The sequence below is a fragment of the Amblyomma mixtum genome, chromosome 6 (genome assembly GCF_055824585.1).
Source record: "Amblyomma mixtum isolate Tamu chromosome 6, ASM5582458v1, whole genome shotgun sequence".
In the NCBI taxonomy this organism is placed as follows: Eukaryota; Metazoa; Arthropoda; class Arachnida; order Ixodida; family Ixodidae; genus Amblyomma; species Amblyomma mixtum.
Window position 1 is genome coordinate 90,004,588 of NC_143017.1, and position 144,179 is coordinate 90,148,766.

The window sequence follows — 144,179 nt, forward strand, 5'->3', positions numbered from 1 at the left end:
CCACATGAACGTTCCGACGTAGAGTGGGTCCGTGCGGTGGTCCAGGGACCCAAGGGGTGTCTAAACACACTTGCCATAATAAAGTTTTTTTCTCTCTCTCTCCTTCTCGGGAAAATACTTCTTCGCTCATAACTCTTCCTGTGCTTGTCTCCATCCAGTACTGATGTCAGCCAATTCTAAATTGGTATCGGGGAAGCAATAAATGCTAAATAGTTAACTCCCTCTGGTCATCGCTGAGAGAGCAGGAACGAGAGAGCGGAGAAAGACGGCCGACTCTTTCTTGGCACCCACGGAAGCAATTTGCAGCGGCGGAGCCACAATAAGGAAAACCCGCCCGGTGGGGCAGATATCACGGACGGAACCCATAGCGTCACGAAAAGCCCATTTACATCAGAGGATCACGCATGTGGTCGCCAGAGGCAGCGGCAAATAACGTTGAACTGGCGAGTCGGGGGGCCCCTCGTCCGCAGCTTATAACGTATACTGGATGCAAGGTTTACAACCTCACGTGTAGAGCTCCTCGTCGGAGAAAGCGGAGGGGGAAGTTTCCTGGGCAGTACGTGCATCAACACCGAGCACGAGTGACGCGGCTTGCGTGAGCCAAAACCCCGAGGCTTACGTCTAAGCAGCGATTGCCCAGAGCGCACGTGAACCGTATCGGGAATTAAAGGTACGCGATTACGTATACGAGTATATCATTTTTACGTGTGGAGCGAGAAGCCTACACGTAAGCTTTCTGCTGTACACGCACGTATATGTGCATGTTTCTCGCCACACAACCCATCATCATCATCAGCAGCAGCAGCAGCAGCTGCAGCAACAGCCTCACTACGCCCACTGCAGGATTGATTGATTGATTGATTGATTGATTGATTGATTGATTGATTGATTGATTGATTGATTGATTGATTGATTGATTGATTGATTGATTGATTGATTGGTTGGTTGATTGAAACTGAAAGTTTATTTCTCCACACACATTACAGTGGAAAAAGGGGACACAGGGCAAAAAGCTGCATAATGCAGCTTAAAGTAGCACCCAGTGCCCCATGAATACAATGACAGCAGTGTGTTTCGCGAACATCAGGCTTAAGGTGAGCTTAATATCCCCATCAAAACAAAGAAAGAAAAAGGACAACAACAGTGTAACCCAGACCGCGTACACAACAACAAAGATGCACATTAATAATAGGAACAATATACAATACAATACACCAAACCTATTCACAATGATGCCACAGCAGATTCGATAATGCACATGACAGATAACTGTTTCTTTGAGATGTCTGGTATACAAACATTATTTGCTGCCAATATGTTAAGGTAGTTTCCTACGTTATAGGATAAGGACTGTTTACGATATAAAGTACGGCAAAAGGGTAGAAGCCAAGGTAAAAGACATCGGGTATTGTACACTGGTGTGTATTGATGTAGATTAAAGGCTGCAAGGAACAGTTGATTATTTGTTTTAACTGCATTTTGTGTGCACATAACAATATGAACGGGTGCAATATATCAACAGACAAAATACCATATTGCTTAAAGTAAAGAAACGCATGGGAATGCCAGGGTACATTTGCAAACAATCTGACAGCACGTTTCTGTTTGTTCTGTTTGTTATGTTTGTTTGTGGTACAAGTATGCATTATATATAAGAATCTTTATCTTTGTTGGAAGTGTGTATCTATGTCGACACAGGGCACCATTGACTCGGTTCATTTTCTTGAGGATAGTGTTTATATGTTTGTCCCAACTCAGGGTTTCCGTGAGCAACACGCCAAGGCATTTTATAGTGTCTACAACTTCAATTCTAGTGTCACCCAGCATGAGATCGAAATTCATGGAGATAGGCTTGTTCTTTGCACGGAAGATAATTGCATTAGTTTTCTTAGTATTTACTCTTAAACAATTCCATCTCGACCATTCGCGCAAGTATTCTAAAAATTGGTTTCCATACAATAATAGATCTCTTTCATTATCACCGGGAAAAAGCATTGTGAGATCATCGGCATAAGCTATTATAGTCACAGGTAAGGGCATGTAAAATATATCGTTAATATAGATATTGAAGAGTAAGGGGCCTAAAATGTTGCCCTGTGGGACTCCAGAAAAAATATGTTTTATTGTGGACGATGTGCGGTCACTGACAACCATTTTCATGCGGTTTTCTAGGTAGGGTTCAATTAAGGATAAACCTATTCCTCTGATTCCATAATGGAGAATCTTATGCAGTAGCAGACGATGGTGGACTAAGTCAAACGCCTTTGTAAAATCAATATAAATTCCAAGAACAATTTTTCGGTCCTCAAACGAATCTATTATCAGTTCCATTTGTTTATTAAGCGCAATTTCTGTTGACCTCCCTTGCCTGAATCCGTATTGACAGTCAGAAAGCACGGAGTGTTTTCCTAAAAGTTTAGTTAGTCTGGCATAATTTTTTTTTTCTAAGCCTTTGGACAGTACAGTAAGGACTGAAATTAGTCTATAATTGGACTGTTCTGTTTTCGCACCACCCTTATCGAAGCCACAACCTTAGCGATTTTCATTTGGTCTGGAAACGTTCCGGCGGAAAGAGCAAGATTGTAAATGCCCACCAGTACCGGTGCGAGTAAGTTAATCACAAACTTAAAAGGCCTGATTTAAAAGTCGTCTTTGTCCTCTGCTTTATTAGATTTTAGGTTTGTAAATACAGTTATTATTTCTTGCTCTGTTACAGGCTCAAAAAAACATCAACTCAGGAACACTTGGCGTTTGATATTCATACCCTGTGGTACCAGTGAAAGGACCGCAAAGGTCCTTGATGAAATTAACAAAAAAAAACTGTTTATTTCATTTGAAAGCTCTGCGCCCTTAATAAGTTTACCATCCCTTATGACGCTATTAATTGCAGTCTTTGTATTAAAATTCAAAATTTTATTCAGATGATCCCGCGGTTTAAAAGTTTCGCTGGGCGATCTAGAAAACTTTTTAGCAAAGTATGCAAGCTTTGCTTTGCGTAGCTCCTTGTTGAGGTGGTTGCGGAATTTTTTATACTGTTTCAGTTTTGAAAGGTTCCTCCTAAACTTCAGAAATTGCCCGTACAGTCACTGTTTTTTCTTTGTTTTGCGCAGTAACTATTCGGTGACCCATGGCTTCTTTGCTCTACGTTTACGGCTACATACTATAGTGGGAAACACCTATCGTAAACTCCCTTTAATTTAGTTAACAGAGTATCATATGCTTTGTTAACTTCCTGGAGACATTCAACATCCTCCCATGTTACCTCACTAACGTCCTTATAGAAACGCTCAAGAGTGCTGTTGCCTATTCTTCTATAGTATGACGCAGTCCTTTCTGGTATCGGAGAAGAACCGTGGTCTGGAATTAAGGCAAACACAGGAAGGTGGTCGCTGACGTCGGACAGAGTTGTTCCAGCATGCGTGTTTCTTTCATCGATGTTAGTGATGATAAGGTCAAGGATGTTAGTGATGACAAGGCATCTTCCTAATCTCTCCAATTAACCCAGTAGCATGACGGATTTAAAATCGACCATCAAGTTCATCAAACACAGTTGCTTAATTGGAGCCAGCGCGATTTGATCTCGGTTAGTTTATCTGTTGCATGCACAGAGTTCGCAGCACGCAGTAGCTTAATTCCTTATGGAATCGAGCACAACAACTACTAAGGGAAACAGCTTTGTTTTGTTTTGCTTTGTTTCGTTCTGCAACCGAACCGCTATTTCGTGCGTTCCTTGTCTTCTTCATGTCGCCAATCGGGAGACAACTTGTAAATTTGCTTGCATAGAAGAACGATTAACGGCTGCATTACAGCACCGGCGTTCGCGACGTGTGACACCCGTTCAACGCCGTCTTCGTTCCATCCACGGTTTTGCATCCACGGCAAAAGATGCCCTGGACGTCAAAGAGAAGTGGCACGTTTCCTTTCAATACGTGGCCCTGTGCAGGACACTCCTAAGTGGATGCGCCGGCCACTCGACTATTGCGGTCAAGCTAAGAAGAAGAAGAAAAGAACACCTCAACGTCCATCCCTTCGCGTCGAGCTCAAGGGCAGTAGACCGGAACAGAAGACAAGCGGGACCACACATGGGCGCAGGAAGGAGGAGGCTGAGGGAGGAAATCTAGCGCAAGACCATTTTTGCGCCGCGCGTGGAAGTTCACAATCGGCAATTTACCTCGAGAAAGTGACACACTCGCACAGAGCAGAGCCATACATCGGCCCGACGCTGGCTCACAGACAGACAGCTCGGCGGGCACGCATAGTAGATGCTCATTCGACGATTCTTCCCAAGGTTCGGCGGGGGAGGAGGCTGGGGAGGAGGAGAGAGCGCCCGCACATCCATCCATAGACGAACGCCGAACAGCGCGCTGCCGCGAAAACGGCGACGAGGCCGTTCCTTCGGCGGCGGCGGAGAAAGCCTTGACACACAAGCCAGGCTCGGACCGCAAACACGGAGCATTACGTCGCGCCGCTCGCCGCCTCTCGGAAGCCGCAGAGGGAACCGTGGCGAGCGTGACATTGCCCGTGCTCCAATGCGCAATGAACCTTGAGTCACTTCGAGCGTCGTCTCCTTTGTGTAATGCCTCGCCGGTGCCGCTGCTGGCCTCGCGGTGCCGCGCGCTTTTTCCGAGACTATATACGCCGACTATCTCCCTTTCACGACTATCTCCCTTGCACGAGAACGGTCTCACGTATTCACGCCGCTTTCGGTGGTGGTGGCAAAACACAAGACGCCGACCCTGACCCAAACACGTTTATAGAAAGGGGATTGGCCAATCGCTGCAACAGCAGCAGCGGGGGCTTTCGCTGCTGTGGGTGAGCCGGACTGTCGATCTGCGAACGCCGTTTCTCGCAGGTCCTTGCGGGGTGCGGAAGACAAGGCGATGACGTCATCAGTATAGCTGTTGCGGCGCGAAGAGAATAGTAAGCGAGTCGCTGCTATCTCCTGAATCCAGCGATATGGGAGAGAGGACAGTCTTTGGAAGTTCTGCTTGGGAACAGGCTGCGATGGCGAACCGTGCAGTCCGTCTCCAAATCATACCCTGGTCTATGCCTTTAACCTCCGCTCGCCTCTTCTGTGCACCGCTGCCCTGGTGAGTTGTCGGTGCAAGGTTAACGTTGATTGATGCATAATTTCAAGCTGCTGAAATGCACCTCACCCCCGGCCGCCCCGCCGCTAGGGATTTCAGTAATACGGATATAAGTTTAATGGCGTCTGAAGGGAGCAAGGACAACGCCAATGTGCACTCTGAACAGAAGAGAGTAAGAAGGGAGCAAGAGAGAGAGAGAGAGAGAGTGCGCTAGAAGACAGCTTACTCCACTGTCTCCCTCATATGGGCATATTCTTGTTGAGAGCGTGGCGGGGCGAAGGCGAGGAAATACTGCGAGTTGAAGATGAAGAAAATTGATGAAAAGAAGAGAGAGACGAATGCGAATCATCAAGGTTATGTATGAACAGGAAAGAAAATGAAATTTCGAGGGCGCGTTCAGCTATTAATATGCACCCTAATTACACTACAGACTGACTTGGTCAGGCGCGGCTGAATTGTAAAAAAACGCCGTTCTTAAAGCAGCTGGCTGCTTTGAGTAGCGAATGCCTCTGAAGGCGACGGAATTCTGAGATTTAGCAAGGAAGGTTCACGCGGAGTTCTTACGGCCTGCTCTATTGCCGATTGACATCAGTGTGGAAGCTGCGACAGCTTTGGTGAACAAATTCAACGAACAATTTCCTATGTACTGTTTAATATGTTTGGTTTGGTTCATGGGATTTAACGTCCCAAAGCGACTCAGGCAATGAAGGACAATGTAGTGGAGGTCTCCAGATAATTTCGACCACCTGGGGTTCTTTAACGTGCACTGACATCGCACAGCACACGGGCCTGTAGCATTTATCCTCCATCGAAATGCGACCGCCGCCGCCGGGATCGAACCCGCGTCTTTCGAAGCAGGAGCCGAACACCATAACTGTGCAGGTTAATAATGTAGCGAGAACTTTATCTGCGTTTCTGCAGATAATTGAGCAAGGGGTCGGGTGTTCTGTGAAATAAAGTTCATAGTGGAAAACCACGATGCCTTGAGGGCACAAGTTTATAGCCCCGCGAAAGTTGCTATGAAAGGCATGTGAACACTAACTAGGTGACAGTAGTATATACCCGGTGTCCTAGTTAAATGGAACCAAGCTTTTAAAATACACCGAGCATCCTGGCCTGGTCAAACCAACTGATTTCTGTTGAGAGTCGCCTTGTCTAGTCCGCAGTTTTTATCGTTCTCCTAACTATATTAATTAGTAAAGACTTAGTAAAGCCATCTTTTTAATTATTGGCTTCATGAACAAAGTGTCATTACAAAGATGTAGATTGTCCTGAAAAACAGCTGACTGAAACGTTTGCACTAAGCTACCGTTTACATATAGCAGCTTCTTTACCAGCCCTTAACCATAACCCCCAGTCCCACCCAATAAAAAGAAGCTTCTACGGGACAACGGTGCCCTCTTTCCTACACGCGCCTTACAGAATAAAATGCGCCTTTTTCTAGAGTTGTCTCCTCGATTAGTGTTTGCGTGCCCCCCCCAATCGGGCAGAGATGTGGGTCAGCAGCTGGTCACGTGATAGTTTTCTTTGAAGGCCAATAACACTCGGTAAATCGTACCTTGATAGAAACAGCGCTGCTGGCTGTTTTTTGAGAGATGGTCTACAATTTGCTTACAACTTGCGTGACTCATTGCGATCTCGTCACGGAGCCAACCAAAATCGCCTGCACAAAAAGATTGTTTGCGTATGATTTGAAGACAGGCGGACCTTCATAGCGACTCTCCTCCCCAACTTTTCTATACGGGAAAGTATAGAAAAAAGTATAGACGAAAAAAAAGTATAGAAGAGTTCCTTTTTTGCTAGGAGTATCCGGCAAGAAGTCCAAGTTGTAGAGTTTGCAAGCAGAAAAAAAAAACAGCGAAGGTAGAAGCAGATAAAATAAAGTAACAACGAAAGAAGAAATAATGCGAAACAAGATAATATGAAAAAAGAGAAACAAAGAAGGAAAGAAACGAAGAAAGGAGATGAGGAAAGTAGAGAGAAAAAAATTATTATAAAGAGGATGAGAAATATTTCAAGAAAAGAAAAGGAAGTTATTGTTTATTTTTTGTATGCTATCCTTCACAGCCACTTCTCCCATGTCCCATCATTGCATTCTGCGCACTGTAATACACCGCTTTTATATGTTCTTCGGTTATAGTAACCGTACGCTGTTTTCCTTCTTTCCTTCCCTCCTCTTCTGTCGGTTCGGCAATGCTACTCCGTCACACTGCGGCCCACTGTGGAGAAATATACGCAGTCGTCGCTCACTCAGCGCAGTCGCATTTGATTTAGAGTCTTGCAGCTGCGCGAGCTTTGTCAGCTTCAAAAGGGGTAAGAAACTTAAAATCAAAAGCAGTTGCACTTGCGTTCGCCTGAAAAATGCCATATATGCGAATGAGGATCATGCATACGTACTTACTATGAGCGACAATTCAAACGCGAACAGGATATTTGCAACGCGAACACAATTGAGAATTAGAAGAATCTTGGCTATACTGCAGGCGCACTACAACATTGCAACACAACGGGAGAAACAAGAAAACCGACAGGCTCAAACGAAGAGCACTTCTTTTGTGCATGTCTAATTCCTTGTTTTGTCATTGGTTTCATGACCAACTTTCACCGACAAATATGTGGAAAATTCGAAAATTGTAAGAGTCTGTTATGGAAATATTGAAGGTAACGGTCCGTTCTTTTGATATGTAGCAAAATATTTCTTTTAAACTATTTCTATTGATCGCATCGAACAACTAAGACTGCCGTAGAAAACCAATGCGGAATACTTCTGGTGATAGCAAAAACGTTAATGAAAAAAATATACAAGACTACCGTCGGGTGATCTGCGGACGAATTTATTGTTATAGTGAAATCTTACATTATATGAAAAAAATCTATCCATAAACGGGTTCTTGCTCAAAAATGCTTTTGTTCAGAATTTTTGGTATGTACTACAGCGTTGCAGCGCGCAGTAACCGAGTTGCAGGACAAACTGGTCGCTGTTTCAGCATTGAATAAAAAAAAATCTTAAGTATTGAAGAAAAATTATAGCTGGAGTGCAAAAACTAGTATTCAGTATTCAGTCTACCTCATATAAAATTCCTCGTTTTGCTGCTCTATTTCTAGTTGTCTTGTTCGTGTTGCATTTTCCGGTGATAACACATTGATTTTTCGCATACTGACTGGGCTCGCAATTGTCTCACTGCTCTGCAAGAACATTAGGACGGAAATTTCAGATCTCACGTGTCTTAACAAGAGCTGAAATAATCTCAAGGTTCGAAGCCTAGAAAATACTTTCGATGCGATATATTAGGTTATTTCTTTCCCGATCGCGATGCGCGAAACTTGGTGTCATTAGTATAAATTTTGTTCCAAACAAGGCGGGCGTAGATATCCCTTGCTTATAAAGAAAGAGTGCAAGTCCAGACTAAGGTGAGTGTAGCACAGGAAACATTATGGCTGCTTCGTATATGGTCAGACATAAATTTCCGCATTGCGGCAGTAGCAGTCAGCATTTCAAAATTGCCATTAGGTGTGGCACTTCTGACAAATGTTATTTCTAGAGAGAATTCTGAATTTTGGTGCGCGAGTGCAGCATATACACCCGATGCACTACAGGTGTAAAGCGGAAAAAAAAATGCAACAGTTGGTATACCTAAGAAATCGAACTACCAGGTAGGCACAGCTTGCCAAATTACACTCGGAGAAAACCCTTCCTACGTCTGGTTTTCTAAGGAGAATGCAAAAAAAAAAAATGAATTGGCTCGGCGAAGTGGAATTCAGCTGTTTTTGTTCACGAGCAATTTAGATTCATTGCTTAATCACTGCCTTCGTTTCGGCAAGGAATCTCAAAATGTCGACGAATTTACATTTTAGTTTTCGGTTCTCAGATATATATTTCGTGACCCGAGTAATTAATTAATTCCTGAAATTTGGTGATGCTGCCCTGCCCTCCTTCGAACGTTGCTGAATGGTTTGTTGCGTGCGTCGTCTTCCAGGGGCGTAGCCATATAAATGATCGCTAGAAACAGGATTCGGCGTTGTCTGATTCTTTCCTGGTCTTTCACCAATTGGTAAGGTTTGGTTTGGTTTGGTTTGGTTTGGTTTATGGGGGCTTAACGTCCCAAAACGACTAAGGCTGTGAGAGACGCCGTAGTGGAGGGCTCCGGAAATTTCGACCACCTGGGGTTCTTTAACGGGCACTGACATCGAACAGAACACGCACCTCTGGAATTTCGCCTCCATAGAAATTCAACCGCCGTGGCCGGGATCGAACCCGCGTACTTCGGGTCAACAGCCGAGCGCCGTAACCACTAAGCCACCGCGGCGGCTCCAATTGGTAAGGTGAGCGGAAAACTGTGCCGTTTATGTGTATGGAATGGTCCGTATTTCAATGGTGAGGGCTCTTCGTAGGTGTTCGCCTTTCCCTCTCCATTCCCTCTCCTTATCCCCCTCGCTCCGTTTCCATGCGTTTTACTTCAAACTGGCACTTGTATAGGACACGACGTGGTGTACTTAACTGCCGGCGACAGACCACGACGAAAAAAAAAACTACAAAGATAACAGAAAAATTGCTACAACGTTAGTCGAAGCCCGTAATGGGCAACTAAAGCGTATAAAGAGCAGTCGTGACAAGCCGGGCTAATCTAAGTACAAACGCTCCATTCACCAAGCAGCAGAGTGGGGAGGGTTACTAACGACCTGCGAAAGCGACAAAAAAAAAAAAAGAAAAGAACGATCCAGATCCGTCTCGGAACCCCCTTCCGTCATCAGCGCAGCATGCATAGGCTCAATTCATAAGCCATAGAGTAATCCCTAATTATTCTGACAAATGCTGACAGTTTTAAGTTCCTTTATTAACCCTGTCAACTTTCTTTAACAAATCGTGGTCGCATATGTTTTACGACTGCATTTTTTTTTTCATTTGGGTCCTCATCGTCAGAGCTGAAGGAGGAAATACGATCGTGGGGTAAGAAAAAATGCACGCAGCGCTGAGCATAATGCGTCACCCAAATTTCTGCAATATCGTTTTTGTTTTACATCTTACTACTCGTAATAAGCAATAATAGTTTAAAATTACGCAACAAATTTGGAAATATTTTCATGATCAAGAAAACGAATTTAACAAGCAAATGGTTTGTCCGTTGTTTAACTGGGCCCCTTGTCTTCTTGCAGTCTATATACGTATAAGAGCATATTACCAGTTAGCCTAAGAGCTGAGTTTTTTGAAAATCGACACTGTTCGCTTTAACTATAAGCTCTTAAGTGACGAAAAGCAGAAACTAGAAAAAAGAAACAAAGCAGACACCGTGAGCAATAAATGCAGTGGTTTTGTATTGTCGAAATTTGATAGATTTAAAGCTCATAACTCTGACTGCACAGAAACCTCTCGTAAGCGCTAAATTCTAGCACGAAAAGGACAATTTTAGCCCAAGTAGTAGAGAATTTTGTCGCAAACAAATGCTGGCTTTTATGCAATAAGACGTCTGTCCTCAGCCTCATCATGATAAAGGAAGTTCATTGCACCGCTGCAAGTCAATAGAATTTGCTCTATATTTCCCGAATTTTGAATTTCGCATACTTATTTGCATTTCTGACCTGACATCAGATCCCGCTGCTTAAAGCCCGATGCATGGGAGCAGGGTTTGCCACGCACATCGTTGCTTTAGCGTGGCTGAAGCGAACAAAGCTGGCTTAACCCGTCTCCCCGAGGGTGTCCGCGGTATAACACCGTCGTCAGCTGCGAGACTCGGCAGGCCTCCGACAGCGGAGCGAAGCCCGTCAACCCGAAACGCCTTCAGCGATACGCGACCGCGTGAACCTGACAGGCCATGATTGAAGAGAGCCCGTCAGCGCACAGCACGACGCCCGAGGAGATCCCGCACTGACCCGCGTGGCGCTCCCGAAATCCGCCGCCTCACCTGAGGGGAGCCGACAGGGCCCGGCGCGCGGCGAAAGAAGCCCCGTGATGGATACCGCACTCTGGCTGTGGGCACCGATTTGTCAGCCGTCATTAAGCGCTCGCGAACAAACCCATCGGGCGGCGGCCGGCGGCGTCGCGAAGAGCGCGCGCGCGCGCGCGAGCGCATCACCAGCGGCGGTAGCGGGCGCACGCAGGCGCGCGCGCGTCCGAAGAGGAGACACGGAGCGCGCGCGCGCGCCGGTGGGCGGGGCCGCGGCTCGGAGGCGGGGCGCCATTGGTCGCCTGCCCCCCACGTGACGCAACCGGCGTGGGGGACCCTATTCCGTTATCAATCGCGCGAAATGCGTGCTCGGCGTGACCTCGGGAAACGCGCGCGCGGCGTCCAAGGGAGCAGCGCGGCGCTGCCGGCAGTCGTCGTCGAGTGAAGCGGTAAAGCGGGCTTTGCGCAGCAGCAGCATGCCGTGAGCGGTGCGCCGCGAGTTTTTCGGGGGCTGCCCGCCGCCGCCATGGAAGAGGAGACGGGCTTCATCAACAGCCAGCCGTCCATGGCGGAGTTCATGACAGCGCTGCCGCACGTCAACGAAAGCTTCCACAACGGGCGCGCACCCACCGCCGTGCCGCCACCGCCTCCGCCGGCCATGTGCCAGAGCCCGCTGGGCGGCTCGCCCGGCGGCACCAAGATGCCGCTCGGCGTCCCGGAGTACCCCTGGATGAAGGAGAAGAAGACGACGCGCAAGCAGCACCAAGGTGAGAGCCAGCCACACCACGTGCGCGACGCGTAAACAAAGCGCTCGGCGCCATCCATCAGGGCGCCGCCGTGCCTCGAGGCGCCATCAATCATCGAGCCGCGATCGGCGGCCGCGGCGCGCGCCAGGCGGGCCCTCATCCGCTCATCACTGCCGACCTGGGGCCCTGATTCACGTCTGAATCGCGCCGGTCGGCTGCGCCGTTCTCACGCTGCCGGAAGCCGCGCGCGAGACCCGAGTGAGCGCAGGCCGCGTGCGCTGTCGTCCCGAAGGTGTCCACACTTTCACTGCGGGTTCATTTTAAGAGGGTCAGCTTGCCCTTCAATCGTCTCACCACATTGCGATGACCTGGACGTAAACGACATGACACCGAAGCACTGAACCGCCGCCCCTCGTGACAGCTGTGAAGGTAGGCTGCACATTCACGAATTGATACGGCCAGGTCCATTTTGATGGCACTGATAAAACTATAGAGCCGCATTAGCGGTTGCAGCTGTTGCGCCGTAATCGCGACGGTCGGTTGCTATGCGTTCACGAGACCTTGGTGCTGATGTACGTGTTTGATGTGTACCGAGAGCGGTATAGCCTCCCCGTATACTCTACCGTGTGCTGACGGTGACCACCCATCAGTCAAATGTTTCGAAATTCTACCACACCGGTAATTAAAAGAAGGCGTGCGAAAATTCCTGTCTCCTGATCACGTCGTGTAGCCCTTGAACAGAGAATGCCCTATGCGCATGAATGGGTGTACAGTGCCAGGGTGGTTCGATTTGGATGATGTTAGGCTTTCTGGATGCACCATGCTCAAGCTGTGGACCCGGCACTCCTAACTGCAGTTATATCTTTCGATAGCCACATCTCAGCACATGAACACTGCGTTCCAGTTAAGAACTCAACTGGAACGCAGTGTTCATGTGCTGAGATGTGGCTATCGAAAGATATAACTGCAGTTAGGAGTGCCGGGTCCACAGCTTGAGCATGGTGCATCCAGAAAGCCTAACATCATCCAAATCGAACCACCCTGGCACTGTACACCCATTCATGCGCATAGGGCATTATCGACAGCAGAAAGGGGGTAACTTGAACAGCGCGCTTATTCAAGAATCCCGCAATACTGTTGGTTGGTTTGTGATTTCTTCAGGAACAGAACTAGGCAGCAACAAACGCCTCCCCTAAATCCACTGCATGATTCTTGCTAACGGCGGTTCAACACTGCTTTGAGAGTTCTGGGGCTTTTCTCCAAAGAATGCGGTCACTCTCCATCTTCCAATTCAGCTTGTCTGCTTTGTTCCAAACATTTGCCGTGGATATGCGGAAACGGGCCGTTCATGTGTTGGAATGAGGGCCCTAACTGGATTACTCAGCCCGACTTTGTTCTTTTCTGTTTTTTTTTATTCTGTGACAGCTACGGTAGATGCATGTAATTTGGCGTAAAATTTACAAGCACAAGATATGAAGGTGAAACGGTGTGGGCCTCATAGCCGGCGTTCTACTTGAGGCTTAAGTTAGCTGATATTTGCCTTGAGAAAAAAAAAATCGTGCCTTATGGGGACATTATCTGGTATTACTATGTTTTTGCAGGACTTTTTCAAATTGATAGACCCATGTCTTTATTCAATAAGTGTCCGAAATAACTACCAATGAACGGCTGATGCATGCTCTGAACGCATCGAATGCCGCCTGCATTTATTCGCTGCATGATTGGCTGCACAGTATCCGAGCACTGTCTCGATTATTTTTTAAACGCTCTCAACCGACATGCTTTTTCGTTGCACGAATTCTTGGGGAGCAGAGCAGCCCGCTGAAATTAAAAACAGCAAAGCTTAGTGTTCTTTGATGAACCAATTATGTTTTACCAGCAAGTACTTCAGTTGAATGACACGCGCACGGAACATGGACAAGGGCCTGAAACGTGGCTGTGTAAATTATAAAGGTACAAAATCCAGTCATACATGAATATGCTGCACTTTTGTGTCACGAGAGCAGAAAGATCAACGTTGTAACAAACAGCCATGAAATCTTTGCTATGCATATTTAGTTCTGGATTGGTTACAAATGGGTTCGAACTAATTTTTAGGCTGAATTTTACCTCCATAAGCGTTACGTTTAAAAGCAGGGTTTATGCACTTTCATCACTTAATTTGTCTGCATGTTTTCTTTGCTGCCGTCATTACAAGCCAGTAAGCCTGCAACCGATAGTTCGCCTTCCTGATTCCGCTCGTTTGCTTCCATAATAGAAAGCAGGTGCGTGACATGCTACGTGATGAACTCCAAATCTGTTTCAAATGCTCTACGCTTTATTTTTTGGGCAGTGGAAACCAAACCGCGCGGAACATAACTGAGAATGCTAATTTGATGTATGGAAGGTGCTAACATTAATTGTTTTGCTCAGGTCTTTGCTGCACTGCGAGCAAGTTTCACCCTGGCTCATAAACAGTATACAGTGGGAACACGTGCTTGTATATAAAAGAGGTATGTCGGGATGACAGGCACTGATTGGCGTTTCGTTTGACTCTATATAATATGGTTACATTTATCAATTAGACATCCCAGCTGTTATACATAACACATCAGTTCACCTGCATTCGTTACAGTCTTGATGCTGTTTGAACACAGTGCTATACAGGCAAGTTATAAAAAGTGGCTATGCAGCACCTCCGTTCATGACCGAAATTCAGCCTAAATTCTAGCAGAGCATGTGCTTCTTGTTTAAAACAGCGTTTCAGAGAAAGTGGAAACAATACAACACAACGAGCCTACAAACGTCAGTACCGCTAATAACTGTAGAAACGATCAGTATCGTAGGCGAATCGCTGCTCACTAGAAATAGAGAGTAACAAACGAAGTACTGGAATCCACTGCATGGTTCCTTGTCACGGGTTCGGTGATTACGCGAGGTTATCACCGAGTCATGACAATGAGGGGGTGGCCGTTTGATGCCCGGCGTAGCCGGTAAGCAAACGTAGTGAATGAGACAGAGGCGTGTTAAGAGGTAACAACAACAAAACAACGTTTGTAACTTCGATAAGGAGAGTACGACGTAGGCGTTATGTACATCCTACAAAACAATTGCGGGAAAACACATCGCATTAAATACACACTGAATTAAGTTATACACTGGAATAAATACTTGTCCACACAGGTCAGAACAAAAGCGAGAGTCCAATTAGCTACAGTCAGTGAAAGTTCAGAAGGATAAGCGCGGCGGCAGTCCATCCACAAACACGCAGGCAGGGCGGCCCCCGAATGCGTCGGTCCTTCTATAGCAGCTTGCGGTTTCGAGGATGCGGTGCGGCGGCTCGGAGTCCCGGGAGTTCGCGGCGGCAGCTTCTCCACCGACGAGCGGACTGAAATTTCGCATACGACCCCTTTTAAAGTCAGGCGCTAGCGGGCGAGGCACTCGCGGCGCGCACAGAGTCGGTGTCGAAAAAGCAAACACCAAAAAGCGCACCAAGCAGTTCACCCACAAAAGACGCTTCGCGTAGGCGCCTACACTTTGACACTGCATGGCCGCCATCTTGGAGGAGGAAAAATTAACGGATAACTAAAAAGAAGCCCTAGGCTTCGACTCTGGATTCAGTGACCTTGGAACAGAAAAAGTAAAATACAACCAAAAAGGGAGACACGTACGCCCACACTTCTGTCCTACTAATGGTCACCCTGCAGACGAGAAAAATTTACGAATACACAAAAGCAGCCCAAGACTTTGGCAGTAATAGGGTTGACCTTCAGTCGGGAAGAAGTAAAATATACACAAACCAAGCAGTGCGCACGTCTGCGCTTGCGCAGTGCGAGGGGGGTGTCTAACTAACTGAAACAGCGTGCATGTATTCGTGCTCTTCCCGAGATATACAGGCTACATGAACACACTATATTTAAGAAACGCGGACGCATCAGTATTATATAAACGTTAAGTCATTTACAGGATGCCGCCCCTTCTGTGACATTCCTGCTAACGTTCAGATGATTCAAAGCTGACCGATATATCCGAACAAAACCATTTTCATGGTTTTCTCCCAGCCTTTGGCATGAAAGTCACGTACAACGCTTGCGCCTCAGATCTGATTTAAAATGTCAACTGCTACCGTCCACCAAAATGGGCAAAAAGTCGTGGTACACTTTAGGCAGCACTGTTTAGGAGCGTGAAAAAGTCACTTACTATACGTTTCTATACTCACTTACTATAGTGTATAGATCGAGCATTGAAGGTTGTTTTCGTTTGTTGCCTATGCATGCAGCGACGTACTAAGACACGATTAAATGCTGACAATTCGAAGAGGCTTCTTTGCAACACATTGAAACATTTGATCGTATGCGCGTTACTAACTGGTTGGCGCGTTCTCAACGAATATGGTGCTTACTTAGTTCAGAGTGGTAAAGTGTCACAAGGGACATGCAACACTGCTTATGATGTTTTCGAAACTAGACTGAACGCCAAGACAAAGGAAGAGCAATTAATTAGAAAATTTGCTATTGAGAAGAGCCGCGCCTGTTGCAAAGGGTAATTAGAGGTCAGCAGGGGAGACCCCTATCGCGCCCTGTATTTAACTCGGTCGGCGGTGCGCATGACGATCATGGTCAGTAGTCGCTCGGCTTGACAAGTGCCCCAAGAAACTCAGAAGTTTAATACACGGAATTGACAACCGAGTGATTGCGTTACTCTTTGTTTCGAGAAGGTTTTCAGGCGCGTCCTATTAGCCTCACCACTGCGTGATGGACCTTAGCTCTCAAAGGGACGACTTGCGAATTAAAGCGATGGGTATGATCAAATTCTTTGGCGCACACATGTTAGTAGTTTAAACTTCAATATGCGCTCTCACATTTCTTCCTGCACCCTAGGGCTAACCGTGGTAGTGCAAATCATTTGGTGTTTTACCTATGCGCTTTAAATATATAAAATCCATGTGCACTGACGTTCGTTTTTATGGTCTTGAAATAAACTACGCCCTAACTGCCCACTTGTTGAACAGCTACAAAATGTGAACACGAGATATTAGCACATTACAGTATGCCTATATTAGCGGTTACAAAATGTGAACACGAGATATTAGCACATTACAGTATGCCTATATTTTACACATTCCGCCATATGTCCGCGCAGGAATGCGGAGTCCTCGGGGAGCGCTGTACAGGTTTCTCCTTCATAACGGATTCACGTCTTTGATTCTCTGTTTGAAAAGAGTATACCTTTAGCGGTTAGTTATTGTACAATAAAAAAATCATGCTCGACATGAATAGGCGCTCTGTGCTTCTATAATGCAAGAGCTTGGCTAGTGCCACATTGCATGCAACACCTGGTTCCATCCACTTAAGTCTTCTACAGGCCGTCTGAAGAATTTCTTCCGAAGATATTTAACGAAGGCAATTCAACTCGAGCAGCGTTGTCCTACTTCTTGCTTCGGGCCGTTCTGTTTGCATTGCAAGGGATCTGAAGCACTGAGCCCGTCTCTGCAGGGAAGCAAGGATGCTTCCCTGTATGCTCCTTTGTTATGGACTCCCCCTTCCCCCGTCGCACCAGTATAATAAGGTCGGGGAGCGACGTCACCTTTCTGGCACCGCTGGCCGGAAGAAAACCGGATGCTTCGGACACTTTTGGCTAGCATGGGCCATGTCAGCACAGGTGATGGGGCGCCTGAAGCAAGTTGAGAAGTGAAGCTTCAAGACAACTAGCACGGTTTTGCTGCGGGGTCACTTCAGCAGTGCCCGGTTGGTCGCAGGATAAGAACAGGGCCCTCGAGTGCTCTTACCAAGCAAGCGCGTCGTGCGCGCATCATGGACAACTGATCATCAGATGCTTAGAAGTTTCTCATGATCCGCGACAGTGGGCGCAATAACTGGCTCTCCTCAGCGGCGGCAGAAGTGACATGTCAGTGTGTGAAGGAGTGGGAATATGTGTATCAGTAACATACTTCGGATGGTTTCACGTGATCTTGCTTTGCTGGGCTGTATTTAGGCACGTGTTCACTCCAGTAACGAGAGCTCCAGAGAGCTCCGAGTCCCACAGGCACGACGTCTCGCCCGTTCTTCCTCATGGCCCCTTCAACTCCTTGCTCGCGTATGCGGTCCTTGAAAAGCAGCCATCGTTGCTTACGTGCCGTTTATTTTCATGCATAGTGCTCGTGCAGTCAGGCCGGAATGAAACGTGAACACTTATATACTTTTCCACTTTGCAGCGAGATACTCCTTTACAACCGGCTTATGAGTATAGGTATACATCGTAAGATAAGAAAGTAAGTAAGCAAGTAAGATATTTTGTTTCGATGACAGGCGCTGTTCGCGTTTCATTCCGGCCTGACTACGCAGCTAGTGCGACACTTACAGATGTGACAGTAACCTTCTTACTTCCCCTTCCGCTTCTTTCTTTTCTTTTTATTTTTTCCAAGAAGGCGAACCACGCAGTAGCGGGTTTCCTTGTTGCGATACAGCAATGCTGGGCCTCAGACCCAAAGTGTTGCTCGACTCGGATGAGGAAACGAGCGTGTTTTCCCACTTTCAAAAGCAGTCACTTTGACTGATCACCACATGCATGGGTCTCAACGCCAGATAAAGAAAAAAAAAGATAAAATGCTGTTCGCACACAAAGAGAGGGACAGCGAAGACAGCGGAGCACCTTCACGAGGAAACTTTGTGCATACTTCGTCGACATTGAGATTTGGAACAAAAAGGCGAAGAACTCCTGTAGTTTACGAGGCATCTTGCAATGACGGTACAAACTGTAATGGGTTGAAGGAAGTATCCGAATTTGTCGTGCTCTTTTCTTTTTTTTGCAAAACTCGCTCCTAAGCCGTCTTCTAGATCTCTACAAGTGTTTAACAACGGTGGCATTAATACGGGGTTGGAGTCTGTCGCTTGTGCGGACTGCCTTGGTGCCATTGAGCACGGAAAGAGAAAATGATGTTTCATATCCTTAGATAAAGATGGAAAAATGGATGCCGCTAGAACAGAAAAAAAAGGAATACTTCACACACGTTGCACGCACGGGACACAAAACACGTGCTTTGAAGTGGGCAGCCCGTATTCGTGCGCACTTAATTTAGGGGTTGCTCCAGATCGTTGTTTTCAAAGTACCTTTTCCCCTCTCTTGTTGTCTTTTTCTTTTTGCTTAAATAGGAAGGCGAATACACGGGCTTTAGACGAGTAAACAACACTTTTTCTTAACGTAAATAGCATAAAAGTGAATTACGGACACATTTAGTGCGAGATGCATCACCTCTTTTGCAAAGTAAGCACGCTGCGAGTGCTAAGCTGCTACTCACGTCGGTATACTGGGAAGACTGACAGCTTAAAATTTAAGTAGCATTGAAAATTCTTCCATGCCAGTCTTGTTTGCGTAACGCAGCTAGTGCAGCCGTGAAATGCGCGGCAAAATGCATGATCGCGTACTCAAGGGCGGGGCTATCGACAACCGACTTGAGTTTGTTTGTTTTAAACTTAGTTGACTGCGTATCCTTCATACGTGTGATATGCCGGACCAGTCGCAATAATAGCAGGGACAGCCGTTGACTTTTGCAAGCAACATGAAACTACGCCACACCAAAAATTGTAGTTTTATCCACGCTGGCTTAAGTATAGGTTGGTGGCAGATTGCAGTTGCCTGCTAGGGTTCACTATATTAACTTTGGCGAGATATGCACCGACGTATGATTATAACCGCAGTTCCAGCGGACTGGGGAGTTATGTTACTGCTGCGTTCAACGTTTTAAGTGTCGTGTGATCCCGACATCTCGTGACCTGCTTGTCACACAACGCACAAAGCTCGAATCTTGTACACCAAATCTTTCCACTCACTGCGGGCGTACCACGCGTACAAAGAGGTTATATTTCTCTCTGATTTCGCGTGCTACGCGAGAAACAATAGATCTGTGCTGTTAGCTACCTGCTATTTTACAGAAACTCGTTATAACGAAGTTAAAGGGACCCGGCGATTACTTCGTTATAGCCCGTGTTGATAAGGGAGTCGTCCTTCCTTCGTTATATCCATTATTTCGTTATAAACGGTTTCCTTACAACGAGGTTCGACTGTAGATGATATAGATAAGGGAAGACGAACTAAATACAGCTGAGATATGTAAGTTTAATATACACAATGCATGCCGGCTGCTGCCCTTGTTGCGCAAAACTTCGCCCAGATCCCCCTTCGTTCGTGGGGCGTAGAGTCTTGCGTTGGATTGTATGGTGGCTTTGGGTGTCCGAATCAGCGCCGGGAAGACGCACCGACTCCTCCGTTAGTGTGGTTCTCCCCGCGACGGCGGATCATATTTTATACTGGCAAACAGACTTTTAGCATAGTGGAGACGTATTGGCGTCGACGCATAACGGCTTACCAGGCGCTTTCTGTGCATGCACTGTGACTTGGGTGGAGCCAGGAGGAATTACTGCGCTTGCGCAGCCGGCGGCTGCTAAGCCGTTATACGTCGTCACAAACAAAGCTTAGAGCCTCTAATAACGGTGCACAAAGAACAAAGCCGTATACGCTTACAATGGAAGCAAAGGATGCGTCCGAGACGCGGCGGTTACGTCGCATTGTGAGCGCATACACCGGGCGCTTCAACCTAAGATGTTCTGCAATTTTTAACTAAGAAGAGCGCTTTTTACGCCATATAGTATTATGAGTTGTGTAGCGCATCAGAATGCAGCTAAGGCGTGCTAACTATTTGGCTGACTGACTATATTGATTAGTTGACTTTTTAACTATTACTGTTACTCTCATTATTTATTGAGAGGCGTGTAGCCCACCGTAAATATTATCTATGTCAATATTTAGAATTACTAAAACTCTGTTGCCGTCGGCGCTCTGGCCAAACAAATTTTGCCTGTATCATGCCAAAATACACATGCTTTCGAAAAGCTCGTGGGCAAAACAACCCTTCCAGTACACGGAACTCGTCGAAATAGCCAAAATTTGTTAGGCCACAGCGCCGAGGGTAACTGCGTTATTGAAATCCTAAAAACTGATATGGATATTTCTTGCGGCGGGCTGCACGTCTCTTATTAAAGAAGTAGGCTAACAGTAACAGTTAAAAAGTTAGGTGTTCAATATTAGTTAACCAGCGTACCAGTTAGCACGTTTTAGCTGTATTCTGATGCGGTGCACCGCTGACAATGCTATACTCAAAAAACTCTCCTATAACTCAGAAAACATATATTTCGAAAAATTGCAGATATTAGGTGAAACACCCTGTAAAGTCTTTTCAATGGAAAAGGAAACGCGTCCTAACGCTCCAGATCCCCTTGTAATGAACACCGTCCGAGGACGTGTGTATACCATACATTGCCCATTGCTTCTCGGCGCTTAAAGCGACTGTCATTTCCCCAGACGCATGATTACACGCCAATAGGTAGCCATAAGCTCCAATTAGCTCCTTTTCCTTCATTTCAACATCACTGATGCTCAGTTCGTGCAGTTCCATAAAAACTGTTCGTTTTCTATATTTGCTTTTGAATAACTTATGGAAGCAAAAATATATGTATGTGAAGTGTTCAGTTTGGCAGAGGGATGCAAAGAATTACATGTTAAACTGCATATTGTAAATCATTTGCCGCTATATTATCCTATATGTGTAGTCTGAGCCAAAAAGATATAAGTGCAAAACTCTGGCGAGGAAACTGCAGTAAACAGTGGTAGGGTTTCAGCGTAGTTAAACCGAGTAGACGTGCGAAAACTTGTGTTTAGCCTGAGTGGCTCATGGTTTTGCTTTTCACGGTCGTCGACACGTCTGGCGACCATATTAGACTAAGATTAAGCTCTGATCGAGGATAAGCTGATCTGATCTGTTCACACCGCAGGCTGGAGTTGATTAAGACGACGATGTGCAATGCACAGCGCGAGAGTGTTGCAGGTCATAGTGCTCTCCTGCAACTAGCCAGCGGAGGTGTCTGTTCTCCTCGCCTGTGGTTTGAATCCAAGTCACGACAATATTTGTCTTAATTATTATTCATTTATTTACACAAGAAGCTTAAAGGTGCAGTGAAGAGGAATCTGAACTCGCCTTTTTGCCGCCGGAACTCAATCTACACGTTCCGAGCATTCTTAGAAACAGCTATTTATTGCCCTGTGTGGCCGATTTCCCTAATTAAATCGAATTAACGTCCGGCTCCCGCCTTTATTTTTTTAATTCTCCCCGTACGGTGGGCGGAGTCGACCAACGCGTGGAGTGGCTTTTACCCAGTCCCGTGGCGGCTTGCCGCTCTGCCATCGGCGGAGTAATACGTAGTAATCCGTAGAAGCAAATAGTCCGCGCGTACTTTTATTTCTGCGGGCTTATTTTGCGGCTATATTATCTGCGAATGAAACTAGCTATTCACGGAAACCTAAAAAACAAAATAAAGCGAAAGCAAAGCCTCCACGGAGCTGGCTGAAAGGCACTCTACGCGTTGGTCGACTCCGCCCACCGTACGGGGAGAATTCAAAAAATAAAGGCGGGAGCCGGACGTTAATTCGATTTAATTAGGGAAATCGGCCACACAGGGCAATAAGTCGCAGTTTCTAAGAATGCTCGGAACGTGTAGATCGAGTTCCGGCGGCAAAAAGACGAGTTCAGATTCTTCTTCTGTGCACCTTTAACGTGGCGGCGCTGCTGCTAGGCAAAGGCTCAAGACCGTAAGATCGGTTGACAAGATTCATGGTCGAGGTCGATTTGCGTATGAGGGCTTTCGTACCAAAAACAACACATGTTTAAAGCTGCTCACTCGTAGGGAAGGAACACTTACAACGAGGAATCCATGCTGCTACCTGCACAGAGTACATATACTGTCTATGTATAAGGCATATATACGTTCTGAACACGCTATGGTCGGATACAACTTAAGTCTGCAGTGAAGCTCAGCCCACATTCGGGACGGCCGCACAAAATTATTCCGCGACAAAAAAGTAGTTCGTTGTTAAAACTTTTCTTGTTAACTGACACGAAGCTAATCCCAACAAGAAAAAAAATATAAGCTTTAGAATTCTGATACCTTGCTTGTTTATTAAAGTCAAGCATTGAAAAGCTGATTTCTAGGGGTGTGCGAATATTCGAAATTTTCGAATATAATTCGAATATTATATTTTTAGTATTCGAATTAGATTCGAAATCCAAGTATTCGCGTTGTCTCGGATATTCGACCCGATGCGAATATTCGTATCTAGCCGAATATTCAATGTGAGCACCGGCGTTCATTTCGGTCCGCAAGCCCTATTGACAGAGACATAACAACAAGGCGGCGCCCAGAGCAATGCGCATTCCTTCCTCCAAAGGCCATGCCGTAGCTGACTGCGCTGGTGAGCTTCTTTGTGGCTATACCTGCGAAGCTGGTATAGTCAGAGCTGTGCACGAAGTACCTCGCAATACGTGCCAGTTCAGTGCCAAGTGAGAGGGCATTTCCTGTGGCTGGAGGAGTCGTTTCAGCCAGAAGGGAACTAACTACTTCTGCCTGACCATGTGGAGCAGCGGGTTTTCCTTCACGAGAACCTTTCATGTTCAACCCAGCAACGCGCGTTCGTGCTGATGGCAAGCTAGCCGTAATCAATGCTGTGTACCAGCCATCTTCTCTGATATTTCCACTCTTCTAAGAATAATGTTCGAGACTGATACTTTTTGTGCAGCCACACACACCTTTTGTGTTCATTTAATCATCGATAGTTGAACTGTGATGTTCTTCGGTGCTCAAATAAATGTTTTGTAGTGGTTAAATGCGTCTGTCCTTGATTATTCGATATTCGATTCGATATTCGGAGCCAAGTATTCGTATTCGATTCGTATTCGAAGAATTTGATATTCGCACACCCCTACTGATTTCGTTTACTGTTGCGATTGGCTAGCGTAGTAATACAGGACGGTTCGGACCGTTACTTAGTGTTAACAACTGCTGTTTCTTTTTAGTTGTATCCTACTATAATTAGAAGCAAGACTGTAAGGTATGTTACTCAGCTCATCGCATACAGCTAAGAACACTATCTGCTTTTGGTTGCGAGACTGTAATGATACAGGATCCTGACTGGTCATGTCAGCACTCGTGCGCGTGTATGCGATGTCATATACTACAGAACTATCGAATGCGACAACATTCTGTGCTTTATTGCAGACACAAGGGAATAAATCAAAGGACAATTCGAGTCTCAGCATTCAAGGGATAAAGGCGCTCTTGTTGAAGGGCTTAGTTCAGCTGACTCAGTTCTGCAGCATTGAGCCTGCGCTTGTATACCTTTGCTCTTTCAACTGCTTTCGACATTTGTTTCGCGGTTAGAGCTTGTGCTTTGCGCCAGGTGAGAATGGCATGCATTTCTATTTACAGTTTTTTACTTGCATGTTCAGTTTTCATGCTCAAGGAGGAAGGCATGTCATCGCTCGCACGCTTCGTGAGCAGCTTAGCCTGCACCTGTAACTCGCTGCAGTAAGAGTCAGCAGTATACTCCTGTCTGAGACGCGATAAAAGCTTACTAGCCAAAAGAAGTGAATTCACTCGGCGAGTTCACTTCTTCCGAATAGTAAGCGTTTATCACGTCTCAGACAGGACCTACTGACTGAGTGAGTTCACTTTCCTATGAATATTCCAGGCTTTGATAGGTAATTGAACGGGGTAGGTGTACTCGCAAAAATGAATGAAACAAAACGAGCATACTCATATCCTTGTGATCACATTAATCATTTGAAATTTTATATTGGTAGCCAAAGCAAAATATATCGAAGCACACATTAGGATTGTCATTCAGTGCGATGTGTGAGGTGGAGAAACGCAAAAGTGACGCTGCGGCACTTGATTGTTAGTTGGTAGACTCCTTTCATTGGTCGCACTTAGAAAGATGATATAATCCTTGCTAGCCTCATCTTGTTTCCTCTTACGTGTTGGTGGCGTGCTCGAAGGCGCTGACTCTGTGACAAACATTTCCTTGACAACATGCATAAGCTTTGCATTTTAGAAACATAATCACACAAACGCGCGCGAGGAGGAAAGAAACACACACACACACACACACACACACACACACACACACACACACACACACACACACACACACACACACACACACACACACACACACACGCGCGCGCGCGCGCGCGCGCGCACGCACGCACACACACATACACACACAAGCATTAGGCACGCACTCTTGTTTTCCTGCGAGTGTGCTTTAAAGGGTAGGGACGCGACATTTTTAGTGTATTTTTGCTTTAGAAATGATCCGCAAGACATTGCACGCATGAATCGCTGCGGGAAATTCGCCTGCGTTCAGTAAATGATTCATAAATGAATTTCTTCTATGCAATTTCGATTACAGTAGCCGAGTGATCGTTTCGACATCACAAGAGGTATGAAATCACGTTAGGCTCGTTAAAGCTATAATATCACAGCTCTGTTCAGTCGCTGTCATTCAGGTTTTCGGAGCAGTGTAACATGTCATTGGCAGTGAATTGAAACGAAAAACAGCGATTATACTGCAGCTTTTTTTATGCGTCACGTAATTTCATAACAACTTGTGACGTGGCAACGATCGTTCGGTTAATGACACCGAAACTGGAACTACAGGGGAGAAATCCAATTGCAAATTATTTATTGAGCGCTGGCGAATTGCACGTGATGATCCATGTTTACTACTATCATACGTATCAATCGAAAGCAAGAACGCAGCGAAAATTTTAGTGTCTCCGTCCATTTAAAGTATGGTGTGGTATGTGGGATTTAACGTCCCAAAGTGACGTGGGCTATGAGGGATGTTTTAATGGCCCTAGAGCTCCGGATTAATTTACACCACCTGGGGTTCTTTAAAGCGCATGCACTGACACCGAATAGTACACGGGCGCCTCGCGTTTCGGCACCATGGATACCCGGCCGCCGCGATCCTCGGACTTACAGCCGAGCGCTCTAACCACTCAAGCACGCAGGTGGGGGTCTCTAATTTGTATGTGCCTGTTTCGAACATGAAATAGTTGGAATGAGCGCTGTGTCATTTCTGTGCATCAGTATCGCTTATGCCGTATGATACTTACAGCTAGGAAAAGAGAACAGCAGGCAGTGACACTACAACTCCATTGCCTCTGAATGTTGGGTCCTTCAGATTAGAACACAAACCCGCGACTAATAATTTCGCCAAGTAAATGGCAGTTTCGGCAGCAGTGTGACATTAGGCGATAAAATAAACCGTGAATGCGTAGGCTAAGATATTTGGAAAGCATTTTCATTCCTTCATGGATATATTCGATTAAGATACATCGGCTAATATCGGCATGAAAAAGGAAAGAAAAAGTCTTTGTTAGTTTCACTCTCAGCTCATGGAGATAATAACAATACCCATTGACATTTTATTGACACACAATTATGGTCATGAGTCGCCGAATTTTTTTGTGCGTGCGTATTCTTTCTGCAGCTTTAGAAGAAATGTATGTGGCGCGGGATAAATCGCTAAAAATTTGTTTCATTTTATATGATAGCTTAAAATAATAGGGCAACTTCTTTCACGGCGAGGCCTGTGTGACTTAATATTGAAGTGCCGTGCTGTGTGAGGAAACGGTCTAGCACGATCCCTGTCGTCGTCCAGTGGTGTCTTGTGTGTACACTCATCCATTCAAGAGATCCTTGTCATCCGTCAGCAGAAGCCGAGGGGAAGTTGCGGCGCCGAGCTCCAGTTACTCGCAGCAATGACGTTACGCCCGTCGACGCTGGCGGCCTTTGCAGGCGCTACGCGCACATCCTTCGATTCCAACAACAGCGAGCGAGGCGTGATGGATCTTGAGGACGAAGACACTCTTATCTGGCATTGTGCGCGCAACGCGGACATTGAATATCAGTCGCGGGCCGGAGGGAAATAAAACAGCAAGCTTTTTTTTTTTGACGAATAGAGTCTCCCGTTACCGCTATGAAAGCTCAGCGCTTAACACTGGCAGCCCCGACCGAGAGGTCGCTCGAAAGTAGGGTGGCTTTTGTCAGAGCGGCTGTTGGCGCTGAGATAACGGAGCTATAGGAGCTGCACGTCTCACGCGTGTACGCAGAATCGCCTGTTGCCGGATATGCAGCCGTGTGTGCAGTTAGCTAGCTTCGAACAAAAGGAGGCGACCAAGAAAAGCTGAACGCGATGTGGTGCAATCACATTCTCTTCCCGTTCCGTCTTGATCTCCTATCATACTGATGTCCTTGAATATAGATTTTCTGTTTTTGGTAGTAGCTTGATAATCGACGTGTAAATTGAAATTGCAAAAGTGAGAGCGATAATGGATGTCGACTCTTTTATTTATTTCGGTTGCTGAATTCGGGAGCTAAAAAAATCGAGTCATTGAACAAAGTGAATCAATGTTTTGCAATATTGTCGCCTTCATCACTACTGATGGTTGTTGGAGGGCAGAAATTATAGTTGCTCTTTGGTAAGGAGTGCTTTAGCGTGGCTGTTTACTACATAAACCACAGTGTGCATGCGCAAACACGAAATATTTCCACACACATCTAGAAATGAGAGGTTGCAACACTAGGCCACTCTACCAGCTCGCTTTTTATCTCAATGTTGCTCAAGTCTTGCGACCACTATGTTCATTGATATGGCACGGTCAGCATTACTCGTTTTTGCAAGAAAAGCATTGGCTGTGCTGCTCATACGCGCTATGACCGTGCGCTGGTTTATTATCGACTTTTTTTTTTTTCCACTTTCGCGCCTGTTTCTTGAAACCGTTCTTTGTTAGAAGAGCCCCAAACAACGGCTCAAACATAAAGAATCTTTGTCTTGTGATGGCTAGAAAACGGCCGCTTGAGCGCGTGAAACAACCGTGAAAATCGTTTTTCATTCTTTACGCAGTTACAAGTTCTTGCGGAAGATGTTATAAGGTCACACGGTCGTCCTTTAGAGCCGCGCCCGCTTATTCGCCTCAGGCTGCGTCTTTAGGTTTAGCTAGCCGTACATGCTTTGTGCAGTATAGAGGTAATACGTGGTGGTTACTCAGCGTGTCGCTGTCACAACGGAGAACGGAGCGCGCTCGCGTGCTGCCTTGCTTCTTCAGCGGCGTGTCGCAAGCAGGCAGCGAACGACCTCTGGCGACCATACAACGTACCACGCATCCTTGCAGCTCTTGAACGGAAGCCTCAGTTAGAAAGAAAAAAAACATGTCAGCCGATTTGGGTATATAAGTCAAATACGGATATGTGCGCTAGCATGATGTCCGTTGTCAATTAAAGCTGAATCGGTCATTACATTAGGAATGTATATATCCCGATGGAACGCTGAGGACATGATAAATACGAATCTCGCATTGAATGAACGCATCACTCACACTTCACTGCCACTAATTGTAGCCTGCGCCAACGATATGATGTTTCAAACTACGGTCGGGATCAGTATTTGGGTGCTGTTTCAGTCGAACTTAGTTGACGAGAAGCCGATCAAAACTGCCTATGTCTGAAACTTCTTCCACAGAACTATACATGAAGCAGCCTGCATCAGCCAGCACTTTATTCATAGGTGTCCTTCAAACTTGATGCACTGCGATAGCTTTTCGTGTGGTGGATATTAGACCAAAAGCCATCGAAACGCCCTTCTGCCCATGTATTCGCATTGGCAAGGTAACCGATCATATGTGAGTGCTGAAGTTGAATTAACAGGTACCTTAGCCGCGGTGGCTCAATAACTGGAATGATTAATTCGCGATGCCTGGTGGAAAAATTGAGCACCGACGCATGTACTCTGCGAATGACAGCGCGCTCAGATCCTCGTGCTTTGCTTTACGTGCGGGACCCGCCGCTGCGGCGCAGTAGCTATAGCGTGCAGCCAATGAGTGCGAGGTCGCGGGTTCGGCACGCCGTTGCCGTCGCTTATTCATGGCCATCAGTAGGAGACCATAGGCTGTACTATAAGACGGCGGTGCAATTCAAAGTACCCCAGAGGTTAGAAACTTAATCCAGAGCCCACCACTACTGTGTCAGCTTTGGCGTGTATAAATTCGTTAATCGTTGCGTTAATGCTGGCTGCACTACTTTATGTCTAACTAAGGCTAGGAATAACCGTTCATATTAAATGACTAGTGGCTGTTCTTCTCAATTTCGTCCAACTATTGTAAACGGGTCGCAGGTGAAGCATACAAAATGCAAAAATAGAAGCGTAGACGTTTTGAAGCCTTTTATCTCGCTGTGTCATTTAACTGATAAGCTTTATAATCATTTTCTCGTCGCCCTGAATGTCCTAACTTATGTCTCTAGGACAACATGCGTGAAAAAGAAAAGCATTCATGATGATTTGATGTAAGTGCGCAAGGAATGTTTCTTTTTTTTTTTACCTGCACTATAGGTCATATCAAAGGACCATTTTTCCAAGCGCTTTCTACAAACTTCAGAGAAGCCGAACATCATGTCAGGGAAAAGCTTGTACCCACTTGAAAACGAGTGGGCGCTCGCCGGCACTGGGGATCGAACCCCGGACCTCCCGCATACGAGATGGATGCTCATACCACTAGTCTAGCGTCGTGGCAAAAAGGAGAAATGAACATTAAATAATCAGAGATCTAACCTCTCTTCGATTTACTTTCGAGAAAAAGCTCGTAACGCTGGCAAACCTTACCTACAGCGTGTTTGCAGCTCCTTTTGGCAGCGCCCACAGTATAGTGCCGGATTTCTGTTACTACCGGAAGGCCGATTGAAAACTACAAACGTTTTTCTTCACTTGAGTGCACTCATCTCTCATACTTTACTTTCTTCATACAAAACCATTTCCGAAGTCCTCGAGCAGCGTGCTTCGATTCTCTTGACGTGGACAGCTTTCTGTATGAAGATCTATAGTATTAGGCCCATAGCATAGGTATAGTATTAGGTACGATAGCACCAAAATTGCTCGTGCACGCGTAAGCCCACTTGTCCTCTAGGAAATAAGTGCACGCATGACGTCAGCTTATGTAGTACACACGTATCGAGAACGCGCCCAAAAGGGAACAGCCCAGTTCCCGGCGCGCAAATCTATACTCTTACCGTACACTCGATGATTCACCCTCCCAAGCGTTTCTTCTTCTTCCGACTTACAACGCGCGCCTCTAGCCGTCGTGTTGTTTCAGTGCAACGGCGCCCGCACTGTTTCACCCCGCGACGATTGCTGTTATTACCGTGCGCGCGTGCGCCGCTCATTACAGGCGCACGCGCGGACAACAAACCTTTGTCTTTTCGACCGCTGGCCGCGCGCGCGCTGACTAAGAAGAACAAAAAGTCGTGTTTGCCGACCACACCACATGCACACTGCCGCCGTCCGAGGAGTTCCCGGATGTGCGTCTAGCTGGCCGGCCGACCGCGCAGACGGGTCGCGGCCGGGCCCCGGACGGCGACGTCGTCGTTCTGGGCGTTCCCGAGCACCGGACTGTAAACTAATGTGCCCCGCTACGCAAACATGCGAACTATCGATTTCAAGGTGAAAGCCTTGCCTCTGCGGCGCCTCATATACGCGAAGTCCGGCCGAGACGGTGGTGGTGGCTCCGTATACGTTTCCTTGTTTCGTTGTTCGCCTCACATGTGTGCATACCTGGCTGAGTCTCATTCCTTTTAGTTGGTATTTTTCCTCACGGAGCTGGAAAGGTTTTGTTTAAAGTATTTACTTGGCATTCCCCCCTTTCTTTTCTCCGCCGGGGGTGTCCTTCTGAGGGCGTAGTTTCCCGTCATTACGGCCTGGTGGCGGTTGCGGTTGCATAAGCACAAGAACGTGCGACGCCTTTGTTTGAGTTGCGATGGCGGCGGCGGCTATGGCGGCGTTGTCGCAATGGTGAAAAAACCAGTCGTGCAGCTGCGTCCGCCGCCAACATGGATTGGAAGCCTGTCGCCGCGCCGCGCAGAAGTCAGGCGGGGTACCGTGTGGCTTAGCGGAGTAGCGGCCTTCTCTTTTTCACTTGATCGAACAAGACAAGGCCACTTGCGCCTTGCCGCGAGACAAGTAGACTAATTAGATATTTTGCGAAAGGCAAAAAAACAACACTAGTTACAGAAAGAACACTTCGATAGCTTAACGGTTTTGCTTTACTGCATCATTTTGATCCGTATTATTTTCTTCACTCAGGTAACATATCAGTCTTGTGGGAAGGTCGGCAACATCATTTGTCTGCACTCACTCACTCCACTTACTCATTCCTCTCACTCCCACGCTCACTCCACTAACTCACTCCACTAAATCACTCACTCCACTTACTCATTCCTCTCACTCCCACGCTCACTCCACTAACTCACTCCACTAAATCACTCCACTCACTCATTCCTCTCACTCACCCACTCACTCACTCCACTTACTCATTTCTCTCACTCACTACACTAAATCACTCCACTTACTCATTCCTCTCACCCACTCACTACACTTACTCATTCCTCTCACTCCCACACTCACTCCACTAAATCATTCCTCTCACTCCCACACTCACTCCACTAAATCACTCTGCTCACTCATTCCTCTCACTGACTCACTCACTCACTTCACTTACTCATTTCTCTCACTCACTACACTAAATCACTCCACACCCTCGTTCCTCTCACTCACCCACTCACTCCACAAAATCATTCCACTTACTCATTCCTCTTACTCTCTCACTCACTCCACTAACTCACTCCACACCCTCGTTCCTCTCACTCACCCACTCACTCCACTAAATCACTCCACTCACTCATTCCTCTCACTGACCCATTCACTCACTCCACTTACTCATTTCTCTCACTCACTACACTAATCACTCCACACCCTTATTCCTCTCACTCACCCACTCATTCCACTAAATCACTCCACTTACTCATTCCTCTTACTCTCTCACTCACTCCACTCCCTCGTTCCTGTCACTTACTCATTCCTCTCACTCATTCACTCAATCACTCCACTCAGTCCCTCACTCACTTTACGGCGGCTTTTCGCGCCACTGTGTGATGATGAGCGACAACTTTCTCGCCCTTACCCCGCGCATTGAACGTGCTCAGATCTGCCGATTGTACACGTTTCTTGCTCTACGGCAATCACGTCAAACACGCCGCCTGTCCTGCTAACGCATACACCGCTGTTCATTGATTCTGAGCCGATGGAGAGATGTTGTGACGTCGCTACGCACGCTGTCTCCTCGTTACCAGCAGTCAAAAATGTCGTCACACGCAAGTTGACGAAAACATTGAGTTTGCCGTTACTGACGCTTGTAGTGATGACAACGGATAGCCCGGAAGCCCTTTTTACTTGGCGCTCTGCATCATCACGCACGACGTGGGGGACGAAGAAATGTATTACTAAACTTCCCTCATTCGTCTGTCCCTGTTAAAAAGAACCCTGATTCCAGGAAGAGGACCATCAGATAATTGCACACAATAAATGGTGACATGATGGAAGCATAATGGTACACGAGAAAACGCTGCCGTCGACCGAAAGCGCTCGGCAAAATTGACAAAAATTAAGCAGCCATTAATGCCATTTCGCCTTGAATTTCGCCAAAAAACTGTATACGACCGGGTTCATTTGTTCTCTAAGGTCGCTCTGTGCGCGGCTCCGGTCTGTGCTGGATAAATAAAAGAATAAATGTTGACAACAGTTGTCGGACAATTATAACTTCTAGACTGTTAATTGCGAGGCACTTTGCGTCTTTTAACGCGACAGCATTAAAGGCCCCGTTACCCACACAATCCGGCGTCGGCTTTGTGAGCGAGAAATCACGAGCTTGACTCTGGCAGGTGGCGCCCAGAGAGCAACCCAGGATGCAGTTGGGACACCCAGGTCACGTGACCTTGCTGAGTCATCACAAACTGCCCACCGAACAGTGAGCAAACCGCCCGCCGTGTCAGGTGACAGCTAAATTAATGATTGATACTGGTGAACAGCGCAAAAAAGGCGGGACAACAACAAGACAAGCGCTGACTATCAACTGAGTTTATTGAAGGACGGAAGGGTATATATACAAAAACAAAAACAAAAACATAACACAAAGAAGTAAGAAGATAGTGTGAAAAGGGCCGTGAAAATCAAAACTTATGTCACATGTGAAGTGATGTAAGCCAATTCCTTGTTGCTAAGTGCCACGGAAGGACTGCTGATGCATTCGACACCTTGCCTGTGGATGTGATGCGCTTCCATTATTTCGCGCGTGAGTTTATCTTTATGGCGGAACAGAACTTCAGTTTTCTTGTACTCCGGTGCGCCCTTGCACTTTTTGCAGCGGAACTTTGTGCGCGGAAGCCCGCCGTCCTATTCCAATTTCCTTTCTTGCTCCCTTTCATGAAGGCATTTGCACTTTTGACAATGAGCAGCAACGTGGCTAAGAGGGTCACTTTTTCTTGTGTTTTCATGGAAATAATGGAAGCGCATCACATCCACAGGCAAGGTGTCGAATGCATCAGCAGTCCTTCCGTGGCACTTAGCAACAAGGAATTGGCTTACATCACTTCACATGTGACATAAGTTTTGATTTTCACGGCCCTTTTCACACTATCTTCTTACTTCTTTGTGTTATGTTTTTGTTTTTGTATATATACCCTTCCGTCCTTCAATAAACCCAGTTGATAGTCAGCGCTTGTCTTGTTGTTGTCCCGCCTTTTTTGCGCTGTTCACCAGTATGAATGCATACCAACTCGCCCAGATCTCAGCCTTACTAAATTAATGATTGGTCGCACGGGAAGAGCAACCTAGGCATTACAAGGCCCACCTCTGGGAGCACCTGTCATCGCAGGCCAGTGGCGCATCGCTTAGACGCTGCATCACTGCGCTAAGAGGGGTATGAGGACTCCCATGCAGGGATCTGAATGTAAAGTCGAGAATGACCTTCTGCGTATGTGGGATTTAATCCAGTACGCTATCGCGTCATACCCTTAAGGTGTAGCTTAAAGGTGCAGTGGCTGAAAGGCACTCCACGCCTTAGTCGACTCCGCCCATCGCACGGGGAGAATTAAAAAAAAGAAAGGCGGGAGCCGGACGTTAATCCAGTTTACTTAGGGAAATCGGCCACACAGGGCAATAAGTCGAAGTTTCTAAGAATGCTCGGAACGTGTAGATTGAGTTCCCGCGGCAGAAAGACGAGTTCAGATTCCTCTTCACTGCTCCTTTAACCGTCCCTTCCGACTTCTGAGTCCACCGCTGAAAGCATGTATGATCAGAATGCTCATTTTTATTCTCCAATTTACAGCGCAACTGTGGGGGTGTCATTGACCGCAAGCCAGCGCGGAGCGTAATCAAATATATTCGTTTTTCCTGTTCGTCCTCAACCCCCTGCCCGCTGTAATTTATTACTCGTCATGTCAAAAATCATGAATATGCTTTTAAATTGTTCTGTAGTGTAGGGTGCTCACGCTGTTTACAGGGGCGTGATACATGAGAAGTCAGCCCGTCATACATTAGAAGAAGCCAGAACGTCGAGGGAAACAATGGTTTCCATTGCGAAGAAAATTGTTAGAGCTGTCCGTACTTTAGTTGCGAGTTATGAACGGACCAACATTTGTGTCCGTTTTATCATATTTTTTCCAGGGTCCACTGATTGTCTGACTGAGAAGAACTAATAGTTTTCCCAAACTATGCAAATCGCTCGAAAGCATGTAATGGTTAACGACGCATGCAATATATACGTCTCCCGCACTACGTTAGCTAAATGTTAAATACACGATATAAATTAATAAATCCGTATCAATTTGCTGTATTTAGACTAAAATAATATCTTTCTTATTGCTGCCTAGAGCGAAAAAAGAGTACTTCTTCGCTCCATGTAAATAAATTCATTAGGAATAATGTTTAAACAGGTACACGGGCAGTTTTATTTATAGCGCTAAATGACCATCAGACGAAAACCCTGATGGCGCAGTTTCTTTGAATTTGGGCTTATTATTGACTTTATATGTCAACATGATTCAAGCGAAATACGCGAAATCCTCGGTGGTGGAAAAGATGCCTCCGCTTGAGTGCACTGACAGCGGCTGCGACTGCGAGAACGCGAGTGTGTTTCGCTTGCAGTAGAGGTGTCTTTTTTGGCCACTTATAGCTACGTGTATCCAAGCATTTTGTTTATCGCCATCGCCTCAGAGGTTGAATAATTGTATCTTAAGATTTAAAGTAGCCTGCACTGAAAAAGGTAATTGGACATGTTCTGAACTGGTGGTCATGTGTAACGTAGAAGTTGAGTTTTCGACAGTTTTCGTTTTTATTTGATTTTTTCACGCTCCCCTCACGTCACGCAACCTTTTCTAATAATTATGTTGGAGGCTTCCTTTCGAACTCATCATAACGGTGCAGGCAGACAGGATATTGAAGTAGAACTTCAGGGAAAGTTCGCAGAAAGAAGAACTTCAATAGAAAGTTAGTAGAGAGTCTGTGATACAAAAATGACGAAATGTATACTGATATACAGGCTTTTAAAGCCGGAAGTAATGTCTAAAATTTTTTAAGCGTATGCCTTATCCAATGAGCGCTGTCGAGAGGGGACAAAAAGATGATCAGCAATCAGTCTCGTGCACAGGTAAGCTGTGATATAGGTTTCCATGCCCATTGCAACTCAGTGGATAGAGGAAGAGGTTTTGATCAGAACGCGCAGCGTTTTCTCGGGCATATCTCAAGATATTCGATTGTCCGCGCTCTGTCAAAGCCACACACATTATAAGAACGATATCGCAACATTATAAGAACGATATCAGTCAGGCGAGACTCGGTCATATACAGGGTGTTTCGTCTAAGGCTTTACACATTTTTTAAAAATAGGCATTTTAAGTTAGAAGATCGCTTTTTCGGGATAGCATTGCCAGCGGTGAAGTAGATCATAATACAGCTAAGGCGTGCTTACTACGAGGATGGTTAACTAATATTTAATAGTTAGCTTTTTAACTATTACTGCTAGGCTCCTTAATTATCGAGAGGCGTGTAGCCCACCTTTAGTTATACCCTTATCAGTTTCTAGAATTCCAAAAACGCGGTTACCCTCGGCGCTGTGGCCCAACATATTTTGTCTACATCGCGCCAACATACATGCGCTTTCGAGAAGGTTGCAGGTAAAACAGCCTGTCCGGTGCACATAACTCGTGGAAATAGCCAAAATTTGTTGGGCCGCAGCGCCGAGGTTAATCGCATTTTCGAAATTCTAAACACTTTATAGTTGTTACTTACGGTGGGATACATGCCTTTCAGTAATTATGGAGACCAACAGTAACAGTTAAAATGATAACTATTCAATATTAGTTAACCAGTCTGCTGTTACCACGTCTTGACTATATTCTTATGTACACTGTCAATCACACTTAGAGGGAACACGGCTGCTCGCGGCTGCGCACACGTGGAGCACTGTTGCGACCAAGCGGGTAGCAAACCCGTGCAAAAGGGCAGATGTCACGAAGCATCACGTCGAGATCCCTCTTCTCGTGTGCCACTCTGCACTAATTCATGCACGGGTTAGATGCAATGACACTCCGCAGGTACGTGGCCACGCGGAGCCGCGTTCCCTCTAAGTGTGATTGACCCTGTACACAGGGAAAAAGGCTTTGCAGAGAACACGTTCTGGGTGTGTTTCGGACTAACTGTGCGATATATAGCGACAGCATCTGGTCTAAAATGGTCTGGATGTAAGCATGTGCAGTTAGACTCGTAGTATTTCATGGTCATTTTTTGCCTACCTGGTGTCAGCGGTTTTGGGAGCTGCGGAACACACCGTTCAGTCGTTCTGGACATGTGTTTTGCCCTCTGTACTTCACCGCTGGCAATGCTATGCCGAAAAAAGCGCTGTTCTAACTTAGGAAGCCTATTTTTAAAAAGAAAGTGTGTAAAGTCTGAGGTGAACCACCCTGTACAGTACAGAATGGTGTCTCCCCTTCGTCGGAACCCAAGTGGCTGTCGCCAGTACTTTTTGATTGCGCTACGGAACAGACGCAGCGCCATGTGGACAGCGCACGTCAAACCACACAAGTCGCGCTCAGTCGTCTCTGCGCTCTACCTTACACCCCATCTCTTTCCCTCTTCATTTTCCTGAAAGTACCGTATACGTTCTCCTTTCTCAGTCAGGCTGCTAAGCCTCATGAATGTCGTATGCTAGGCTGGCTGGAGGATCGCTGACTGGCAAGGGCTCAGGGCGAAAAAAAAAAAGAAATAAAAACTCGGCAATACGCGTGCACGCTTCCATGCCGCATCGGAGAGCCATTAAGACCCGCTCGTAGCAGGAGTTGGGCAAATGACATCGAAGCGAAGAACACTTCGTCTAAGCCGCAGGGTGCGCTGTCCGTGCCAACGACGGTTGTAATGCATGCAGCTCGGCATGAGAAGACTGTCGCGCTTTTTGTGTGTATATGCCAAAAGATGAGGAATATTCACAAGGCCACGAATAGACTGCTACCTGCTTCATTGATTCTTAGAAACAAACTTGCGTAACGTATCACATAACATGCGGTATCTGTCGGACCGTGGTCAGTGCCTTGCGTCAGTGTCGTGGTCAGTGCGTTGTGTCAGTGTGTATATGTCACTTAAACTACGCGAAACACAAGGAAAGGCGGTGCTTAGCGCTAGCGTCCAATTTTTCGTCGCTCATATTCACAACCTGAAAAGATGCGGATATTGCTGGACGGGAAAAGTACACAGAAAACAATACTGTAATTTTCTATTTCATCCCGAACGAACGAGTTTGCGCTTTGAGAGGCGCCATAGTGGACAGCTCCGGATTAAGTTACACCATCTGGTGTGTTTTTGAGGACATTTCTTCTGAGACAGCTTCAGGTTAATTTGGACCACCTAAGGCTTTTGTGAAGCCGAAAAGAAAGAATAACAGCACTGAGAACTTAAACTCAGCACACGAGCCTTGTTTGCACTTGGCAACAATCGACATACGGCTGCAGCGGCTGTATAATCGAAACCTCTGCTTTGTGCCGAGTAGTGGAACCTCGTCTATTCGCTGTGCCTACGGATGAAAACAGATTTGTGTAGATAATCAGTGGATGACCGGTGTTATATGTGACATCAGGTGATCCTTGACTAGACACAAATTTCAAATGCTCTTCACACTACTCGATGAAGCCCTACATCGCCATTTGCTCTAACGGGCACCTCGGAATGGACGCGTGATGTGTGAAGGAAAGGGTGTACGAAAGTACTTGGTTTGGTTTGGTTTATGGGGTTTAACGTCCCAAAGCGACTAAGGCTATGAGAGACGCCGTAGTGGAGGGCTCCGGAAATTTCGACCACCTGGGGTTCTTTATCGTGCACTGACATCGCACAGTACACGGGCCTCGAATTTCTCCTCCAAAGAAATTCAACCGCCACGGCCGGGATCGAACCCGCGTCGTTCGGGACAGCAGCCGAGCACAATAGCCACTGAGCCACCGCGGCGGCAGTACGAAAGTACTATACCGATGAATAAACCCCGAGCAAAATATTGCGATGTTTGTATGCTTGCGGCGTTTTTGGATTAGTGCCAAGTAAAATAAGTAAATAAACATGAATGAAATAAATGTCCGCGATTGGGATTCAAAACCGCGGTGGCGCGAATAACTGCAGCTTCGCTGCCCATTGCACGAGGGCGCTAGACTATCGCCGCAGACAAAGACGCCTTGTGTTACACTGCAACAGCAACACACTCCCGCGCTGTGCATTGCACAACGTCTTCTTCATCTACTAATGCTGCTATCGAACTAATATTCGCGCTTTGAGCGATGTGGCGGTAGTGATAGAGAGATGTGCACTGCATGCGTTGGCGTGGGCAACGCTGTGGCAGAAACATGGCGCTAGAGCAATACGTGATGGCATTGACCACATTGCTGCAGAAACGCGAAACTGGAGCATAGGTCACCGATGTACAATCGGGAAACTGGCACTGACGATGTAAAAGTTGAAGACGCGCTTTCAAGTTTACATGGCGGTGGGGTCCACCTGCAAAAAACTGCTTTCACGCAATATTTCGTTCTCAGCAATGCTAAGCCGCCAACCATTTTTCTGTAAGATGCAGAGGGTGACGACACAGGCACGCAGTATAGTAAGGGGAAAAACAATAAATAGTAACCAAACGAAACTGGCAACTAGAGTTGTGAGCATTGCAGTTTCGAGGACAGATACCTGCACTTGCGCGCTCTTTCTTCAGGTTTTCTCTTCTTTAGACCTTTCGCGGTCTCTCTTTGTTTTTCCTTTTGTTTTGCAGTGACCCGAGCTTTGAGAAGAGCGCTGTCTTAACTTCTTTCTTTCTTCGTGCGTCGCTAGCATTCGCTCTGCGTGGGGCAAATCGGAAAGAATACTCCCACTAATACAAATACTGCCACTCCGCTCGGCGCATGCATCCCTGCCCCACGACGGTGCCCACCCCTCTCGACACGAGCTAGCACATGCGCTGGCGGAGCGGCTCTCAAGGAGCGCCATGCAAGCATCGGGGCGTCGCCGGAGCAGACCCGCATACGTCCGCCTACGCGACCGCCAAGAACCCGTTCGTGGAAAAGACGCAGAGGCCGACGACGACGCGGCGCCGCTGCAGCCGACTTTTTCTCCTTCTTGCTGTGCTCTTCTCTATTTTCCTTTCTTTCCGCCTTACGCCGCCACAGTTATCCATGCGGCATGAGCGAAAGAAATGAAATACGAATAGTCGAGAAAGGGGTGACGACGGCTCGGCTGCATGCCGCGAGATTCAAGAAGTTGCACTGTGCTCACGAATGTCGGCAGTCCCAAGTGGCGAAGAATCGTTGGTGAAAAAGATACAAGCAACGCGATTCGCTCGCTTGTGGTTCCAGCTATTCAGGTTTCGCGCACGTGGCTGACTGCACACGACACCATTGTTGTGTATGCTTAAAAGTCACGTGGGATGTGAGCTATGGCTACAGTATTCCACGCGCTTCTCGAAATAAGCGCTGCTGCGTCGTTCTGAATCAGCGATGCTGCAGGTATACCTGCCGAAGGGCGCTAATTGTAACCTGGTTCCGGGTAAAAAAAAAAAAAATTGCAGTGGCTTAGCACAGCTAGGCCAGGATACACGTAAGCAAAACAGTTTCGTCTACTGTCATTTCGGTAGCGACACGCCGTTGTTGTCGTTCAGCAGCCTGGCGGCGTCTCTTCGCGACACGTTCCTCTCGTTATTCGGGCGTCGCGGCCGCACGCTTAGCCTTTCTCGCCTCGTTTCCACGTTGTCGGCCGGCCTTGTACCACGCGATGACTTCTGGATCGGAAGACTCAATCTCACGCAGCCTGTACTGTTGCCGTGACGAGCGCGGCCGCTCCCCTTCTTCCATGGTGCGGGTCCGAGGCGCGAGCGCATCGCTTCTGGCTTATGTCCCAGCTGCGCGGCGCTGTGGAGCGACAGCGCGCGGCGCTCACCTGTGGCCCCAGCGCGACTGGTTGCCATGGTAACGGCGCATGCGCAGTAGTGGCCTTTGCCCGGCTCCGCGAAATGCGCTTCTGCTAGCCTAGTGTATAGCTGTCGCTACAAAACGCCGTGCTTCGCTTGATGGTGACAGTACTAGGGAGATGTAAAACTTGTTCGTTGTTATTGTCACTCCGGCTGTGAGAGATTCAAGAAGCTCTGACGGATTCGTATAGGATTGCACTTAGCGCTGCTTAACGGACCCTTTACTGCTGCAGAACACGAACGCAAGACGGCGATCCGATTTGTCGTTGCTTTTCACGAGTGCATACACAAGACCTCGGACAGCAATACTTCCAGAAAATTTGTAAAAGAATACTATTAGCGCAAAACAGCCATTGTAACCGCTACCTCTGAGCGCTATCTTCGCATGGACAGTGTGCGCATGCGTTGTTAGTTTCCCGCAAATAGCACGCTAAATATCATTTTTATTGCCTGTATTGGAGCTAAAACTACATCAGCAGTCGCTGGACTGCAGTATCTTCACAGAGCGCATTTCACTCGCGAACTGTATCCTTGGAAACTGTTTTCTCTCCGTTTCTACACATCCAGGGTATTCCATAGAAAGTTTACAAATTTCCTGTGGAAAGGACTTGTCTGTTCACTTCCAACCTTGCTCAGAAGACTCCTATCAGCTGTATCTGCAAGCAACTCCCATAGGCTATTCGTAGACAATCTGTCGACTCCTCATCGGTATATAAGCGTTTCTGTACTGAATCTATCAAGAACTTATAACATATAGACTGTCTACACACAGTCCATGGTTTGGTGTGAGTTTATGAGCGCTTAACGTCCCAAAGTGACTCAGGCTATGAGAGACGGTGTAGTGAAGGGCTTCATGCACTGACATTGCACAGCACACGGGCCGGGATCGAACGCGCGTCTTTCGGGTCATAACCAGTCGCCACCGCGGTGGGGCGCAGTACGTAGACATGTGGCCTTACACATTGAGTAGACTGTCTACAGGCAGGCTATACCTCGCCTCGCTATTAACAGTTCATAGACCGCTTTTTCAAGGGATTCTCCACATTTCCATGTAAACCTTCTATAACAGCGTATTAACGTGATTTTTTGAATAAAACCGGTGTCCTGCTTTAGTCAAGCCAAGCACAAGCATGCAGAGCTTTTATTGTTGCTGTCGTTACATGGGGGTGTGTTCATCATGAGCCTCAGCCAGACGAAAATGTTTTCGGTGTTTAAGCTCCTCCATTGACCTTCCAGACATATAGCGTCGCACTTTTACAACATACTTCTCAAATACCGATATATTTGTCGAACGTTGATGTCAGAGGTTTAACATGCACCGCCGTTGAATAGTTTTTTTAGTTGCTGCAGGCCACATTGTATCCTGATTTCTCAATCTAAGCACGAACGTATAAAAAATGCGTGCATGCCAGTATACGCTACTCGATGATAATTGTTTCCGTCGCACAAATTGCATACTGTCATTCAAATTTCTAGTTTCTATTCGTACCGCATATTACTATATTATGAACCGATATCATGTTGGCGTTTTCAATGTTTACAAAATGTGAGATTCCATTCAGCTTTTTTGACGTGCTCATTTGGTCTGCCAGACTCGAAGATCCAGTTTAAAAAGCAATGCTGCGTATAGTGCACAGCTCAGACTTATTTTACGTTTGAGTATGCCCGTATGCCCGTATGCGCTGTGAACTGAAGCTGGACTGTTTTTCCTAGTACTGCGGAGGTAACATGCAGAACTGCCGCGGCCCTCGACAGTTCATTCATTCATTCATTCATTAAGCTAGAAGGAAAGCGGTGATAATAAAATCAGGTTAGAAGCTCGCCGATTGCTTTCCTTTCAGTGAGTAACAACAACAAAAAGGCGAAAAGTGTATAGCAGAGAGAACAGCGCTGTTGACGTAACACTGCAGAATTGCGAGATTTCGCACAAGGTGGACTCAGTGACACTGAGGCATACCTGCAAGGCATACAGCGTCTTCTGCATTGACAGCTAGAAATGTACTTCAAACAGACGAGCACTATAGATGATGAGCGCTTGTTATGCAAGAAGTATGCTTGTAGCATTGTGAGTAGGCATCCGGAAACCATTTATTGCAGCGGAAACGACCTCTGATGGCAGGCCCGCATGTTAGTTGGCCAGGCTCGAAGAAGCTGTTAAACTACCAGAGGCGCTTCCTGCAGTTTTCAGCGCCTGTTTCTCAGCACGGAATTTTCTCTGTCTCAAGTGGGTTTACGTGTAAGGAGGAAGTGTTTTCCTAAGCGTGACATCTGTGGCAGTTAGTAGGTGTCGACGCTTAAACCTCTCTGCTCCGACGCTCTGCACCCGGATATTACACCTCTCACCCCGTGGCTGTCCCCGTGTACACTCAGTAGCGTAACCGGCGCCCGGAGTAGCCGCGCCGCGCAGCGCCGTGCACGGAAGCGGGCTCGAGCGGCGGCCGCGGGGACGCCAAGATTGAAGTGGCAGCGCGGGTGAAGATTAATGAACCCGAGGGGGGGCGACAGCCGTCCCCAAACACACGCATGTCTCTTCTTCTATCTCGTCATAGTGCATTAATCAGCTGGGCGCTCAGCGGGGGCACCTGATGCCCCCGCCGCTGCCTCGCTTGCTTGAGTGTGTTCGTGTGTGTGTGTATGTAGTATGTGTGTACGCTCGTATTTAGCGCGATGCCGGCCGTGTCAAGCGCCCGTCGCGCCCCCGACAGCCGTTTGTACACGCACGGTGCAAATTCTGGGCGATAATGAAATTATCGCTGCACAACTCAGTGGAAAGAAAAGAAAATGACAGAAGAAAACTGGAAAGCCGGCAACCCTGAGTATCTTTATACGTATCTCGAGTGGGATAACATCGCATGCTATTCCGAATTGATTGAATGAAGTGTGCAGGAGGTTGAGCAGCCTGTTTAGGGATGGGCTGGATTGCTGCGCGTGGCATCAGGTTCAAATAATTACGCGGGACTAAAGGTACTCAAGAGATAACAACCGGCACATTGACTGACAATTACAGAGGGATTGCTTCGCGTCCTGTACGCCTAAACCTTGCGTGCTTCTTTGGTGTTGCTTTGTTGTCTTTAACGTCTTAAAGGTGCTCGTTGGTTTTGATAGACGGCGTTTATATGCATTTGGAGGGCTCCAGAATAATTTCGACTACCTTGGGTTCTTTAACGCGCGCTCCCATCGCACAGCACATGAAAAAAAACATTTGAAAATTGGTTTTCAGGAAAGGAAATGGCGCAGTTATTACTGTCTCACACATCAGGACACTCTGAACGCGCGTAAGGAAGGGATAAAGGAGTGAGTGAAAGAAGAAAGGAAGAAAGACGTGCCGTATATATAGTGGAGGGCTCCGGAATAATTGCTACCACCTGGGGATCTTTAACGTGCACTGACATCGCACAGTACACGGGCGCCTTTTGCGTTTCGCCTCCATCGAAACGCGACCCCCGAGGTCGGGCTCGAACCCGGGTACCGGCCGTTTTCGAATTTCGCACGACTGAAACGCGGCCACCGTGGCAGAGATTCGATCCCGCGTCCTTATGCTCAGCAACTGAACGCGAGTTTCGCTGCACAGTATGCTTCATTTGCGATCTGGTTAAGATGGCGTCATTTCTGCCGGTGATGCGCTCTACCAAACGTGCAAAGCTCTCAGAATGATGCCTCTGCACTTTGAATTCGGCGTAGAAATCGAGCCACTTTAGTTTGTCAACGGCGCTGAAAGAGAAATAGATCCAGACTAGAATGCTGTGTATACGTTACCTCACATAGCAGAAAACAGTTTGCCGATTGCAGATGTGCGAAAAGTGCCCTGACACGAATGAACAGAACAGTCGATTATTCCTAATTAGATCTCGAAAGGCACCAGTAATTGGTAGGTGCTGTGCTGTCTGTAGTGAATCGAAACGAGACCACTTTTAATATATTTACTGTGGTATGCTTGTAAGTCACTCAGCTGCGCACAGGCATCTCTTCAACAAAACTGGCCGGATTTTGCGATGATAAGTCTGCATCAGGGAGGATTTTCGACTTCGGCAAGTCACGGGTAGAGTAAAAATTTATAAACGTCACAACATCCTGTGGCCACACATCAAGTAGTACATGGAGGTCGCACTCTGTATGCGTGATGTCACACTTGCTAGAGGCAGCAACCGCCTCGTGCGGAGTCATCGATTCAAAAGCCTATCGAGCGTTAACCGACTTGTTTCGCACGCTATAACATTCAGAGAACAAAAGCGTCGATTATTAGTGTGCCATTCTCGTCATGCTGCTTTTCTTCGCTATAATTCATCTCTTTAGCTTCGTTCCCAGTTCCATAACTTGTACAGGAAAATTGTTGGTCTAATACCTAGGAGAATCCCCCAAAGTTGAATAGACTTGTTATAAGGGAGCAATTGCTCATTAGCACCCACCCAAGCGCAGCCACACATCTACAAAGGCCAGCAGTACAGCTTTCAAAGCAACCTCGCAGTTCAAGGAAAATTTACAATGGTCAGGGGTTCGAACCCCGGACCATCGCCTGTCTGGGGCGTTCGTCCTGAACTGGCTGTAGTCCCGGGCTCCTGACCAGGACGAATTTTTCTGCAGTTACAAAGCTTCTGTGAAAGCTGTGTTGCTTTCATTTGTAGGCTGCGCTTGGGTGGATGTTAATGAGTAATTTCCCTTACTACAGGAAAGTTTTGTCACAACAACCTCGGAGCTAACTCTGATTGTTACGTCAATAGCATGTGGGGCGCGCCCAGTCGCAAAACAACGTAAATGATTCGACTTTAGCTGCTTCATAATGCCCAGCGCATAGTTTGGCTTGACGTCTTTTCACTCGGATCGACCGACTCGCGTAAGCAGCACACGCGCGCCTTCGTTCCGACCGGCAGATCTTAAGGTAATAAAATAAAGGAAAAGTAACCTAAAGGCGGGTTCATTTCTTGGCGCGTCGGCAACCAACCTCAAACCGTCCTCTTGCCAGCGAGCCGCCTTGAGCGCGCGACTGGTTTGACTTGAAATGGAAGAGAAACGCACGAGAGAAAGAGACAGAGGAAGATGTTAGGGGGGGGGGCAGGGAGAAATGTAACCCAGCACACACACATACACAACATGTCTTGCCATTTCTTTTTGTGTTCTTTCTCCAGTTAGTTCTTTATTTCAGTTGTTTTCGTGTTATTCGACCACGTTTCCAGCTCTTCGCGTCAAAGTGCGGCGCGCCTCCGTCGCGTCCACCCTCGCTAGCTAGACTAGGGAGGGGGGCGTCGGATTCTTTCCCCGCCCGCGTCTTCGCCCCCCCCCCCCCCCCCCTCCTTCTGCTTCAAGCCGTCGTCCGTGTAGTCGCCGTGCCGCCGCTCTCTCTCCCGCCGACCGACAGCCGACGTGGCTTCTGCGCGCAAGGCCGGGCTGGTGCTGCTGAGAGTCTCCCGTGTCCTCGGCATCGTGCGCCAGCTTTTTTCCCGAGACGCCGTCGGGCGGCTGGCTTTTCAGGGTGGAGAAACTGAGGTCTTCTTTCATTGGAGCAGAGACCGCGTGTCCGTCTCGGAACAGGAGGGGAGGCCAGGCAGGGCGTGGGCGACTGAAAGAGAGAAGGCACTTGAGAGGAAAAAACACTAGAAAGAAACAAGTTGGGCTAGTCGTTTAACGCAGACACAAGCGGGATAGAAAGAGGCGCACGTTGGCGAGACAAAGACATTGGATGGAAAGAAAAAGAGAAGATCGGAAAAGAAGGAAAAAGCAAGCCCGATGTATTATTGCGTGTACGGGTCCCAATGGAACCTAACCGTAAGGCGAAAGCCCAAGCTTTATATCTCTGTGTGTAATTTTTTTTTATGCTGTCTGTCGTTGTTGTTGTTGCCAGAGCCAAGCCGAAACGGTCTCGAGACTTGAGAAATAGAAAGGGCTAGAGTGTGTGTGCTCAGATGTAGACGACCGTGCTCGAAACAGCGTAGCGAAGGTCTTGTCTTTTACTTTGCTATTGTGTTTTTAGGTTAAAGCATGCTGTGTTGTCGCCTCCGAAAATGCACCTTGTATCACTGCGCGCTTACGTCACAGCAGCTCCATAACTTTCTCGGGAACTATACACAAACGCGCAGTTTTTTTTTTTTTTTTTTGCTGCGAATGAGAAAAAAGAAAAGGGGGAAGAATGAGGTGGTCCGTGTTTCTAAGAGAAAAGATTCAGTACGCGCGTAAGAAACATTTAACCTAAAACTAACACGTCGCACTCTAGAAGTGCGTAAAACTAGAACGCGTGTTAGTTCCGTTTTGGACGTCATTTTGGCGCCTTCCTTTAGTACCTGATCAATTCCCCTCAACCACCTTAATCCGTTCGATTGTACCGGAAAGATAGCGTCCACAAAGTAGTTCCGCTGTACATACGCGATGCCCGTGAAAGAAGAACCTTACTGCGTAGCTACGCCGCCTGAGCAGAACGTCGCGAAGAAAGTGAAAGAAAGCCGGCGAGAATCCTTCCGTTGCAGAAATAAGGCAAGGCGATCTGCGCCTATCGCAGCCCACGGCGGCCCATCGCGATACAACAGGCTAGTTTCGCCTCGGCGCATCACGGATTCGCGCTGAAACAGCTGCTGGCAGCAGCAGCAACCGCGTGGACGTGCCTGTTATGAAGACCTATCGTAGGAAGGCATCTATCTTTTCGCTCTTTCCTCCTCGCCCTCGGAACGTGAACGCTGCTCGGCGAGGAGGAGGCGACAGACGATCTGGCACGGCACAGCCGGGAAGAGACGCTTTTCCACGAAGGCCGACCCCCCGGTCCCCGTCCCGACATCCGATAGCGCTCGAGCAAGCCGACGCTCTGTAGACAAGTCTTTGGGACTCGCACTGCGGTGGATTCGGTTGCGCTCGAGCCTGCTTGCCTCGAGCTCGTATCATGTGGTGTATATGTGGGCGCGTAGCTAGCGCCCCCGCCGTTCCCAGAAAGCGCGCGGTCCTGCCACCAAAGTCGCGAGCATGGGAGTTACTACTATGAGAGTGTACTCTCAGCCCCGCGACACTACAGGGTCCTCGTTGTTTAACATATTCCGATGCGAAGAGACGTCGTGTTGGTTTCGGGGGCTTGTCGACCGCTGCGGATCCCGCGACGATTCCGATCCACTCAAGATGGCTGAGTGCAGGAACGTTTCCTTTGAATCCTGCAGGTCGGCACAAATTTCTCTCTCTGGAGCAGCCGCGTACTCTTGTGTGGTCGAGTTGTTCTTGGCGGCTTGCTTCAGAGACAAGATTCACGGAAGCGTGTCTTGCTTAAGCTTGCTTTGCGATTAGTCGAACTGGGCTTACGAATCTCATTGGCTGTTGCTGGTGGCTGCGGCGCTGGCCGACCAGCCATACGCGGCGCGTGGTCTTACTTAATATATATTCGTGAATCCGGATCTCCATTCTTGCTTTGCCCGTTAGGTGTCACGTACACAGTCGGATGCCGTTATTTGCTGAAAACATAACGGACTTCTTATTTATCGCGATATTCTGTGCAGCGAAATAACGAATCTGGTGCATAGAACTATGTGCCCGCGAAACCGGCTCCGAGCTAAGCGACACGCGTGCTTAGACAAACGTGCGCAGTATACTTGGTACTGGTTGGTTTATCTAAACAGCCAGCGTGTGCTTCTAAACTATTTGCCTGAACCAGCACAGAAGTGCTCAAGGCAATTGCACCTTGTAGTTTTCGAATGTTATTTCTGATTTATCTTATCTTGAGACGTGAGATCGGCACAGATTCAAGACGTGAACGCTTGCATGTGAAAACGTGTGGCCATCTGCTACTGGAAACGCATGTGCGTTTTAATCGGATGCTCGATTGTGCTCGATATAACGTAGGCCAACAAACTGACCAGCGTGACTGGCCAGGCATTATAAAGTGGAGAATGATGCGAGCTTGCAGAGGCGAGCGTTGGGCATAGATACTGCGGCAGGCGTGTTCTTAACACAGGGGTTTGATGAAACACTGCTGAAAGCAGTAAGGCTTGGAAACGGGCTATAGTTTGTTCGTATTGGCCATAACTATGCACAGATAGACAGAGCGCAGCGCTTTGTCGTTCCGTGTTCATCGCATTCATTCTCTGAAGTTAGCGCGCACTCTTGGTGTTCAGTACTGCCGACACCATATACCGCAGTACGCTAGCTATTCTCGTACAAGAATCCAGGAGTAACAGAACTGTTTTCAAGGGGGGTTTTCCACTCGTATACAGTCGCGGTCATAATACGCACACAGCATGTTTCGGCGAAACTGTTCTCACTCCTGTTAAACATGTGATAAAACATGTGATAAAAGTTCAAACTTCGAAGCGTGTTTCGTTGTTTTGGCCGCAGCTGTAAGTTTGCATTTAATATATTTTTATGTCTGGTTCGATCCCGGCCGCGGCGGTCGAATTCCGATGGAGGCGAAATTCTAGAGGCCCGTGTACTGTGCGGTGATGTCAGTGCACGTTAAAGAACACCAGGTGGTCAAAATTTCCGGAGCCCTCCACTGCGGCGTCTCTCATAGCCTAAGTCGCTTTGGGACGTTAAACCCCCATAAACCTAAACCTTCGGTTTGGTTGGTTTGTTGGCCCGAAAGACGCGGATTCGATCCCGGCCGCGGCGGCCGGGATCGAATCCGCGTCTTTCGGGCCAGCAGCCGAGCGCCGTAACCACTGAGCCACCGCGGCAGGTATTTGTGTTTATGTTTCATTATTACTTCTCACACGAGTGAAAGCTTGCATGCGCTCTTAACATTCTCATTTACCGCTCTTACGCTGAAGTGTATTCATGTCTTCTCTCGTATAGAGCATATTCACGCGCGCCTATGCAGGCAACCATGCCGCGGTTCGCAGCAGAGCTAGTTCACTATTTACATGAGAGCGCATCGAAGTTTCCGCGATAGTGGCGCCGCCTTGTGTCGTAGGTGGAAGTCAGGCCGCTCCGGCTCGTCCCCTTTCGCTTCCGGCGTCTGCGCTTTCCGGCTTCTCGGTGGCTTTCCGAAGTCGGCGGCCTTGCCCAACCCCTAGGAACTACGTCCGCTACGTTCGGATACGCCACTACGCGCGTACAACTGCTTCTACAATCCCCCGAGGCTCCCCCTCGCTTCGCTACGACGTGCATTGGGGTTTGCATCCATTTTTGGAAGACGCAGTCGCGGACACACGAGCGGGACAATCCTGTTGTCCGGCAAATCCGATTATGTCTCCCCACCTCAATTCGTCACTGAAGGGACTTTCGTCAGGGTCCTTCGACACACTTATTGCCCCCTCCCCACTCCACCTTGTGCAGTGTCTCTTTAGCCCGCGAGCGCCCCTCAGGTGGACGTTTTCGAACCTCGCAACAATAGCGGCGTTTACATGAATGCGACAGGAGTCGACTCCAGTCCGCTTTTTGAGGGAAAATGCAGGTTTAGCGAAGGAAAAGCGTGACACTCGTCCGATACTCTCTTCCTCGACGGTTTTTTCAGTTTGGCCAGTTACTGGCCAGGCTAGCCAGGTATGTCCGTAATAGAAAGTATGGCCGGGAGGGGGGGGGGGGGGGGGCGTGGGGAGGGGGGGGGGACATTAACTTAAGCTTTTTTTCTCAGCTGGCTGTAATGAAAAAAAAAATAGGTGGAAATAAATTTCTGAGATAAACGTGTGCGCAAGACTTGTGGTTCAATTGCGGAGCTTCAACTCTGTGCTGAGAGTTCAGTGACTAGCTGTTCTACATTTGACCTCTCCATGCAGCTGTGCCTTAGTTCCTTTCACGTTCCTCTCATTTGGCGAAATCAGCCGCTAATACTGCAAAGCCTTTTGTGTTGTGCCGTAAGCGAGGGACGCAACACGGGAAAAACACACGCCGTTCTCTATGACACACATCCATAAACACGCCGCCTCCCTTGACGCATATTCTACCGCGTCCGCTGCCGTAACACTCGCAACAGATATAAACACGCTGTGCGAGTAAACATCTCTCGCCCCCTCCCTGCATTGTTTATTTTTGTTCGCTTCCGGAACTTTCATAACACTGCCAAGCAAGTTGAGGAAGCACAAGCCATGCGTGCGAAGCAGGTGACGAAAGGCGACGCGGGCATGACTGTGGCGCGTACGTAGTACATGCGGCCAGATCACCGTAAATCTCCCGAGCTGACAGCACGGCCCGCTCAGAGGCGCCTGCGACCGTCCTCGGAGTCGCATTCTTGCCTTGGAGCCCAACGGCTGAAGAATGAAGCGGCCGGGTTATTTATATATGAGAGGCCAGAGATGGCTCGGGCGCGGCGGGAATGTTATCTGTGCCTTGCGGCGCGGAGCAACGCAGATATAATCCATGTTTTCTTGCCTCCTGGCCTGCATGCGAAGTGGCGAAGGCGACGAGAGATGTTTGTGGCGGAATGCCCTGGCCCATCTTGGTACGGAATGCGTTTGCATGCAGTGTATGTACTGCCGAATGCTGCAGATGCATTAGACGTCCGAAATTACGTATGCGCGATTTCAAAGCGCGCGTGCGAGCTTGCATAGACTCGACTGCAAGAAAATGAGTCGAAAGACCGCTTTTCAGACGTTTCGCAAGAATACACACATGTGTATAGGTATAAATGTCATGAACAGTATCATGAAGAAGTTTCGTCATTCTTTACTTTCGTGTTCATCTAAAGTTTCTAGTGCTCATTGTAAGTCGAAAGCAAGTTGATGGTTTTGCGGAGAAGCTTGATGAAAAACATCGATTATCCCCTCGCACTGCAAGATCAGTGGATAGCATGCATCACACTGATGTGCGGACACACGCAGGCAGCTGATCATGCGAGCTGCAGCAACTACCCAAGTCGCTCCTACCGAGCTGCATGCAGATCCCGCCACAGTACAGGGTCTTCAGAGCCACGAAAGGTTGTTTTCGATGCACTCGATCGTTGTTTTTAAATTTATCGTCCAGCGTAGTCTGTAAAGGTACAACGAGGTACGCAGACTCCGAGGCAAAGTTTCCTGCATAACTGGCAAATATTGTGTGTCAGTGAGTATGCTCGGGCGAGAACCCCGCGAACAGGCTCTTCGAGGAACGGGTGCTTAGCCTCACTTTATTATGGGTATAGCGGTCACTGGGTATGAGCTCATTTGTCGCAACTAGTGATTTGTAATTTAATTTTTAAATGTTCCCGTGAACTGTGTGGCAGTCAGGCAATATTGACGCGCTCGAGATTCGTGACGACGTAATTCGGCGGTCACGTGCTTGATCGCTATTGAACGACTGAACTTCGCATAGTGACCACAGGGCAGTGGATTATACTCCCCGCTGAAAAAATGCGTTTGTCAAGAAATTCTGGGTGTACGCTAAAGTTTTAGCAACACCACCGAGCCGTACGCTGTGAAACCTTTTGGTTTTCACGGCGTCTCAAGGGATTCACAACATGTAGGGCTAACCGCGAAACATGTGGCTTGAAGCCTTGACCGAGGCTCTAGCTGCTTAATCGTTAAGCACTTGTGCCAGCCTTCAGGGCGTTGAGATGCGTCTTGTGCACAAAATATTGTAGACACGCCGCTGACGAAGAAAACGAGCCGATTAAGGTGCACCGCGACTCAGGCATGGAGGCAGTCGGAAGTTTCGCGCTAGAATGCTCTTCACTAACCCTCAACCGAGTGATGAAGGGGTCAGGAAACCATCTTTCAGACTCAAGTTGTTCGTTACACATCTCGGAAAAACTGGCCAAATATGAGCCAAATCTTGCAAGTCCGCAACGCGCTGTCGCGTTTGTGGCGGTGATCATGCACACGACATTTGCACTTCTGAGTCGCTTAGCTGCTGTCTTTGCCACTCGGATCACACAGCTGACGACCCCACCTGCCCCAAGCGTGCCGATGAGCAGAACGTCTTGGACATTATTCAGCGTGACAGGTGCTCGCGCGCTGATGCATACGCCCGCCTTGACAGACGGCAGTGCTCATACGCAAGTATTGCCCGCACGTCCACTGCTGATGTGGAGGCAGCCTTAACTAAGTCCGTTGTTGCTGCGGTGGAGAAGGCTGTTGCTGGCGTACTTGACCGCATGATCAGTACGTTCAGTGACGCCTTGTCCCAGGTCATTTCCGCGCAGGCTGCTTCATCGGCTTTAAGTAACCTCAACTCGTCTACCTGTCCTTCCTCCTCTGCCACTGCTGCTATTCAGCCCACCACCCCTTCTACCTCCACGTCCGTGGATGTAAATGACTTTGACCAAGTCCCCCTCTCTAACGCTTGTGAGTCAGATGTTGAAATGACTACTCCATCTCAGAAGCGTCGTGCTTCCTCTTCTCCATCGAAATCTGACCATCATGGTAAGACTAAGAAAAGTTCGCCTGGAATTTCAAAGAAAACAGATGTGTTGAAAGAGGCTGTTGCGGCTACGTTTTTAAAGCAATAATCATGGCGGGAATATCTGTTCTGCAGTGGAATTGTCGCTCTATATCATCTTCTTTCCCCGATTTACAGCAGCTTATACTAAAACATAGTCCAGACATTATTTTAATACAGGAGTCGTGGCTCAATCCTAATCGCCCATTTGCAATTAAAAATTTCTCCGTTTTTAGAAATGATCGCCCAAACGGCAGGGGTGGGGGCTTACTAACATTGATTTCAACGAAACTGTATCATCGAGCTAAAGTGTCTCAGAAAATTATGAGACCTGATTGTGAGATACTTGCCGTTGAAATCATTATTCCGCAGTGCGCCCCTGTTACGGTGGCAAATATCTACTTCCCCGCAGGAGTCCGTAGGACGGATGAGCTCGATGCGTTACTGCGCATCAGCAGACGAGTAGTTCTAGCTGGGGACTTCAATTCTCATCATGTAATTTGGGGTTTCAGATCAGACTTTAGCGGGAAATTACTTTGGTCTTGGATGTCAGCAAACGGCGTGTGCTGTTACAATAGTCGCGCCATAACTTACATGAGGGCTAATTCTCGATCAGCTATTGATTTAACGCTAGCAGTTAATGGTACAGCGGTATCTTCGTGGTGTACAGTTGACTGCGGTACGTCCAGTGACCACGCCCCAATCACTTTCACTATTGCGTGCAGTCCAGTCAGGGCGACTGGTTCGCCACAAAAATTTATAAATACTTCACTGTTCAAGAACCTCCTAGGTGAGGCCCTCTCGTCTGTTTCCCCCTCCGATAAATCTGACGGGGGCCCTCTGGTATTAAATTCAGTGTTAGACGCCTCTCGGCGAGCAGTCTTTACAGTCCGGTCAGGCGTTGTAAATAAGACTCCTTCCAGTTGGTGGAATGACGACTGCGAAAAAGCCTATCGACGAAGGAAAGCTGCATGGAAGAGTCTAACGCACAACCAGTGCCCAAAGAACTGGATAAATTACAAATTCTTTGCAGCCTCTTTTAAAAGAACAATATCTAAGGCTAAGGATGAGTACAATGCCAGCCTGAACACCTATCTGTCTAATCCTGTCAACCGGAAGTCTCTTTATAGGTTCATGGAACGCACTCATGTGCTGCCTTCTTCTCACATCTCTCAGTCCACAGTATTGCCACCTCGGGACGAAAAAGATATACTAGAGTCCATAGCTCAAGGCCTTGCTGTGCGTTTTCGAGCTCGCACTACCTTTCCATCAACTCCGTTTCATTTGGGTGGAGACTTCACTAAGGTTACTGTATCGGATTTAGCGTCCGTAGTTAATTGCCTGCAATCTGCTGCCCCTGGGATTGACGGAGTAACTGTTGGCATGCTTAAAATCCTGATGCAAGATTTTGCCCCGTACCTCTTGCAGATTGTGAACTGGTCTTTGGAAAAAGCCTGGATTCCACAAAATTGGAAAACAGCGAAAATTATTCTACTGCTGAAAGAGCAGGGGAAGGGTTTTGATCTCGACAATATTCGGCCGATTGCTCTCACATCAAATTTGGTTAAGCTTGTAGAGCGGGTAGTCTTCAGCCGCCTCACGAGTCATATTCTGAGTCTTCAAGGTTTTAGCGAGGCTCAGATTGGCTTTCGCCGGGGGTGTTCGATTTGGACCGCGCACATAGACTTGGAGAGTCGTATTAAGGTTGCTATGAGGCAAAATGAGGTATCAGCTCTGGTTACTTTAGATATTGCAAAGGCTTACGACAGCGTTGAACACAGCATTTTGCTTCATAAACTGGCTAATGTACAACCTCCTTTGTACCTATTTGCGTGGATTGGAGAGTTCTTAAAGAATAGAGCGTTCTTTTGTTCTAAGGGTCCGTTAACTTCTACAACATACGCCCAGTCTAGAGGTGTCCCACAAGGCTCCGTTCTTTCACCGTTATTGTTTAACATACTAATGCGTGATATCCCTATTCACCCTGCCGTCAAAGTTTATGTGTATGCGGATGATATTGCTTTTTTCGCTTCTGCCAAAGACATTCATATCCTGTACCAATTACTGCAAGAGTATTTAAATGCTCTGGAAGTTTGGCTAGACAGCATAAAGTTAACTTTAAATGTGAACAAGTGTGCCGTCCTTGTTTTCCCACAAGCAACCCCTCTTTACATCTCTCTGTCGTATCACTCTATCCTCATCCCGCAAGTTGATTCAACAAAATACTTGGGTATAATATATGACCCGCATTTAGACTGGCGGCCACACATTAGAAGCATTGCGCTTAAGGGTGAGCGTGCCCTCGGCCGATTGGTGAGGATCAGCAACAAAAAATTCGGTATGCGACGAGACACTCTCCTACTTCTTTATAAGACCTATGTACGGCCAATCCTTGAATTCGGCTCCGTTCTCTTTTCTGGGTGCCCAAAGTACAAGCGGGAACCCCTGTTTGTTATGGAGCGACGCGCTCTGCGCCTTTGCTTAGGTCTGCCTAAATCAGTAGCTAATGCTGTGTTGTACTTGGAGGCGCGGATACCTGATCTCAATTCCCGGTTTGAGCTTATCACTGTGCGGACATTTTTAAGGTCTTTGGAGCCTGTTCCTGGATTGGCTAACCCTATATTTACAACGAACCCAACTCTCTTCTTTGGTACTCCCTGGCCTCGGTATAAGCTCCCTCAGGTGGTGTTCACTAACTCCCTGCTGTCAAATATTTCTGTATCAGTGAGATCTTTAGTACTGGTCAACCACAGGCGGGCTGACACGGCGGTCTTCTTTGACAACACCCTCCCAAGGAATGCTAAGAACCTGCCCGCCAATATGTTAAATGGGCTCATAGAGGAGTACCTAGACAATTTTCCTAACCATATTGCCGTCTATACAGATGCCTCCCAGCAAAATGAAAAGGCCGCTATTGGTATTTACTCAAGGGCTCTTGATTGGAGCTACTCATTTCGGGCCCCTGACTATACCCCTATTTTTGTAGCTGAGTTTCTGGCCATTGAGTTGGCCTTAATAAGGATTCCCTGCAGTATCACTCGGGTTATTATACTCTCAGACAACCTTTCTGTTTTGGCAGCGCTCGAAACCTCGAGTGATACTCCTATGAGCCGTTCCCTTCAATTTTTTATTCCTCCACATGTTTCAGAAGTTCGCTTTCACTGGGTCCCTGGGCACTGTGGCATTGTTTCTAATGAGAGGGCTGATTTTTTAGCAAAGTCTGCCCTTGATGGTCCTATTGTACCTTTCGTCCCAAATACTATTTTTTTGACTCTAGCACGCTTTCAGCGATTCCAGCGTTTCCACACCTTGCGCCATGAGCCTCTCCTCGCTGCAGCGGATTTTCAACACCTGGCATTTCCTTGGAGTGTGCGGATGTGCAGTTCGAGGCAATGTGAGGTGTCCATGACCCTTTTGCGCTGCAGGATACCGCAGCTAAATCTTTATTTATGCCGATCGGGGCTTTCGATATCCAACCTTTGTGAGTCTTGTGGCGAAATTGAGTCTATAGAACATTTTTTCCTCTCCTGCCGGCGGCTCGCTGCTCTCCGTAGAATTTGCTTGGAGATCCCCCTCGCTCGGCTTGGGCTTCCTCTATCTATTCCGATTCTCTTATCCTTCGGGGCAAGCGCCAAGGGATATGCCCTGAAACCAGTGTTTGATTCTATTCACAATTACATAATTTCATCTGGTAGATTCCTCTGCTAGAATGTGAATTCACAACTTTTCTTTCTCAGTATTTTTTGTATTCTACAAATTCTAGCTCTGTGTCCCAAATTTTAGATTTAATTATACTCCATTCCCTGTACATGAGTGCGTTTGTATCCGCTATGCACCCTGGCCAATCCCCCGCCGTGGGTATGTGCCATTCAGCCCGAGGACATCATCATCATCATCATCATCAAAGTCAAGGCTGTGCGAAGAAAAACGGGCGGCGCAAGAGAAAATAACGAGTTCCCGGGAGACTTGCCATGGGAACAAGACGCTTCTCGCTGTGCAAGCAGGTATACACCAAGGCCTGAAGCCTTCGCCCTGTTCTTGGCCAGCGGAGCGTCAGAACAGGTAGGCTAGACGCTCGCAGCAGAGGGAACCGCCGCAAGAGCGGAAGGAGAGCGAAGACAAACAATGGAGCGTGCTGTGTACACAGTTCGCCGGGTCTTGCTGATTCGCGTTGTATACTCGATGCACTGCCGCTGTTCCTGTAGTGCAAGGTCCTGACTGTAGTCTTTGAGCCAGATTGAAGAGAATCTAAAACAGCCTGTGCTGGCCTGCCGAACTATAACGGGACAGACGTCTTGAACGTAACGTGACTATACAGCTGCTTGGCAATATCTAAGACGAGACACTCACTGGCCTTAGCTGGATCAGCCCTTTCATTAATGTTTTGTCGTTGTGCCTGTTGATGATGATGTCCTCAGGCTTGATGGCACATACCCACGGCGGGGGATTGGCCAGGGTGCATGTTGGTCGTTTGATGATGATCACGATGATGTCCTCAGGCTGAATGGCACATACCCACGGCGGGGGATTGGCCAGGGTGCATAGGGGATACAAACGCACTCATGTACAGGGAATGGAGCATATTTAAATTTAAAATTTTGGGTCGCAGAGCTAGAATTTGTACAAAACAAAAAATACGGAGAAGGAAAAGTTGTGAATTCACATTCTAGCAGAGGAATCTACCAGATGAAATTATATAATCGTGAATAGAATCGCACACTGGTTTCAGGGCGTATCCCTCGGAGCTTGCCCCGAAGGATAAGAGAATCGGAATAGATAGAGGAAGCCCAAGCCGAGAGAGGGGAATTTCCAAGTAAATTCGTGTCCTTTCTTCTTCGTCGCTGCTTTGCGCATTTTTTTTTATCCTGTTTAAAACCGTCTGCCTTTTGGAGCTCCAGGTGAGTCGGTGCTCGAGAACACCTTATTCGGCTGACCCCATTTGTCACTCGTTTGTCCGCCTGAATCAGTTCGTTCACCTGCTGACGATTTTTGTCACCGGTTGTATTTGACGGTCTGCCATGGTGCGCTTTTTTTTCATTGCTGGTCACTGACCGACCCACCACTGGTGTGTACTTGAGTGATAAGAGACGGGACGCACTGTATAAGCAGAGACGACGGTATATATCCCTTGGTTCTGTCGCATGCCCCTTCATCTCTCTTCACGCACTGCGTCGTCTTCTGACGCTTCAGTCTTCCCCAATAAGTTGTTTAACTACGGTCAACGGCTATAGACCGCGGGTCCTGTAATCGAAGGTTGGACATCCAGATTGACCAGCGCGGCGCGGGCCCTCACCTGACCAACAGTGGTGCTCCGCATGTGAGCGCTATATAGCGCAGCCGCCGCCGCCGCCCGGGAATGCGCACCTTCCATGTTTACTCTCTGACAAGTTGAGTCGCCAGCAGCAAATGCGCTCTGCTGATGGAGAAGGAATCCACCATCAATTTAGGGCTTGTCCGTCTACCTTAATTGCCGGGGTATAAGCCTCAGTTATGATTAGCACGGCGCCCAAAGTAGCAGTGCACGGAACTCGACCGGGCAGAATATAGCCAGCCCTGCGCTCGCGCCTAGCCAGCAGATATCGCTGCCTCGCGCGAGTCGGGGGGCCCCCCCACTCGTCTCCCTCGGCGCCCGGAATTCGCGAAAGGTGCCGGCACAAGGGACTCGCATTGTAAGCGAGCACTGCGCCTACCTACCTGTGCGCTGTCGTGCGCATGACAGGCAACGGGAGAGGCGGGTGGGAGTAAACGAAAGAAACAAAAATAAAAGCCGCGGCAAACATAACACGAAGCGGTGGGATCACACGGGCGCGCACACCGGCGCATCTCTTCTCAAAACAAACTTGGCACAGTGCGGGGCGGCTTCGCTCAGCGTTTATTCTGGGAAGGGACGTGCAGGCGACGCAATGCGGGGCTGCCCCCCTTCCCGCTGCCATCCGCTTGGCGAAAACAATAACGTACAGAAAAGTGACTTTGAGATGAAAACCATGCGACTATAGCAACGTTATGTTTATGCAGAGGTTGGCCTCGTGTTGCTTGGACGAATCTACTTGCGGCATTTTTAGATCGGGTTTCGTTCGGCATATATCTTCTTCAGATCTGAGCAAAAGCACGGTTTTTCCGCGTTAATCAAGATACATTTCTCATGTCTGGGGGTTCCCATCAGCCTAACAAAAGAAAAAAAAATTCAGCCGTATGTCCAACAAGTCTTTCTTGCCTACATGCTTCGTGCAACTTGTATCTGTGCCTCCAGAAACTCACAGCGATGTCGTGTGACGCGCGTTGATGCGTACGCGGAAAAATACATATTTTAATTCGCAATTAAAAATAATCTCATGGGAAGCGCGAGAAATTTGGGAGGGGGGGGGGGGGGGGAGGGAGAGAGAGAGAGAGAGCTCGAACAGTCTTCAGGTTGCACGAATGCAGTGGTTGAGAAGAAGGCACCTTGTAAACCATGTGCGTCAATTTGTTTCTCGATTCTATCGATAAAACATAAAAAAGAGCCGAAATCGCTTGTTAAAAACCTGCCCCCGACAGGCCCTTCTCGCTTGCGGGACCGCCGCGTGTGAGTACGGCAAGAGGGGAGAACTGGCGGAAGTGACACCATCCGCGGAGTTGGCCGGCCTTCCTGCTTCACTTGCTTGCTCCTCCCTGCGCTTTGGTGAACTACGGATCAACGCTGTCTTCTGCCAGTGCCGTTTGTTTTCTCCAGCTCAGTAGTTTGTGAGGAAAACAGGCGCTGTACCACTCCTTGGATTGTACCAGCCATACTGACACAGCGCGAAAGACAGACACGGCGCCGTGTTGTCCCGCCTTCCCTTGTGTCTGTCTTTCGCGCTGTGCCAGTATGGCTGGTACACTTGATTCGCCCAGCTGGTTCGCCCAGCTTTCCGTCCTACTCCTTGGTTGGTTTATTGGGGTTTAACGTCCCAAAGCAACTCAGGCTATGAGGGACACCGTAGTGAGGGGCTCCGGAAATTTCGACCACCTGCTGTTCTTTAACGTGCACTGACATCGCACAGTACACGAGCCTACTCCTTGGATATCTGAACTGCCATCACGGAATATGTTTTTGCATCAATATTTCTCTTTTGGCTACATTATTTTCTCACCTGTTTGTAAAGGCCTTCCCCTTTCCAGCAGGTTCACATCCATACTGAGCTAGAAACACTTCCAGCACCGCCTTATAGCCCATAGTCGCATGAGCAGTGTAACCGAGTTTACGCTTAAATGGCGGTTCGCCTTGTCACATAGCCCGCCACCGTTTCCGGTTGCAGCATCCAGCCACTTGGGTGGAACAAAAGAAGTGACGCGGTAGTCGGCAGAGCGGAGCAGTACTTCGAAATATTTCATTTATTTAAAACGCAATTATCTTAGTTGTTTACAACGCAGTGTACTCGCAGAGTGCCGTCTGGTGGCAGAACTGCCTCCACACCAGTACATCGCCGCGCCTCCCGCTAACCGTCCGCGCCAAGCCAACACCTTTTCTACGGTGGATCCGCGGCGCCAGCTTCAGAAATCAGTGCTGAAATTTGGACCTGGGATAAATGCATGTCAGAAACGCATATTTGTTCAGGTCTCTGACCGGTACCGAGTTGTCGCGAAAGTCTGCGCAAGGCCGTCGACTTATAAAAGCGACAGAGAAGCGGAAAACGCAGACGCCGGAAGCGGAAGTGCACAAGCCGCAGCAGCCTAACTCCCAGGTGCTACACACGGCGGCGCCACAATCGCAAAGAGATGTGCGGCATGTGAGTCCGGCTGACTGGCATCTGAAATGGACCTCTGCGTTCAAGTTACGATCACACCCACCCGGAATATCACGTCTACGCTTCTTATGAAGACAACACGGCAGAATGCGAACAAGTTGCAGGTGTTTATTTCTGCACTGTTCGCTGCACGACCGAAGAGGAACCATGCGGAGTATAGAGAAGCATACTAACGGGATCAGATTTTAAGGCAGGAGTCCAATGCCAGCCGCGAAGCCTATCTGTCGCCGAATTTGTCCCGTTCGTCAACCGTCCAATTCTTCAACCGCTGCCTGTCTCCTTCGCCGCTTCCGGACTGCAATAATCTTGTGCAAACTTATGCAGCTTCCTTTCTTCTGTCTCACGGCTCATCCAAGCGCACCACAATTTATTATCCCGGGATTTATATTTAAAAAAAATGGCCTGGCTTAGCTTATGGTTGAGCCTAGGATGCGAAGCATACCGCCGGCGGAGGCTGCGCGTCCGCAAGCGAGCGCACGAGTTGAGCCCCAGCTTTCACAGCTGTTGTGACGTCAGCGCCCCTAGCGGAAGGAGCGGGAGTTAGGCCGCCGGTGGAGGCTGCGCGTCCGCAAGCGAGTGCACGAGTTGAGCCCCAGCTTTCACAGCTGTTGTGACGTCATATCACGTGGTGCGCCGATGTAGGTCAAGTGGTAGCTACGCGGCCGCGCTCGGCGCAGCAAGGAAGAGCTCGGTTGTGCGGCTAGTATGCTTCGCATAAAAAATTGCCAGTGGTTTAGCTCTGGTTAAACCTGGAGGATTGCGAAAGCAACGAGGAGAGAGAGGCGATGGAGAGCGCGCGGCAGCGGCGGTGGCCCCGGCACTCTAGCTATGCGCCGCTATTGCGCATGCGCAACTGGCGAGCGCGGTGGCGGAACCTCTGAGTCACCCGCGCAGCGACGGCGGCGGCGCGCCAGCTGTGCGCCGTGTGACGTCACTGCTTCTCGCGCATGCGCAGTATGGCCTTTCCTCAGCACCGCGAAACGGCTCGGCGACTCGCGTAGCAAAACACGCAAGCGTGGCACACCGAATGCAGAGGGTATCGCCTTTTGCCTACACAACTGAAGTCACTGCTGAGGCCAGTGCCGCCGCATCCCCGTGTCGTCACGTCAGCGATACCGCAGCTACAACGGACATATTAGATAGTTATAACGTAGCGCGATCTACGGTCCGCTACCATGATCCCTTTCCTCAGGGCACCACTACGTACGCGCTGATTGGTCCCGCGCGCAGCTGACGAGACTGTGGCGCTATCGGGCGCCTCTACAACGTTCTGCGCAAGCGCAGTGGCGCCCCGTGGTGGCGGATCGCGATGCTACCGAATCGCTTGTTTGGCTCACGCTTCGAGACGCGGATAAACTGAGGTGTTTCGTGCTGCGACCGGCTCCTTCGCGCTTTTTGCGTGGCAGTGCCTCGCCTTTCCGAATGTGCAGTCCTTTCAGAGTGCTACAAATCGCAACTGATCGTATCAGTGCACGTTCGATACGAGGAAAAGGTTCGGCAGTGCGAGAACATTGGCCACTCGCGAATGTACACAGAGAAGAGCGTGGGCGTTAGCCTGTTTGCGGGCATTACACGGCGAAATTATCAGCTACTTTGCGACCCGCCTTTGAAAGTGTACAAATCGCACATGTCCTTCGTCAGTGCCTATAGGTGGGAGCTTGTCAGCAACGTTTCGAGGAAGACGAAGTTCTATAGTTTAGAGGTGAGCGCAATACTTTTTGGTTCCTTCTAAGCTACTTGAGCTGGGTGAACTTATCTTGAGACGTTAAAGCAGCGCCAGTCAATGTTAGTTCATTTTTTCCCCTCCTAAAACACGGTTCACATAAATGTTGATTTCTGCTGTCAGCCACGGCGGCATGAAGAGCGGCACACGACTATAGGTGCCTCTTACGGAACATCGAGGCATGGTCCATAAGCACCGCTTGATCGGTATCCCCGCCGCGCCGGCCTCGGCATGGTGTTTCTCGGCCTTAGCTCGCCGCATTTCATTGCGTAGTGTCTCACTGTGCGCTGGCGTCGTCCGAAGTCATGATGCTTGGCGCTGTACCCAAGTAGAAGGGACGGAGCCCGGTCGGGACTTGTCTCCTCGAGCTTCTTGGATGCTCACCATTTCAACCCAAAACGTTCAGGTTAATAAGTGACGCGGTGCTTGTCCCGCCATTATCACATTCTCGACGGTTCGAAACTGCGAATTTTCATGTTACGAAGTGCGCACCGCATACTCTATGGTAATGGTTCTCGTGGTCGAAGTTAGAACGCTTAATCGCCACACGAAAGCTCCGTCCCTGTGTTCAGCGCGCTTTTCTTTCGATCGCACAGGGAGAAAGTTTGTGGTCGTTGGATGTTTCCTACCGCGGATGCTGCTGCGCTTGAAGCGTTCAAATGTCGCTTTACGGAATGCATAGCGCGGGAGCTGGTGGCTCATGAACATGACGGAAGAATAGCCCAGGATTTCTTTTCGCTGACGTCTGTGGAAACTACGTATGAAGAATTTTTATTATGACTAGTTAATAAATCAAGATTGCTGACATGTTCAAGAAAAGGTTTCAGCAAAATTCTACGAATAGCCGGTGAAATCCCAGCAACAGTCAACGCGCACGGGATTGCTTTGCAAAACACTGCTAGAAACAAAAATAAAAGCAGATCGTCCTTAATCCGGAATGTGGCGAAGCAACGATGTCCTCTCGAGGGTCTCTGAATGGCAGGCAGCCATAGCGGTCTCCAACTCTTGGACTTGCGGGAATTTAAAAACGCGGAAATTTGGTTCGAGTTCGTAGTTGCCGCAACGTCCACGCACACAGCACCTGTTAGGCATGTTCGCTGTACTGCCAAAGCATGGCGACTGCACACTTGTTTTCAGCACTTCTAGCGCACCAGCGTGAACACCAGAAACACATAGCCTAAGAAATTTCCGAGAAACAACACTTCAGTATCAAAGCTTCAGCGAACCACCTCGAAAAACAAGCATGTTTTTTTGGGTTGAACATAGGCGGCCAAACCGATAGCGTCGCCCGTCTTATCGCGGTACGCTGCCTGCCGCGGCTTTGTCACCTCCTTTCGTCGTGTGAACCGCTGTATGCACATCTCTGAGCTCCCATGCTGCCTCGAACAATGACATGCATATTTCGTTGCTCACGGAAGGCCACGAAACGCTGGACGCATACTTGAGGCCCGCGCTCGCGATAATCATGCAGTGCACGGGTGGTACGCTGGTGCTATGAAATGCTGCTCGCCAGAAATTCCGCACATGAAAAAAAAAAAGACAGAAAAAGAAGCCAAATATCATGCCCATAGCCGTTTAGTTTCCGTTTCGCAGCTGGCAGCGCTGACAGCGAGTCAGGGCGAATGGAGCTGGCGAAGCCATGACCGCTAGCAAGCCGCTAAAAAGACGGGCAATGCGATCAGTTTGGCCGCGCATGCTCACATGCAGCTCGTCTCGAGCAAGGTGTTGCCCCTAGATGTCGTGCGCGTAGCTAGAACGGCCCGGAGGTCGCAGTTCGTGCGTTCTAGACAAACGTTTGCCCTCTGCATTCTGCGTGTGGTATTTTGAGTTGTCAGACGATTTCAAAATGTAAATGAGTTCTTTGGAGGCAGCAGTGCAGAACGTTGCCAAGATATACAGGGTGTTTTACCTAAGGTTTTACGCGATTCTAAAAAATAGGATTTTGAGTTAGAATAGTGCATTTTTCGGCATAGCATCGTCGGAGGTGTAGTACGCCAGAATACAGCTAAGATGTGCTAACTAGCAGTCTAGATAACTAATAGTGAATACTTCTAAACTATTACTGTTATACTCCTTAATTATTGAGAAGCGTGTAGCCCACCGTAAGTAATATCCACACCAATTTTTAGACTTTCGAAAACGCGGTTACCCTCGGCACTGTGGCGCAACAAATTTGGGCTATTTTGAGGAATTACGTGCACGGGAGAGGTTGCTTTGCCTGCAAGCTTCTCGAAAGCGCATGTATATTGGCGCGATGTAGCCTAAATTTGTTGAGCCACAGCGCCCAGGGTAACCGGATTTTTGAAATTCTATAAACTGATGTGCATATTACTTACGGTGGTCTACGCGCCTCTCAATAATCAAGGAGCCTAACAACAATAGTTAAAGAGTTTATTCATTATTGGTGAACCAGCCTGCTGCTCAGCACATCTTAGCTGTATTCTGATGTACTACACCGCTGAAAAGGTTGTGCCGAAAAAAGTGCTCTTCCAACTAACTCCAAAAGCCTATTTTTAAAAATATTGTAAAGTCTTAGGTGAAACACGTAAAAATATTGTAAAGTCTTAGGCGAAACACGTGTATATACACCTTTTAGCGCGTCTATAGTTCTGTGTCCATTATCTGAGGACTTCCGGAGAAATCGGTTAGATTCCACTTTTGAAAGCTTCCAGCAATACTACTGGGCTGTTGTGCAGACATCCATTCGTAGAAGGGGCCTTTACCGCTTAGCACTCACGGCCGCACCGTCGTGCGCCATCTCAGACACTGAAAACGGCACGACGAGAACGCACGGATTTTAGCATTTTAGGGGCGCTTCGCGCAGAGGGCGCCATCTGCACGCTTGAAATAGAGTCACTGACTCTGTCTTGAAACACCAGCGCACTTCAGTCCATGCGTCTACGATAGCACGTCTACGCTATGCTGAAAGTCTATATTTTCTAATGGGCTGGCGTTGCCGTCGGGTAAGCATTGAAGCTACTGGTGAACGAGCAGCAACATCATATTTACCGTGCAGGCATCTTACAGTTTAGGCATCATTAATTTCTTATGTTTTTTGCAAGATGAAGCAAGCAGTTAGCACTAAGTATTTCGATCTCTTGTAAAAGACAGAAACATTTCTCTCCTTCACTGAGTGAGGACTTCCTTTTGAAGCGAAGTAACTCCACCCCGAATCGCAGCATAAGCAAACAGCTCCAGAAAGGTTTAGTTTAATGAGGTTTAACGTTCCAAAGCGGCTCAGGCTATGACGGACGCCGTAGTGGAAGACTCTGGCTAATTTCGACCACCTGGGGTTCATTTGCGTGCACTGACATCGCACAGTACACGGGCCTCTAATATTTCACCTCCTTCGAAGTGCGACCGCTGCGGCCGGGATCGAACCTGCGTCTTTCGGGTCAGCAGTCGAGCACCGCAGCCAATTGGCCGCCGTGGCAGCGGCTGAGTTGTCAGTATCGGTTTTTTCCTTCATGCCTTCATCGTGAACGTTCTACGTCGCCAACCTGTTTCCCACTAGGATGCAAGTTAAAAAACCAATAGCAGTTGGCTGTTTTGTTTTCATTACTGTTTTGTTTTCGCAACAATGTTGTGTTGGTAACAACAGTAGCTGACACCTACCGCCCATGGCCTGCAGTGTGCTGTACGGCTCGACTAATCAACTGCAGCAGTAAATGAAATCTGCATCTTTTGAATGCTTGACTGCACTAAGCAGAAGTCCAAACACCAAATTTTCGGCGCTCATAATTTCATGTTGTGATTAGTCTTTAGTTTCAGTAACAAGAAACACGTTAAAAAGGCTATTTGCCTGGAGCGGAGTGGGACGGTCATGTGAGCTTGTTTTGGCTTATGCTGTATCCAACCTCCTGAGGTTGTTCTCGAAAACTCCTCGCCCCATCTACCGGCTGATGTTATTTATTTATTTATTTATTTATTTATTTACAATACCTACAGCGCCCTTGCGGGCATTAGTGTAGGGGGGAAAGAAAAAAAAAACAATATAAGTGCACAGATGACATAATTCAGTAGCAAATTTAAAAGCATGAAACATCACTATTTGCATCCCTTAATCACACTGTATTGTGGTAATGGAAACACAGGTATGACAAGTTAAAAGAAATGCTAAAACCCATTAAAAAGAATATTTTTGAGATCCTGGATAAAAGACGAAGGGGTCCCGGAAACTATTTCGGCAGGCAAACCATTCCACTCGTGTACTGTTTTAGGGAAGAAGCTGTTCTTAAATAAGTTTATTCGACAAGCATATTTACGCACTTTTCGGGAATGGTCCGTTCTTGCAGATACATAAGTTGGTTTTTTTAGATATTTATCTTTATCAATACCTGTTCTAGTGTTAAGAATATTGTAAAATAGCGACAAGCGCAGGTATTTCCTTCTCGTTGCTAGCAGCGGCCACCCTAGGTTTTTGGAAATATCGTAAGATCTTTTTGAAAAGTCGTAATTACCTGATACAAAGCGAGCGGCACGAGCCTGTACGCGTTCAAGTTTTGCGATGTTACACTGGGTTGACGGATCCCAAGTACTGCAAGCGTACTCAAGAATAGGACGCACATTTGACATAAATAATGTTTCCTTAAGCTTTGTTGGTGCCTGATTAAAGTTTCGTGCCTGATTGGTGCCTGATTAAATTATCCTGATTGTCGTGTGGCGTGTGACGTGGACAGCGAAGAGGGCGCTATCGGAAAAGGGGGAAGGGGGGAGGGCAGAAGCCTAGGTGTTCCTTTTACAGCGCTTGCTGTATAACTTGGTTCTCCTGTCCCGGGTGATCGGTGTCATCCCGTCCGCATGGCGCGCTCTCTCGATCCCGTGACCACTCCGCGCGCGCATCCCATCTTGCCTCGCGCCCCGTGTTACTTTCATCGCCATTTTCGGCCGGCAGTAATGGCTGCTGCAGGGATGTGGCACATCACTTGTGTTTGTCGAGAGGGCACGGATGCGGCCACGGTCGACGCTCTGAACGCTGCACCTAAGTGGGAGACAAGGGCACGCATATGTGCGACGGGTCAAACGCGGGGAGAACGCTCTCGGCTCTTATAAGAATGGTCTACAGGCTCTACAGACTTTTTAGACTATATTGCCTTCCTATAGATATTTCCTTTTGTCTATTCATAGTCTATGACTGTCTGCAGACAAAAGTCTACAAAAAGTGTATGGCCATAAGTCTATAGATTATCTGCGGACTATCGATAGCATTTATATTGTTGATAGACTAGACTATAGGATTCGTCTATAGAAAGTCTATAGTCTATACACAGTCTATAGACTGTGTAAAGAAATTTTTGTAAGAAAGGGCGCCGCTCGTACACTCTACGAGACATGATCCACCAATCCGTGCCCAAAAATTTCTCCAACCATACAGAGCACTCATTGTAACCCTCTCGTAACATAAACACAATTGTCGAACCACTATATATGCGGCGCGCCATCATTTCGTTAATCATATCGCGAACCACTAAAGCTCATCACTCGTTGTACCCTAGGATAAGCGCTGGTAGCGTATTTAATACTGTTTCGCTACCTTGCTCTTTTGTTCTTCGGCGTTCTTTGTTTTTCGGGCTGCCCGTTGCTTTTTTTCTTTGGATTCCGGCTTTCGTATGCCGTCATCTCCATCTCCACGCACATGGATGCACAACTGTTCGTCGCCTTTCACCTCTTTCTCACAGGCCACTTGCGCTTCGCGGCAAAGTCTGCGCCCGGGCAATCATCGATACGCACACACGGCATAGCATATTTACTGTATAGCTTGCGAGAGACGTGTCCAAAACTCCGTCACCGCGTTACGCGTGGTCTCAAATGGCTACAAATTACTAGCATCAGCACAGGTACAAGTGCCCGGTGGTTAGCGCGTCCGATAACCAGCCTGGCCTAACAGAGGAACCACCGACTTGAATTGGTCTGGGAGGTCAATGTCCTTAACTCTGTTTCCTCTTCACGGCGTACTTAATCGCCCCGCAACCGTTACCTAACTGCGCGAGATTGCACAAGTTACGTGTAAGAAGCACACACCTATACTGCATGGAGGAAAGCAATAACAGATACTCTTGAGTAGCCGGCTTTCGATAGGGCTCGCGTAATGCTATACGATCACGGCGCCTTCAGTACATCACTACGCAGCAACTTTTGCCAGATCCCCGCCGAAATGCTATTGCAGCCAGTGCAAATCAGTTTCAGCTGGAGGAATTTTTGCACAGCTTTCAGATTACCGACATCTTGGGAAGAACTAAAGAACGGCTTCCGGGTCTGAAAGCGTCAATGAATGGCAGCTCAGTCGTTATTTCAGAGTTACGCAAAACTCTAGTACTGCAATGTAGGATGCGTGTAGGTAAAGCGTGCCAATTTTTTTTCCGCTTAGAGTAATACTGGTGTCGTAATCGCCTAATAACGTTCAGGCTTCTCCTCACAGCGCCAGAGGAATGCAGAGAAGCTCGGTGATGACTTCACGGACGCTGAGATTTTACATTTCCGCTGCCTTCACCCCAATACACACCTTGCGTCGTCAGACGCATCCAAACAACGCCCCACGGACTTTGTCGTCGTTGGCATTGTTTTTTTTCTCTACAAATCAAGCGTATTTGCGTTGGAAATGTACCGCCGCCATACATGACGTTATTTATGCACCCTCCCCGATCCGCTTGTTGAGCTATGCGGAGAAGTATAGAAGCTCCATCAATGAGCGAATGTTTTGCTAACGTCAAACTGGAGTGTGTGTGAAAGGTATGGACAGACATACGCGTTTTTTTCCCGAATTCGGGCAAATAAATTAAGCTTCATTACTTTTAATGGTCATGGTTCGCTGATTCACTGCTCGTCACATTCCCAACAATTCTGGACAAAAAAATTTTTGAGCAGGAAACCGTTTATGAAACGCATTTTTTTTTCATATAATGTAATATTTCATTATAATAATCATTATATCGGCAGATCACCCGACGGCAGTGTTGTAATTTTTGTCTATTAACGTTTTTGCTATTCGCAAAAGTCTTCCTTTTGGCTTTCAATGGCACTCTTAGCTGTTCGATGCAATCGACGGAAAAACCTTAAAAGAAAGATTTTACTACATATCAGACGAATGGGCATTACCTTATATATCCGTAAAAGTGACTTATAATTTTCCAATTTTCGAAGTTTTTGTGCGAGAATGTTGGACGTGATTACAAACAAGGCAGTTTGAAAGCAGCGATATATGCTTATGCATCCGCAGCCGTGAAGGACTGTTATTATACCGCTGTTAATACACAGTACTTTTCTTGACCATGGATGTTCTTTATTTTGCGTGATTCCATCCGACAGTATAGCCAATTTCTGTAGACCGTGCTGAAAACACGGTGAAGATAAGGGACCTTTAGTGCGACGTTTTCTCATTTTGCATGAATTCCGCGCTATAAACTATCGGCATAATGTTCAGCCTCATGTATCACAATTTGAGTAGCTCTATTCACGATGTTACGCAAGAACTCCCCCCTCACTGTTTTACCATCTCTTGAATGGAAATGCAAGTACGAAAAGGCCGACGTTATAACAAGGGATCGAAGCAAAAGTTAAATCAACTCTGTAGTCCTTTCCGACTGCAAACATCAAATATTTGAGCTAAATTTAGAGCTCTCAAAACAGGTGTTATCCTGCTGGTTGTCTTTTCCCGCCTCCGATACAGCGCCGAGTATAAAGCGGGTAGCAAAAAGCGAAAGGCCGCACCGCCATCTTTTGAGGGTGGACAAGACTAAAAACGGCACAACTTCCCCTGCAGCCGGCGGCCCTATAGTTTTTTTGGGCACCTCAGTGTTCATCATGCAAGGCTCCTTTAACAAAGCATGGTGTGTACAACGTCTATTTTTCTAGCGGTTCGCTACTTATCGCCACGTACAGACAACTCAAGCAAACTTGTTTTGCCATGTATACATGCGGTACTTTTCATGCATACACGAAAAATTCCTATTTTTCATACTGCTTTGTTGCCAATGTCAAACTTTGTAACCGACAGAGTGGCAAATCTCCCAGTCTGTCATAACCGAGTTATATCAGGCTTGCTGTCCACATATTCAACCTACCTAGGTTTAAATTTCTTTGACTTGTGAGTCGGCCAATTTTTAGTACTTCTCCTATTGGACGATTTACAGACAATACAAATGGGAATGCAAATATATTTGTGAAAAGCAAAATGCTGCTATTCGCGTACTGCTAGCGCATGCGTGTTGTGGCCGCATAATATTGCTTCTCCGCAGAACTGCGGCTCGAAAACTCTGAAATCTGAATTTCGGCTTTCCGTAAACACATGAAAAACTTCAACACGGTTGGCAGTGTGGAAATTTCTCACGTTGTTTCCTCCTGCCTGTTTGTTGATAATCGACATAGATGATTTCAGCTTCCTTTAGCACATCTCTGCACTGAATTTACACATAAAGTGCGAGTCTGAAATAGGCTGTCGTGGTGTTGTATCATAAATTTGAGTTTTGTATTTATAGTTACGGTTACGTGTAATCATTTGGTCAGTATCATACTATATCTGCATATTAAACATATGTGTTATATGAAGCACTTGCAGCTTTCTTGGATGAGACTTTCTTCCTGTTTCAATTAAAAAAAAAGCGCAGAAGGAGATGTGGTGCTACCGTGGTGAAATCTAAGTTAAATGCCGTTAAACAAAACATTCCCGCGTTAAAATGGTTAAAGATGCTATCAGCGGAAGATGTTGCTCTTACTCGAAGTATTCACTCACAAGCTTCTGAAGTATTTCTGTAAGTGCGTGTGGAGAAATCGGACAGCTCTTGTCTTAACGTTCATACTGCACATGTGTCGAAAAACTATCAAGACAGAGTCACTCCACAATTCAGGTTAGAAAATGTTTTATATCCTTCTTTCCATCCTGCTGTTAATGAGTCGCGTAGCTTCTCGAAGCGAAAAAAAAAAATAAAATCTGCTCGCTTGTTTACTGCAGCGGCGTCTACGTAGTGTGCAGCGCTCTGTTAATCTTATTTTGGGCGGGACTGAATGCACGCTCTTTAACGCATGTCGCACGAATCCCTGGGGACGACTGAAGCAAAACACCGATGCCTGTCGCTCCTCTTTGCAGGGTTTGCGTCTGCGAAGTCGAGGAATAACGATCTCATGCAGAAGACAGGGGTTCCTAGAAATGGTCAGTACCAGCCTCTTTACTATAAATACCACACTTACACTCTCATTCACACGCACGCTTTCAGTGTTCCCCAGTTACGCGGCTCCTCTTCACCTATAGGCATGCGACGTGCTCTCAGCCCGACAGGAACAGCGCGCGAGTCATGTTTCTTCTAAGCGACTTTGTGAGGCCATTTGTCAGTTTAACGCCTTCTCGTCGAGGCATCACGCAGGCGCGCACCTTGGAAGCTAAAAACCGACGTCACGCGATTAGCCGCAGCTGCAGCCGGTCTCTAGGTATTTATCGCTCTCCCGTCACGGCCAAGAGCTGCTCGATTTCTCCGACACGCACACACGCAGCGGGCGGTGCGGCAAAGTCATCTCCTCGCCTCTTTTACTAAAAACAAACCTCGCCGCTTAAAAGAAGGGTCCCCCTTTCTTGAAGGGTGAAGAGCGGCCCGAGCAAAACTCACGGCGTCGCGGGTCCGACGCATTATAAATAACGGCTTCGCGAAGAGTCATTTCTCCGTGATTTGTTTGGGAGACACGGGGCACCCCGAACGGGCCGCAGCAACGGCAGCTGCTACGCGCATCGTGCCACCGGCGCGATGGCGAGTGAGAGCGCGCGCCTTGTCCGACGACACCACCGGCACGACATGATTAGTCCCAACACGAGGCGGCAACAAATGATTCCTTTAAGCCCCGCAGCAGGGGCCCAGGAAGGCGGCCGAGGCAGCTGCCAGGAACAAATCGGACACTTCTCCCTCCTCGTCGAAGAACAAAGAAACGGAAGATGGCGTCGTTTCGGTAGAGGGGGGGGGGGGGGGGACATTCTAGGGAGGAAGGGGCGACTAACGGTGCTTCTCTCTAAACGGGCAGTAACAAAACACACGTCGAAAGAGGAGCGCCGCAGAGGCGATGGGGACGACGACGACGCATCCACATGTCACAGCGTTCTGTTGGAAAGACGGACGAAGGTTCCCAGTCTCTCTTCCCTTCCTTCCCTGCAGCGCTTCAATGTCGCCAGGCGGATGCCCTCTTTCTTTTGCGCCAGGCGCTTGTGTACCGGCGTCTTCTTGCCTCCCCCTCCTCCCTTCAAAATATGCGACAGGCGAAGCCGATGGAAGAGAAGAAGACAACGCGGGCGACGCCGGAGACCGTCTTCCTAATTTTAGAACTCACCCCGACGCTCTCCCTCCCCATCACCCAGCAGCCTCCGGTCGACTGCAGGGTGGGATTTAAGGGGAAACAGAATGAAGGAGGGGAGGAGAGAGGTATAAGGGCTGGAGAGAAGCCGTGCTCGGCGTCTGCCACACCACGCTTACGTGTTGCGGGAGCGATCTCCGGAATAAACACACACGCACATACGCGCCCAACGGCCCAACTCCCGGGCGGTCGCACGTCACGGGCCGAGCTTGTGCGCGCGCCAGCAAGAACGATAGCCGTCAACCGGTCGCACGGCGCAGGAGCCGCGGCACACCGGCGGCCGCGACGCACGCAGGCTGGGCCGTTGCCGCAACGCCGCCGCCCGCGGGATGCCAGCGCCAGCGCGCGAACCCGCTCGCGCGTTATTCAAGGTGTCAGCCGCAAGCCGCGACTTTAGGCGCGCGCGACGCGCGGGCGCTCTCATCAATTGGCGACGGGACGACGTTCTGTTTACGGCCGACTCATTCCGCTCCGCTCGGCGCGTAATAGGCGAGCAGAAGCGGGGAGCTCCTGCGGAGGCAGCGCGCGCGCCTGTGGCCGAACGAGACAGACGGGCCGCCGCTGCCGACACCTGAGCGCCGGTCTGCGCAGGGTGTTTTACGTCCCCCCGCCCCTTCTCCCTCCCCACCTTTCGCTTCTCCTTACTACTAAGCACCTCTCTGCTGAGCCCCGCAACGTCTGCGTTCAAGTGCGCCCCTCGAGTTCGCGCCGGTGTATACGCAAGAGCTCTCGCTGTCTATACTTTGCGGTATTCGTCGTAGCGCCCTAAAGTCTTCTTCGCCTGCTGGCGTCGTTGTCGGCCGAGCCTGGTGTCGATCGCGAGACTGAATTTCTTGGTGTAAGCGGAATACTGAGAAACAGCGGCGCAGGCGCCGTGGTTGGGTCGAGCAGCTGTTTTCTAACACGGTCGATGAGGTGATCGCGCGCAAGGCGCGCTGCTGTTTGCGGGGGAGACCCGCGTGCTCTTAAAAGTTCGGTTGCATACAGTTTAGCTTAACCACCCCCCACCCCCATTATGGCCCTGTTGAGCTGTGTTGCTCTACGACCTGTTCATTATTGCTCGTGTACAGGAGGGGAGGTCGTTGCTGGAGTTCTTCCCTTCAGAAAGCTCCCGTTGGCGAGTGGGTAACGAGGGCCGACCTGCTCCCGTTTCATCCGCGCCTTCGCTTAATGAGAGCTCATTGAGAAACGTTGCAGGTTCCGTGCGGGCCATTCCAAGGTTACTTTTTATTTCGGAGCACAACAACGAGCACTTATTTTCTTTTTATTTCAAGATAATGTGGGACTGAGAGGCGAAATGGGTATATTGACACAATAAAATTTGTATAAGGGTACTCTAATGTATTGTCTTAAAAACACTACAAACAGTAAACTGAAAACAAGCGCAAATGCCTGCGCCTCAAAGGGAAGCTGAAAAGTAAAAGGACGGACCATCTTGTAGAAACGGACCTCTTACTTGCATGTCAAAGTATTTGTTCAAAGAATCGAAAGCTTTCATTTAGTGACGTACAGCCTCTGGCAAAGGTATAGAAACCAAGGGGTTTGATTCGAACCCGTGTAATGGGGTGCTTGTAGCATGCGCGGAAATCCGAACTTTCGGAGAGGTGAGGTCGAGAGTTGCACTTAGATTCAAGCGATTCAGAACGCTGGCGATGCGTAACGAACCACACACACGACATAGAAGCAAACCTTTCGGTTCTTTACCTTTTACAATGTCTGTATACGTTTAGATTGTTGCGATCGCGTCTGTTTTGTTTGGGTTTGTATTGTTCATAGTTAATATTTTTATCTCCTATCTCATAAACACAAAAATAGAGCGTCTTGTAAGTGGGCAAGCAACTATCGAGTTACAGGAAATGCTGCAACAAAACGGCAGCACACTGCAGCATGACGTGAGAAACTGGACGCGCGCAGAAACGACACACGCTTAGAAGTGAACATGACGTTGCTTCAAAGGAGAAATACAGAAATTAATTAAGTAAAGTAAAGTTTGGGTGCAAGTTGTTTGGTTATAGACTTATAGTGCGCGTTATTATAGGACAGGATAAAAGCTACTGACGAGAGAGCAACACCCAACGCTTGGTTTCACATGTTGAGTGTGACAGGCACAGATTTGCGCGTCAATGCTTCTGTCCGAGCGACGCCAGCGACGCCAGCGGCGCACGAGCCGCCGAGGGCCGCTTTATCTGCGCTCCAAAAGTGTGAAAGGAAAAAAAAAATTGATTATAACGCAATTGGAAGTGTGTGCTCGCAGCGAAAGAGCAAGTGTCATCGTCGTCAGCACCACCAATCAGATTACGTCCACTTGCAGGGCAAAGGCACTTCCCATCAGTAATCTCAAGTTATTTCATGCCCACCTCCTCCGCAGTCAACATCTGCACCTTCTCCTTAATAAGGGAGCACGAAATTTCGAACCACAAAATGAAAATGTTTTGTCGTGCCCACATCATCCGAGAAAATTTCCTGATTTCCACTCCTTGTCTGATTTCACCAACCACCGCCCAACGTTCTTAAAATCCATTCTGCTATACTCAAAAACCAGCCGTTATCTGCTCTCTGCATTCCATGCATTGCAGGTGTTTATTCTTCCTTCCGGACAGTGTGTCAGCAATTATACTTTGTTCTCTAATCCCTTGCTGTATTTTTTTTTTGTCTGCTGCGGTTATCCGTGCTATTTTGGTTTCCATTAACCCCTACGTTGTTTTCTATTTATTTTCAAGAGCGGTTTACTCTCAAAGGAACTAAAAAAAGGCTGTAGGCTATGCTATTTTCAAAAGTAAGCGTGCATTACACGCTTGTAAAGGCGAAATAATTTCGCGCTAACACAACGCATCTGTCTCGAAAACCGATGGGCCGCTACCCGTCGCGACCCCTTCACGAATTCATTTAGCGCGCCTGCTTCCCAAATTAAGACGCCCTGCGGGGGAGAACACACGCAGCAAACGCCCGCGCGGAGAAAGAGTGAGTGAGTCATGACACGAGGGCTCTTTTATTTATTAATTTATTTATTTTGTGGCCAACTCGACGACGACCGAAGGGCTCCACAGTTTAGCGAAAAACCCATGTGCACGGAAACGTGCAGTTGATTACTGCCGCCTCGCTATGAGCTGACGCTCAAGTCTAGCTGCGCCACAAATGCATGCAGGCAGTCGTCACCAGCGTGGATCAGCTCGACCCGAGAAGTGAGTGCATACTGCACTGTGAGGAGTCAAGGGGCGACCGACAGGAGCTTTCTCTCGTTCCCCGGAAACATCCGCGAGAGAGATGCCTCGTGAACCGCAGCACGCCCGCGTGCTTAGCCGTCGGGCGCCTTCTCCGCAAACCCAAAATACCCGTCGAGCGCCCTGTGGCGAAGCCAGCATCCTCTCCCACTCTTCCACCCTCCTCGGGCAGGCGCACGGTGTTCGCCGCGTGCGCGCAGCGCGTTCACACAAGGCGTCGACGACGAGACACGCGATGCGAACCCCCGAAGCATTCCTCGCATCGGGGCGGGTGGTGTGGCGTACGCTGCCAGCGACCCCTCCCGGCCTCTACCCGCAACCCCATTACGTTAATGGCGAGGGTCATTGAAGGAGCGTTGTCTCCCCACTGTTCCACGTCGTCGTCGGAGAGCCCAGGCCTGCAGCAGACTGCGTATCGAGCTTGTGCATACATACATGTGCTGCTTGCTCCTAGAGCGGCGGCGGGACCGACCGCGCGCGTATCAACACGCTGTCGAAGCCTCAGCCACAACTGCGCCGCCGCCCCGTTGCTTTGTTTCCTGCGGTGCCGCTGTTCCCCGGCGCCCTCGCCGACGTTCGCTCTGCCACCGTCTCCCCCTTAGTCGGGGTTTCAAAGACGACGAGGACGTGTTTGGAAATGCTCATTTAGCCTGTCGTACGCTCCGAGGAATGATGAATCGAGAGGTGCAAACGAGCGCCACCGCGCGACCACTGCACGCACCAGCCACGTGCAAAGCATTTCTGTTTGCACAGCGGCTGCTGCGCTCGCCGCATGGCCGCGTGCGCAGCGCGTGGAAGTATACGCACAGACACGTGCTTTGTGCGCTCAGCTATGCGGCATCCCGTGTATACTGTATGTGGCGGCGTGGTGGTCGTTTGGCCATTCGGCAGACCTTGGGTGCCGAGAAAGAGAGGTCTTCGCCCTTGCATTGTCAAGAATCGAATCAGCAGCAAGGATCTTCTTCTCTGGAACCGCGGGGAGCTGATGAGTCTGGTGCTCTGTCTTGGTTGTCATTGGTGTCCGAAAGTTCCACAGCGTGTCCGCATGAGCATACAGGGGACAAAGGCATGGAAGCTGCGTGTCTCGGCGTGCCCCAGGTGGCCATTACGGAGAGGAAACGTGGATTTGACTATTCGGTCGTTCCAGCTAAGGTGGCGGCGCCTCGCGACCTCTTCCGGCAGCAGCGAGCCGGTGATCACTCCGCGCGGCGTGTACGATCGCAGTGGTTTGGAACGCGAAGATACGTGTCAAATAGAAAAATATTCTGCTATTCTACGATGCTCGAACATTCGAAAAAGCAAACATGATTCTGGCAACACGCAAAGACTACAAAACGCAGAGACTAAGTGAATTCGGCACCTTGCTAAGGCATTTCAGCCCCCTGACCCCTGTGGTCCTCAGCGACGTACTGTGTTGGCTCCACGACAGCGCGTCGTCAATGCTTTCCAATTACGAGTTTTGTTTATACGACCTTCGTATGCGCATTGCAGCTACATATAAGCAGTGTAATGGTTAATAATTGAGTTAATGTGAAGCGTATTGGTTATATTTCGAGACGGACGTTTGCAGCAAACGAAGAATTTTGGATCGAACTCGTCTTTCTGGCCACAGCTTGATTGCGAAATGGTGATCTTAATGGCAAGAAAATGACAATTTCATCTTTGTTTCGCGGGCATAATATGCAAAGCGGCTGATTTACTTCAAACATTTGTTATCAAATGTCGTCTGCTGACTCGATCAGAGCGATTTTCCGCCGTTAGTCGAAAACACATTTCGAGCGCTAATTGCGACTCGAGTACTAATTGCGACTGCGAATGACCCTCTGGCTACCGCTTCAAACAACAGTATACATTCATTTCCTTTTCTAGTTCCGCATATGTCATCAACATAGGCTACTTATAGTGGGATACAACCCAATATGCAGTGAAGCTCCGCTTGGAAAACACAGGGCGCTGGCGAAGAATTTGTTTTCACCTAAACAAAAGGCTAATCACAAGAGGAAATTGTAGGATCAAGGATCTTGATGTTTCTGGCTTGTTTGATATATCCAAACCTTAAAAAGCTGGTTTTGTTCACTGTTGTAATTGGCAAGTGGAGTAGTACATGTCGCCGCGGACCGTGGCCAGTGTTGCCGATTGCTGTTTTTTTTTTGTCTTAATTCTGTCCGTATAATATCAGCGCGCAATAAATACACCTACCGTATTTATCCGGGTAAAGGCCGCAATCGTGTGGTCTCAAAATATAGCGTCGGACTGTATGTATGATTAAAGTATAGTTTCTTCAGGCGCTACCTTAAAAACTGTACCATAGAATTTCCCTTCCGCGTAAGCGTCGAAAGTGACCAAAATCACGAAAAAATGTGACGCCCTCAGCCACACCTAGACGGAAATAAATCTCTTCAAAATAAAAGTTTTCTCTTTCTCGCACTGCACAGAAACGCGCCAAAAGAAAAGGAAAGTGAAAGCGAGTAAAGATAATTGTTAAGTGTTTGTCGCAATTTAGTATACTGAGTCTGGTGCACGCTTTAGCGCCGACGGAGTTTTTGCGGCACTTGCGAACTAGCCATTTCATGCCCATACCAATAAAAGTTTATTTCGAGCCTCTAATGATGACAGACTGAAGCACAGGCTGTCGTTAATAACTGAAAATGACTTACTTCTCCTTATATAGGCGCTAAATCGCACACGAACAATATCACAGCGTCAAGAAGCCGCTTTGTTTCGCTCTATAGCATCAGCGCCATCACCGCCTCGATCGTCCGCCATGTCATACTGCCGCGTTGAAGGAAAACATTGCTGAAGTGAATATCTCTGCTTCTGAAGTGATTAGGAACGAGATAACGAAGAAGCGCCTAAAAAAAATTAACAGTCTGTGCGACACGCCCGCGATTTACCCTGCGTGCTGCGAACTGTCGCGCTTGTTATCAGTAGAGCATCTTGCGAGCGCAAAGTAATCGCCGGTATCTCTCTCTCAAAAGCGGTAGCGTATGCGTTCAACCTGGGTGCTCCTCGAAATTCCGAATGAAAGTGCGGTGTTCTGGACAACCGGACTGAAATAATGGAATGATCTAGGCTGCAATCCATTGCACATGATAAATAAAAACGTATGCGTGCGTGTTTGTTGAAGGTGTACCAGCGGTACGACTTGCGTTAGTCTGCTGAAGCAGCCTTGAAGGCGTTATAAGACCTCCCATGAAAGCAATGGTTGCAGCTTCAATATTTGCATGTCTGTTTCGAAACTGGCGGAAAAACATTGTAGCTGCTGATCTGATCATTTCCACTTTGCTCAGTCGTCCGAAGGTCTCACGGATAGGAACCAGGCAGGCAGCCAGGATTTTTGTCGGGACAAGCTGGAGGTATTTTTTTTTAATCATCATCATCTTACCGTGGGGTGAGGGGGTTGCTTACCCGTTTTTGTGTCCTGCCTATTGGTTAAGTGCCTCATAGGAGCCATGACAACAGCGTTTTAAATCTAGCTTGTTTAGCTCTAAAACAACGTGTCTCGTCGAGTTAAGCACGAATACGTGCATTTCACGCAGATAACCTTGCATAGCAGACAGATCCAAAAAGGCTGCTTTTGTCTGTCGATGTTCTGCACTGACTTATATTAAAAAAAAAAAGTAACACACAGAAATTGACCCCATTTTTCATCATCTTTGTGGTGCAACCTCTGAATGCACGGTGCACATTAGTGTTCAACCATACACAGCCGCTGCTGCACTTGCCTGCATGCAATCCTGAATAAGCATTTAGCACTCATAATATGTGCTTTAAGAATCGCAGAAAAACTTTTATGAGAGGTAGTGGAATTTTTACTGCCAAAAAATAGACGCCTTACATACACACCTGAAAGAAAAACAAGAAACACAAACCTCCCTTCTCTCGGGTTCACAAACATCACCTCATCTCATGTAAGCACATACATAAATTTTTCTCTAAAGGGTTCAGAAAACCTTTCGCGAACGCGCTCCGGAACGCGTGACACAAAATGAAATAGCGCATCGCTGCACCAGCAAGTGTGTGAAATCCCGTGCTCAAAAACAAGCACCAAAGCGTTCGCTCTTTCGTGACTCGCAAGCTAAAACACATCTCCGATTTAAAAAGAAAGGGTACCCCCCAAAAAATGAGGAAGCAGCATGTACACGCACCGACAAAAACACCACTCGAGCTTCTTCGGCATGCATGAGGAAGCAGGTACGCAAGTACACAAGTACACAACTAATAAGTACATAACTAACAAGCACACAATGCGCTCGCCTTCGACAGCGGGCGAGGCGTACGCAGGGCGCTCTCTGAGTATCCCTCTTCTAGCAGCGCCGCTTCCACTCCTTGTTCGAAGCCGCGAAAGTGAGAAACACGCAACACTGAGCAGAGAGATCAGCGGTGGCTCTCTCTCCTCCTTAGCGGAATGACGCGCGTGCGACGGCGCTTGCTTCTAGCTCGGTGTTGTAACGCCGCGCCGTTGTACACGCTGCTTCCCTGCAGCGTGCGCACCTATTAAGCGCTAGCCGGATTTAGCGGAGGGGCTTAAATCGCGCAAACGCAATTTGCAAGTTAAGCAGATGCGCTCCCCCACCGTCGCCTAGGCTTCACTCGCCCCCTCTATACCCGACCGGGGACTCGCACGAGTTGTTGCGCGCTTCGTGCGTTAAGACCGCGTGCACTGCTCCGTGTTTCTCGTCTCTCTTCAACTTCCTTCGTGCGCTGTCTGTGAGTGGGAGTTGGTTTACGCTGGCGCTAACAAAGCACAAGACAGCGACTAGAGTTTTGAGCGGGAAGAAGCAGTGAGACAGCGCAGAGATGTACCGTCTTTGTCAAATGTAACCAGGCTGCAAGGTTTGCTTCTAGCTCGTACAGTGGAGCCCTTACAGCTTCCCTGAAGCTGAAATGGCCGTTAAAGGGAACACCTCTTGATCTTTAGGAAAGCCATAAGAGCTTCACTACACAAGCTAGAAGCAAACCATGCAGCCTGGTTACTTTTGACAAAGACAGTACTTGCGTTCGGCAAGCTTTCGAAAGCGCGTTAATCTCATGTTGCTTTTTTTTTAATACGGTAGCGTCGGAAGTCTTATGGAGCCACAATGCGCCATCAGTGATCAAATTAGCTCATTGGCTGGATGGAAGTGACGTCACCAGACCGGACGTGACGTCACCTGACTGGGAGTACCGCCACTTCCGGTAAATCCATCAACAGCCTCTATAATGCTGTCGCACTGCCAGCACATAATGTAATTAGGTGTCCCTGCGAATATTTTAAAAATCCCATTGCGACAGATGTGCCGAAATAAAGCCAAACGAGTGAAAAAGGAAGCGTAGTGTAAAAAAAAATGCCAAATTGAATCCAAAGATCACTTTTCAGGCCTGCGATCAGAGAATGTTTGCCCTGTTAAGACAACACTTTAAGGGCAACGTGAGAACGGCAATCTTCGCAGTGGCATGCCTACCTTCTCCAGAACGACATGCCGATATTCTTGTCATTGCTCCAAGCATTAACTGAAGCTTACAATCTGTGCAAGCTGCATAAGCCAGCAAGTGTGAGGAGGATAACCTTGCGCTGCCGCTTTTTTTTTTTTTTTGTCATGATAGGTAAGCGTTTAGAGTTATCGAGAATCGAATTCTGAGTGTTCAAGAAAGAGGGAAAGGGGAAGTGGAAAAAGAAATAAAGCAAGCAAAATACAGACGTTTAATCAACTACGATCGGTATCTGTTTTCTTTTGCCAACAAATGGACCTGACACGGCACTGATCACTTCCGCGAAAAAAAAAAAGAATTAAAAGAAAGAGTTCTTACGAGAGTGCTTGCCAAGATCGAATGCTGCAGTACACTCGACGCCTTTTTCACTTTTGCTCGAATGTTCAACAAATCATTTTTCGTCTCCGAAGTCCGGCGTGCACAAGGTATGGTGCGCTACTTTCGAGGCGCGCTCCTTTGTACCAGTATGCTGGGTTCACATGTTCACAGTCTCTTCCACGCAACTAGTCGGGATAATAGCATATAAACGGTAGTATAGAAAGTTCTGTGACGTACTGCCGCGAGGCGATTCGTTCCGAACTAAGTGCCTTAGCATAGGAGCCGGCCAGGCTCGGAGCGCAATACTCTCGCTTAAGTGCGCGCGGACAGCGCTGGTCGAAGCACCGTTGGCCAACACGCGAAATCCGGGGATGCCGGGGAAAGACGAAGCGCTGCTGCCGGGAACAGCCGCGCATGCGGGGAAAACGCGTTGCTCGTGGCTCGCGCGCGCTCTGCTGCCCGCTGTCCACGCTAACCGTGGCGTAGAAACGCCGGCCAACTCGCACGGACCATTCGCATTGCACAAACCGCCAGTCCCTCGGGTCGCCATGCTCCATTTGAGACGGGTCACATCGAGGGCTTCTCCCTCGCGGTCCGCGGCCACTTGCACGGGTGCTGTACAACTACATAGCGCTGAAGTTGGTCGGAGAAAGACACCGTTGTACGGGTATATAACAGGGGAACAATTACACCTTGCGCACGGTTGCCGCGGTCTTTTCGCTAACAGACTCGCGTGACAGAAGCGAGCGGTATAGTAACGAAGTATCAGCGGCAGCTTTCGAGTTGGAGGTCGCGTACATTGACAGTGTTGCGAGGAGGAGAATAAGTGGGAGGGAATAGGAGAATTGTGAAAGTTGTTTTCTCTACTCGAAGACTGGGCCTCAGCGTGCTGACGATAAAGACGGGCCGTAACCGTTGAAGTTGTTAGAGAAAGCAGCTCATTATATTTCACTTTGCAGTGCATAAATTATGCTGAGTGACTCGCGATGCTTACAGGACCGTTAAAATGCACGCTTTAGATGTTCGGGTTTTTCCCATACGAGAATATTTAGCTATGAGAGATGTGAAGCGCTAACTAGATGTAGCAATCCCTATCTGAAATTATCAAGCGTGTCGCGTCATGCCTTCACTTTTTTTACGCGCTATGAAATAAGCGATAATTGGGACGGGTTTGCTAAGAAAGGTTAAACAGACGTGAAATTGTGCTCGTCAGATGTATACGCGTCTTGCACAAAGATATCTGATGTAGCTAGTACTGGTACAACTATCAGTTTGTTGATAGTATCGAATTTAACTTACATTTATTTCAAACTAGGCTCCCTGCGTATCTAATTGAAACGCTCTTTAAAACAGTTATTTGGACACAGGTTACATAATACGCTTTTTCTAGAGAAGCAAGCCATTGGTTTTTACGCCCCACGAAAATGCTAGGCTTTGAGCGATGACGTACGGGTGGTATCCGCATTAACCTAAAAGGTGAAGTCTTATCAGACAGATTTCGTCGCCGTAATGTGGTGTCTTTAGGTTGTCACAATAAGCTACCGTTACAAACTAAATAGTTCCATTCATCGTTTTTCCGGCATGTTCATTATCTCTCGCGCCATCTTCGGGCTCCATTTCTTCAGTGCTTGGACTGACGACGGTGGCATTTTAATCCCGGGGGGACCCCAGAACTCGGCCTCGTCATTCCATCCGCGCTGTATTCCAACTCATCTGCGGTGCATATGACGTGCATCCCTCCATCTGTTATGTGTTTTTCCCTTCGCTCGAAGTAGCGACAAGCACCGTACCAGTTTCTCGCTTTGACCCATCTCCCGCTTTCCGGCTTGCCTTTGCATATGGCGGCATCTTGTGGCGGCGGGGCGAACTGTAGAAGCCAGTTGAAAAAATGTTGTCTCATCAGCGTTCTTTCTAAATGGCGCGTTCGTAACGTTGTCTTGAAAGACTATAGGCACCTTATTTTTGCTTGCGTGTTTTCTTATTTTACATAATGCAGTACAAATTAATATACATGGATCTGACCGTGATATCTGTCCAGGACCTCTAAATAATATACAATTGAAATTCTTCTTTATGCTGTTTCGGTTTCGGTTTCATCAACCGAATGAGGGCCGTAACGTGCAGTTACGTGTTTAGGTCACGTGAGGCACTAAAAAAAAACGCCCGCCCTATAACTGCTCATAAGTCCTTTGTTGTCATTCCAGCTCTTATAGCACGCTGGCTTAACTGTTGTAGTGAATTAAAACTACGTATTAGCGCTTATATCCGTTTCTTTCTCGTACCTCAAGTGGCCTGAAACCCAACTACACGTCACACCCTTCGTTCGGTTGATGAAACTGAAACATTATGAGAAAAGAAATTCAGCTACAATTTTTTTAGCGGCCGTTGGCGAATACCACCAGGTGTTCATGTATTCAAAATTCTAGATCATCGTTTGGAAGAAGAAACCAGGCAACTTAAACTAAGTGTCTGTAGTCCTTTAACAGACATTGCCATCCACTTCTCCGCACTGGGGCAGTGCTTCCAAAGTGTCGTAATTTATTTATTTATTTATTTATTGCAAATACCTACAGCGCCCATGAGGCATTATTGTAGGGGGGATATAACTACACACAATAGGACATGCAAAGAAGATATTGGGAAACATGTCAGTAAGGTAACACAACATACTAAAAGAAGAGTAACTGAGCTCACAAGTAGTATGAGTGATAACATAACAAGCATCGGCACAGCGCTGGTAAACGAACGAGACCTGGAAGAAATACATCAGGTCATCATTTCAACAGCACTTTAGAAATCAGGTGCACAAACCACATCATTCGGAAGCCTATTTCAGTCCAGAATAGTGTTAGGGAAAAACGAATACTTAAATACATTGCTGCGGCATTCATAACTCTTAATCTTTTTCGTGTTGTCTAGTCTCTCCGAAATGTAATGTGCCTTGGATTGCCAAGGCGACATAGCCGATATTCATCGTTTTAAAACGAAACGAAGGCTGGCCCTTGACTGCGTAGTCTGAGGTGCATGCTTCATATGCTTCAGCTTATTCAATTAGTACGCTTGAACTTTAAGGCTTTTTCAGTCAGTTGCGTCGATGACTGACTGAACGTATTCACGGTGTGGTCGTTTGTGTCGCAATTCCACAGCAAAAGAGGACATATAAAGAGACTAATGCGCCAAAAAAGCACAGACCACATATAGAAGGATTTGAGTTTGTGTCAGTCTTCGAAACTTTGAGAGATATAGAACCAGCGTGCTAGTTAACTTGTACGCATAACGACAACTTTGTCAAGTCGTGAAACGAGTGTGGCCAGTTGAGGGTGCAAGGGCCGGCGAGCAGCTTTATGTCTCCTGTTGTCAACTTACACACCTGTGGTCCGAAATCCACCTGAAAGAGGAAGTTTCGCCTGTCGCATAGCTCGCAGCCTTAAAGGTCAACTGCCACACTTTTTGGAGAATTTCGCGTTATTCAAGGATTCAAATCTATATAGGCTGTAGGTAAAGCATGCCAAGTGTTTTGCACTAGCATTTAAAATAGTGACGTAATCGACGTTTGAATTTTGCGCTTCTCCTCAATGCACCGGAGGAATGCAGGAAAATTCAGTGTGACGTCACGGAAGGTATGATTTCAAATTACGGCTGTCGTCAGCCACACCCTGCCCTGACTCGTTAGACGCTGCCAGACAACTCTCGGCAGTGTTTGCCTTCGGTGGTGTTGGTTTTTTCTTTCAGAGCAGGCGTTTGTGCATTGGAAATGTACGGAACCTTCGTTAACGTCGTCATGCGCCCCCCACTTGGCGTTGTGCGCGGCTGAGAAGCTTGAATGGCGTCCGGATTTTAATCGGCGATTACTTCACTGTTTCATGTGATAGCCCAAAAAGACTTCGCATGCTTTACCTACAAGTTTCACACATTCGACCCTCTTATGCTAGTTGATTTCTAAAACCTATGCAGTTACCCTTTAAGTCGTGACATAAGCAGTACAGAATATAAGCGTTCCTTGTTCTGAAATGCATTCAAATGCAGCAAAACTTTTAACAGGATCCGATGATCCGATGACGCCTGCTCCGAGTCACAACGCGGTCAATTGATGGACTATATTCCAGACCTGTCTTCTATTACAACTCGAAAAATTTTGTTGTGAACCGAAGTTTAAGCGCTGCACACAACTATGTGCATACACGTGGGAAAAATTCGTAATAATTAAAGTTGTCCTGAAGTAATTATGCTCTACAGTGTGGCCCGCTTTGTGAGTGGATCTGTCAGGCACGTTCCCTACTGAAAAAAGTTATATTATGCAATAACCTCACACAGTTTGACATTCAAATATCATACAATTAGCATACAAATGTCATACAAATGTCTTTAATTTTTGAAAAATCATACACTTGTCATACAGTATCATACAAATTTTATGAAATTTATATGACGAAGCTTTATGAGGTTATTGCATCATACAACTTTTTTCAGTGCCGTTAACAATTAGTTATTTTAACAAGCAAAGCAAAAGAAGGCTTTTCTCTTTTGAGTGCCCATATGTGTCATTGCAACTTTGCATATCCCCAAAGTGGTCCTTGATAATAGATCTGTTTCAAGGCATCTAAAGGGAATCGTACAGAAAAATTAAACAAATCTAATTGGCTGCAGTGTATCGCTCAATATGGCGTCTGTGACTGACCGTCACTTTAGTGTAGGCTGTCCAGTTTAGCGGTCGCAGTTCTCGCTACGATCACGTGCGAATAGGGGAAATACCGCGCACGCAACATTTTCAGGACTTTATTTAGGCTCAGAGTAGCAATATGTCAATTTGTAAAATTTCAAATGGAATTGCTAAAACTCTGCGCTTTCGAGTCCTGCCACATTTGGCTGCCTCATTTAGAGAAGTACACAGCTCTTCTAATGGGAGTTTCCAGGTACCTTGAGTAGGTGACAGCGTTACTCACAGTGTTAGGACTGACGTGATTATTTCTTATGCAAAGGGGGAAGGACATAGCATGCGTCTTTGGCAAGGGGATAGCGATCGCCGTCTCGCGGATTTAAAGGAAAATACGATTCGTAAGTTCGGTTTCTTGCACGATAAAATGAGAGCTATAGTAGAAAACATTTCTTCACTGCTTAAGCAAATTACGAGAAAAACTTTGCGCCTCACAATCTCCTCGTTCCCTCCTCGCTTCCTCTCCTCTTTCGAGGGCTTTCCAACGGGAACAAAAGTCGAGCGCAAACAGACTCGCAGTAAAATGAAGGGTTGCGTCCCACGCGAACAAGAAGGAAGAACGGAAGGAGGTCGCAGAAAAATATACGGGCAGTCGTTTCATACTATTCACGCTCTTTAGCCCCGAAAGCGGACAGAGAGGCGGAAAGAGAGGGAAGCGTGGAGTAGCAAGCTTAAAGACAATTGCTGGGTTTCCACGAAGGAGTGGAAAGGGAGGGGGGGGGGGGGGGGCGCCTATGCTGCCGCGGCCGCAAACGACGAACCCGTAGTGGGGAAGAAGTAGTGCCCTCGGAAGGCGGACATCCCTCCAAGGGGATGCCCAGACGAGGGACGCACAAAAGCGGTCCTCCAGATTCCGGCCCCGGCGTCGTCTCCTCGGAAGGAAGGGCGCGCCTGCGGAACAGGAAGTGCTACAAGGAAGCTTCCTCTCCATCTCTCACAAGAAGTGCCCCCTCTCTCCCTATTCCCCTTGCTCCTCCGTCGCAAAAGCGTGTGCCGAGGCCTGCCCTTTGGAAAGGAAGCTCCGCTCCTATTTTCCTCGTGCAACGTGCCTGCCGTCTCGGGATGCTTTCTCCTTCTTCCTCCTCGCCCTGCCCGATGCTAGGCATCGCTGTATCAGCTGGACGCCCCTCTTTCCCTCCCACTTCCCACGCCATCCCTTTTCCCCAATCCCTCCCACCTCCTCATCCCTCGGCCGCTCCTTTCCTTGAAGAAGCGCGGCGAGGATCAATCAATCACGCCGCTCCAGGCACTCGGCAAAAACAAGGGCGCAAAAATATCTCGTCGCTGAGTGCTTCTGCTTGGCAGCTGGGCTTATAATGTAAAATAAAAAGAGAGTTGTGGGACGGGGGTTACGAAATCCAGAGAGGACAAGGGGCGCACTGGACTGCACTGTCGATGAAGGGTGACGGGACAGCTTCGTTTTGTAAACAGTGGGGAGGACAATGGTGCAAATGCACGGTGAACGGCGCAGAAACGTTTCCTGCAGGCGCGCGTTGGTGACTGCACTTTTTTTATTGTATAGATCTTTCAGTCCCCTTGTCCCCATTCTCCAGAGGGGATTAGGTGAGCGACGCCATAATTTGGTATCTCTCTTGCTTTCTTCCGCTCTATTCTCTCTGTAACTCTTCTCACAGATGACAATAGCAACGAATGGCAGTGGCAGCGTAACGATAGTGCGCCAAGGTAAAATGAGAGCTAAGTCTGATCTGACCATAATAAAGGAATCAGCTAATCTACCTAAATTCTGGTTACAAAAAAAGCTCTGTACAAACATCCCAAACTCAAGGAATAAGTATGTCGTATATGAGACAAAGGCTGGCATACGGCAGCGCTCGATGTATATTCGAAACAAATGCCTCTTAGGGACGCACTGAGGAGCGTTGCCGTCTTTTCAGTTTAGTGCACTGCGACGACACTTTTACCTATAAAACCGAGTGTCGTCTTTAACAGAAATGTGGCCTCGTGGCCTTTACGTTTATGCTCCAGTGTCCCTAAAACTGTGTTTCAGAGGCACGGGTTTCCGAACTTTGCAATGCGTACAAAAGTAGCCCACTGGTGTTAGCGCTACTCTCCTTCAAGCATCGAAAACCAGAGAGTTCGTTGCTGATCTAGTAAATTTTCGAAGCCTCGTAATACACAGGAATAGACTTTTCATCCCTTTTGTAGTTTTCTTTCTTTCCAGCGCGCTACGTTTTAGCAAATACAGTGACCACCGAGGAAGAGGGTCATAGGCAGGCGGGTGTGCACGTTACTGGCTCTAGTTTAAGCAATGCAAACCCCTTGTTACTTCGATGATAACAAGAAATACCATGTTTATTCCGCAGTTTAGACCATATACAAATTGGTGCACCCCGATCGAGCAGGGTCTTGTAAATCTGCCGTATATTCCGAGCCTGCTCCAGGAGAGGGTCAGCGCGGCGTTCCGCCAGCGAGCACGCGGAAAAAGGGGGAAAAAAGGGGAAGAAAAGCTTACTCCAACTTTTGATGGAACACCGGATGGGTGGGTGACAGTCGAGTAGTTTGTCACGAACATGCACCGCGCGACCGACCGAGCCCGGCGAGCGATAAAAGGGAAAATAGAACTCCACCAGGGAAAAGGGATGACGCCAAGGAAGCGGGCGGAAAAATAAAATAGGGAGGGAACAGCACAAGACACGGAGCAAAGGGGCCGCTGCTGGTGTTCCTGCGAAAGGGAGGAAGGAGACGGGGAGGACTGGGGAAACGCTGGGAAGATAGGGAAGCGCGCGCTGTGCCGAGAAGCGCGCCACACGGGGGCGGCCTGCTTTGCCGGGCCTGGCTAGGCTGGGCTGGGTTGGTTGGCTGCCGCCGGAGACTTCCCGAAAATGACGGCACGCGGGAGATCCTGCAGCCGAGGGAAGAAAAAGGGGAGGAGAAGGCGAACTCATAACAGGCATCGAAGGGAAGAAGAAGAAGTGCGGTTACGCGACCCTTCGCGGCAGCGAGTGAAACCGCTAGCGAGAAGGGAGCGACGCGACGAATCACGGGGGGAAAAAGAGAGAAGGAAAAGAAAAAAAGAAGCGCTAACCGCGCATGCCTGCACCGCTCACTTTTCACTAGAAATGAGGGGAAAAAGTTGGCCGTCCCCTATCTGCCGGCCTGCACCACTCTCCCCAACCTCCCCCTTTTTCCTGCTCCGTGTGGAATATTCTTCGAACCTCCACACCGCACGCCGCTGCTTGGCCTTCTCCTCCGCTTTCACTTTTCTTCCTGCCTCTGTTGCTTTGTTATCGCCTCTCTGACGCTCTCTTTCTTTATTTCTCGCTCACTCGTCTCCCCTGTAGCGCAGCACCGGGCTTTACGGTGACACGCCCCTGCCGACAATATATATAGGCGTGCTGATCTATTAAACTGTAACGATGGGTTGCCGCTCCTCCGGCAGCGTGACAGCAACGGGAGCAGCAACAGCGAGGTTGCGCAGCCCGCGATAAGGCCACTTGCCTGCCTGCTTGCTGCTGTTGCTGCTACTGCCTGGTTCGTGCTGCTGCTGCTGCTGCTCGCCTGCCTTTCTCTCCTCTTGTGCACGGATTGTACGCATTTGTCGGATGCTTGTTTGCTTCGAACGCGCGAGAGCTTCGCTGGTTTCGCCCTCAGGAAAGCAGGGTGGTGTGCGCGGCTGTCGCATCGTCTATCGTGACCGAGAAGCCGTAGGCGTGGCCCCTTCGCGTTGCCTAAACTGAGCGGTGACAAACGCGCTCCTGTCTCACACTCGCCGCGATGGTGTGTGACGCTGTGCAGCTCAAACTTGCCAGTTCCGGTTAGAAGGCCGGAGCGTTGTTCGCTTACGAACGCAGATAGCAAGTTCTCTGATGAGCACTGAGCCCTTCTCTCCCGGAAAAAAAGGCTGTTTAGTAAGCAGTGTGTTGTTAGACTGCTACTGGTCTGGTAACTTATCACCTTTTGAGAATTTTTATCCATTCTTTATTGCTTATATCGCTCAGGACAATATTTTTGAGTCAAAACTCCACGATAAACCACCGTAGAGATAACCTATTGTTTTGCCCTCTATTTAATTTTACACTTATATGGGGGATCATAAGGTGCAGTTACGTTGTACCCTGATACCTGTACAAATGTATCATATCGTTTCTTCGTAGTTCAGAGGCTTTAGTTTCGGTGGTAGGTGTAGTTCATTTTAGAATGCATTTATATGTACATTGTTAGCGATGTTTTTTGCATTATATACTAGTATATAGAATATTTACATACACAACTGGCTATATAGTTGGATACAATTCCAGAACGAAGCGGCAAACACCCCTTAAAGTAGGCCCTCCTACCAAAGACGTCCGGGTATTGTAATAGCGTCTCGGCCAGTTGCCTTACAGCTGGTACCGTGGTACCGCAGGTTGCCGCTGCTCGTACGCAGCAGCTGAACGCCATGCATAACCACTGAGCCTTAGCGTTGGAATTGTTGAGCTCTTGTCCGCAAGGCATGGGAGATACAGAAAGAAGCGTAACTGATTGTTTTCAACTGTTGCCTCCCACTGGGTTCACGTTTGCGCATCTTCATCAGTCCAATTCGTCATCGTCAAACGCATCCGAATACGTACTGATTGGCAGCACTGCTTAAAATGGCGGCATATGCAGGCTCCTATCGTTGTGGAAGTGCATTGTAGAGCGTGGTGTAAGTTTAGAATTGGCCGACTTTCCGACATAAAAGCAGTTGATGCACTAAAAGGAGCTGATGCTACTAGTGACACCGCCAGAGCCAGATTAGAGGATTCATGATATTGAGAATCGAGAAAATTGTTAAAAGAATGTGCGGCAACAATAATATTGGTGTCTATCGCGAACCGAACTAAGAAACGCAATGCGTAGTAGGCGCAGGCGCAACCAGAAACACGCGTGCGTGACATGGTGATGGTTTCACCTCATTGCGATCGTGTGTGAGGTGAAAGTAGCTTGTAAGGGGCGAGTGAAACAAAGTGCAGTGGCGTATTTTATGACCGTGAACACGGTATCGCGAGTCTCTGTTTAAGGCCAGTGCAATCTAGGGTGCGCTGCGAGTTTGTCACACCTGGAACTTGTGCGGCTACTGCTGTTTTCCGAGCCCGTGCGCTCTCTGCAATCTCGTCGTTTGTTGCTTCGTTTCGCTGTGTAACCTGCTGCGTTCGTTGTCTGCTACAAGTGGTGATAACTGCTTAAAAACAAAAAAAAAGGAAGTATAGGTTCAACTATCCTCGAACCTAGCTTCACGAGCGTAAGCGCGGTTATGCTTGGTTTTACACGTGACTCGCAGCCGCAGTCGTTGCTGCCGCTTCGATCTTGGCACGCTTTTCCCTTGGTAAGCTTCTCGGCAGCGTGCTAGTCTGGCTTCTCGTTGTTCGGGGCTCTCGGCAGCCTGTCTGGCACGGCTGCGTTCTCTGTCTTTAGCGAGAGTGGCTAGCCTCCAAGCTACATCCTTTGGAAGATCGGATTTGGCCTGACGCTAGTGCTGAAGCGAACGTACAGACGGCCCAGCCGGCGCACCATCCATGGCGAGACTGAGGAGCGAGCGCTGCCAAGCAGCTGTTATCCCTTCACTTGAGCAAGTCACGTGATAGCGGAGAGTGGCATAATTCACACCTGCCATACTGCGCTCCGAGTGAGCTCAAGGTCACGGCGACGGAGATGAATGACCTTGGGAGACATGACGTAGTAGAGATTATGCTCTAAAACGGACACGCTCTCACAAGCACTGCTGGCGCGCATGACCAGCAACAAGAGTCTGACTGTGCTACCCAACTGTCGAACCAGAAGCGTTATTTTCTTTTTGATAAAGGTGCACAGGCAGTAGAGAAAGCCTGTGTTACTTTCCTTTTTTTTTTATTTCTTGCTCCTCTCGGTTACAAAGTACGCGCTCGAGATCTAGCCATTATTTTCTGATAGGAAAGCGTGTAGCCTTGCCGACTGGAAAGAGCCGTCAAATTACTGCTCTCAGCAGCCATGCCAAGGTGACCAGGAGGTCCATCAGTGTACTTTGTAATCAGTTGTCGCCATGTGTAGTCAACAGCGTTAGTAGCAAGCGACACGAAGGTGCTAGCTGGGAGTGTATCCACAATTCTAACAGCCGCATTGGCCCGACTGCCGACTCGTGACGTCACTTACACTGCACAGTAGGCTGTGCTGTACAAGCGCGATTCTGGTTCTTGAGGTCGCGGTGATAAATATCGCGGCTGGACTCAGCATTGAAGTGTGATATTGGCAGAAGGATAAAACGGAGTGGATTACGTTCTGCTCTTAGTGCCTTACTTCCAAATTATGAACAACAGCTTTACTCATATTCATTAATATTAAAGTACATAAGTATTACACATGATTATGTGCTCCCGGCCGCGGCGGCTGGAATTTCTTTGGAGGAGAAATTCTAGAGGCCCGTGTACTGTGCGATGTCAGTGCACGTTAAAGAACCCGAGGTGGTCGAAATTTCCGGAGCCCTCCACTACGGCGTCTCTCATAGCCTCAGTCGCTTTGGGACGTTAAACCCCATAAACCAAACCAAACCAATGATTATGTGCAGCCCCCGTCAAAAGTATACAGCCCAAGGGGTTTGCTTGGGAAGCCTGCTGCATGCCTCGTTATGCATCCTCAGCGACCATAATCTCTCGAATGAGGAATGGCATCGCGTCCTCAATCCTCCCAAGCTTTGGACTCCTTGGTATGCTTGGGAGCCCCGCTACACTCCTTAGAATCAAACGCCTTGGGCTGTATACTTTTGACGGGTGCTGTACATAACCTGCCGACACTCTTCTTTGGGGCCGAGGAGGCTAGTAAAGAGCCTAAAAGTACAGCCAGGGATGAAAAAAATGATGGCTAATTATGGCTGAGGTTGGAATCCGGCTACGAATGTGGCGATCGAACAGAAGAAAAATAACAGCTGCAGCCGTGGGGGACAGAAAGAAAGCAGCGTGTATTAAAAAAACCTGAATGAAGATCTAGGGCCGACTTGGTTGAGTTAGTGCACCTTCTGCATCTCAACTGCTGTTTAAGTTACTTAGGTTACGTCATCATCATCATCATCCTAACAACGTCCGCTGGAGTACAAGTACATCTGTCATATCCCTCCAGTTAGCCCTATCTTGCGCCAGCGGAGGCCACCTTATACCAGCAGACTTCTTAATTTTGTCATCCCTGCTGACTTTCTACGGCCCCCTGCTACGCTTGACTTCTCTTGGAATACTGTCCGTTAGCCATAATTACCACGGGTAATCTTGCCTTTGCATTGCGTTCCTTGCGCTTGCCCATTTAGTTTGTGCGATTCTGGCTAGGATATCGTGAACTCGCTTTTGTTCCCTGGCCCAGTCTGATGTCTTCTCCTCTCTTAGCGTTACTTTGTGGGTATATAAAGTAGCGAATAGAGAGAGAGAGAGAGAGAGAGAGAGAGAGAAATTTGGGCGTGTTAAGAATGCGATGCGGAGATCTAAATGTTGCCAGCGCTCGTGTAGATGTAATTCCTGTCCACTGGCTTGAGTACATGACTACAACATGCGTCGGATTCACTGGAAACAGCGGCTACGTTCTACAACAGCTCTGTAGAGCGAGACTATTGATACTATTAATTTTTTTGATTTTTTTATTGCTTTCTTCAGCGACGGCGTATCTTAACGCCATTAATTATTTTGCCAAAGTCCAGACACTACGCAGTTTTCCGGCCAACTCCGGACACTGATTCCCCGCTAATGTCTTCATCGAAACCATACTTTATTCCCCGTCTTTTCTTCAATAATTAACTCGCTGTATTGAGTATTAGCTTCAAAAACGGGTGCACCAAAATGCAGCACATGCGCAGATCCCATTCATTCAAGACGCACAGCTCTTTACGGCGGCAGGCCGCATTCCCCTGGTAAACAACACCTCATCCACGACACCGCGCTGTCGCAAAGCAAGTGCGAGTGATTTGTAACGCTCATTCACCGCCCGCGAATGGACCGGGAAATAAGGAAAAATCCACGTTGCTTGTCACGCCGCCTCTCAGATGAGCGAAAATGTCGGTGCGCGACAACAAAGCGAAGCCAGGGCGCCTTGTCGCGCTTATGGAGCGAGAGAGTCGGCGCGGCTCCGAAGTGCGAGCACTCATTTACAGCCGTTTCCATTTGTTTCGGCGGAGACGCAGGGGCGGCGCGGGGTTTGGACGTTTGGAAGATGGGGAGAAGGGGGGACGGGATGTGGGAGATGAGGAGGGAGAAAGCGACGAGCCTCGCCGCAGCCCGCGAAGCTATTCCTATTCATCCCGGCGGCTCTTCCCTAACGTTTCACGTCAAGGCTTCACGTCATGTTCGCTAAAAAGTCCCATTTTTAATCCTCTTAGCGAGCGAGCGAGCAGCAGAAGCAGCAGCGGCGCCGCCAACGTGTGCGGAGGCTGTGCTCGGGGCGAATGTGTTCGCCCGCGTGCGTGTGTGTGCCTATCGGCAGGACTGCCTCGTTATCTTGCGCCACATTCCGTTTCTCTCGCTTTATTTCGCCCCCCCCCCCCTTTCCCCCGCCTTAACCGCGCAGGCAGCGTAGATTTGTTTTTCTGCTTTCCAAGCTGAGTAAAGTAGCTGCAGCCCAGCCGAGGGATATGCCTGCCCCTGTTTCCTCGTTTATTTTTCCGCCGCGAGCGAGAGCGTGCCTCTGTCGATACTTTCAACGCCTATGCTCTTTCATTTGTTTCTTCTTTTTATCTGCGCTCGTTATTTTTTTTCTCCGCGGCGATAGTACACGGGGCGCCGTCCGTCGATGCCGCCGCTTCTTCACCCTTCGCCGCGACGCCTGCTCGGCCGGCTCCTTCGCCGCGCGCGTAAGATCTTTTAATGCGCCGTCGAGGCCTCTTTTCTGGGCGAACATCTGTTTGCCTTCGGCTCTCCCTCTGCAGTGCCTGGCCTAGCCGGCTCACCGGCGCGATGTTCGGAGAGGGAGTTTCGCTCGGGAGATTTCTGTCACGCGAATGCAAATATTCACCTTATCTCCTTCCGAGGCGTGTCAAAAAGACGGTAATGAAGTGTCCCCCCTTTCGTCCTCCTCCTCCTCCCCCCTTTCATCTTCCCAGACTCGCCGTCTCCCGGCTTTGGCAGCTATTTGTTTTTTTTTCTTCTTGACGGGGTCTCGGAAAAAATTTGTTTCCACCGAATTTTTCGTCGCCGTCGACGCTCCATTGATTTTAGTTCTTGCTTGGCGTCGGTGGTGCTCTCTAGTGCGGCGCGTTCGTTACAGGTGCTCCCTCCGACAGCGTCTTGAGTCACGTGTCCCTCTGAACACGGGCTCCTGCGCTGTCCTCTAAGGTGGAATGTAGCTGTAAACTGTTGCTGTCTCCTGCCTCACGGGCAAAATACGTTATGCTGTGGCGAATGCGTGAACGAAGTAGCTGTGCACACATCTTAGTGTAGCAACGTTGTTCATGAAAGTTGGCCGACATATCATACGAAGAGTTGTATATCTTCGAGCTCACGGTCACAGCCATTGAGGAAGGTATTATTCTTCTGAGTGCAGCTACATTTATCACGAATAAAATTTAAAAAAAAAATAGATGATAAAAGCACGGCAGAATGAGGCATAGAAAGACATGTAAAGCTTTGGGAGCATGACTTTGCTGTTTCAGGTACCGTAAGAGTTCTTTACTCTTTTTTCCTGCAAAGCTAGAAACAGCTAAGAGACTTGCCAGAGTTCATCGCTTCTATGCGTTGTGTTTTGCTGAAACGGGCGAGGGCCTCTAAAAGCAATATCCATACGAGCCACCCCCACGACGCTGCGTTAAGAAAAGCTGATAAGTCTCCGACGTGGTTTTTGAAGAAGCAGCGCAAGCTCGTTCGTGTCAAGAGCAAACTGACGTCCTGAAGGGCGTATAATGACTCCGCTGTAGAGAAACACGAAGCAGGCAAGAGGGTGTTTAAAGAAAAAAATCTGAAAAGGAGAAGGAGTGAAAATTGAGATTCTGCCATGACAGCGGACAAGGACTACGTTCCCGGGACAACATTCCTGGCGAAAGAAGAAACAGGGGATTGACGCGCTCGAAAGCGAAGCAAGGAGCGGACAGAGAGGAGGAGGAGACGCGATCTCAGAATAGACAGCGCCGACGGGTGTCAAAAATTTCTTCGCGCCGATCACTTGGCAAGTTCGTGTTCGCTTTTGCAAGACGGGACACGGCTTCTGCGAAGAGGAGACCGTCTTCGACGCTTCGTGGAAGGTCGCTCTCTGGCGCTCGAGGAGGCTGGCGCGGAGGCGTATTTTGGGACGAACAGCGAATATGCCACAACAAAAACAATAGAAAACATATCTATTTGGACTAAGTTTTTAATCAAACCGGGTTTTTATTCTTTTTTTTTTTTCACTTCCGAGTGTGAATGATAGTAAGGAGCTTCATTCGCACCATCTAAGAAGGTGGCAGCTGGTATGAAGCCAAAATTTGTTCAAAGAACATCGAATCATCTTAGGGTTTCAAGATTTCTGCGTCTAGACGGAAGCAGCGCATGATATACTGCGGTACTTGTTTACTTTCTCTCAATCCTTGGAAGCTTCTGATGGAGTATTGCGTGAGGGGTGCACAGAGGGTTACGAGAAAGAGGATAGAACTCGTTCCCAAATAGGGCAGTGCAAAACTTTGCAGAAACGAAAGAAAAGACAATCAGACGAATAAGATGTGCCTTAGTAATTTTCATAGCTGTGAACGTAAGTAACAACATTTAAATGCGTAACGCGGTTCCACATAATCTTCAGAACATAGGCGGAACGGTGCTTTAGATACACGTATGTAGAACGCTGTTCCCATTAGAACTTTCAAAATTTTCTGTGAAACGCTGTTTCCCATACTTCGCCGATTTGCATCTGGAACGTGGTTTCAGTTAATTGACTGGAACGTTCTTTAAAAGTTCCAGACCGGTTCTAATTAGCGGCTGGAATCTATGGAAAACCCGATTAAGATAGTAAAAGTAGCTTCATAAGATTATTCTCAACAAGAGCACACCATTACATGATGACATGGCGTTATGCACATAAACAGGATTCCGTTGCAATCACAATTTGGTAGCCCTACAAAAATGAATACCTATATAGACGTCCTTATTTGAAATTTACAGAATCACAAGTGTTAGTAAGTTGCTCGCAAGAAATTTCATAGCTTTACAGAAAATGAGAGAGTGCATTAATTAAAAGCATCGATTATTCCGAAGATACAACGCACACTGATATGTTTGTGGTGGCATCTGGACAGGCGAAGCTTACATACCTGTTGTCGTCCCGCCATTTTCAACATGACCTGAAGGTCGACAAAACACAAAAAGGAATGGTAACTATGAGCTCAAGACAGTGCGGTGTACGGACCAATAGCATCTGGAAAACGGTCATGCTTTTCGAGGTCCATCTAAGCAATCGCCATTAGAATGAAGCCGCAAAGCGTACGTCTCAGCGTGCAACACCTGCGAATGTGAGGAAACAAGTAGCAACGGACTTAATCGCCTGTCCGCTACTCTAAACGCGAACTTTCCTACATGGTAGTAAAAAGGGAGCAAGCTCTTCTCTGGCGCACTTCCTTTTAGGGAAAGCCTGTGCTGCATAATCCACTGGATTGATTTTCATCATCAAAAATACGAAGTACTTAAGGGTGGCAACGGGAAAAAAATTCCCTTTCCAAAACACGCCATGTTATAGGAGTTGTGAAGATTTTAACCGAGGCTTCTATCTCCTTCATTTGCTAACCTCAGAACTTCCGATGACACGTTTAAAAGTCTCCTTCCATTGATACCGCAGTGAGAGTGGATACTTTCAATGCCCCTTGCGGATTCCCTTGAACCAGCTGTTCGCCATACCATGCTGTTGAGTCGAACCAACTGGCACATGGCCAAATGGAAACACGGCTTCTCAAATGGGAAACGTACAAAGAACTAGACAGTGCAGGCTCTTGACACGCGAACAAAATTTTATTAATTGCTCATGTCGGGTGTTGTTGCGCTTTATGTTCATGTGTTCTGCTCAAATAGCGCGATATGCATTCATTTGGAGACCAGACTTATCTTTGAGGCCAAGATACTTCACCGCACCATAGCCTAAATAGCACTCAAATTGTCGCTGCAGTACTGCCAGTGAACAGGTCCGAAATCGTTTGTGGCCCCCTCTATACCTCTCTCACCCTCTCTCTCTAGTTTTCGTCATAATATTTCCTTCTATCAGTGATTGGCAGCCAACCGTATGTGTGTCTGTTGATTGTTCCCGTCCTAAATCTCCCTGTTTTGCCTCTATTCGTGTGGGGCACTTTTTAACAGGTTGGTAAATCGGTGTCAACAAGACAGTGACTGAATTCCTGCAAAGGGGCTTTAATACCTCCGTGTTCGCACCCTTTAGCGCGTAGTGTTACTCGGGAGGAGCGGCTCCGATCTCTTCTCTACGTCATCGGTGGCATGACAGACTTTTGCTAGCGACTGACAAGTGCCCAGCCATGGCTCCTGCGCGAAAACGCTTCGTCTAGGCCTGTGAACGTGATTATCAGAAGCGGACCATAGGCAATCGTTACACCGGTAATCTTTGAGGCTGTCTGAGCAGAACTGTTCTTCACTTCAATTTCCAACTTTCTTCTATATACCATTCTTCCTTTCTCACTATGTCTTATGGCACACTTCTAGAAAAAAAATGAAAGTCATTGCCGTCTTGCGACTGCGTATACATTGCAGTATTTCTATTCCTGCTGGATATTTTTTTTTTTTCATATAGTGCTGATCCCAGAGACGAATTTTATGGCGATTTAGGGTGCTAGCATGCAATGATTTTTTTGAAAAAAAAAGAAATAATGAAAAAAAAACATAACCAACACAGGCGTAACTTATTAATTCACATTGTTCCAAAGACGCCTCTGGGATGTCTGCTAAGGCACGCATCGCGTGTCGTTTCGATGCATTTGTTCGCCAAGGTTCTGAATATAATGTTTCTTATTGCTTCTAATGCTTACGAGTCGATACGATACAGTATAAGCCCTTGCTCTTGCTCGTGTTGCGGCTTTTAAATGTTTCAGCTGTCAACAACTCTACAACATCAAAGCTATTGCTATTCATTTCCAGACTCCGCTCAATGACGAAGCATCTTATAGGGTTGCGTATTCGAATCATAAGAGCCTTGCCCAAGTAACGATAGCGTAAACGGGCAGAAAGGGAAGTTGAAACATTTCGCCACATGTAGATATGGATGGTAGCTTCGGGTCCATTTTTCTATTTTGCCTTCTTCTGACCACTGTTCTGAGCTGAAATAAATTCTCCTGTCTGTTTCTTGTGAAAAAAAAAAAAAAAAAGCCTTTTCTTCCCTGTTTTTCTCTAAGATCATATCTGAATGCTTCGCCAAGAAATAATATACAACAGTCAACTATCTTTTCGCCGGATAGAGCAGTTATTGTCGAGAAGCCCGTAGTTGAAAACCGACAAACCAGCGGCCAATTCGGAAACGGTGATTGCCGGATTGATACAGAAACCGCACAAACTATCGTCCCCACTCCTGCGTCGCACTTACACGACAAAATGAACCAAGTGAAGGTTCTGCACTAAAGAAAAAGAGAGAAAAGTCGGGCCCAGAACCCAAAGTTCGAGCCTGTGGCTTTAAAGCAAACACTGCGTGCTCCCAGAAATATAGAAAAGCCGGTGAAAGACAGCAGGAGCGAAAAATAACTCGAGAGGAAAGCAGCACGAGACGCAAGAAAAGATGATGTCCTCCTCCGGGTGCCGTGGGTGCTGCGGAGTGACAGGCCGGCTGACGTGTCCTCGTCCGCAGAGGGAGGGCCACCGCCACTGGCGCGGCGAGTCCGCTGTCCTCGCTGGCCGCGCAGCAAGCTGCGGCCGCCGGGCGGCCCGAAAAGTGCCGGTGGCCGCGGCAGCGTTCGTCGAAGTCGGCAGCGTCGGCGGGTGAAGAAGGGTGACGCGATCGGCCGTCCAGGGTATAACACACACACACGCACACAGACACACACATGGTGGCCAATTCGTTGAAGGAGGAGGATGCGGGCTGGATAGAGGGTTGTGCGGCTGCCAGCGCTGGAGAGCGGGACGCCGGCACCCAGTTCTCTCCCCTCTGCTCTGTCCGTGCTCTGGCCCGGGCGCATCCGAGGAGCCGGGGAGGCCCCGGGCCCTGACTTTGATGGAGATGGATGAAACCGGCCGCGCGGCTGTCAGGGCCGCGGCCCGCGCCGCGAGGCGCTGACAGTGCCAGCACCGCCCGCGTCGCGTGAGTCTGACACGGAAATCTGAGGCGCCGCCGTCGCCGTGTTCTGCAGCGTGCGCCGCTCGCTGTCCTGCCACCCGGAAACAGGTAGAAGGAGAGGCGACCCTTCCTGGGCTGCCGCGTGGCCGGGGGATGTGCGCATGCGCGCGGTTACGCGTGGCTACGCACCGACGTAAACGCGTGGTCGTCGCGTTCGGCGCGACCGGGCGACGAACTCTTCTGCTCACCGTCCGAGTCTGACCTCTGCTGGAAGACGCGCAGCCGCTGACTGCTGGAGACAGTTTAGCGACAGATGTAGTGTGCGGGAGTAATTCTTGGGTGGGCTGGGGCTGCCAGATAATCGCAGTTAACTGGACACAGAAATTTATGCATGGTGTAATCACTGCCCTTATTTCATCGGTTTCGTTATGTAAGCACAAGCGCGAGAGTGGCTGCACAGGGAGCTGAAAAGTTCTGAAGGCTGCAGAAACTCTCTCTCTCTCTCTCTCTCTCTCTCTCTCTCTCTCTGTTTCGTTTATTTGAATGACCGTATCTTGTAGCAGCCACTGAAAGATTTACTAAGAACTCCTACGCTTGAAGACCTCATTTCAACTTTGTTGCTTTGTTACTGAGTGACTGAATGAATTTGTATGCTAGAAGAAAGATAGAGAGCAAAATTTATTATAACATAACGCGTTCATGTTAGGAAAACAAGCCAAGAGGGCAGAGGTGAAATTAAAAATTTGGACAAGAATAAGATACCTGTCACCATTAGCGACTGCACGTCCCGATTTTCGGCTTCCTCCCGCCAAAGGGGCGGGACGTGGCACGGAACCTTTGTGACGCAGCACATTAAACACACGGAGCACTGTCATGTTGAACTGTACTGCACTTTTTCTCGTCATGCGCAAAATGTGGGGAAAGAAGGACGTTTCGCCGTAAACACTTCATCAAGATGTTTGATTCTCTTGAAGTATCGTGTTTATGCGTACGTAGTACCGAATTATATTAATTTTTAACCTCCTATCGAGATGTGGCTAAAGCGAGCGGGTTTGAACCCATGAATTCACGCTCAGCAGCACACAACACCAAACCGCTGAACCACCGGAGATATAGTGAGGTGCGCTTGCAGTCTGAGCTTTTCTTCACAACTCATAGAAGCGGGAAAGTGAGCACAAAGGGGTTTCGTCAGTGCAGTGCAGTGCAGTACACCACACTATAGTACAGTACAGTACGGCACAGTAAGCTATGGTACAGATACATACATTGCTTCTTGCTGGACAATCAAAACTTCAGAAGTGATGAACGTGACCTCTAGTTTTCTACCATGTAGAATCAGTGTAGCACGTGGCAACTTTCTGTATGCTCAAAGCGGTGCAGCTTGGACGTCGTTAGTGATCATCAACCGGTACTAAGGTGACTACGTATTAAGTTTCTGTCGGGCTTGAATAAGAAGCCGTGAAGCACTTTATTACTGTGAACAACAATCACAACCTTTTCTTTCTTCTCCGTCGTCTTCTCGTTCGCGTTCTTATTCTTTTTTCTTGTGGTCGTGACAAAGTAGAAATTGGCGAGAGATAGATTCAGAGTGCAACTATATTCGTGGGTCTACTGATCAAACATGGCATCTGTTTTACTATTTTACAACACCGCAATATTTGTATAGTGCATTTCAGTTAAACCTCGATTAGTCAGGAAGAACCAGGTCATTTTTATTTACGTCGCTGAAACAATCTGTCCAAACAACACTTTCTATGCAGAGGAGAGTGAGCCCGCCTGGCATGATTCCTCCAGTTCAGTTGCGAACATTGAAAGAAAATGCACGTAAAGGGGAGGAATGCTCTGGTAGCAGGGCAACATGCCTCTGCCTGCTCCTAAAATATTGGGAAGTTACCCGATATAAAAGAAAGCAGCAGGAGAAGAGGAAAGCATGGATCTGCTGTTCATCCTCCATGGCGCCACTCGTACCACGAGGAACTCAGGGAAACGGAATATTACTAATGTTACCGACATAGCCGGGCTAATGGAAGCCACACTGAAATTAAATGATTCCTTTACAAAGAAAAAAAAAACGGGACGATCAGACAGCTGACGCTAAAATTCTGCGAAAGCAATTGGATTCGCCCTCGATGATTACTTTGATGCTCTTGCTCATTAGTAATGGATGCGTGTACACTCAGCCGAGGCTTCACACACGCGACAGATTTTGCTGGAGGGTGAGATTGGGTGGGGAGGTGGGTCGAGGGTGGTGATGGGTGAGTTGGCAGCTCTCTAGATGGTGGTGGTGGGGGGGGGGGGGGGGGGGGGGAGGGGAGAGTATAGGAAGGTGGTGAGTGAGTGGTGCTTCTGGAGGGCAGCTGGCTTTCTCACTGCGTCTTTGAATTCCATTTCGCCATCGCTATTTCATTCCGATGCTGCGCTGGCTTTCAGTGGATGGAGGTATTGTGGAGGGTGTAGGGTGGGCGGTGGTGTTATGTAGAGGTGGCTGGTGGGCGATGCTCTTTAAGGGTGGAGGCTTGACTCTCCGGGGTTATAAACAAACGCCGCCATTTTTGCACTGGGAACTGGTACTGCTTACGCAGTAAAATAAGTATGGTGTGACGTGCGGAGAGAACGGACGTTTCTCAATCACACCTTGGTAAAATTCATCTGGTAGCATTTGTTTATCATGTGTTGTTGGATTGATTGTTTTTTTTTCTTTACGTATCGAAGCATCATTGTGTGCCTCGAGAGGTCTCGTATAGCGGAATTCACCGGATTAATTGATGCAAGCACTCGGACGTTGTTCAATTCCGCCTGCATTGGAAAGAAGCCGTCGTGGCCGGGATCAGTCTACAACGTGTAACTGCACGTTTTTCTATAAAACTGAGCTACATTACGGCCTGTTTCCTACGAAGTAGCCACGTTGGTAGCCAGCATAGCCAGCGAAGTATCCAGCATAGCCATGAATGAGTGCCTACTTGTTGACAGTGGAATGGAATCTACGTGCTTGATGCAACGGCCTCCACAAGTGTGTCGTTCGCACGCGTTCGCGCGGCAATAACCGTACAGCTTTCGGAACCGTAGTCGCGTTCCCGTGGCTTTCACTCTACTGCATGCAACTGAGAAGTTGCTCTGCTGAATGGAACTGGCTGGCTGCTCGGTCGCCCGATCGCCCTTTCTGAAATGGAGATGTCGAAGGTCCAATATTCGGCTCGACGACCTGTGCGTGGTTCCTTTTGCTTCGCAGTACCGGTTCCTGGTTGTTCTTAGTAACATTCAGTGAAAGCTTCGTTGAAGCCTTGTTGCCGCAACCACAGGGGTTTGACGCTTGGAAATGCAGAGAAATCAGTACAAAATATGATTACGTGTTTTCCTTCATTCCTCGCCTCTGGTAAATTCAACACTGCTTAACGTCTACCGTGGGCAAATCGAAGAGCGAAGGCTGAAAACATAAGCAAGAAGGTAAAAGGTCCAATGCGTTCCGAGGCGCGCACAATTCACGGTGACAATGCATAGAAGACGAAAAGACGCAGCTGCAATGTGGGGCATGTCGTACGCGCAGGGCGTCGCCGTCGTCGGTTCGTGCCAGGTTTCAGCTCGGAGCTTGTCACTCACACGTGTATAATGCTCTCGGCGGCCATGACGTGCTCCCTTTCCCTTTTTTCTTCCGGTTCTGCCGCCAAGAATCCGAACAAAAATGGGCGCACAGCGAGAGACGTCGCTTCGCGCTTTCAGAAACTGCCGCGAAGTCAACTCGACGTCTCCTTGCCACGTCTATTTTTTTCGGTTCTTTTTTTTTTCCTTCGGCTCGTTGTCGAGTCTCGGCAGCGAGCTGACAACGCACAAGCAGGAGAGAGGCAAAGACAGTTTCCGGACAGCTGCAGACCCAGCGCATGTGTGTTGTTGCGGCCAGCTTTCTCGCTCGAATTAGCTTTCTGGTGTCATCATAAGCCACAGTACACTTGTCTCGAAATGCAAAGTCTGAGACAGGCATTTCTTGCTGTTTTGTATTTTTTTTTCACCTGTCACCTACTACACGACAACGGGGAGCTCAAGTTGTAACACGCATACAGCTTGTTGGGATGAAGGTTCACTATTTTGCTAAAAAAGCAAAGTATGACACTCATTCCCCTGCCGGCATTTACGTCAAGAAAGGCAGAAAGGGCTCCTGAATACTTATGTGCCACGCAAAAATTGAGAAAAGGGCATGCTTCTCAACTGATACCTAAAAAAAATGGCCTTTTATAAAAACAAGACCCCTCCAAAAATCTAGAGGACCACATGCTCTTCACTGGCCTGCAAGCAGCGCGCATGTTTGTTTTTCTGCTTTGCGGGCTTCTGTTTCTTTGGCGCCAAGGCGTGGAAAATGAAATTTCAAAAATGTGACTAGTTTTTTCTGGTATATAAAACGAAACGCTTGCGAAACGAAACATAATAATCACTTTCAAGGCCACGTCGTCTGTACTCACTCTGGTTTCTTTTAAATATAGAGCGTGCGTGCAAGAAAACAACGCAAGAGGAACGTACACGAATGAGCAACACGTGTATTCGTTTTGTGTGCATGTCTGTGAGACGGAGCTGATATTGCTTCTTGTCTTTCTTTACTTTTTTTTTCCCATTTGCAGCTCCTTCTAAAAGCTTGGCTTTCAACTTTGTCCCGCAACGTTGTTTCTCCCGCAAAAAGACCATGATTGTAGTGAAGCGTGATTTAAAGGCAAGAAAGATAAATGGCACGGAGCTTGTACTCGAAGATTACCATTTTTGGTTTTTTATGTTGCCTTTGCCGCAAGGATGATAATATTGTATTGAAGCATGACTTAAAGGAAAAGAAAAAATTAGCAGAGAACCCTGTACGGAAAGAGGCTTGCACTTGGTCACTGTCCGTTAATTCGGCGTTATTATGCGCACTTTTTTCATAAATGAGGATAAGTTGGAATAAATAGAACATTTAAGTCTTGTACTATCTGAGGTAAAATTTATTTATTTTACTAAAACTACGGCTGTTGCGCCGTCAGCACTGTAATGCTCTGTCGAGGTTTACCGTTTCGTTCCGGGTAGGTGCTCAAGATGGCACTAAAACCATTGTTTTAGGAAGCACGAGAGAGATGAGCAGCAACGAACACGTTAAGTTCGTCGATATCTGCGCCTATTAAGGCGGAAGCCTTTAATGCCTCATCGTTGTAAGCAGGAGTTGTCGACAGAAAATGTCACGCTTTTCAATTGGTCGAAACGGCCGTGACGTCACAGGGCGCGAATTTCAAATGGGGCCAATTGTACTTTGGCTAGTAACCATGCAACCAATTAAAGGGATCGTACAGTGATGCTCCAACTAAGAGGGACTGAGTTTAGTTAATTGCTTAATTAAATCAATTAGCCTACTAAGATAGAGAAGAATAAAGAGGTTAGAAGAAAGAGGAAAAGAAAAGAATATAAAGAGCCGCGTAGCAGTAACAACCGCGTCCGCAAAAACAGACGCTGCTGAAAAAAAAAAAACAGATAACCGGCCGAAGCCTCGCTCGCTCCACCACCATCTACTTCTCCACCCAGTTTCTCGTTTCATATACATTGTGTCGAACATCCCAGACAGTTCCAACATTTGAGAGGTGAATGACAGAACGCGATGGATAGAATTGCAATAGTACAAATATCAAATAGCCTAATTAACGTTTCCAGTCAGACCACATAAATCAATAAAACCGAATACGGAATTGATAGAGTTGGGGAATCGAACCAGGGTCTCCGGAGTGCGGCACGAGCACGTTAGCCACTCCGTCATGCCAGCTGAGCGGTTTGGAATGAACAAAGGCGCGTCTAGCTAACGGCGTCTTCGTTCACTTCCATCTTCCCCCCTTCCCTTACGGCGAGGTTCAGGTGTCCACCCAGATATGCGAGAGAGAGAGAGATACATTTCCTTTCCTCAAAAATAAATTTACCCTCCAGCAAGGCGTAGAACCGAATGGGCGATGGCGTTATGTGGACTCCCTGGCAGCGTTGCAAGACGCTGTCCCCTTCCACTCTTAGAGGCGAAGCTCAACATCTTAACCACACATCAGTGACACAAGCAGACAGCCAATGGACGCGTCATTCCCTGGCAGCACTTGAATCATCATTCACAACCACATTCGTGGCAGAATGCTGTACTCAGGCTTTCGCCTTGCACCACTTTAGTCGCCAAAGTGGCTCCTAATTTTTACCCGTTGTTACGTTTCGGGCGAATCGACGAACGATGAGCAAGCGGCGACACCGAAGGTTGTCTGAAACGCCTTTATTCCAACTCGGCAGACGGGCAGGAAAGAGCGGCGCAGCGCTCTGCCGTGTCGTTTATATAGCATCCCCAGAACGCCGGCGCGCGTCCCACTCGGCTCGCCTAGAACGCCGGCACGCGTCCCACTCGGCTGGTCCAGAACGCCGGCGCGCGTCTCACTCGGCTCGCCCAGAACGCCGGCACGCGTCCCACTCGGCTGGTCCAGAACGTCGGCGCGCGTCTCACTCCGCTGGCCCAGAACGCCGGCGCGCGTCTCACTCGGCTCGCCCAGAACGCCGGCACGCGTCCCACTCGGCTGGTCCAGAACGTCGGCGCGCGTCTCACTCCGCTGGCCCAGAACGCCGGCGTGCGTCTCACTCGGCTCGCCCAGAACGCCGGCACGCGTCCCACTCGGCTGGTCCGGAACACCGGCGCGCGTCCCACTCGGCTGGTCCAGAACGCCGGCGCGCGTCTCACTCCGCTGGCCCAGAACGCCGGCGTGCGTCTCACTCGGCTCGCCCAGAACGCCGGCACGCGTCCCACTCGGCTGGTCCAGAACGTCGGCGCGCGTCTCACTCCGCTGGGCCAGAACGCCGGCGCGCGTCTCACTCGGCTCGCCTAGAACGCCGGCACGCGTCCCACTCGGCTGGCCCAGAACGCCGGCGCGTGTCTCACTAGGCTCGCCCAGAACGTAACAACTCCTCCCCCTTTTAGGAGGGCACCACATAAACTGAACAAGTTCTTCGCTGTTATGCCAACAGCTGTGAAGAGCTCCCCCACAGTCGCAAGTCGACAATAACGTAGTTCGTGAGTGCAACACGCACCGCTGCTCCATATAACAGTCATGACGACCAGTTCGGCGCTGTTGAAATCCTGCTTCCGAGATCTGGTGCGGCGGAGTCCACAGACGAAAGCACCAGCACAGCACAGCACAGCAGCACATCGTTCCGAGGTCTGGCTGGAGGAGGGATTGTAGCACGAGGATGAATTCACACACACATCATTGTGACAGCCTCCGTGCCATTAGATGTGGACTGCACTGGCCAGGCGTCAAGGGTTTCCCGACGGTGCCTTTTGAACCTCTGGCCGAAGCCACCGGTGTCCCATTCTTGAAAGAGGCTGATGGCTTAGCAGACGGGGAAACAAACAACAACCAAGCCCCACAGAAGCCACCGAGGCGCCCAAGATGTCAATTCTGTTCACCGAAAATGCCTTTGTTTGCCTCATTATACTGCCCAAAGGTCTTCCTAAATTCAACCAGATTTTTGTCCTTAAAGAAAAATATTAGTAGTGAACATTTGAAAAGAGGAATAAGCACGAATGATTGTCTGATGAGACTATGTACAGTGATGCAGATGAGCCAAAAGAAATAAGAACTCTATATGGCGTACTTATTCGTGCGCCCGACTTAAGAAGTCTGCGTTCGCATGAAGTTTACCTCGCATGAAGTTTACCACCAAAGCATATTCCTGGAGAGTCAAACTCCCCCGGAGCAATCTGCCGTTCTTTTGAGACAGTTGCTGGAACCATGTCAACGGTCAATGATCAGTAATTAGTATAAATTCAGAGCGCAAAAGTTAACAGCGAAGTTTCTCGACAGCCCACGCCATGCAAGCGCATTCTTTTTCAATTGTGCTGTAAGCTTGTTCCCTCGAAGTAAGCTTCCTGCTGACAAACAAAATCGGGTGTTCTTACCCTTTGTCGTTTTCTTGGCTTAGTACCACGCCCATACCTCTTTCGCTAGCGTCACACTGCACCAGGAAAGGCCTCGCGTAGTCTGGGGTGGCCAGCACAGGCTGAGTTGTCAATGCCAGCTTCAGGGACTCAAACGCTTGACGCTTACGATCGTCCCATACAATGGGCTCCTCTTTCTTGAGGGCATCCGTAAGTGGACTCGCCTTTTCCGAGATCCTGGGAATGTACTGATGGTAGTAATTCACCAGCCCGGTCAAAGACATCACCACCAGCACCATCGGCACCAGGGTAAGGGTTGCTTTTCGTCGCTCGTTCGGACGTCCCGTCCTCTGACACGTGTCACACGAACGAACGAACTCCTCAACGTCCTTGAAACAACCGGGCCAATAATACTCTGCCAATAGCCTGCACTTCGTTTTCGTGATTCCTAAGTGCGCCGGCGTTCTGGGCCAGCCGAGTGGGACGCGTGCCGGCGTTCTGGGCGAGCCGAGTGAGACGCGCGCCGGCGTTCTGGGCCAGCGGAGTGAGACGCACGCCGGCGTTCTGGACCAGCCGAGTGGGACGCGTGCCGGCGTTCTGGGGATGCTATATAAACGCCACGGCAGAGCGCTGCGCCGCTCTTTCCTGCCCGTCTGCCGAGTTGGAATAAAGGCGTTCCAGACAACCTTCGGTGTCGCCGCTTGCTCGTCCTTCGTCGATTCGCCCTAAACGTAACAGCTGGCGGCAGCGGTGGGGATTCGGCGACTCCGGGTTCGCGGCGGTTGTCGGTGAGTGCCTGAAAAGTCTCTTTTGTTCACCAGGTAGCTTGAAAGATGAAAGTAGACTGTCACTGACTAGAAAGGGCAGTGGGTGGAAAGCAGCCAGATTTTTTTCGTCGTAAAATATTCGGTCGTAGCAAGATGGATCTCGGTGCGGTTGTTAAGCCCGAATTGATGCTCTTAGCCGAAGAGTTGGGCGTAAAGGTGACGAAAGCCATGAGAAAGCCCGAGATCATCTCGGCCATTGAAAAGTGTGGTGCGGACGCCGATGAAATTTTAGAATCTAGGACCGAGGTGCAGAGGAAACGGAAGAAAGAAGAACTTGAGCTAGAAATGCTTAAGCAAAAGGTTAAGAAGGACGAGGAAGCCGTGGCGATCGATATATCGACAAAATTGGACATTCGAAGTCTCTTGCAGCCCTTTTTTGTCCGGAGAGACATAGGTCTCTACTTAGTAAATTTTGAGCGGGTGTGCAGAAAAGGGGGCTTCGTGGAGTCGAGCTGGCCACAAAGGCTTCTGAGCTTGCTGCCATCGGAAGTGGCTGACGTTTTGGCAAGGTTAGATTGCAAAGAGGCGGATGATTACTCGTCCGTAAAAACCTGCCTACTGAAGACGTTAAGGTTGTCCCCTGAGGTTTTTCGAATAAAGTTTCGAGAGGCAAGGAAACAGCCGGAAGAAAGCTATGCCGAGTTCGCTTACAAGTTAATGGGCTTTCTAGAGAGTTGGCTCCGTGGTGTAGACTCTTATGAGGACCGCGAAAAGGTGCTAGCGCAGATTGCACTTGAGCAGTTTTTCTGTTCTATTCCTTCAACCCTGAAGGATTGGATTCAGGACAGGCCAGATGTAAAAAATTGCTGAGGCTCAGCTTGGCTAAGCCTGGGGAATGCGAAGCATATTAGTGGCTAGGCTTGGTAATACATGGCTTTCCTTGGTTGAATACTGGGTCATTTTAATACAACCACTAGAAGCCTTCGTCGTGGGGGAAGACAACGGCATGGCTACAGCGGAACGCCGACTAACCCCGAGACGCGCGTTGGGTGAGCGCCTGGATTGCCACGGAAGCCGCGTCTGCCTGCCCGGTGGAGCGAGCGTTTCACCTACACCGAGTGTGAACGCGCGTTCGAAATGCGCGGGTGTGACGGCCAGGGGTCCCACGGCGACGGCGCGAGGTGGAGGCCGGCTCTCTCATTCGATGTCACGTGGTGTGACGTCACGGTGTCACGTGGTGTAACGTCACGTGAGGGTCCCACGGCGATGGCGTGAGTGGTAGCTCTAGCAATATGCTTCGCATAAAACCGTACAAGTGGCGGCAGATTACGCAGACCTGTATTGCTCCAGACACGAGAAAACGTTTAATAACGAAAAGCCTAGCTTTGTCCGAAGCCACGAACGAGGAACGGTTCGTGCGTTATCTAAAAACGCAGAGCGTTCGACGCATGTTCCACCTTCAAAGGAAGCGTTGGATCCAGAAAAGCAAAAGCTAAAAACAGTCTTTGAAGCAAGAAAGCCTATTATTTGCTACAAATGTCGCCAGCCGGGACATGTGGCTTCAGGCTGTCGTGTGCCTAAAGTGTCACCGGTTAACTTGTGCATGGATAAGGCAGAAGACCTGCTTAGGCCATACTTGTACGACATAGAAGTAAATGGTCAGTCTTGCAAGGCTTTAAGAGACACAGGAGCCACACACGACCTGGTTCATTCCTCGCTATTGAAGCAAGGCGATTTCACAGGCGACTGCATGTGGGTTCGACAGGCCCTGGAAGATCGTACAATCAGCTTGCCAGTAGCCAGAGTAAAACTAGACGGGCCTTTCGGTGTAGTAGACACGGAGGCAGCAGTGTCCGACGGAGTATTGCCAAACTGCCCGTACATTCTTTCCAACAGAACGGCAAGGCAGCTCGATGACTCGGGCGTCTCGCTTGACATGAATCCCGTTCTAGTAGTCACTTGCTCCATGACGTCGCGAACGGCTTTGAGCCGCAAACGCTCGCGACGAGGGCAGAAGCTGATAAGTCAGATAACGAAACGGCAGAAGGGACGCCGGAGGTAAGTTCGAAGAAGCCGACGTAACCACGCTGGTTTCGCCGGAAAGCGCGAACTTCCGTGCTCTGGTAAATGTTGATAAGGCCACACTTACCAGAGAACAGGCGACGGACCCAACGCTAGAAAAATGTCGAGATAGCCTGGGAAAAAATGTAACACCGAATATCTCGTTTTATGTAAAGAACGATATTATTTATCGCCACTTTAAGGGCAAAGGAGGGAATGAAGTAGACCAGCTGGTAGTTCCATGCAAGTACAGGCGTGACCTCTTAGAACTTGCTCATAAGGAAGGATGGTCGGGGCTCTTCGTCATCGAATGGTCTCCTGATGAGCTGTCGTCATGCAGCGTTCCTGCAATGAGCGTCTCATTACAGAGCTCACTTGTAAATATGTAAATTCCTGTATAAAGTCATCTCTCATTCTCTTTTTCCAGCAGCCTCGTCTCAGACGTCCCTCATTCCCTCTCCGGCACACGACCATGCTAACTCGTATTTAACACCGTGGTTCCTCGGGGTTTTAGCGTCGGAGTACTTTTACTTTGTTGTTTCTAATGCCAATACATCTGATAGCGAGCTTTCGACACCCACCGCCAAGCCCTCCCGATTCCCGTCAAATCACGTCGCTGAGCTAAAAGAAGGAAGAAGGCGAACTCCTCGTCCGACCCGCCCGAGAAAGTCAATTTCACGGCGCTGACTCAGACGTGTCATCCCTAGCCCGGGCTTCTTCGCCTGTTTCGCAACTCCCGCGGCCTATCCCCCTGGCCCAGTCCCGTCGCCTCCCCTTCCCTGCGCTCTTGGCCCCCCGCTCCGTCCAGGGCAGGCTCCCTTTCGACGGCCACCGCGCGAGACAGCAGCGTCAGTCTCCACGGCTGTCGCTGTAGCTGAAGGAAGGGCGGCCACCCAGTCATACGCATTTTTGTTCCGCCACGCATTCTTTCCTTTTCCACCCGCTGCTCAGAAAGGGAGAGGGTAGGAGATGGAGCGCAGGCAAGACTGCAATACCAGCAGCGGCTGCAGAAGGAGCGAGCAGTCAGCCAACTGCCGCAGCAGCACCAGCTCCGGCTGCCAGAGCCGGCTAACTCTGAACGCGAGCGCACGCGCGCGCTCGTACGCGGCCCCTCGCTCGTATCTGACTGGGTACTAGAAATCGTTACTTTCATTATGGACCGAAGTCAGTCGGCCGTGAGCGCGGTCGGAGTCAGAGCCCGGCGGCGGCGGCCCTCCTTCGCCTCGAGAGCGGAAGGCACGAGCAGCAGCGCGCGTCCCGTCGTCCGCTCTTCTTATTCTTCTACTTTGCTTCCGCGAGCTCTGACTGGCAGGCCTGCCCCGCCGCTTGCGCCGCCGAAGGGGAAAGACGACGGCCGCCTACTACTATCGCCGCTCAAACCGAGGGCCTCTCCACCTCCCCTTTCCTCCTCCCCTTTGCCGGCGAGTCCGCGCGCGCGTACGCGAAACAAAAGACGTGAGAGGAGCGCGCCAAAAGACAGAAAGCCCCGGGGCGGCGTTGGGCGCAGAGAAAAGAAGGGGAGGCATTTAATTTGCTTTCGATCCAAGAAAAAGGGGCCGCCCGGCCCCCCTGCCGCCGCACAACGGCGCGGACTCCGGCGGCAGCAGCAGCCGCGGAGACGGCGGCGGCAGCGGCTTCAAACTACCGAGACGCGTTAGCAGGTTCACGCTCCACGAAACTTCTCCCCCGCGTTATCCTCCACCCCGCACGCCTCGCTGTTCTCCTTTTATTGCCACTCTCCCTCTCTCTGCCAAATATTTTCTTTGTTTTTTTTTTTTTTAATTTTCATCTCTTATTTCTTATCCGCGCCCAGAAAACCTTTTATTCCGCACTTTGATCTTTTGGCTGTCGCTTGCCGTTTCCTTTTGATGCCGCGCTACAAGGGCGCGGACACGGGTTCCCTTCGGATGCTTACGCCCACCGATCATTGGGTTGCGATCCCTGAACGCTGCTGGCTTCCTTTCTTGCGTGTCCGCCGTTCACGCCGTAAAGCTCGTCTTTCCCTTCGCGTTGATAGTGAAGACGACAAAGAGAATAAGGGGAGGGACACAAACTCGTGCGCTCAAACTTCTGTCGCGCCTTGTTTTTGTTTTTTTTTTATGTGTAGACGCATCACAGTGAAAACGTAATCTTTGCCCCCCATTTCCTTTTTTTTTCATTATTCTTTCTCTCTCTCCCTCACTGAAATCGACGTGAAGCGTCACGTCGAGCGTAAGGAGCGTCGGATGGAGGCACACAGCGAGATGCAACAACGACGCGTCGCGCGTGCGAAGAAGCGGAGCAGATACGCGTACGCGAAGAAAAAAAAAAGAAAAGGAAATCGCAAAGGAAGCTAACAGATTATTTTTCGAAGCACTAACAAGTGGTGGCAATCGTTTGCTCGGGAAAGGGGTGAAAATACGGGACACCTAAGTAGTTGCAGAGAAATTGCGCTTGAGATGATGGGAGCGATTACAGAGAGAAGCAAGAACGCAGGGGAAAAAAACAAAAATAAACAAAAAATATGCGAGCATGGAGAGCAAAGTGCAAGCGCTGTCGTCGCAGGCCCTTGAATCTCGCGATGAACTAAGAAGCTGCTTGATGCGAGGAATGCCGTAAATGAAGAGGAAAAGGCCAGAACAGCGCAAAGTCTAAATGGTCGCAAGGAAACAAGGGATTTAAGGAATCGAGCCGGCTTGGGGAGAAAGAAGCAAAGCATCGAGCTAGTAAGAGTGAGAGAGAGTAAAAAGAAAGCACCGAATAAAATAATCGAGCGGGATTGGTGGGAGGATCTTCTTCGAGACAAATTGCGAGAATTGCGCGGGCAATAACGAGAGGCTTTTTTCGTGAGGCGCGCGCGACTGGACAGTTGTTAGAAGGAGTAGGTGTGTATCAGGAGTGGAGAGTCAAGTGTGAGGGCGTGCATAAGCGTAGCGAGAGATTCCTTCCTTTCTCCCATATATGCCTCACTCGCTCGCCGATCCCTGCTTCGCCCGCGTCTCGAGAGCGCCGGAAACTTTCTAATGAAAACGATAATTAGCTCGATTCACTGATCTCGAAAATGAAGGTTCGGTACGCACCCTCCGCCCAGCCACCGTCCGCTCGCGTGGGTGCCTTGAGCAATCGGCTTAGAAGCAAAGTCAAATAATCCTCCGAGGACGAAGACGAAGTGCGCGAGAGTGAGTAAGAGAGAAAGGAAGGGGAAAAAAGTGCGGGAAGCAAGAAAAAGGAAACGTATAGAGTGATGAAGAAACACGAAGGTGGAATTAAAGAGGAAAAAGTGAAGCGAGGCATGGATGAGTAAGAGAAGCAAAACGATGTCATGGTTGTTTCGCTACTCACGCAGTAATTTTAGATAGAGAAAGAGAGAGGGTTTTAGTCGTCGCCATCGGTGCGTTTGTTCGCGCATGCGTATATATGCGTGCATGCGTGCCTCTTGAGTTCTTCACTCAACCCTGCCGGCGCTGAGCTCTCGACTTGACTTTTCTTTTTTTTTCCTCCTTCTTACGTTCTTTTTTTTTTCTTACACTATCCAGCATTCGCAGTTCGTCTTTCCAGCGTTTTAATTCTCATTCTCCCACTTTCCTTTTAGTTTTTTTTTTCTTTCTCGGTGGACCCGGACCCACTTCGTTCGGACGAGAAACGAGTGCGCATAGCGCTCGCTTTAGTTTTGTGTGCACATTTGAAATAAGTCAGATACGCTGATCCGCGCTTCATGGACGCACAACAGACTCACAGACACACACATACACAGAGATGGCTGGGACCCGGCATCGACGTTCTACTGGTCCTTTTAATTTTTGGTGTAAGCTTCTATCCCCTCCCGCCCTCTTTCTTTTCACTTCTAGCTTTCACTCTCCCTGCCTCTCTCTTTCCTTTTTTTTTTTTTTAAGCCTGTCGTCTCGGGAGGATCGTTACGTCGTTAGGGAACTCAACGTCGTGTGAATGCAAATAGGGCTGAAGCTGCCTGAAACAAAAACAGCCAATGAGCTCGAAACGTAGGCCGGCCTGGTTTCTTTCTTTCTTTTTGATTCGCGCAGTGGTTGTTGCGTTTGTTTTCTCTATTCTTTATCTTCTCACTTTTTTTTTTCTCTCCTTTCGCTCCTTCATCCCTGGTTGGCCCAGGCCAACGGCAGCTACAGCAGCAGCAAGAGCAAAAAAAAAAAGGCAGAAGCAGCTCTCAGCCGCTTCATTCTTTTTGAGCGCGCATTTGAAGAGCCGGCGAGAAGCTACAGCCGAAGAGTATTTCTGCGTGCATCAGGAATTTGCGCGAAAAGCGCTGCGCGCATAATTTGCATGCAGGTTTTCTTTCATTTCTGCGCCCCCTTTTTTTCCTCCTCCTCTCTATCCGTTTCATTGCAGCTGGCCAATGAAAAAGAGAAAAAGAAGAGCTATGCTCCCGTTTTCGATATCTCTGTTAACTTTTTAAACACATCGGGCACAGCCGCCCTTCGGGTTGGCCGCTGGGGAATGAGCTCCACGTGGCCCCCCAGGTGTACTTTCAGCTTTGCCGAGGTTTCTGACTCCCGTGCTTTATGTTTGCTGCTGTTTTCCATCACGCAGCAGCTTCAGTGCGCGCCTCGAATAAGGACGCCAAGCGACACCAGCTGGGTCGAAAATCGCTTCCCAACCGTGTAGCGTTGCGGTGCTCTTACTTTAAGGTTTTGCGGCCTGGAAACTTTTTCTCTCACTCTTTTTTCCGTCTCTCCCGCTGGGGAAGCTGTGTTCGTGTTCTGTTTCTGTAGGCGCTCACCCGCGGTGCATGTCCAATTCGACCACGCGTTAATTCTTCCGCTGGCGAGTTTTAAAAGGTGCCTATCTATAAAGCTAACACAAAAGGTAAAGCGAAGTGTGGAGCGAGCTCTGCTGCAGCTTTTGCCTCGCAGCTGTTGCTGAGTTCGAACATGCTCGTTGTAAATGACGATATTAATCTAAACGGTGCGGGGATCGCGAAGAGAAAAGGAAAAAATTGAACGCTCGGCCAGCAAGTAGGTTATGTTGTTGGAGTGGTAGAAACTTTTCTGTCTTATTTATGTCGTGAAACTCTTTATGGATTTTTGAACAAGCCTGTCCGCCTTTAGGTATCAGGCAGAGCCAAATATATTATCATCGCTGATTTCGGAGAAATCTGACCGAGAATCTAAATCTGCAGAATATCCAAAGCTGTCAGCATGGAGATTGCAGCCTTTTAGAGGAACAAGCTACACTGGCACATTGTAGTGAGCAGTGATGGCGGTGTCGTTGAGTTCTGTTCACCTGTGGCTCATTCCCTGTTCTTGTCTTTTCTGCGCAGAGAACGGAGAAAACGGAATGCCGCGACGTCTGCGCACCGCCTACACCAACACGCAACTTCTGGAGCTGGAAAAGGAGTTCCACTTCAACAAGTACCTGTGTCGGCCTCGGCGGATCGAGATCGCCGCGTCGCTCGACCTCACCGAGCGTCAAGTCAAGGTGTGGTTCCAGAACCGGAGGATGAAGCACAAGCGGCAGACGATGATGAGCAAGCAGGACGACAAGGGCAACGGCGACGGGGCCTCCGAGGGCGAGGCGCCCGACGGCCCCGCCGTCGCCGACCGGCTGCCCCAGTGCGCGCCCCCGGGCGCCAGTCCGTCACAGGGCGCCGAGGACGGCGGCCGGGACGGCTGCTGCCCGCCGGCCAGGGCCGCCGCTTCTTCGCCGTCGGGCTCCGAGCCGGACTCGGACTCCAAGGGCCACCTCCACCCGGCGCTGGGGCTGGCGTCGCCGGCCCGCTCGGACAAGACCCCGACGCCCGGCGCCGTCAAGGAGGGCGGCTTCGGCGGCGAGCGGCCCAGCCCGCTGGGTGGCCGCGCCGCGAGCCCCGCCGCCCGCGCCGCCAAGGCTGCCCTGTGCGCCCTGGACGCGGCCAGCCCTTCGGCCGCCACTTATCCTTGTCCCAGCGCGCGTGTGGCTTCTTCTCCGAAGTGCCAGTTGCCGCCGCAGTTGTACGGGAACCACTACGGTCAGCAGGAACGCCCGGCCGCCATTGCCCAGCAGCCGTACAGCGCCTCGGCGCCCCAGCACCGCGGAAGCCAGCCGGGCGCGTACTGCGCGGCTGCCTACCGCTCACCGCCGGCCGCCAGCCCCGCGGTGGGACCGCAGCCGGCCAGCAACGGCTACGTGGCCGTGCTGCCCCACGGCTACAAGGCGGGGCCCATGTACTACCACCACCAGGGAACAGGAGGCGCCGCGGCGCAGGCGTGCGGCTACGCGCCCGCAGCCGTAGCCACCGCCTCGGCCACGCACGTGAGCATGATAGGCGCCTCCCTGGACGCCCACCAGCAGATGCACCACGCGCAGAGCCAGCAGCCATCGCCGCAGCAGCACCAGCAGCACCATGCACAACAACACCAGCAGCATCAGCAACAGCACCAGCAGCAGCATCAACAGCAGCATCACCAACAATGTCAGGCACAGCACCAGCCGACGCAAGCACAGACCAGCACCCAGCGGCCGAACAATCAGCAGTCTCCGGAGCAAAGGCCGTACATGTACGGGATGGAGGGCATGAACCACGCCGCGGCGTCGGCACAGGGATACGCGAGCGAGTACAGGGACGCGAGCCAGGAGTACGGGCGGGGCTACGCAGCCCCTTCGTACAACAGCGAGGCCGAGAGCATCGAAGAAGGCCAGTACAGTGCGGCCAGCGACAACGGCTACTCGTACAGCTACCGCGCGTCCGATTGCTACTCGACCGACGAGGCCAGCAACATGGTGGCCTCGCCGAACGGTGACTCCAGCATGTACTACGACATCGCCTGCAACGGAAGTTCCTCGAATCCCGCAACTAACCGAACTCCGGAGTACGCGTCTACTGCGAAGCAGCAGCCGCAGCAGCCTCAGCAGCAGCAACAGCAGCAGCCGTACCAGCAGGCGACGGGCAACTACTACGAGATGCAGAACGGCACCGCCACGAGCGCGGCGACCGCCTACAACCCATCCCCGGAGCACTACAACGGCCAGAGCTCCTCCGACACCGACCTCAACTTCAACAACTTCTACTACGGTGATTCCAACGGTTACTCCGGACCGGGCTCGTGTGGCTCCAACGAGTTCAGCTTCCTCACGAACATTGCAAACGAGTACACGGCTCCCGAGTACTACCAGCTGAGCTGACTGCAAGACACTGAGTGAGGCAAACATTCGAGCGTGTGCGTCGGCGTGACCGCTCCGTGGTCGTCTTGACAAAAGCAAATAATGAATGGGCGATGGGTTACGCAAAGGGACAACAGTAATGGCGGGGCGACCGTTGCATGCGAAAGAGGTGCGTGGTTCCGACATGGCGAACTCCTGTCTTTGATGATGCCGGAGCCAGACAAGAATGCGCGTTGCAGGTCCCCACAGCTATAATACGCACTTGACTTGGCTCTGAGAAAGGCTTCTCCTGTCATTTGATAGAAGCAAGCCTCGGCGCATTGCGCTGACTGCGCAGGAGGCGGTGATATGCACAGCACATGTTGTATCTAGACCCTGTATACGTATATGCGCCGCAAGCTAGCGCGTCGGGCTTTGCCGGCGTTTGGGAATGCGACGGTTGAACACGTACACCAATAGACGAAACACAGCCACGCTGTAACCCTATCTCGAAGCATCTTCGTTTATTCCTGCAATGAGTGCAATAAATACTAATAACGACAATAATTATAATAATAAAAATAACGCGGCTGATCGTAAACATTGCCATGCGAACAGAAACACTCTCAAAAGCCCTGTTCACACGCATATAAGCCTGCTGTGATTTTTGAATGTCCTTGTTTTGTAAAGCTGTACATATAATTTAAAGAGGCGCTGTGCAATCTTCACGAAATGCGAAGCTGAATCTTACGCACAGACTTGCTCTCGGCTGTTTCTTGGCGCATATGCTGTGGGCTTGTATACTCAGGTTCACTCTATACAGCGCCCTCTTCCTCAAACATTTACCTACCGCGTCCTCGTCTTCTCGTCCCTTGCACTTCGACACCGATGCAAAATGTTCATCCGAAAGTGTTAAGGGCCAAAACTAAACAGAACGAGAGTCTAGCCGCAATCTTCGGCCTTCTTTATTTTACGCTGTCTTCAATCTTCATTTGAAATGTCACAAACTCCTTCCGCATCTCTCGGATACCGCACTTTGTTCTTCTGTATAGCGTGTATTCTGTACAAAATATTGTTGTCTATCGTGTCCACACTATGTGTTAAGAAAGTTAGGCTGTACATATTGTTATCAGAAGTGGCACCACACGATGGTATGTGTTTTCCAGTCTATCTGCGACCGCCATGGTTCACTGCTAAAATTCTAAGCAGCTGCAAAGAAAAACGTTCGCTTAACGTAACTCAGTATGCGTGTCGCGTTAGGTTAAGCAAACAAGAAAAAGCGACGACGTCATTTTATTGAGCAAGTGAAATACGCTTTGTTTTCGGCCCCACTTCGACTCACCAAACTTACGTGAACATTCTGTACACTTCGAGTAAACGTTCCCTGGTGTTCCCACAGGAGTAAATGTCGTATTTCTGAATGTGGTGCATGTGGAAGCGTGTATGAGAAGCGCATGTTGGCTGGATCACAATTAAAATTCTCCTCGTCCCTGGAAAATGGCTGGTGTCAGTCTTTATTATGTACGAGCCTCTAACGCTCAGTTGCATGAAAAAGTCTATTCGTATTATATATAGCCAGGTACAACTCAAGAAAGCAGCGGCGAATGCCCCTTAAAAAAAGGGGGCCCTCCAGCCAATGGCGTCGACCGGCTTTCTTGAGGCAGAGGCTAGGCAAGAAAAGGAAGGAGGACCTTGTTCGGGCTAGGGGTGCGGAGGGGTCAAGGGGGGTAGTTGAAAAGAAGGTGGGGTCGCTAGGGCAGAGTACAAAAGTCCCGGTCCCTTTCCTACCTATAGCCTCTGCCGCAGAGCTAACGACGCCATCAGCTGGACGGGCCTCCTTTGAGGGGCAGTCGCCGCTGCATTCTTGAGTTGTAAATGACTACAGGTAGAATGGGTTCGCACATTATCAAGTCGGCACAAGACTGGTGCCATCCGCGCTCTTCGAAAAACCAACGGCGACCAGCATAAGTGCACCACCAGTTTGCTGTTCTTCAACATCCATAGCAGAAGGATACAGCTCTCACTGAATGTACCGCGAAAAACAGCGTATCGTAGGCTTTAGTCAGATAAAATTGAAGTGTGCAGTGAAGCGCTGCCCACATTCAGGACCACCGAGTTTAATTTATCCGTGCCAAAAGTAGGCTGTCGTTAAAGCATTCCTTGTTACCTAAACAAGAAGCTAATCACAAGGTGAAATTATGAGATGAAAAATTTGTATTCCTCTGGTTTGTTTCATGGGGTCAAATTTTAAAAAAGCTGATTTTCATCATTCTTGTAATTGCCCAGCGAAGTAATACAGGACGCCGCGGGCCGTGGCTCGCTGTTTCCAACTGCTGATTTTTTTTTTTTTTGAAATTGTATCAGGCTATCGTATACACCTATAGAGCATGTTGTATGGTGCCGTAGCCGGAACTACAGATTGCCTGCAGCACAGAATGCTAAAATCGTCCGCTTAATGGCATAGGCTGGATGACAGCAAAGGTCAGACGTCCGCTTAATGGCATAGGCTGGATGACAGCAAAGGTCAGACGTCCGCTTAATGGCATAGGCTGGATGACAGCAAAGGTCAGACGTCCGCTTAATGGCATAGGCTGGATGACAGCAAAGGTCAGACGTCCGCTTAATGGCATAGGCTGGATGACAGCAAAGGTCAGACGTCCGCTTAATGGCATAGGCTGGATGACAGCAAAGGTCAGACGTCCGCTTAATGGCATAGGCTGGATGACAGCAAAGGTCAGACCCCCGTAAGTATCAAGTGGGCTGGACTTAGAGGTCAGAAAAGCGTTGCTCGGCACTCGTAGACCTTAACGTGCAGCCAAAAAAATGAAAACACCAACCCACCCACCTTCGCATCCTGCAAAAATTCTGTCGAGTCTTTAATTAAACCATTTGAAGAAAAAAAAATTACTTCTTAGAGTAAACACATCAAAGTTATCATCGCGGCTAAATCCAGCTGCTATCGCGCATCGGGATTCATGATCGACTTGTTCATAATTTTTGCACAGCTATTCATTTTACAAAGGTCACAAAACCACCCGTCGATCTCTCTATTATTAGAGAACCGAGGTACTGAAAAGTTTGGCGTCTGATGGCCCCCAAAAGTTTGGCGTCTGATGAAGTGAAACCTGCAGCCCTAGCGAGGAGCCGCCACCCTCCAACAGCACTCTCCCCATGAATCAGCCACCTCGCCACCCAGCTGTACTCTCTGGTGGTGGCGCTTCTAGTTGGGTGGGGGGGGGGGGGGGGGGGGGGGGGGGGGGGGGGGGGGGGGGGGGTGCAGCACACTCAGCGCCCCCAGGGGATCGCGGCGGATCCGAGCAATTTCCAGAACACTTGACAAGTTCTACGGACCACGATTACACGAAGGTCCAGGGAGCGCTCCTTGTAACTGCTCTCGCCGTAAAAGCGACGATGGAATGCACTCCTGAAGCGCCAAATACGAACCCACCCTAGCTACGAGGCCGCCCACCCACTTTCGACCCACCTCGGCCCACTTTCACCGTCCAGAAATATTCTGTCGCTTGTGTGAAGCCTCCGCTTAGATCAACAACATTAGAGTAACCACTTAAGGTAAATCCAACTGCTATCGCAGAATTGTCGTATCAGATGTCTGATCGTCCCGTAGCGCTTTTTTTTTCGCTACACGTAGTTAGGGGTTTGTTTGTTTGTTTGTTTGTTTGTTTGTTTGTCTGTCTGTTTGTTTGTTTGTTTGTTTGTGAGGTTTAACGTCCCAAAGCGACTAAGGCTATGAGAGACGCCGTAGTGGAGGGCTCCGGAAATTTCGACCACCTTAGGGGTACAGTCAGGTTAATCACGTACTGCCAGCGTCACCGCAGCGGCTGCGTATCCTTCGCTGCCGCCGACTAAACAGTGGAGCCTGTGTTGCTGCTAGGACTCCCTGCTAATACTACGGCACGGGATTAAGGTGTGTGCTAAAAGCGTTTTTACGGTACGTGGCAGCACATGCGCAGTCGGACTCCTGGTAACGGTAACACGGTACACGGTAAGCCATAGGTCCCTATTCAATCTTAGAGAGGCGATGAAAAACTGAAGTTGAATCTTGCAACGCTTTCTTTAATTACGCTGGAAGGCTACAACACTGGCCAAAAACAGGTACGTACGCATGCACATTGTCGTTTACACAGGTGTTTACATGCACAGTAATCAGCATGCTGACATGAAGCATCAGGGGTGCTTTCTCTCTGCCTTGTTTTAAAAGGGCAATGAACAACAAAATATTAATGTACGCGAAGCACCTTCTCGACAACTCACTATTCTGAACTGGCGAATATATTTTATTTTATGGTGCTAAAAAGCTGCACAGATTATTTGTAGACGACAGGTTGCTTTCCACATTTTTTTTTATTGGAAGTTTCTCTGCTGAATCAGTACTGTCACTTTAGCGTAGTTTCCGTGTCTTTATGAAACCTAAACTAGCGAGTAAATTATAAAATATCACTCATGTGAGATCTAACTCATCTCAGCAGATTATAGCGTAATTATTGAGGATTAAGACAATAAATGCTCTCGGGTTCTAGTTTCGAAGCGCCGCCTAGACGTCTAACACCGTCTCGGGTGACAGATAGCGGACACAATCAAATCAGTCACATCGAGTGCGATGAAGTTCCAGATAGCAACGGACTTTGTCGAAGCTCTGTGCACGTTAACAACCCTCAGCAAAAAAGAAGCGATCGCTAGCGCTGCCTTCTGCGGTGTTAAAAGAAACTAGGAAGTCAAGATCGTTTGCCTTCGATGCATGTGAAACCCGTCTTCAAATGGTTTTTTTTTTTTTAGCCTTCAGTCCTGCTCATACCTATTATCCACAACGCATTACTGTCATGCAGGGAAGTGTTACTGCCAGAACACCCGTAGTCATGAGGGAAAGGTACCCAAAACGGGTGCTCGAGCCGGATTTACGGCTGCGTAGCCTCTTTCACTGGAGCCCGTAGCGGCTTCAACGTCTGCAAAACTCGGTTAAAAATTCTAAATACGTCTCTCATTGTTCTGTATAGGAATATTAATGCGATAGTGTTAAAATCCTAATGGGAGAAAAAGCTCGACGGCGTCCGGCGTCGTCTGTCATAACATTCGCTGATTGGTCGACGCTGTGTGCGATGTCATGAGAACACATGGCATGGCCGAGTTGGCAGATGCGCTTAGTTGCGCAGAAGCTCCGAGTATCTGAGCGGAATGGAGCCAAAATCAACGCTGCGTGTTTAGGCCATGATAATCACCGCAAGCTGAGAGGCCAACCGCGGAAGTATGTCTCCGAAGATTGAGTATCGGCGGCAGCACAGGCTCAGTGTATGCGGCAAGCAGCATGTGATGGAGGAGGAGAAGCAGGCCCAGCCAACTTCAGAGTCTAATTCTATCGCTTTCGCAACAAGTAATGTGATAAGGTGTCCCCCCCCCCCCCCTTTTTTTTTTTACTTAGAGCGAGAGCTTTAGTTCACCACCAAAGCTGCAAAACCCGGGCCATCGCTGAAGCCTTGACCTTGAATGAATGAATGAATGAATGAATGAATGAATGAATGAATGAATGAATGAATGAATGAATGAATGAATGAATGAATGAATGAATGAATGAGCCGCCGCGGTGGCTCAGCGGTTATGGTGCTCGGCTGCTGTCCCGAAAGACGCGGGTTCGATCCCGGCCGCGGCGGCTAGAATTTCTTTGGAGGAGAAATTCTAGAGGCCCGTGTACTGTGCGATGTCAGTGCACGTTAAAGAACCCCAGGTGGTCGAAATTTCCGGAGCCCTCCACTACGGCGTCTCTCATAGCCTTAGTCGCTTTGGGACGTTAAACCCCATAAACCAAACCGAATGAATGAATGAATCAATACTGCCGGGACTGGGATTCGAATCCGCGCCGGCGCGGAGAGATCCGCTTTGCTAGCCACTGCAAAGAGTCTCTGCTCCTTTTTTTTTCTTCAAAACGTTATTTCTTACAATGATACGATGTTTTATCTACATGAGCTATCTACAAACGTTACGAAAACAGTGGCACTTCAACACACCTAAGTTACGAAGCACTAGAAAACAGTCAGTTCGGAGCACATCGCTAATACGTCATAACACGACACATCTAAGCAACAAAGAGCTAGAAAAAAGGCAATGAACAACACAAGACTAAGACCTATGCTATCGTCGAAGCCAATCACGACTCGTGCTAAACTGCAACACACTGGCGGTCTGTGCAGTTCACATCGTCGTCTTCATCAACTTCCATCTGCGGCGCGAACAGATCAGCTCAGCTTAACTTCGATCAGATCTTAACCTTAGTTTAATATCGTCACTAGATGTGCCGAAGGTCCAGCAAAGCAAAACCATGAGCCAATCAAGCTAAACGCATGCCTTCGCTCGTCTACTCGCTTTAACTGCGTTAAGACCCTACCAATTTTTACACATGGCCCGCTTTCTACAGACGTTAAGACGCCCTCTACACGCATTGGCAGCATAACAAACGCAAGCTAGACAGTTCTCGATTTAAATGGTGGAGCGTGAAAGCCCATTTTTATGAGACAGTTGCGGAAAAGCTGACCTACTGCTGCAACGAAGCTACGGCGATAACGAAGTGATAACAGGACCCTTTTGTTTTCGTCATAACAAGGCTCAACTGTAAAATAAAACCTTTCAAGAATGCGAGATATGAATATTTTATTTAAAATACCACAGCTTTTCGAAGGTGCCAAACATCGCAAGCAGGAACTCTACCGGCACTGGCTCATCATTTATTTTTAGGAGCTACGAGTGATGACAGGAGCCATTGGTTGGCTGCGCCTTATGAACTGGGCAAGAGATAACATTAGGAGTGTTACAAAATAAAATTTCGTGTGCTCATGTCATGCTAGTTCGGGTTGTAACGAACGGAACCGCACGATATCATCATGCAAGGTGGACACCTAGACCATGCGTACACAATCGAGGAAGTAAAAGGAAGGCCCAGCCGACATCTTGTCGGGATCGTGGTGTTACCACCCACAATATATGTCCCCCCCATCTCGATAACCACCTTTATCTCCTATGGGTTGAGTGCCCGATCGACTGAGCCGAGCAGCGGAAACTGTCGCTGCAGTTATCAAGCCTCCAGTGACTCGAGTTAACAATTTTTCTTCCGTTGACTCTGCACTTATCCGCCCAAGTGCAGCACAGGCGACAAAATGTCTTGCTGCAATGGATGACAATTTTTCTACTTAAAATAGAAGTGTCCCGACAAGGGTTCATAGCTGTATTAAAGCTTTTCAGCCTCTTATACTGGCTTTACTAAAAACATTATCGCTACCAATTTGAGCAGCTTACCTGACTCAGAATTTAGGGCCTTACATGTGGCCTCACCAGCGTAAGCATTGGGGCTGGCGTGTACGGGGTGAATCGCGAAGCCGCATCGCGGCATCGCTTCTCGGCCTAATGGCTAAGATCGTATGTGTGTGTCTGTTCTTATCAGCTTAATATCTGATAGGGGTCCCTTGTGGGCCCCGGGATGTTAATCTATTTTTGAGCCTTGGTGCTGTGATGGAGCTTGCTCCTCCAGTACCGCGGGTTGCTCCGGCATTGCACTACTGCCGGGTGCGGCCCTGTCCCCCTGGGGACGCATTCAAAGTCGAAAATCAGATGCTGTTTAGTGGTGCGGTGTGCCGGTTATATGCTCGGGCACGCCGCATAGGTGCCCAGCACATATCTCGTTACGCCAGTAGTATTGACTCACGTGGCAAAAGCGACTAAGGCTATGAGAGGCTCCGGAAATGTTGACCACCTGGGGTTCTTTAACGCGGGTCTCTAAATTTCTCCTCCAAAGAAACGATTTCCATAGGCATTGTTCAGCGTTCCGCTAGGGATGGTGGTGGAAAACATTTATGTACAGGTATAATACAGGAGGTTATGCATGAGCTGACCCAGAGGGGGCCAGCCCTTACAAATACTAGGTGGAGGTCCCTAGTTCGGGACCCCAGTGGCATCGGCCGCCGCCCAGGCTCGCGCGACCAAGGCCCTTTGGGCCTGCAGGTCAGAGCAGCCGAGCAGGGTCGCCTCCCAGTCCTCCCGGGTTGGGTTGGGGTGAGGGGGGATAGCAGGGTTGGAGGGGCAGGCCCACACCATGTGGTAGATGTCCGAAGACTTCTCCGCACAGTGCGGACAGCTGCCCGAGAAAGAAGGGTCGAAGTGTTTCAGAGCTGCCGGGCACAGCAAAGTATTAGTATACAGGCGGAGCAGAAGCCGCTCCTCCGCCTTTGACAGACCTTTACACGGGCGGGGATAAAGACCATGGCCAGATTGATAGAGTAAAACGATGTCTTTGAAGGTGTAAGCTGGAATAAATTCGAGTTCCTGATCGTCAGGGTCGGAGGGGAATGTCCGGTGAGAGAGCGCGCGGGCGGCGGCGTCAGCTGCCTCATTTCCCTCAAGGCCCATGTGAGCGGGAGCCCAAACGATACGCCGGTGCGCGGGGTCACCGGTGTAGACGCTGTTTTGAAGAATGCGGTAGGCTAGATACGGTACCCAGCCCTGCTCGACGTTCCGACATGCCCCTCGCGAGTCGGAAATAATTGTTTTTGAATTGGAATCAGATGCAGCCAACGCAATGGCGACCTCCTCCGCGTGTGTTACGGGCTCGGAAAGTAAGGCCGTTCACTGTTTTGGATTGGTGGACGACTGCGGCTGTGTACCATCCCCCATGGTGGGGGCCTGAGGCATCCACGTAGAATACGCCGGGTTTCGATCCATAGTGGCGGGCCAGGGCTACCGCCCGCGCCAGGCGCCGGCCATTATGGTCCCCACGGTTCATGTTCGCGGGAAGAGGGCGCACGTGGAGGGCGCATCTCCACTGGGATGGAATACGTACGCGCTCTTCCATGAGAGTGGGGAGGACTGACTGGGTGTCGGGCAGTCAGGCAGTCTCTGGGCGTTCCAGTGTCGATGCACTGTTGCCGGCGTTTCACCGTTGGCCTTCAGCGCTACCGCAGCGTCAGCGTCTGTGGGCTCCCAGCACGGGAAGAGGGCGCACGTGGAGGGCGCATCTCCACTGGGATGGAATACGTACGCGCTCTTCCATGAGAGTGGTATGTTGGATGTGTAGCCGGGCAAGGAGGCGGCGACCCGACGATGTCTTCGAGAGACGTGTGTATTGGTTAGTCAAGTGGGCTTCCCGGAGCTCCCGAAATGTGTTCACCATGCCTAGGCCCAGGAGGCGCTTGTTGGAGGTGGTCACGGGGAGGCCTAGAGCCCGCTTAATAATTTTGCGGAGGATGACTTCGAGTGAATCCTCGTCTTGCTTCCGCAGGTGGAGGTATGGAGTCGAATATAGAATTCGACTGGTTACAAATGCATGCGCCAGCCGCAAGGCGTCCTTACATCGTAACCCCCCCAGCTTGTTAGAAACCCGGCGGACCAAGCGGCCCACCTGGTCCCCCACCTGACGGAGTTTGGCCAATGTTGTTTCTGACCGTCTGTCTTGATGTATAAAGAGCCCCAGTACCCGGACTTCGATATTTTCAGGGATTGGACCTGTCTCAAGAGACAATGAAATTTTGGCTGAGACAGGTCCAACGCGACGAGGTTGGGAAGATATTGACAAATATGCTGTGGCCTCCACAAAACAGTGCAGAGTTTGGATCGCCCACCCAAGCTGACCCCTCATGTATCAATAGGTCCCTACTTTTCCTTAACAACCCAATTCCCCAACAAACGACCTTGAGCCTTCTTGTGTAAATAAACAGCTCATTCATTAGTTTTATTATGTCAGGTGTTCCAAACGGATGCAAGGAATTAGGGCGTCAGCGTTGGCATGACGGCAGGAAGAGAGCAAACGCGGACATTGCAACCAAGTGCGAGCACGGACAAGATCGCGGGCCACAAACGCTTGCTCGAACACGACACAGAACGCATGAGACACCCGCCGCGGTTGCTCAGTGGCTCGTGCGCTCGGCTACTGAGCCGGAGTTCCAGCTCTCGAGCCCAGCCTCGGCGACCGTGTAGGCGCCCGTGTACTGTACGATGTCAGTACACGTCAAAAGATCCCCAGCTGGTCGAAATTGTTGTTGTTGTTCTAGCCTTTGACAGGATGGCACATACCCACACTGGGGGATCGGTCAGGAATCGGGAGGTAAAGGTTGGTATTCACCTGTACATAGTAAAGGCAAAAGAAAAGCACACGGAAGCTCTCCACTACGGTACCTCTTCTTCTTTCACTCCCACCTTCCTTCCTTCCTTTACAGAGCAATTCAGGTGTCTACCAGGATGTGAGACAATTAGTGCACAGTTTCCTGTCTTCAAAAACCAATTTCCCAATTTTAAAGCTTTTCAAGAAAAGTTAAATTCTTGGTATATGATCTCCAACTCAAGGCAAGCAGAAAGAGTGCGAATGTCATGGTGGATGATCAGCGTTTGTTGGCTGGTGCCGTGTACGGGCCGAGCTTTGGGGTGCGTCGGAAAGACAGAAGTCGTGTGTGCGAAAGGTCTGCCCGAGTGAAGGTCGGTGCCACAGCTGGGACTTCTGCGTGTGTTGCACTGCGGGCTCTGAAGGTGAGGCCGCTAACTGTGTTGCTGTTGTGAACTAACGCGACCGTGTACCAAACCCGTGGTGAGAGCCGGAGGCGTCCACGTAGTATACGCCTGTTTTGTTGCCATAATGTCGGGCTAGGGCTTCCGCTCGTGCCGGCCGCGGGTTTGAAACCCAGTTGCGACAGTATTTATTTCTGCAGGTATCTGAGAGGCTTGAGACAGACATCGGCTTTTTCAGGATTGCTAGTGAAGTAGTGCTTTCGACACAGCTCTTTTACTCGTCCATTGCAGCAGCCTTTCTCCCCGCGTGTTAAAATGACTGCCTTCCGTGCTGCGCTTTCGATATCGTCGTTTTCATCAACTGTAATCTGTGTGAGAGCCAGTCCAGGCGCAAGAGCACACAGGGATTTGCACGTGCTTCGTCTTCTTCTCTAGCATAATTCACTTATTCATCGGATCACAGTCTACCTTACTTGTCTTTTCTCTCCCTCTCGTCTGTGGCAACATTTTGAAGCGAAAAGCTTCACTAGGTTAGTCAACACCGCTCTTCGCGTGAGCCGGAGGCCAGATTTGCCACTTCTGCGCATGCGCGAAACCGAGCGACGTCACGCACGGCGCAGGTGGCCGCCGCCGCCGCCGCTGACTCCGTCGCCTGACCTTTCGCCGCCGCCGCACGCTACTGCGCATGTGCGCCGCCGCTTCTCCTCCTCGCCACCGTTTGACCTTTCGCCGCAGCCGTGCGCAGTGCGCATTTGAATGGAGGGGTATATAAGGCGCGCTTGCCCATAGAACAGGCGCAGACACTCGCCATTGAAGGAGAAGAAAAAGAAGCAACAGTCCGCTGGCGCAGAAACACCGGTCCAGAAGTGGTAGCTTGGGAGTTGGCTGAAAAGCAGCGAGAGCTTTTCGCTTCGAGATATCCAGGCTCAACCTTAGCTAAGCCACAGCCATTTTTTTCTTTTCATCCCAGAGAGTTTAAATTAAGCCTGAGTCATCTGCTGTAAACGCCATCCTCAAGAGCAGATGCAGTAGTGAACATAAAGATCTATTTCAGTTTTTTCGAATTTCATTTTTTCTGCCCAGTAAAATTTACGCATGAGGTTTGTGGGATCACAATATCAGATTTATTACACAATACCTAGCTAGCAACCAATGTTTATCATGATATTAAGCGGCAATTCATTCACACAGCAAATTTATTGAACTGCTTTCTGCGCTGCGTGAAGATATCGGCGATTGTAAGTTTTCTTTTATTACAAAATGGGGCAAGAATTTCAAGAATGCCTTTTCACAAGAAACCTAATACATCAATACTTCCCACGCAAGCCGTTTCCGGCGATCACTGCTTGATCCCACTGTAGCATGGAGTCCAGGAAGCTGACAGGGAACGCCTAACCCGTGGTCCCCACTCCTGCTGCAGCTTCTCGACTTCATTCTATAGGCGCTGCTGGCTTTTTTATCGCTCAGGCGACGCACGACGCTTATCCAGATATATTGAATTGAAATAATCTAGGTGAGATGGCTTGACTATTCCATGAGGTCCACCGTTTCCTTCTTCATCCAATCTTTCACAAGCCTAGTAGAGTGCTTCAGGTCGCAATTCTTTTGAAACACATATCGTGGTAGCTCAATGGTTATGGCGCTCGGCTGCTGACCTGATACACCTGGGTTCGATCCCGGCCTCGGCGGTCGGATTTCGATGGAGGCGAAATTCTAGAGGTCCGTGTACTGTGCACATCAGTGCACGTTGAAGACCCACAGGAGGGTGAAATTTCCGGGGACCTTCACTACGGCGTTCCTCATAGCCTGAGTTGCTTTGGGACGTTAAACTTCCATAAGCTAGACTGTACTGAAATCTCAGATTCTTGCGTGCCTATGAAAGCATAATCTTTTCAAGAATGCCCTGATTAACCTCTTTGCTCATGGTACCTTGAATACACTCAAGGAGACAAACTCGACAAGCAGAGAATCAGTCCTGTGCCATTAGGTCCCCCCCCCCCCCCCCCCCCCCCTCTGTGGCTTAACATGGTAAGCTGACAACGAGGCCCACATAAATAGCATTTGAGGCTACGTACACAACGCAATCCCATCTTTCCAGCATGACAAGAACTTCTACTCACCAAATTAAATCACTCTCTTGATTAAATCATTCGTGACCTATCCACACAGGTTGTTTCTTTGTCTACATCATCCTGGAAACCAAATTCTTTTCACAGGTGTGCGGTGTTTATGCAGGGCTCCTGTCTTTCAGTTCATGATTGCACATCAGGTCTCACGGTCCACTGAGTTACTGTAGAGGCAGATAACAGGGTCAAATCTTCTGAAATGTCGACAACAGTCAGTCTATAGCTCTTTAGGCTCACGCGAACAATGTCTTTCTCAACAACTTGGTAGTTCTGGCCTGTCTCCTCCGAAGATCGAGAAACCAACCCCCCCCCCCCCCCCCCCCCCCCCCCACCCGAACCTATATCTCTTCAAAACTTGTGAAGGCGTGGAGTGCGCTGCTCTTAAATTCGGTGAAACCTTTTGGTGTTTCATCACATAAACACTGTCGCAGATAGCTGCTATTTGAGGAGTCCTAATGGCGTTATGTTAACCTGAACACTCCGCACGTTGCGTATAAAAATATGCATTAATACAGGTGACCGTAGAATATGTCTCCTAAAAGTGACAGCAAGTTAGTAATAATTTAGAACGGACGGAAAATGAACACAGTGAGAAGCGCCCACGAAAGGACAAAAATGCTAAACTAACTGAACGCAAACAGCTACGCGCCCAAAAACGCCAAACGGAAGCAGACGGCATTATTGCATCATAACATATTCAGAAATAGCGAATAGATCTTTTACATTCGTGATATTTTGAATTTGTGAAAAAAAATAAAAATATCATATCTTTTTGTTCACTACTTTATGTCGCTGCGGCAGGTTAAACGCCTAAATTTACTTTTTTTTTTTTGCTTCTTGGACTATGACAGTGGCCATCTCGAGAACGTCCACTGATGGAATAATTCTAGATCATCATCAGCAGCAGCAGCAGCCTCACTACGCCCACTACAGGGCAAAGGCCCCTCCCATGTCTCTCCAAATAACCCTGTCCTTTCCCAGTTGCAGCCACCCTGTCCCCGCAAACTTCTTAATCTCATCCGCCCACCTAACTCTCTGCCGCCCCCCGCTACGCTTGCCTTCTCTTGGAATCCACTCTGTTACCCTTAAGGACCACCAGTTACCTTGCCTTCGCATTAATAATTGCGCAAGTAGATAGAAATAGCAGCTGCAGATGTGACAAGCGGCCTTCCCTCAACAGCCAAGTAATTGGAGGTTAGGCTATTCCATTTTTCTCCGGCTTATTTTATTTTCGCAAAATTTCTGGCGATGAGGACGCATGGACGGATGGACAAGAAAAGGTGAAAATATGGCCATTGAGCGCATTCTTGCATTAAGAAACGTCAGCTCCGATCGGGATTCGGACCACCGCTAGCGTAAAAAAAGCAGCTTCGTTCGCCGATGCCAGGATTACTTGGCCATCACCGCAGGTTCAGGAGCTGCCTGCTTCAAATGGCAGCCTATACCACAGTACGTTGCATATCGCCGTCTTCCCATCTTTCAACCGATGGTTCTCGGCTGCGAAAGTTTGCGAAGTCCACTGAAAGGCACGCGAGTGATATGATGCTGATATACCAGGTTTTACAGGGAAGCCCGCTACTAATTTTTAAAAATAGGTTGCTGAGGTAAAGCGAAGCTTTCTGCAGCATAGTAATGCCAGCGCTGGCGGACGTCTAGTAAAGTGATGAACTAAATTCGATTAGTTCACTTTTTAACTATCACCGATGGGCGCCCAACTGCAAGTAGCGACTTGTAACCGGTAGTTTGTAATAGCCGTATCAGTTACTAAAATTTCTAAAATGCGATTACCCTCGCCGCTGTGTCTCAACAAATTTGGGTCATCTCTCGCGCCTTTAGAAAACCGCCCGCGTGAGGGGAGCGGAGTGCGACCTTCATGAAATCGTCCCACTCCGTGACGCATGGACCACGTGATATTCATTCACTGTCCCGCCCGCGCTTCGGTGCTGCCCGCTACTCGCCAAGTGCTGTGCTACTACAGTGCTCTAGAGGTCTTCTAGAAGACTATAAAAAACCTGTAGCGCTGCTCCAGCGCGGACGGGGCAGAGAATTTCAAATGGAGAATATGCGTCATGGAGTGCGCCATTTGATGAAGGTCGCACTGCACTCCCTTCAGGCAGGCGGTTTTCGAAAGGCGCGAGAGATGGCCCAAATTTGTTGAGGCACAGCGGTGGGGGTAATCGCACTTTCGAAATTTTTGAAAACTGATACGGCTATTATTAACGGACGGCTGCAAGACAGAGAGAGAGAGAAAAACTTGATTATAAGAGGAACTCGGGGCACGCTTCAGGGTCCCCGCATGGACCCCACTGCACTCAAGTGTTTATGTTCCTAAGGTCCATAACACTGGCAGCCCGTCCGGTGGCGATGGTCTGCACGGCCGGGTCCTCCGAGCGCAACAGGTTCTCCCAGTCCTCCCAGGTCTTGAGGTTCTCTAGGCCCCGCGGGGGAGAGTCCGCCGGACAGAGTGAAAGGATGTGGAGGGAAGAGGCGAAGGGTTCTGGGCATAGGGTGCAGGCAGGAGTGAGGAAGGAGGGATGATAGTGGGCTAGGGTAAGGGGTGAGGGAAGTGTGTGTCTGCAGTCTGCGCCAGTGTTGCGCGTTTGTAAGCTAAGTATAGGTGAGGCTGCAAGTCGCTACTTGCAATCGGGCGGCTATCGGTAATAGGTAAAAGTTCACTATTAGAATTTAATTAATAACTTCACTAGTTAACGTGATTGGCCTGCTTTTTGACGTTTGCCAGCACTGCTATTACTATGGCCCTGAAAGCTTTTCCTTACCTCAGAAGCCATATGCTTAAAAATTAGTGCCGGGCCTTACTGAAACATACGGTATATTTGTGCTTCAGTACCTGTTATAGAGATTACACAGGCGTGAAATTTTTAGTCGTGAAGGGACCATATACGGATGCAGAGAGTGGTCCTCAACGCGCTGTTCAGTAAGAAAAATGTCACAGGCGAGCAATACGATTCCGTTGGACGGGATTCCGTTACTATGTTAGCTCCGATTTCGTGAGCGATTTTAGTTGAAGAACCGAATTCATCCACACCAGTGACAGTTACGTCTCGGTTTACAAACTATTTCTTTGCGTATGTTTTTCTCGCAATTCTTTCAAATCATGTGAGATATTGTCCACTTTGTTCAAATGAGACGTCCAGTAGCCATCAAAGTAGGCTTCAAATCGGCCACGCGTTCCAACTTTAGCTCGCGCGTCCAAGTGCTCGTGTGCTTTTGCGTTTGGACTGTTTCGCGCATGCAGGGATGAAAGCGGAGGAGGAAAAACATTTATTGAAACCATGAGAGGTAATTTCTCCACTATCTAAAGCACAGAGCGAGAGCCTGGCCGTTTGGCCGGCGGAGAGAACCCTTTCAAAAAAAGTTTTAGATAGTCTATAGAGTGTTTATAGACTTCTGTCTATAAGGTCTATAGACTGTCTATAGACAAATCCTAGAGAACAGTTGTGAGGATGTGGGAGATTGCAGGTTGTATTTCACACAAACACAAAGGTATAAGCAATAAACGAGGCGGCTTTTATAGGAAAGGAAACTGATCTCGGTATGGGCTTGGAAAAAAGAAAGGAACAAGAGAGCAATGCAACAACACACGGAAAAAAACACACGGGGGAACAGAACAAAATGCTTGCGAAAAATACAGGAAAAAGAAAGTCAGAAAGGAAAGGCACACTACTTGTCTCTCATACGCGCATCGAGCGGGGATGTGGTGGTGGTGGAAAACATTTATGTACAGGTATAATACAGGAGGTTATGCATGACCTGACCCAGAGGGGGCCAGCCCTTATAAATACTAGGTGGAGGTCCCTAGTTCGGGACCCCAGTGGCATCGGCCGCCGCCCAGGCTCGCGCGACCAAGACCCGTTGGGCCTGCAGGTCAGAGCAGCCAAGCAGGGTCGCCTCCCAGTCCTCCCGGGTTGGGTTGGGGTGAGGGGGGATAGCAGGGTTGGAGGGGCAGGCCCACACCATGTGGTAGATGTCCGAAGACTTCTCCGCACAGTGCGGACAGCTGCCCGAGAAAGAAGGGTCAAAGTGTTTCAGAGCTGCCGGGCACAGCAATGTATTAGTATACAGGCGGAGCAGAAGCCGCTCCTCCGCCTTTGACAGACCTTTACACGGGCGGGGATAAAGACCATGGCCAGATTGATAGAGTAAAACGATGTCTTTGAAGGTGTAAGCTGGAATAAATTCGAGTTCCTGATCGTCAGGGTCGGAGGGGAATGTCCGGTGAGAGAGCGCGCGGGCGGCGGCGTCAGCTCCTCATTTCCCTCAAGGCCCATGTGAGCGGGAGCCCAAACGATACGCCGGTGCGCGGGGTCACCGGTGTAGACGCTGTTTTGAAGAATGCGGAAGGCTAGATACGATACCCAGCCCTGCTCGACGTTTCGACATGCCCCTCGCGAGTCGGAAATAATTGTTTTTGAATTAGAATCAGATGCAGCCAACGCAATGGCGACCTCCTCCGCGTGTGTTATGTCACGGGCTCGAAAAGTAAGGCCGTTCACTGTTTTGGATTGGTGGACGACTGCGGCTCTGTACCATCCCCCATGGTGGGGGCCTGAGGCATCCACGTAGAATACGCCGGGTTTCGATCCATAGCGGCGGGCCAGGGCTACCGCCCGCGCCAGGCGCCGGCCATTATGGTCCCCACGGTTCATGTTCGCGGGAAGAGGGCGCACGTGGAGGGCGCATCTCCACTGGGATGGAATACGTACGCGCTCTTCCATGAGAGTGGGGAGGACTGGTTGGGTGTCGGGCAGTCAGGCAGTCTCTGGGCGTTCCAGTGTCGATGCACTGTTGCCGGCGTTTCACCGTTGGCCTTCAGCGCTACCGCAGCGTCAGCGTCTGTGGGCTCCCAGCACGGTTCCCAGGTCTGGTAGCCCGGAAAGGCCACGTAGGCGCCAGAGGCGGCCTGTGTGGAGCAGCTGACGGATGGACGGAGAAGAGTGGTGCCTGGGCCTGGTGTTTGAGGCTCTCGACGACGGATGTCCAGGTCTGGTGGCCCGGACGTCTGCGGCTGAGGCCCAAGCCCGGAACTCGGGGAGCCAGCAGAACTCGTCCGCGTCCGTCGCCCACCGCGCTCTTCTCTTCTCTGCCACGTAATCCTCTTCCACCTGTCCCGGCGTACCCCTCCGCACGCGCTCCTCGTGCTTTTTCGTCTTCTCCTCAGAAACGACGCTGGGTGGTGCTATCTCCTTACAACAGTCTATAGGCAATACAAATGTCACAGACAGTCTATAGACAATCTATAGAATTATGGCCATAGACTTTTAGTAGACTTTTATCTATATACAGTCGATAGACTATGAATAGACAAAAAGCAATGTCTATAGGAAGTCAATAAAGTCAATAAGAGTCTATAGACTGTCTATAGAACATTTTTATAAGGGAAAGGCCGCGAGCAGAGCGATAAACCTGAATGAATGCCGGTGTTGAGTGAACTGGCTAACCTGAACCATTTCGGAACACAGGCTACCGGAGTTTCGGCTCTTGCTTACAATCTTATTGTATTGTCATTGTGAGCGTTTGCTCCATTGTATTTTTGACACTAAATAGAAAATAAAGAATAAAAGAAAAGCGACGATGGCCAAGTAGTGTAAAAAAGCGGCAAGCGATGCTGATCTGTTCGAGCCGCTGCGGGTTTGAGTCCCGCTCGATGCCACCAGCGCGGTTTTTTTTTATTTATCTCCCGCTTTTTCGCAGGCTTCAGAGACCAAGAAATCGCTCTCTAGAAAAAGAAATGCAAACTGAAATGTTTTGAAGAGACAATGGTCTATAGAGGGCGCCATATACAGGGTGTTTCACCTAAGACTTTGCACAATATTTAAAACAAGGCTTTTTTACTTAGAAGAGAGCTTTTATAGGCATAGAATTGCCAGTGGTGTAGTACATCAGAATACAGGTAAGATGTACTAACTAGCAAGCTGGTTACCTAATATTGAATAGCTAACTTTTAACTATTACTGCTAGGCTCATTAGTTATTGAGAGGCAGATCACCCATCGTAATTAATGTGCATAACAGTTTTCAAAATTTCGAAAACGCGGTTACCCTGGATGTTGTGGCCTGACAAATTTTGGCTATTTCGACGAGTAACACGTTCCGGAGAGGTTGCTTTGCCTGCAAGCTTCTCGAAAACGCACGTATTTTGGCGCGATGTAACCAAAATTTGTTGGGCCACAGCGCAGAGGGTAACCACGTTTTCGAAACTCTAAAAACTGATATGGATATTACTTACGATGGGCTACACGCCTCTCGATAATTAAGGAGCCTAACAGTAATTGTTATAAAGTTAACTATTCAATATCAGTTAAACAGCCCGCTAGTTAGCGCATCCTAGCTGTATTCTGATGTTCTGCACTGCGGACATCGCTATGCTGAAAAAAGAACTCTAACTGAAAAAAGCTTACTTTTAAAAATTTTGTAAATTCTTAGGTGAAACACCTTGTATAGTGGAGGGTTCCGGAATAATTTAGACCACCTGGGTTTCCTTAACGTGCGTCTGACGTCGCACGGCACACGGTCGTTCTCGTATTTCCTCTCCATAGAAATACGGCCGCCACGGCCAATACCGAACCCGCGACCCTGTGTCAGGTTTCTTGCCAACCTGCATGTGCCGCCACTTTCGCCGCTTGCTTTTTCGTTCGTACTGCAATCGACTGGAACGGCCTCCACGACGTAGCTGTAGTAACCTGCCAGTCAAACGTTCTTAACAGTTTAATTAATCACTTTTAATGACTCCATGTGGCAATCATAATTGTATATATATTTTTTTTACTTCAGTTTTTTATTTCATGCCCCCCAAAGCGGAATCTTTCAGGTAATAAAGAAAAATGAAATATCACGCTGGGCGGATATGTACACACGCGGCTGAGTAGTGATGCAAATGAGCCCGGCCGTGAGTTGTGCATATTGTACATATTTCCACGCACGACTAAACACTGCTTGACTTGCATGTCCTGTGCTCAGAAGGTACACTAACCTCACAACATGTCTACAAACTTGCACACCTCGGTATACGGAGCTGTGTATTCCGTAAACGCGCAGAGCTGACGCATAACGCCACCGCGACTCAAAAGCTTCTGGGTTCCAACAAACACGCCTGGCATACCAAAAACAGATGAATTCCTCTTACAACGCCACGGCGAATGCCTAATGGAAGAAACACGTTCACCTGAAAACAAGAAGCGTATCTGAGTTAGGACCTCGTAAACACAATGGTCCCTAATATCTCTGGCACAAATGTTATCTCTGACTATTTTTGTTTTTTGCTATTCCCAATGTTCAACAGTATGCGGAATACGTGTCATAAGCAAAGCGCTCGAATATGCATCCCGCGCTCCGAGCAGTGCAGTGCTCCAATCCCAGCATTTCAACCACAAATGCTAAACTGTAAAACTGATGCTCACGACAAGAGAGAATCAGTAAATATATACTTGGCGATCGCATGCCTTGGTTCTTGTGCGCACGCAAATCCATTAAGTATATGCCCCACTCCTATTCTAAAGGATGGCCTGCGCATACCCCGAAATCACGCGCAAGGTTGGAACCATTATGCTGCCTCCAAAGCGTTTTACTCCGTTTTGAGACGTCTGTAAAGATTGTCCGTCGTCTCCAGCGCGACGCGTTTCTCTAAACATGTCAGCGTACAGATCCATTAGGACGCCAACGCTTATGCAAAAAAGTGCGCTCAATAAAAAAAAAAAAGAAATCACATTGCGATGCATCGTATGCCGTGATTCGTCAAACGGCCCTGGCAATACTCGAACGACGCATTGAGCGGTGCTTTTCGACAAAACCTTTTCTGCTCGGCCGAGTACGTATGTTATTCACGTGCCCAGCGCCTGGCTCGGGAAGACGTATCCCCTTGCGTGCGCTGCGCGGCTGGCTAAACAAGAACGCAGCGGCTTAGAAGCAATAAGAACCAACCAGACAGCGTGAATGCTACCTTAATGTTCTGGGGACGGGATAAATATGCTTTATTTTTTTAGACCTGCTCAGAATCATAACCGTGCCTCTCGAGCGTCTTTTCAAAACATCGCGGAGACTGTCGCGGGGTAACAAAAAAAAATGCCGCGATGTTGAACTGAAAGGCCATTTTATGCATCAGTGGTTCTGAACCGATGCTTACGTGGCCGTTCAAGTGACGAAAAATGCAAAAAAAAAAATAATTGGTCCAAAGCAGGGCCCGAATGTGCTGCGCACGGAGGATTTGTACTGCACATTGTGCTTTTCTGAAAGAAACTTCACGACGACGTGGTGACATCTGCAATGCGCACAACAGCCACACCTACGAGGGGAATCCGTTTGGCTGGATGGTTTAAACATTCGACAATAAAAATTAAAACGAAACAAAAGTGATTGCCCACGTCAGACCACAGCACACTCTTTATAAAAGAGGTCCTTAAGAAGCAGTTACTATCACTGCTTCTTACTACCTTTTTGCTACAAATTTACTGCCCTCTTCAAAGCAGTTAGTAAAAGTCGACTCCTCCTACCTTTTTAATATCTATGATCGCTAGTTAGTACCTGGTTAGCAATCGCTCCTCTAACCACAAAGAAAAGAAAATAGTCGTGGATGATAGCGTCATGCAGTTAGGTAGATTAACCTGTTTCTGCGATTGAAAGTTCATAATTAGCGCTGGTATCTTAGCTCAACGGGTAAGAAAGAGCTATAAGCACGTAAGTGAGAGTAAGATTAACGCAGTACATAAGACGGAGAAAGATTTACCCGTGCTCGGGGAGTAACCAAGCAACGCTTTTTTCACCCTTTCTGATTTGTAGTTTTCTTGCATTACGAACCTTTCAGGTTGAACGGTACAGGGTGCCTGTTGGCATTGCCTCGCACGATCTTCACGCGTTATTCCAATCATGTGTAAGCTTAAGCGTGTGATTTGCAGCCAGCACACTCCTGGTAGCTCTAACTGGTGTGGGGCACTGATCACATCTAACATATAACAATTTATTTTCCCAATACACACAAATTTAACATGCCACGCCAACATGGCGTACAAGTAACCTATAAATAGTTACTGCCCATTTTCTTAGTAAATACTACTAGCTCTCTTCACTTGTTCATTGAGGTAGTAACTTTCACTAGCTATGTTTTTACTCCCACAGTCACTAATACTATTACCACCAGTCACTAATAAGACAGTAGTCCATGTGGCAAGTATCTGGTTAGTTAATAAATTCTACGACTTTTTTTTTACAAAAAAATAGCGCAGGCGAAATAAATAATGCCGGCAGGGGTAACACAAAGGGAGACGTAAAGGTGGGGAAGGGAGGTACAGAGTGCAAATTGGAGAGCACACCTGGAAAGCACATTGTAGAGCACATAAGCATTGTATTTTACGGGGTTACGAGTGTCCATACACGCACACTAACCTGAAGAACCAGAAAATGTGTTGTGACTGCATTGAGCTGCTTTCAGGGTCCGACCTCCAGACCATGGACAGTGTGTGCTGTACGCTTTGTAAGCACTGAAGAGAAGGTGTTAATTCATGAAAGGCTGGCGGCTTCACAGCAGACTGTTGACGGTTTCATCGCTCTAGCAGCCTCTAATCTGGCATAGACGCAACGCGGAGTTGACACTCAACCGCATGCAATGCAGGAGAAGAGGTCAGGTGGCAAAATTCACCGAATAATTTTAGGCAAGAAATGTCTCATTGCTCGCAAACGGCACCTTTACCGTTGAATCCCAAGCAAACCAGTCACAATGGTTTGTTGTGACACATACTGACGTCAGTCGCTCTGTACAAAAGACCAGCCTAACCACAGGAAAAAAGTCAAGCAAGTTGCACTTTAGCCGTCCAGCTTAATGCACGTATGCTAGAAGTACGATCGCAATGCCAGGCAGACAACACATAAACAACTAACTGAAACGTTGTGAATATGGGAAGTGGGCTATAAACAATCAGTTCACTAGCAGCCTATATGCGACTACCTTCTGCGAAACTGGTCTCCACCACTCCTTTTAACTTTCTATCTCCTACATTCCACTCCTCCTTTCTCAACTTATGCCTCATGGCACACTTCTCGAAAAAAAAAAAAAAACGCGGGTACTCCAACTGGATTTTCTGCCATCCCTCCCCCCCTTTTTTTTTCCTGTGACTATTTCCACTCTAAATAAAATTGGATTTGTGATACATATTTCATCATTTGTGGGGAAAAGCGCGGCTGTCTACCTGTAGCAAGAGTTCCCTGAGGCGACTGTATAATCTTTGTATATAACCTGTATTCTTTGGCGCCATTGTACGACGCGCATAAATGCAATGCGAACGCAAAAATAAATCTCGAGCAGCGGATGTACAGTACCCTCGAAGAGCTCTCATTTAAGTTCAGAAATTACAACCATCATGCATGTATTAATTTTTCAGAGCAAAAGTTCTATTTCAAGATTTCGGTTCCAAATTCGTCGCTTGCTGTTGATTGGATGGCGATAGTCAAACACGAAAATTACGACGACAAAAGCATGCCATAATGTACAACAGTTGCATGGTTAAACCTAACGAAATTATTTGATATGCCATCGCTGTTAAGGATAGCTCGGAATAAGGGTGAAGGCTCTAGCACGCACTCACCTGTGAACCGTGACTCCCAATACTATCGATCACTTCCTAATTACGTTCGAGGCCGAGTAGACTCAACCCAAAGGGACCGTTGGAATCGAACTCCGAGATTCTCTGGAAAAGGAGAAGAAACACTAAGAAAAAAAAACTCATACAGATGCAAAAAGAAAAAAAAAGATCTTAAAACGGCCACACAAACTCGTGAAAACTCCAGATTAGTTTTATCTGTACAAGCAAACGAGGAGCGGCGCTGAGATTGAAAAGCTCTGCGACAAACAAAAGCCGTGGCGAGCAAATAAAAAATATACATTGCTTTAAAAAATAAATAAAAAAAATCCTCCTCTTAAAATGAAATCGAGTGCGCGAACCGAGAGCAACATGGAAGAGTCGAAAGAATCCTCGGTTATCTTAGCCGCACCGACCTTTCACCGAGCGAGTTTACATGTTCTTTATTATACGGCGCTCACTTTCGAAGGAGTAATGGAGAGAAGAAAAAAAAAAGAACGAGGACAACTAAAGAGCCAATGTCGTCCTTCCCCGTACATCTATGCTTTCTTTCTTTTTTTTTCGTTCTAATTGAAAGTAAGCAGAGGCCATTGTACAATTTTGATTCCGTTTGCTTATTTTTAACGAACGGCATTTCTTTAGCGCCTTGAAATCGTTCCCGCATACACACGCGGCCTGACACCGAGTATTCCGAGGTAAAAATTAAAAATCCTTTACTCCTGAGGCATCATCAAGCACTAAACAGTCTCCACAGACCCGTCCTGCGCTCGTCTTTAGTCGTTCGCTCTTGTATCACTCTTGCAGCTTGTTTTTCTACAACATCCCACCGCTTTCTGTTTTTTTTTCTGTTTTTTTTTTCATCCACCCTCAGCCCCAGGGAACGTTTTCAGCTTTTCTTGCGCCTCCAAGCCCGCGTGAGTCGGTTGCTCCTCCCGCTTTGCACATCGGATCACCTCCCCTCCTCCTTTCCCCATTCCTCTCCCTATTTTCCTTGCTCTTTATTTGTTTTCTCGACAAGAGCACGGCTGAGAAGAGGGAAGGAAAGAAGGGTCATGCTATGAGTTTGGAAACCTCTCCTCTTCCTCAGCCTGCTGGCTGTTTGAATCTTTTTTTGTTACTTTTATTATCATTTTTTTTCGCCCTCCCTTTTTTTTCGTGCATTTTTCTATAACACGCTCAATCCTCTCTCAGCTTGGTGCCCATGTTTTCATTTCAGGGACACACACACGCACGTAAAAGAAAACCTGTCAACATAAACGGAAGAACGAACGAAGGCAGCAGAAGAAAAGAGTATAGGGAAAGCGAGAGCAAATCTTTCTTTTATTTCTCGCTTTTTTTATTGTGTTTGTTTCTTCACTGCTCCCTCCTTTCGCACACACGCTGTGTGTGTGTCCTTTTTTATTTGTTTTATTTTGCTTCTCGCTCCTTCCATTCGTGCTTATAATTATTTCGCTTTCCCATCCCAGCCTTCTCGCTTTTGAGTAACGCTGTCAGGCACCCTTCCAGCAGCTATATACGCCTTATAGATGTATGCACACGCTTCAGTGTCTATGCATTAGTTGCCTCCTGCTTCAGCGAGAGGCATGGTATAAGAGAAAAGGCGAGGAGGGACTCGGCAAGGAAGGATAGAAGGAAGAATTCCGAAAAAAAAAGAACAAAATTACAAAGCAAAAACTCGCCTTTAAAGCTAAGCCCTGATTTTACCTTCCTCCTACAGGCAGGGTCTGTATTGCGATATATTTTTCATTTTTTGCTATGCCTGCGCGACGTCTTCCGTATCTTTTTTTTTTTTGTCTTTTTTGGAAGCTATGTCTCGTTCACCGCTTGCTTGTTGCTCCACTTTTGTGAGTTTTGTCTTAGGCGCAAGAGGGCGCTGGCGCGGGCCGCCTTATGCGCATACTCAGCACACCCGGCCCCACACTGAAAGGAAGGGACCCTCCCTACCGGCGTAACTAAACTACGATGAAAGAAAGGTCAACCTTATAAGACGAGATTGAGTGAAAGAAAGCAGTGCCGAACGCGTCGTGGAATGCGAGGCGCCTACAGCGCGTGAAACGCTCAACTCCGCGAGGTGCCAGGAAATATAACGTAACAAAAAGGGTAAAATAAATAAAACTAACTGTTATCTTATATACACGTTTTGTTCTTCTATATTCGTTTCGTTCTGCTTCTAGCTGGCTTGCCTTTATCCATTTCTCACTTTCATTTCTAATTTCTTTCACCTATCTATCACCGCGCCCTCGTATATAGCTATAAGGGTACCTTTTTGTGCTTTACGTCGGCATATCGAGCAGAAAGATCAATAGAAAAAAAAAAAAGGATGTTTTGCTTCTTCTTTCCATTGGCCCCATTTCAGCTTTTCTTTGTTTCTGAAGTGTTACCTTCATTGCTTCCTCTATCCTTTTCTTCTTTTTTTTTTTTTTCGACGGAGAACAGAAATCCTCATTAAAGCAACTTTCGCCTCAGCCGAACGCGCTTCCTCTGCCATATCCGGAATCCGCCGCTCGCGAACGGTGCGAACCGCGCCTGGCTACGGCCAGACGATCCGCTTTTCTTCACGGGGACTGACATCTCTTTTCTTTCTCTTCTAGTTACATTTATTTTTTATTCTTTCTTCTTGTTTCATCTACGCTGCGTACGTTAAACGCCTACGCCATTTATACTCATTTTCTGGCGTGAAACCGCGGCTTTTCCCGTTTCATCGTAGGCTCTTATCGCGGTTTCAGCCCTGTTCAACTTCAGATGCGTCCTGCTACCATGTTAGAGACATACGAAAGTCAGGACTGCCTCGCTGTGCTAGCTGCGATACTTTCTTTTGTGCTCATTATTAGTCAGCTCGGTATGGAATACGGGCGAATGTAAAGTGGACGTTAGGGTCGGCGTCTTAGTGCAACATATATGTATTACAACTATAATATGTTTAAGTCGTAATTACCGTCAGGCTCTATATAATCTGAATGCTAACCTGATTTCCCTACGACGTGCGTGTATGAGTGCAGTGGCCTCAAGGAACTTAGTTCCTAAGCCCACATTTAAAACGGGCAATTGAGAAATTCAGTGTCTTTTTTTTCTCTCTGCTCTGACACTTCTTGGAATGTTCAATGAAAGCCGCAAACTTTCGATTTTGTCTTGTCATATATTTTCTGTTTTTCGATGTGAAAGCCGGGTGTTGCCGAAAAGAGTCACGAAGCTATACAAAACATATGCACGACAATAAAATATTTTTTGTCAGCATCCTCATTTTTTTTTTTTTCAAATCGTTGGCACTCTCCATGTC

At 48.6% G+C, this 144,179-nt stretch overlaps 2 protein-coding genes and 1 non-coding gene across 3 annotated transcripts; all 3 read left to right on the forward strand.

Moving 5' to 3' along the window:
- The first annotated feature begins 11,329 nt into the window (after positions 1-11,329).
- On the forward strand, positions 11,330-94,616 carry LOC149339630 (homeotic protein proboscipedia-like). Its single transcript, XM_089550958.1, has 4 exons — positions 11,330-11,736; positions 70,779-70,841; positions 71,830-72,050; positions 94,605-94,616. Exons 1-4 carry the CDS (start codon positions 11,496-11,498, stop codon positions 94,614-94,616), a joined length of 537 nt encoding a protein of 178 aa, XP_089407084.1. The 5' UTR covers positions 11,330-11,495.
- A 13,748-nt stretch (positions 94,617-108,364) lies between these two features.
- LOC149339631 (uncharacterized) lies at positions 108,365-119,195 on the forward strand. The gene is made up of 2 exons (XM_089548330.1): positions 108,365-108,586; positions 115,899-119,195. The coding sequence occupies exon 2, from the start codon at positions 115,916-115,918 to the stop codon at positions 117,737-117,739; it is 1,824 nt and encodes a 607-aa protein (XP_089404456.1). The 5' UTR covers positions 108,365-108,586; positions 115,899-115,915; the 3' UTR covers positions 117,740-119,195.
- Positions 119,196-125,088: 5,893 nt separating this feature from the next.
- Positions 125,089-125,279, forward strand: LOC149339632 (U2 spliceosomal RNA). The gene has a single exon (XR_016283896.1). It is a non-coding gene; the product is annotated as a U2 spliceosomal RNA (small nuclear RNA).
- The last annotated feature ends 18,900 nt before the right edge of the window (positions 125,280-144,179 follow it).

Bases quoted from the DNA above. Each gene is read 5' to 3' on its own strand.
- LOC149339630 (XM_089550958.1), top strand. From the start codon at position 11,496: ATGGAAGAGGAGACGGGCTTCATCAACAGCCAGCCGTCCATGGCGGAG. The intron at 11,737-70,778 runs GTGAGAGCCAGC...TCCTCTTTGCAG, and splicing joins GACGCGCAAGCAGCACCAAG to GGTTTGCGTCTGCGAAGTCG. The intron at 70,842-71,829 runs GTCAGTACCAGC...CCTTCCCTGCAG, and splicing joins GACAGGGGTTCCTAGAAATG to CGCTTCAATGTCGCCAGGCG.
- LOC149339631 (XM_089548330.1), top strand. From the start codon at position 115,916: ATGCCGCGACGTCTGCGCACCGCCTACACCAACACGCAACTTCTGGAG.